Raw genomic sequence first — 138,613 nt, 5'->3', positions numbered from 1 at the left:
TTTTCTCTCAACGTACAGTGTGCTGTTTTGTATTTTTATGTGTGTGTCTGTCGTGGCAACCCCTGTTACTGCCACCACTACGACCCCCCAAGTCCCCCTTTTCTCACTGTGGGAACACACTGGCACACAGATGGTTAAGCCCACCCTTGTGATGAGTGGGAAGGGTGGGAGGTGGGTGGGTGGGGGTTGCTGCAGATGGCACAGAGGGCATCGCCAATCAGTCTACATGCATGCACATGCACACACACACATACACAGAAATAAAGAGGACTAGAGAAAGAGGTAAACACATAGGGGAAAAGATTGTAGGATATGGATGGATGATTAGATGGAAGGTGTAGGTGGGTGTGTGAGTCCTGTACCCCTGGGCGCATTATGTGCTGTGTGCGTGCAATGGCTGGCGTTGATCTTAGTGTGGCACACAAAGCCCTGGCATCTCACTGGCACCTCTGCCCACGCCATGCCACACTGAGAGGCACGACGAGGCCTGCCAGAGGGGCCTGGCAACACAGTGTGTGTGTCTTTGACTTCGTCTACATCTGAGAGCATGTCTTTGAGGTGTATGTATATATATAAATGCTGTGGGTATCTTTGAATTATGCCAGGGTATATGTGTGAATGTGTGTGTGTATATTGGTGATCACTACATTCTCCTTACATACTACATGTGCCAAAGTACAATATGTAAAAAGCAGGCCATTTTGAAGGTGTGTGTATCAAACCAAACACTACACACACACACACATACACACACACCATCACACACCGGTACCCCCTCTCATTAGGAAGACCCTACCCTGTGTCTCTAATGGCTAAGCCTTTGATATGCAATGACGACTAATTCCCTCCTGTGTTCCACTCTCTGCAGACAGCGCAGTCATTAGACTACGGACACGGACACACAAACATACACATACACACACACACACACGCACACAGAGTTGTGTTTGAGCAGGAATCTAATCATTTAACCCGTCCAGAGGTTCTGATTCTCATCTGTCTTTACCTTACATTATGAATTGTCTACCGGGGGACTCGCTCTCCTCACTTGTAATGTAAATAGAACAATATTTACATAAAAACATTTGAATTTATCATTAAAAGTCTCTCTTCTTCATGTGGAATGCATCCTTCTGCTCTTTAAGGCAATAAGGTGAAGCCTAATTTGCTCATTGCACTGTTAGTCTTGTATGCATAAGTTATTCTGCCATCAATCTCACTCCGTAATGAGGGAGAAAAATCCAAACATTCAAATGTACCCACTTTTTAAAACAGACCGAGGGCACACAGTATGCAATTGGCATTGAAATGCAAGAAACTTCTTTGGTTGGTAGCAAATAGGACAAAAAAGTTCTGTGTGACATTATCATCGAAACCTAATGGTCTGGTCAGGACCTTCCAAAATATAATGGAGACATTTTAAATTACTGTGTCTCAGCGTGTCTCTGCTAAACACTAAGAAAAACATATTGTTTAGTGCTTTTGTGGGGGAAATTGGCTGCTTGACCAACACCGGTATAATGATGGCAGACACAAATGAGTGATATTATGATATTGTATGATATCATGTGTGGGATGTTCCTTATGTTATTACATTATAGGTCTTTACACCTGGGCTTTTCATTCCTGCAGCTTGAGAAAGGCCCCGTGTTTTGTAAAGGTCCATTATTCATACCAATCTGCCAAGCATTTCCATGAAAATTAAAATATGTTGCACAACTTTTCTCCAGTACACCACGCTCTATCCACCTCACTAACATTTACTGCTTTATTCCCTCATGGCAAAAGGGCAAGATGGACTTGCATTGAAGCTCACACTGGTCTGCACCCTGTTATGTGTGCGTTCTTACAGTTCAACTCTGCAAAGCATTACCAGAAACATTAAAATTATGCCCATTTGCTCAACTTTACACTAAAGCATGTTTTACACATGCCGAAGTAACATTTTATTTTAATCAGTGTCCGTTTTCCTCTACCCCAGACTGATATAGTACATCCTGTGATATGAATAATTAATCTATAACCCATTCAAATAGTACTTAGAGATTTGTTATTGCATATCCATAGAATGCAGGGACTTGTGAGCGACTGATTTTATAAAAATGGTCAAAATTTAAGCAGCAGAAGTTGTGACTTTTAGTCCGTAAGCTCCAAAAAAGCAGGATGCTACAAATGCAATTCAATAACATTTTCCATTAAACCCTCCAAACTAGTTAATGCTCTCATCTCATCACGTCTCTCACACTACTTGTCTCCAGTGTAACATAACAAAGCCCACGCCAATATTACTCCAGTGATGTCACTTAAGTCCGTCTCTCTTGACAAAGCTCTTCCAGAGCCACAAAATACATCATATGACTGTTTTGAATAGTGTTTGAGTAATATTTCCCATGACTGGCAAACTGATTTTGACAAACAATGAGACTCACTGTATAAATGTTTGAGGTTCTGTCATAACACCCTGTTCAATACAGAATTGTTGTAACGAAACTCCCTCCACTAATTCCTCCTTCCCTATTTCCTTATCACTCCCTCCTTATCAGTAGTTGCCCTCCTTTACCTCTATTACTGTGTCCTCACCTCTGTCATTACCTATTGATTTCTTTCTTTTTCTCTCTCCTCTCATCTCTCTTTCTTATCCAGCCCTTCCCTCTATCCCTACATACACAGCCCCCACTTAACCTTAACCTCATACATTACCCTGATCTCCTTGCCTTTTCTTTCTTTCTCTCTTTTGTTTAATCTCTGCCTTAATCCCAACCTCCATTACTTTATGTTTTCCTTACTCCTGCATATGCTGCTTTGCCTTCTCTTTGTCAACTCGCACTTCCTTTTTTTCCCCCCCCTCCCTCATCTACCCAACCCTAGTCCTGTTATCAGTCTATTACTGTGTCCTCAGTTCATTCTGTAGCTATTAACCATGGTGAACAGCCTCACCCCTGCTGACCCCAGCCAGCTAATACAGCTTATACACACTCAAACTCAGCTGGCTGGATTGGCACACCTCCCTGCTCACTTCTGCCTTCCTTTTTTAAATTTTTTTTTTAAATAAATCCCTCCAAATCAGCCTCTGTCTGTGGAAGATTTTTTGTGTAAAAATGAACGTCTTCATTGGAAAGATAATGATTCAGCATCAAGATCAAGAGTTTACAGGGTAATAAAGAGGTCATAGTTACATAAACAACTGAACAATTAATAATATAAAGCATCTGAATCTGAACAATAGCATACTTATTACAGAACCTCTGAATAAAAGGCATGACACAAACCACCGCATGTATCTCTCCATGTGATCAGCAAATCATGACAAAAGTGAAGAGATGCTGTATCTGTTGAATAGTGACACTGATTCAGAGAAGGGGCGGCTATTAGCAGGGGACGCGGAAAAGGCTTTGTTTGATACTGACAACAGGCCTGGAAATGCGGCCATTAAAGTCTGACACTAGCGACGGTTGCCACAGTTACCACTTATCACCACTGCGTCAGTAGGTGAGGGTGAGAAGGCGACGTGCTGGTCAACTCCGGAGCGCTGCTTTGTGATGGACTAGTAAGGATGAGAGCGAGGAAACGGATTCTTGATGATGAAAAGTGGTGACAGTATTTACTAAATGTAGAGGAGGAGCCAGAAGAGTGAGTTGGAGTGACGAGGGTTTACTGATATCTGATTGGCCACCATGTGCCACTGCTTGTGTCCAGAAGCTGACATTTCTTCAAAATGAAGAATGTGTTGCCCTTTCTGACAGACAGGACTCTTTAAGTTTATTTCCAGGTAAGGCATCCAAACATCTTACTATCTGAGAGCAACTGGAAGCTGTACAGTCAGCATGTGTTAAGCAGCTGCGGTGTGAAACATCCATGCAGGTGTTCTGTTGACACATTGTATTTTAGAAGTGTCAAAGGGCAAGATCTTTACCAACCCTAATAAAGTGGGGTTAGAAGAGTAACAGAGAAGAGTATCTATCCTCCAAATGAGATCCTGTAAATTCATTATGTTTTCATCATCACATCAGGGACTCCATTTAAGAATGTGCTGAATAGAAACTTAAGAGTAAACATCTAAAGAAAACTTAATTCAGCACCAAACAGTTGGATCGTACTTATGTTTAGAGCCACAAATGTCCCAAAATAAACCTGGTCAGTGTTTTCTTTAGGTAGTTTTATTTTTGTAGTTTTTCTTTATACTGTTATTGATAACCTTACCCCTGATGATCTCTTTACTCCCCATAAGATACCTTGGCTATTAATAAAGCACATTATTAAGAGCGTCAGCTAAATAACCTGGTCATAAATGGCCAAATAGTGATTAAATTGCAAAATAATTAAAGGAATTTCAGTCACAATATGAATTTCTCCTTCAACTTCAAGAACATTTTTGTTGCCCTCTGTGATCAGTCAAAAGTTTTGGGTTTGGCAAAGTTGCCTTTTCTCATCAAATTTCCTCAATAATGCTCCCTTCAACCCAGTACATGCTAATACAGATTCACACATAATTAATGAGAAAAGAAATATAACTGCATATTGTAAGGTCTTCATTGTTAAAAAGGTAAATATGTATATCATGACATGCACAGTAAAATGGTTAAGAGGGTAATTTTTTTGTCAGATATGACTTTTACTGCACAGAAAGAAGCCCGTTGCTGCTGGAGTATCCAGTATAGACAGAGCTGGAGAGCAGATACCTCTCACTGAGCACTGACACAATGGCTGTGTAATACTATTGTCTATGACACTGGGGCGATTGGCACTGAAACAGCGTGTGTCTATGTATGGTCACGTGTGTGTGCCTATATGTCTACATGTGTGTGCACATGCGTGTATCTGCATGTGCGTGTACCAATAAGCCCTCCAAATTAAACAAGCAAATAGATCGCATGACCATTCACTCCAGAACGACCCATAGGAGCGTGATCTAATACGCCGCCTCTATCGGCAGGCAACATCATTTGTCAGTGCTTTCCAACACCGTTACAAATCACTGTTAAAATATAATTATGTTTTGCAGTGTGGCAACGCTGTGGTTAAGGTCTGGTTAGATCTAAGCACAAAAACCACTTGGCTAGGGTTAGGGAAAGATCATGGTTTGGGTCAAAATGATCACTTGAAACATGGTGTGGGTTTAAGTTACTACTTCCTTAAAGTTAAGCAACCTTTGTCGTCATGGCAAGAGTAAATACCACGACAATCATAGTTACGTTTTTTAAAAAACGTCCAGACACGGTTTGAAATGTGACACTTGCGGCTGGAAACAGGAAGTGAACAGCGGTCACCTGCAGCAAACTCCACTAAGTCCACTTTTTACAAGTTAGGATCCAACCAGTCACCCAACCCACCACCTTTGAATATGGAAATCCTCACTTTATATAGACGTCATCTGAACTGCGTCACTTCTCCGGGCTGCTAGATGGCATCTGTCACTCAAATGTAACTATAGGTCATTTTTATTGACTTACATTATGACCTATAGTGTCGTTTTTCTTGCGAGGACAAGCCGTTCATGTACATGTTTGTATCCACAGCAACACCGGGCTGCAGTTAAGTGAGTGAATGCATTAAAAGGGCTGTTGGGGAGCCCAGCTCACTCATTGCCCGCGATAATGAGGATGTTTTCTGTCTTCAGTTCAATCAGCACTCCCGGCTCTCTGAGACGGGAGAGCCTAGCAGATGCACGGCACGTAGCAGATGTGTGCTATTGGAGTGACATCTGAAAGTAAAACTCTAGAGCCTTTTTACGACATTGTGTGCTGCTGTTTAGATGCCCGAGATTTCCTGGCGCCAAGCGATGGTGACAACGGCAACTTGGGGAACAAGACAAGGCAGAAAAGAAAAAGGGGGGAGAAAAGGAAAAAGGCGAGGAGAAAAAGGGAGGAAATCTTTGGCAAGGGCCTCATCTTTGAAGTGATTTGGAGAGAGATGACATGCAAAATTAGAGAGTAGCGTTTCGCCCTCTCCACTTTGACTACACATTAAACGCAACAGGGAGAAATTTTTCCCCTCAAAGATAAATGGCGCGGGGGGCGCGCCGCGGTCCCTATACAACACAGATTACCTTGTCGGTGCTCTTTCAGAATCTGTTAGGATTTCAAGCTGTTTGATCAAAGTTTTGTTGCTTTTTTTCCAGACGCAGGTACATATAACTTTCCAACTATTCAGTTCCAACTTTTCAAACAACCAACTGGAATAAAAGTCCTTTTCTCTTCAATCGTCCCTCAACCAATCATGGTCCTTGGCCAAAAATGCTTAACAGAAAAAAATATATACAAAGCATTTGTTGTGTACAAAAGGCATGATATCTGAAAGAATAAATGGCTAGGATTTATACATGATTTCTTTCATTGTATGCTATCTAACAGGGAAAATGTGTAATTGTACCAATAGTATTTCTTTGGCTCATAATCACAGGGTGTGTGGCTGCTATGTAGAGCCATGTTCAGATCTTATATGTTTTTTCGATTCATCCGCATATGGTACTGGGTGGCACCATATCAGAGCCATACGGTTTTCTTATTCTTCACTATAAAACAACTGCTATTTACTATTTATTATAGTATGGATTTAATAGGGGTCAAAATAACAGGACAACTTCAGCGGTAATTACTTCCAAACAAGATGCTTAAGTAGGCTGTTTCTTACAATACCACGCAACACTTCCTCTGTTTGGACTTAGGGGCTATTAAAAATAGTGCGGATTGCATGAAAACAGTATATGTGAATAACCAGAGCTACATTAATAAAGTGAGAGCACATGGAGGTATTAAATAAGCATCTGGAGTCCTAAGTAGAAACGGGTTTACTATAAAGATGATATGTGTGAGTCACATACTGCAGAAGGATCCTATTCTCCTTTGAAGAATCGTGAAGCACCACAACTTATTTGTCAATGCAGCAAAGCAGAAGAAACATTCAGGAGTTTGCTGAAATCACTACTAAGCATCATTTTATCCCTGAACTTCAAAGAATTACCTCCAGTGTTGGAGTGCAAGAGTCAAAATAACCAAAAAGAGACAAAAAAAAAAAAAAAAAAATCACAATGAAGACAGAGATCTGGTTACAATGCATTGAGCTAAATTAGATTGTGTGTAGGTGAATGTTTAACAGATCAGTGGGTAGCCTTCGTGAACATAAGAGCATTCTTCATTCACACGAGCTCATACACACACATATTTATTTGCGCCTTTGAGAACGATGCATTGTGCGAGCATATATAGTGTGAGGCTGATCTAGAGGGAGTTTTATTGTTGTGCCCACGGGAGCAGATGTCGCTGGCACTTACTCAATACTTTCTCTCATTCTCTCTCTGTTTGCTCCCTCGCCGTGTTGCTCCCTCTCTCCGTCTCCCTGTCTGTTTTTCTATCCGTCTCTCCCTTTTTTTTTTTTTTTTTTTTTTTTTTTTGCTTCGACCAGATGGAGAGATGCTCCGCTCCAAACCTTTCTCACTCAGGATCACAATGCTCTGAGTCATGTGATCCAGCCTGCTATCTCCTTCCTCTCTCTGTCTGTTTCTCTTTGTCTCTCTCTATCCATAAGCGCTCACTCTCCCTCTTTCTCAGTGTCCTTTTCCCCCTGACAAAGGCAGACAAAGGCCTTTCATTTCTCCTAGCCTGCTTGTGCTCTGTGTGTTTGTACTGTACCAAACTAGGCTCCCTCTCTCATTGTATTCCCTCCTTCTCTTTGCAAAGAAGGTGTCTAGGGGCCCCGGGGCCCCTGCTCTGAGACAAGGGGCCTGCCTCAGCTCCGGTGAGGGAGGTGGTGGGGGGGAGGCGGGGAGGCGTCGGAGTGGTGCTTGAGAGAACGAGGGGAAGAAGAAAGAGCAAAAGCGACAGAGTATATTATTTCATTAAGTGCTTTGGAGCTCGGCGGGAATTGGGGAGTAAAACCTTGCAGCTCTGTGTGTGACAAGGGCGCGACCTCCCGCAACCTGGGAACTCTATCCACACATCGCGCTGCTTTCATCTGATACTGGGGGTGTGTGAGAGCTCTCAGTCACTGGCGCTGGCTGGCTCGCTGAGGGCGCTAAGCTTTTTAGTCAGGGCCCGCTGAACGGAGGAAAAGGTGGCAAGAATGACGGAGGGGAGGGACAGAGGAGGAGGGAGGAGAGGTAGAGTGACTGGAGCGGAGGGGAGTGGGGGGGGGGGGAGGAGGGGGAGCGGGGTTGCCCGAGCCCCGGTAAGACAGAATTGGGCATTGTCGTCAAGCAGAGCAGAGCAGAGCTAGCCCATTCTGTTGATCTGAGCAGGATCCCGGAGAAAACAAAACTGCATTGTTCCCCGCAGATGGAAGCCAGTGTCTCCTGGGTAACAGCATTAATCTCCCCTTTTCTCCTGCTTCCTCTCTTGTCGGGGCCATAATCGGTGGGCTCCTTTCAGCAGCCGAGCCAGCCTCAAAGCCCAGGCTCCTAACTAGCCTCCTAATTAGCTGCAATTACAATGAAGACAACATGATGAGATAATAGAAATTTGCAAAATAATGACATACCACGGGAAAATATTCCTCCTCCCCAAGCACCATTTTTTTCCCTCCGGGAGAGGCACAATGGAGAGCCTGGGCCCTTTTCTGAAAGCGGGGAGCTCAGAAAAAATGGTGGCGCATTATGTGGCATAGAACCCTATTGTCTGCCTTCTGGTTGCTTCAATCAACAGGCCATTGTCTGTCTGCTTAAATCAAAATGACTCAAATACGGGCTCCGTAATGATGCCCTCTCAGCACTGCATACTGAACAGAGAGACAGATTGAGGGAGAGGAGAGGAAAGGAGAGAATCATGTGACATGTAACAAGGGATAAAATAATTACAACATTATTTGCAAAGAGTCCTATCGTCAAATATCCTGACATGAGCCTTGAAAATCTGAAGAAAATAACAGGAGTTGTCTGGATAGCAGTGATGAATTGTTGCTGCTAGACAGCTGTTTTCATCTGGTCTCGTTAGATCATGTTAAATAGTTATCAGAGTACAAGAAAACATGACTGGTTGAAATTAAACACTAACAACAAGACGGTAAGAGAAAGGGAGGAAGAAAGAGACGGGAGGGGAGGGAGGGAGGGGAGGGAGATGGAGGTAGACAGCAGGTGGTAGTCATGCACAGAGCAACATTTTTAGCTACAACGGACTAAGAGTTGCCTCAGCTTGTTTTTTTTTTTACCTTTGTTAAACAAGTTCTGTGGATTGAGAGAGAAATCGGCGGTCTCTTCACTGAACGATTAGTAAGCTCCATTCTTTCTGCCGTAACTGTCAAATATACTTCAACATCTACCTGATTGTGTATCTGTCTCTCTAATGAATTACAAGTATCTTATTGGGTTTTCTCTGCTACCCATTAGCAGTAAAAGCTTACAGAAGTGTATACATACACCCTCTCAAGTCCTGCATACCAACACCTGACAGATCAGGTGACTCTTTCAACCGTTGATCACACTCAAACGAGCCACTTTTCATTCACACCACTGATGCTGCTAACTTTAAGCAAATTCTCACCACTTACTTTCTACTTGAACAAGAACCTTGTATTAGAATCTATTTAAATTTAAGATATTATTTAAACACCTTATTAACATGTTAACTGACTTAAGCTTCCCTCATTCCACGGTCTTCATTGCCCTCGACTCCTAGCAGTGCCAAAGCAGTCAGCAAACACACAGCCAGGCTGACATATTGGCGGACGGTTTCGGCAGTCAATCATGCAGACAGACTGACAGAGAGACAAACAGACATACGGACAGACAGACAGACAGACAGGCATGCAGACAGACGGACAGCAAACCAAAGGTTAACATTCAGGAGAGAGATAAAGACAGACAGAGCTATTGTGTGAATCCGTGCATGAATGTTTGGGCGTCTGTGCGTGAGGAATAGTGGCTGGTAGCTTGTTGTGTGCAGCTGAACACCTGAGGCTGCTACACACACACACTCATTGTAGTAAACAATGTTTAAGAAGTGTCTGATTTAGAGATGTGTATCTGCAGATTATATGCGTATTGTGTGTGTGTGTGTGTGTGTGTGTGTGTGTGTAGTGGCGGGAGTCTTGATTGAATTAGATTCATTAATGCTGGTCTCTGGCAGTTTTAATCACTGTGGTGTCATTAACTGCAGCGTAGCACTCTCATTACCTTTGCCCTCTCATATTAACACCCGCATGAACAAACAGACACAGATACACTCACATAAAAGAAACTATTGTAAATATGCAAATGAAAAACAAATAAATTCAACATGACAGTCGTCACAATGACCTTTTCAGTCTTTTACCCAAGAAACATGACGATGATCCGCGCGGGTGCTGTGTAACGTGATGCTTTAAAAGCGTCTGAAACTTGGTTGGAGTTTTTTTATTGCCCTTCCATTAAGTCAGGGGACTCGAAAGGGACAGAAAAAAAAAGAGAGGTCAAAATTGAAGCAGCAGAGGCAGAGATGGCCTGACGTTTGTATAGGTCAAACTCCAAAAAAACTATAGCATACATTTCCCATATTGCAACTGAATAGCATCTTTCATTATATCTTCCCAACCTCCTTAATGCCCGCTTCTTTCAAACCTCACGCCAGCTTAAAATGCAGGTTTTCTGTCAAACATTTTAAGTTTCAAACCCTCATCAGGGTTATTTTGCAGACTTGCAGTGACATCATACAACTGTTTGCGCAGGCTGTGTAACACACCCCCCCCCCCCTTTCTTTTAATCGCAATACAATACACTTCACAATTATCACAAGTGAAATCATTTTCATTTCTAACAGTCAGTGATGCCTTTAAAAAAAAACTGAAGTGTAATCCCATTAAAAGACGTAGGTATTAATCCGGAGGTTAAAGGGGTCACAGGCTGAGATGATGCAACCTTCAAAAACCGGCAACTCCGACACTTCTTCCCCCTCCCAAACACAGAGGAGTCCCGCGGAGTAATTAGCGTGTGTCAGATAAGTTGACAAGCTCGTTAACGCGCTGCATCATCCGATACCGTCGCCTTTGTTTGTGTAGGCTTCTGAGAGGAAGTTAGCGGTGTAATTAGCATAATTACGACTGCTGATTTATATGGCTGTAATTAGCGAGCAGATTTCTCCATGTTGTGGTCTGATGGAGATACGCTGCCGAGGAGATTCCCTCACGCTGTAGGTCTCACGCTCACAGTGCAGTCAAACTAAACTAGATTTACAACACAGAAAGGTAGAAAATTAATACATGAATATACAGTCCAGAAACGTATACAAAGTCATTTTTCTTCCTGGATTTCCTCCTGAATAATTTGAGAATAACACACAGCAGGAAGAGGGTTGAGGGTGGTTTCATCACAGTGGCTCCGTTATCGCATGTTTGATGCAGACAATCCATTCATCTCTGTTAGCTGCTTTCAGAGGTGAATGGGTTCAGTCTAGACACTTAAGAGCAAGGTTGTGTAACTCTTAAAACAACAAATAGTGGATTTTTAACAGCAGACCTGTCATCTAAGAAACCATTTTGATTGTTTTTTAGAAGAAGGACACAGTAGGCTATCACTTTGAAGTATACAAGCTTTTTAGGCATGCCGGAGTATGTGCTACATCTGTGTGTGTGTGTGTGTGTGTGTGTGTGTTTGTATGCGTGTGAGTGAGTCCAAAGGGAGAGCTGCAAATCCCAGTTGGGAAAATTAAAGATTCATCAAAAAAAATGAACACACACATACACTCACACCTTCTAAATAAACAAGCGTTCAAATCTGATTGAGTGCGTTTGAGTGAGAGAAAGGGAGCGCGAAGGCAAGACGAGAGGCATGACCGTGTGACAAGTTGGCCTTAATTACAGCAGACGTTCACAGCAGGACAGTGAATTAGTGCAGTTACCTCTCATCACTACTGTAAAAGCCCGGGGTCAGAAGATTACCACACACACACATACTGTACAGACACATGCAAACACACACAGTGCAGGGTGCCGTCAGGCGATCTTAGCAGCTTCCTCCGTGACATGGGGTGAAATCGGGGTCAAAGTTAATCTCTGTGTTAGACCTGCTACTGTAGTAATGTGCCGAACAGCATTCATCTGGAGACCGGGGGTGTCCTGACGCCTCAGCAAGCTAAAATATATTTTGTGTCAGAGGCTGGCTCATTCATCAAATGTGTGCGTGCAGAGGTGGAATCCTCCTGGTCAGTCATTAAGGTTTCTTCCGTCAGAGAGGTTACGTATGTTTCTAGAAAATTTAGCATTTTTTGGACTTAGCATCTGCAGGAGATAGACGAGCTTTTTAGTGTGTGATGCCTTCATTTAAAACAGTGTGCACTGTTGTTGGTTGTGTCTATGGGAACACTGAAGAATGATTTTTACTTTTAAACTTTTCAAATTGTTTCATTTAAATGAATGTCAGAGGCTGGAAGAGGTGAAACTATCCTGTATTTCAAGAAAAAAGCAAAATTTTAAGGAAAGTATAAATATTAGTGCTGCTTGATTACTTTCATTATAGATTAATCTGAAAAAGAACCAATTAAACATTTGATCTATAGATAAAATGTAAGAAAATATTTTAAAAGTTTCTAGAACCAAAGATTCTTTGAGATGTTTGTTTTAACAAGCAGCAATTCAAAGATAAAAGATATTAAGTTTGTTATCAAAGCAGAAAAAGAAACATTTCTACAATTTGAGAATTTGGGACCAGCAAATATTTTCATGAAAAATTACTTCAAATGATTAAGCGATTATCACCATTTTTGCTGGTAATTTCTCTGTTAATCAACTAATTGATTAATTGACTATCAATCATGTCAGCTCTGATTAATTTGTAGCAAAATCATATGTTTCTTCTTTTCTGTCCAATGAATCATCTTGTGAACCCCTCAGGTTTATCTTTTGACCCCTTACAGGCTTCCTGGCCCTCAGGTTGGGAACCACTGTGCCATAGGACCTCCTACAAACTACCATTAGAGACTACTGGGCATGTATTAGAACATTTATGGTAAGTGCTTGTTTATCTTATTTTTCATCCAGTTTGATGTCTTTACCCACTTCTCTTTACACATGATTAACACAAATATTGGCACAAAACAGCCATGACAGACACCGTTAGCAAACAAATTAACCTAATTTCATGTACATTCAAAGCCAAAACTTACATTTATATTTATCTGTATGTACTGTGTATGAGCTAGAACTGACCACATACACAAACACTCACACAGGTAGTATATATATATATATATATATATGTATATATACATTAGCGGTAGAGCATGAAGATCTAACTGATTTACTCCTAAAAAAAACATGTTCTCTCTTTATTCCTCCAATATTATCTCTTTCTCCCCTCATCTCAATCACACTTGCTTTTTCCCAAACTATGATACAGTGTAGCTGGTCATCCTTTTTTTCCTCCCTCGCTTTCCATTTCTTTCTAGTTTGGGTCGAAAGTGCATTAGGCTTCTGTACAGAGCGACATGGGCTCGATTCTTGATCAATATCCACCACTCTACTGGCAAACAACAACAAAAAAAGACGGCACTCTGCTCTTCAGTCTCCAAAAGCCTCCCTTCCTCTTAGAGGAGAAAGAGAGCCCAGATCTGAGAGTTTGTTTGCCAGCGTCGTCATGGTAACCATCTCTGCCAACCTTGACACTGGAGTTGCATTGTCTGGGATCCTGACATTAGATAAATAAATTACACAACCTTTGTCGCAAACACACACACACACACACACACACACACACACACACACACACACACACACACATACAAACATATATGGGGCTTTTTTCCATTCTTTATTCAAGAGCGTGGTCTTTCAATTTGAGAGCATGATTTATTGATTTCACGTTCAGATTTTGTAATTCGTTCCCTCAAACTTAGATTTGCTCTGCTTCTGTTCAAACTGTAAGCTTGCACTCAGACACATTGTTGCTTGGACAGATTTCCTGCGCTCCAGCTTCAGCCCTTCTCCTTGCACTCAGGCTGCTTCTGTGCACTTGTGAAACATCTGCTCTCTGACTTTTTGTGCAACAACGCTGTCAAAATCCCCAAACCAACAGAAGGCAAGTTGTAGTGTTGACCAATGAAATGATCCCTCTCGCCTTGCAGGCGCATTCACTTTACTTTTTAGAGCGTCCCGTAGGAGTGATTACTCTTTAACCACTCCCGCCCTTCAGGGCTTTATTAAATGTACTTCCCTTGCTTTATGACCTTTGGAATAAAAGGATAGTTACTATGTATTACTAGTGCCTGTACATTTTCTTTTACTATAATAGCTAAATATAATAGTAGTCATATAGCACACCGGCCTCCTGTTGGTGTGCTGGAGAACAAAATGATGTCACCTCAATGACTCAGGAGCAGGAGTCTAGCAGATCGCCAAAGTCAAGGACCTCAAGTATGTTCTTTGTTTTAATGGTGTTATTGCTTCCTTCAAATTGAATTGATAAAGTATATTTGCGGCACGAGAATACATCCATGATAATGTGCTTGGCTTTCAAGTGTTGCACATCACATGAACACTGTTGCTAGACAACTAAAAACAAAATGGACACTGCTGTGTTTCGTTTTTTGAAATCTGTATTTCATTGTTTAGGATTTGGAAAAGTACCAACAGCAAAAGTAACTAGTTAAGACATTAAGACAGTAGAAAACACAAGTAACTTCAATGAGCTGTTACATATTTATAACGCAATTGGTGAGGTCGTGTATTGTTTAGTTATATCAAAGTGTCTTCCTTCTCTTCAAATGCTATTTACCATAGCTCACTGAAGTTACTTTTGTTGGAGTTATTTTCATCTTCAAAATCCAAAAATGTACATATAAGCAATGCACTCCACGCCACAGTCTGCATGTACAAACACACAATCTCAATCACACATACACACACACACATACATTGAGCTCATACACAACTTGCCATCCTCTGATAAAAACAGACTGTTGGGCTGAGCCCAGAGGAGACTGTCAATACAATCCGTGAGACAACAGATTGTGAGAACCCCGTGAACTCCAATACAGCCTGCAACACACCTCTCAGAGCACCAGGAAGAAATCTATGGGCTGCTGCAAGCATTGTCTTCTTATCTGTAGATGGTTCTGTCCTGTTTCCAAGCAGGATCAATAACATTAGCATGTCTGACAGAGAGAGAGAGAGAGAGAGAGCAGAGGGGAAAGAAGGAAAAGACAGAGAGAAATAGAAAAAGAAATATTTACTCCAGCTACAAACCTTTGACCAGAGTGACAAGCAGTGCAAAAGAAATAAAAGCTTGCATCACCTCAAAAAATATTGGAGGGATTGGTATTTCTTCCAAAGGTGGTTGTTCGTTCTGTTGATGCCAAACCGGGTGTCATCATGTATGAACGCGTCTATGTTTGCCAGCATTTATGTTCATGGAGGCCCATGGCTCATGGAGGTAGTGTACTCTGGGTTTATCAGTGCATTTTCTTGAAAAAAGCATCTTGCTGCAGCTGGAAATAAGTTGAGAGTGAACCAAAATAGTAAAGTTGAGGTGCATAAAATCAAAACAATGAGCTGAAAGACACTAAAACGCTACCGTAGAGCTGAGAAGAGTACAGAGTGTTGTGATAATTCTCTGTAGGGTTGTCACTATTAGCGTTCCCTTTCACTTAACATGTGACATTTGATTCACTGTTGATATAAAGATATTGATTAGTGCAGCTTTAAAGATATTTTCAGTATCTAAATTATGGAAATGAAAGATGTAATTGTAACTCACATTCTTCCTTGTTACAGAACAAATGTACATCCACAGATGTCTTATCATTTGTTCTAGTAATTAAGTATGACAACAGTATGAAAGGAAACAGACTATTCTCTCTTCATAAGTACAACAATTCGATTTTTCCACAAGTCCTTCAGCCAGGCTAGTCAAGATAAAGTGAGTAAAAAAGTTGGCGTTCCACAGCACCGAAGTTGAGATATCGGTGCCTATAGCATGGTGGCTAAGAGAGAATGCTAATGGAATCATGAAGCAGCTTATCATGTGAATGAGAACAATAATGAGGAGACAAAGCAGAGACAAATCCATTGTAAGTGAGGTGGAATTATGTCGGCTCAGTGGATTATAAAAGGCCTTGATCCAGTGGGAGTTGAAAAACATGGCTTCTGTTCTCACTCATATTCACACACAGGCATACACATAAATACATTCGAATACGTACGCACGCACATACAGTACAAAATGTCAGAAAGATGTAAATGTTAATCCACGCTAATATAAAAACACATGCACACACATATGCATATTGCACGACTGCACACACACACAGAACACAGCACGCAGACACAAACGTCAAACCTTGATATCTACTCATGCTGCCAGATAATTGAATTAATTCAGCCGAGGAACAACTTCACAGATTAGCGACTTAACTTTTCAATAATAAGAAAAAACTCAGCCAGGCGTGATAATTACATTTGTCTCAAATGAGGGCAGCCGTCGAAATGTATCGTGCGTTGCCATGCATCCACAGTTTAACCCACATGCTCCCATGTACGCGCACACACATACACACACACACACACATACACACACCTCCCTTAAGTGATTGAGAGATAAAGACATTTCTAGAGTTAGAAAACATAGAGGAAAAGTGATGAAAACACTGCTCCCACATTCATCTTGAGGACAAATAAGACAGCTTTTAAGCATATGTGTGCACGCATAGACATATTTTATGGTTTAGGACTCTATTGTTTTTTAGATTTTCACAGATAACACAAAGTATAGTCTGCTGCATGGATTTCCCAATCTAAAAGTAGGAAAGAGTCAATCAAATCAAATTTAAACAAAAATCTGGTTAAACTCTTGGATAGAGGTATGTTTTAAGAAGAGATGTGGGGGTGCCCCAGTAGCTGAACAGTCAGGGCACATACCATATAACTGCAACGTTCACCATTCAATTCCAGCCAGAGACCTTTGTTGCATGTCCTACCCATCTCTCTCTCCCTTCATTTCCTGTTTGCCTCTGTACTATCAATTGCCCAGTGATGGCAAATATGCGCCACCAAAAAAAACAGAGAGAGAGAGATTTAAAAGATGATACTCACTCAGCCAGCCCTTATTTTTTCCACTGCTGGTTATTACAGAGCCTTAAGGAGTCGGTATGCTTTAAATGAAGGGTATGTTGGTTTGTGGAAACAATTTCCCCCACACCTTTAACCGCTGTAATTGGGCGAGCTATGTCGGACAATTTTTGTAACTTTCTAAATAATCTCAACAATCTGATAAGCGTGCCCACTTCACACAGCTATTGGCCAGGTGTGCAGAGGTCAGGAAGCATGCAAAAAAAAAAAAGAACTGGCCTTTTGGAACTGGTATAAACACTTTGTACAAAATGACTACATCCAAACTAGTTCATTTCAAGCCTTCCTTACTGCCAAATCTGGTAATCTTAACACCTGTCTACACAGGATGCTGTGTGGTCACCTGCTTTTGGCGCTCAGAGCCCAGTACACATTCACTTTAATAACTCACACTAAATGGGAAAAAAATGGACATAAGACGTGAAAGGAAAGTGTGACACATAGGCTGTTCCACGGGCTGTGAGGACGGCTGTAGTGATTAAAAATATAAGTGTATCTGTTCTGTCAGACGTGCATGAGACAAATGACTGAAAAACGTGGATGAAACACAGCCAGGTTTTGTTTTTTTTTTAAGCCAGGATTCTGAATCTGACAACAGACCTAATCCAAATTCTTTCCTTCAGCCTAAACCAGAGTCCTCACCGTAAATCAGACTAATAATTACAGATCAAACTGATAGAACAAATGGAAATAAATTGAACAAAATAACCAACAAGTAATTTGATTGTTCTATCCTTGTGAGGTCACTTGGCACTCACAAGAGCTGCAAAATAGCACACTCATACTGTACACATACATGCATAAACACACACACACACACACACACACACACACACACAGTCAGCCATGCCATGCCATGCCATGAGCTGCATCAGGTAGAGGGAGGTGAGAAAGGTGTGATGTATATTTCATTGCCCCATGACACTGACTTCTGAACCTGCAAAAACAAGCCATAAAAATTCCAGAGGGTGCATTGAAATCCTCTCTAGGCACCCTCCCTCCCCCCCCCCCCCCCCCCCCCCCCCTTCTCTCTCCATCCCTGTTTTCTTCTCTCTCTCTCTGTCTTCTCTGTCCCTCTCAATCTGCTGTCTCCCTCTCCTATTTCTGTCTATTGTCAGTACAAAGCATCCCATTCAGGCCCCGATGACTTCTCTTATGGCAGGCAGCGGTAGGCTTAAACGGACAATGGCCGCATGGAAACAAAAGACAGTTTATTAGGCTGGGGAGAGAGAGAGAGAGAGAGAGAGAGAGAGGAAGACAGAAAGAAAGAGTGGCACTCTGCGTTCCATTGTGGCTGGACTCACATCTGGTGACCATGTGTGACCGGAGCAGCAGGGCTAATGATGGGCTTCCTGAGGCCAGCTCAATTAGGCCAGGCCTCTCCGGACTCCCAGAGAGAGAGAGGCAGCAAAAGAGATGACTATCGACATGCTGGTTCACTATTTGTGTGTGTTTATGTATATGAGTCAATCTGCACTATATATATATATATATAGTCGTTCACTGCTTGGATGAGTGTATGCACAAGTGTCTCCTATGTCTACAAATACGAGTCGTGTATGTTTTTAAGCATTTTTGTGCATGTAAATTCCCACTGACACACTCTTGAACACTGTCCTCCTTATTCTTATTCAAACGACACCTCCCCTCACCGCACATACATGGACATACACACACACACACACACACACACCCTCCTCCTGAGCTGGCTAAAACTAACTAACAAGCCGTAAAGCCATTAACGGTCAGGGCGCTGCTTTGATGGCCCAACACAAGATTTCCAACACACTTAAAACTACACAGGGGGGAGAACAAAAATGAAGAGAGCTTACAACTGTGTCCTCCGGCATGTGTGTCCATGTCTGTGTGTGATGTCTGGTGTGTGTGTTACATTGTGTACGGCTGAGCACCAAATCAGATGGGTTCCTGTGACAGTACCATCCCTTATTACACAGACTGAAAAATACAAACCTAATAAACGGGAAAGAAAAGCCCGTCTGTCTGTGTTAATGAAAGGCTTTATTGGACAAATTTGATGCCAATTCTTCTCATAATCACGTGTTACTGGTCAGATGTGTATAATTAGTATTGCATAAGCAATTGCACAAACAAGAACTGGGGTTATTTGAGGCTTTCTGGTTTTAGCACAAGGGCATAAACAGACCAATATTAGGTTAATGTTTCAGACATGATGCTAGTCTGTGTTCTGTGTTAGTGGCATGCTTCGAAAAGACACGCTAACATCACAGAGCCTTGTTTGTATTCAAGATTTTAAGTCAATTTCCTAATATACTGGGCAATGTTTGGCTAAACTACTGTAGATAGCAACACTCCCAGAGGGACAGAATTTAATGAATGAATTACCCCCAAAAAACTTCACATAATATATTTAGTTCAATTCAGCAATGCCACAGATACAACTACTGGTAATACAATATTTTGCAATTTGTCGTTCTATGATTTATATGAGTAAAACTACAACCAAAAGACAGAAGAAGATATTGTGCATCTACTCGAAGAAGCAAAAGAATCTGCACAACAAAAGTTACAAAAAATTCCTTGATCAAATTAATTCCATTTGGCGTAATCACGAGGCCTCTTTACTCATCACAAGCACTTGGATTTGTTTTTGTACATTACCAGTTTTGCAGATTCATTCTTAAAATCATTAAATAAATTATTAATCTACTTATAAGAGAGAATTGTGTTGCTTGTCAGCAGGTCTCCATGCACAGCTCTTCTGGGTATATGACAGGTACACCGAATTGGTCAGCAATGCAAACTGCTTTTCTAAACTTTCTTAAAAATTCTCATTCACAGTTGATACTAGATGTTTATCAAAGGACAGATTCACATTTTTTCAAGTTTGCCTTAAAAGAATACTCACATGCATGTATGTGTGTTTAAAGAGTTATCTGTTGGCTGTAATCATTCCTCTTTCCATACTCCACGGTCACTGTTTAACAACTGTTTAAAAGATTAACAAAAATACCTGATTGATTTGACTTACTGGGACCAGGACTGTGGACTTGCAATCCAGTTAAGAAACGATTTCTTCACTGCTAGTATAGGCAGGAGATATTATTACAGCAATTAATAAATCTTTAAATGTACCCATATTGTATTTTAAGATAGACTTGAAAAAAATGTGAATCTATCTTTTAAGATCTTCTCCACAGTAAGTGTATTAAAGAAGACACACTTTTTGTGATCTGTGATCTGAAGAAAAAATTCTCGTCCTGTCACGGCTGACACAACTAGTTTCATAGTGTAGCGAGTGATGAGATTTTACAAACTGGCGTTAAGCCAAGAGCAGCTAGAGAAACAACAGACCATAAACATTTTGAGCAGTGGTGTAAAGATAATCTCTTGCCTGTGAACTAGTGCACACCTGTGAGTAACTGTGTGTGAGTGAGCAAGAGAGTCTGAGAGGGAAGACTTGAGTTTGATCAGTGAAGATGAACTGTGCCTAGAAACACTAACCTCTGCTCACATCACCCTCACTATCTCTCTTTCTCGCTCTCAAGGAGTAAATCAATGTTAGTCAACTGGAGTGTTCGATCCCCATCCGTTTTCACTTGCCTCTTTTGTGTAGCTTTACACATGGTTTCCGTGGTTACATGAGCTCTCTCTGCAAAGGGGAAGTGCTTCATTATCACATGTTTCAGCCAGACCATCAACAGCTCATGTAGACACTATCAAAGTTGATTATCATGTGTCTGCCTGACTCCTACCTTCTAAACCATTTCTGTCAGTGTGGTGTCTTTCAACAGCAAAATGTAATATTTCCCTTGTTCAACTGTGTTGATGAGGACCCTCCAGATAAATCACACCATCACTTCTGCCATCATGACATTCAGGCTCAAGTGTGGAAAATATGCTGTAAAACAGGCAAACTAGTCCCTGTTACATCATAACCAGTGTTAGAAGTAATGAATTACAACTACGTCCATTACTGTAGTTAAGTCTTTTTTTGGGGGGGTACTTACTTTTATGAGTATGAGTCTGTAATTTTACTCTTACTTAAGTATGCATTACACCATGTAATCACTGCACTACTTTAAAATCATAATTCACTACTGAGTAGGCCTACAATTTGAAATACATCCAAGCCTTTCATCTGCATTTTTGTAGCCAATAAGGCTATCAACCAATCGCAAACTGGCCAAATAAAACCATGAAATACAGACAAAAAACAAAATACCGCAGTAGGCTCAGGCACTGTTTTCAACAACATTGAAAACAGTGAAAATGACAAAGAAAAGGCGAAGGATGAGTGCCCGTGGACACACCTGGAAGAATTCTTCTTGCACAGGGGGAGAAAAGGAGACAGCCTACAAACTTTGCTGAGTATGGTGATATTGGCTATATCAGCCTCTAATCTCAAAAAACATGTTGAGGTAAGAAGATTTACAGCTATTTGTATGTTATTGTATTCATCTTTGATATGTTTAGGGTAATTAGCTTGGCTAACGTAAAGCCAGCTAACATAATAATACACTCTAGTGTCATCGGTTAGCCTGGGATTCAAGTAGGACATAGCTAGCTAATGTGTACGCGTGCATGCGTGCTCAAAAAATTAAACTACGATTCTTTAAAATGTTATCGCAAAAAAATAGGACAACCACTTTCAATTACAATAGGTTAAATCAGTTGCCATTTAACCAAATTTACCATACTTTCACATCATGCTAAACAATTCATGATTAGCTTATATATTTACTCTAGTCAAATGAGTCTTCCCTTCGGTGTTAATAGCAGTGATGTGATGAGGTCATGTTTGAACATGCACTGACATAATATTTATATTTACAGAGGAGACCGACCAGTACCATGACATCAGTGTGACAGCAGCACGTCAGCGAAAGACCACAGTCACACCAAACAAGCTCCCAGCAAGTAAGCAAGCCAGGTTACCAGATGTGATGTTGGCAGCTGCAAGAAAACGTGTCCCACAAGCAACTGTTGACAAGCTTGTCATCAGTTTCATATGTGAAAGTTTAAAGCCATTTGCAGTGGTAGAACAGCCAGCTTTCAAAGAATGAGTAACCACATTACAACCTCAAGCTAAAGTCATCTCCAGACCCACTAGTACTAGAATCTGTGAAGCTGCTGATCACATGAAGAAGACTATGATCGCGGAATTGTCAAATAAAGTCAAATTCGTTGTTACCACCACTGATTGTTGGTCAGCTCATCAGGAAAGTTACCTTGGTGTCACATGCCATTGGAGAGAGGAAGAGTCCCTGGAGGAAGATCTGTGGCACTGGCAGCATTAAGATACTAGTTACAGCAAATATGACTCTAATTCAAAAGGACAATAAATGTAAGTTAAATAGCATAAAAAAAGATGAAAAAACATCCAGCCATTTATCTACTTGGCCATGTTACAGTGAAAGTAAAAGAAACTGAAACTGAAAATGAAACATGAAAGTTAATGATCTTGGTGAAAGTGCAGCTCATTTGATATGGCAAACAATAATAAAGCTGAAATGATTAGTTGATTAATCAGTGCTAATTGACAGAAAAATAATCAGCAACCATTTTTACTTTTTATTTTGATAATTAATGTATAATTTAAGCCATTTTTCAAGAACATCTGCCAAATATTTGCTGGTTTCAACTTCTCATGTATGAGGATTTGTTGTTTTTCTCTGTTTTATTTTATTGTAAACTGAATATATTTGAGTTTGTGGACATTTAAAGATGTCATCTTGGGCTCTGGGTAATTGCAAAGAAAATTTTTAACTATTTTCTGAAGTTTAATCGACCAAAAATTTAAACAATCCTCGGATTAATCAACATTGAAAATAACCTTTAACTGCAGCCCTACCTGTCAGTTTGCTCATTTAATTGATTCAGGTACACATTTTGTTTGGAGAAAGAAAAAAAAAGAGACAAGGCATACTTTATGTGTCAAATTGTAAATGCAGACGTTAGCAGAGAAGTGATTTTAACAGTTTAAATTACCCCTCCTTTGTACCAGTTGCTCTGTTGGGATTATTCCTCTAAACTCCTCCAAACTGTTGCTTGGAGGCGTGTCTTGTCGAATTGCAAGGCAAAACTAAACATGAATACACATACATACACACTGCATATGCTATAAACAACACTTATTTAATCATGTGATTCATAGGCACCTATGAAGGCTTTCACAGTATGTGATTTTGTCAATGTTTGCCATAATGCACCAATTAGTACATTAACTCACACAGTAGCAGGGCAGCTTTTGTTGGTCATCAAGGACAGACTGTACCACCTGCTACAAGGCTTCAACAACCACTGGCCCTTCTCCCCTCAGTCCCTCTCTCTGTCTCTACAGGAAATGAGCGAGCGAATAAGCAGACAGAGATAATTACAGACCAAACAATAGCTGTCATTTCTTTCTACATCGACCTCCTGGCCCTGCCCTTCACCAACACAACACAGTTTACCGTAATCTGTGTCCATTCTGTGGACAGTTTGATCCGAAGCATACCAGAGTAGCTTTGAACATCTATTCTTTCTCTCTATCCCTCTCCCTTTGCTTCCACAGAACAAAGCATGTTAACCTTGAGCTGCGAAACAGCTTTCTGCTGGCGTCTGAGGAGATATTAGGAAGGTGATTAAGTGAGATTGATGGTACTTTAATTCCCTGACAAAAATAATGGCTCCTTCCTGTTGTTTAATCTTCAATCTTCATTACATGGGAGAGACTCAAGAGAGTATGGTTTTTAGCCAAGAGAAGGCCGTGCTAACAAAGGACACCATCAAGGATGGTGTATTTACATGTTTAATCAAAATGAATTGTAATTGAAAGTCCAAAGGAGGGTTTGGGAATGCAGCAAACTGTGGGCTGAAAAAAAGATGGTTTAGAAATTTGAAGGTAAATCTTTTGGAAGATAATTTTTTTTTTTTTGGTTTGGAATTCAGAGCATTTGACTGCAATTTAGCCACAGGGAACACAATCATGAAACTCTCGTCTGCATATTACTGTTCTGATTTTCATTTTGCTGATGATTTACACAGAGTTATTGAGTTAGCCTGTTCCCATGACCTTGGAGCCCCGGAAAACCTTTCAAAAGTTACCATTTCAAAAGAATGAAGTCAAATTAGAAGAAGTTGCCTTTTCTTAACTCAGGGTTATGTTGGGTTTTGGAGATAGATGTCAAAAGTTGTTTAGAGACAGCAGCCATTTAGATTCCCCCAGAGGGTTCAGGACTTGTCTGAGTTACAAGCATGGACCCAAAACCTCCCTATTGTATGATGAGAAAAAACACAGTTTTGCAGGACAGTTGACACCTTATGTAGAGTGTATGTAGAACAAAGATGAGTTTGATTCCTTCTCGTGTGGTGAATGAAGTGTCCTTACGTGAACCAATGCACCCCTACCATTTTCCAGAGGCACTGTTCCAAAGCTGACCCTGTGCACTGACCTCCCGGTAGAGAACGGCAAGCGAACATAAAATTCCTCCTTTGGGTGATCAATACAGTGAGGGAAAAAAAGTGATAGATGCAGCCTCGGCTATTCTCTCCTACAGTACAGGGAGGTCAGAACACAGGGTCAGCTGAGGAGTTGCACTCTCGGAGCAGACCGTGTCTTGCTCAAGGACACTTCAGCAGAGAGGATGCTTGCCGAGATGCAGCCGGGTTTTTTTTTTTTTTCTTTTCCAACTGAAGGGCAGTGTCCTCACTCACCACAACACCCTCTCAAAGAATTAGAATAAATCATTTGAATTATATACTAAAGCGATAAACAAGCATGTTGGATGCCATTTGTTAGATAAAGGTCTTACATTTGTGATGAGCGTGAAAAGGAAATTTCAGCTCACAGCCAATGAAAAGGAAATCTTGTTTCACTGAATTGTCATTTAAATGACAGTAAACACTTGTCATCAGTTGTTTTTTTTTTTCTTTGTCACAGTTAGAAGGATATAAAAAAAGTTATCTACCTACATGTGTAAATATGTGTAAAACTCAAAGCCCAGCATGTGCACACAGTCTCAAAATAGCAACATAATGAGAAGTTAACTTTTAAAACAGGAAGGAGTTGTATTCTATTATTATACTCAATACAAAAGAGAAAGAAAAAGCCAAAATGTTGTCTCTTTTTCAAGTTTAGCACATTAGAGAAACATTGGTAGTTATAACATTGTGTTCCCCGTTACCACCCTTTACGACTTGTTCCCATATGTTCCTTTCAGTGACATTCACACAGTTTTCTATGGCCACCTAATTGACTGCAAAATAGATGGACTGTCAATGCGACAAATAGTACGTTCAGATGAAAGGGGTCCCGCCATGTCATGCTGACATTTTGACATCATATCTGTTTATGTATAAGCGTTTGCGTCCGTGTGTGTGGGTGTGTTTGTGTGTGTTTGTGCATAAATACACGTATGATGAATTGACTGAAGCCATGTCTATAGTTGTCCCTCTGTACAATAGGGACTACAGCAGCAACAGAAACAATTCTTTTAATCTAGCGCTTCTTTCGCTGCGTCTCAGTCTGATGTCCGACTGCACAAAGAAAGGTCAGGGAGGGCTCGGCTTGGGTGGGTGGAACAAACAACTGGGATTTGCTCTCTCTCCATTTCCCCCTCTTTCTCTCTCTCTCTCTCTCAGCAAGGCGTCAAGGTCTGCTTCGGCGTACAGTTACAGTTAGTTTACTCTCCATCAAAGCAAACCCGAACTTCTAAGTTGTCTAATAGAGTTGTGTGTGTGCCTGCTCTATGTTTCAGTGCAGAAAAAAAAGACAGGGTTTTTTTTTTCCCCTAATAACTGAACTACGCCTGGAGAAAGTTCACCAACTTCCTTAAAAAAAAGTCTTCCTATCTGTCATTCTACCATTTCCTCTCTCAGTTTCTTCGCTCCCTGTCATATCTGCAGTCCATATCAATGATAACAGCTGCCAGTCTGAACATTTAATAATAAATTCTTCTTCCAAATCAGTCCCGGTACTAAACCCATGCCTACCAAATAGCGCTACACACTGACTAATCTAGCTCATCCTCCTGAGTTCAATACAGTTTATCAGCAAGAGACGAGGGGGGGGGGGGGGAAAGAGAGAAGAGCTGCAAGGAAAGAGAGAAAACACGGACTTGAAGGAGAATAGAGCAGGAGGAGAGGGATGGGAGGAGGAAGGGGGTCAGCGGAGGTAGAAAAGAAGAGATGAATGCAGGCCCTGTTCCTTCCCACTGTCTCAAACAAGGCCTGGGTAAACAGGAAGTACAGCTGTGCTCTCTGTCTCTGTCCCTGTGACTCTTTCTGTCCTTTTCACTCTCTCTTTCTTCCTTTTACATCCTGCACTTCTCTCACCCTCTCCACCTTTTCTCCTTGGCTTTTCCAAAAATACATTGCATTCCTGTTCCACTTAGAAACACTGATACAATTGCATTTATCTTTTGTGCCAAGCTAACCTGTGAGAATAATTGTGGCGAGTAGTTACAGGGGGGGGGAAATAAGAGAAGCTGAAGAAAGTGAGATGTAAACACAAACAAATGACAAACGTCGTCTAGGATATCTCGCAGCCTTCTTGTCACATCGTAAAGGGTCCTGATAGTTGGCAATCTGGACACGCAGTTCCCCTCAGTGGGCCCTAATCCCCCTATTTCTTTAAGAGAGAGAGGGAGTAGAGCGGAGGAGAAAGGAGGCATTGTGGCTCGAGACAGTGCAGTAAAAAGAGGAGCGTACAGTACCAAATTGAGGTCGCAGCAAGACAATGGCTGCCCTTCACTGGCTCATTCACACACGGTCTCCACACAGCTCTATCAAACGCCTCTTTCTTTTCTTCTTCCCCTCCTCTGTTCTGTTCTTTCTCTTTCTTTCTCTCACGTCCGCCTTTCTTCTCCTCATCACAGAGGGATGGGGGATAATGAAACCCCGGCTCACCCAGGCTGTTCTGGGGCCCGTTTCAGAGAAGAGGATCTCTCTCTCTCTCTCTCTCTCTCTCTCTCTCTCTCTCTCTCTCTCTTTCTCTCTCTCAATGGCCATCTTCTCATCCTCTGTGTTCAACGCCCTGCACCGGCTCCACCCACTACTTTTGTTTTGCGGGGAGAATGTTTTGCTGAGCAGGAAGTAGTTTGTTTAGGAGCAGGACTCATCTTATCGTCTTATTTTTAGCATTTGGTAGAGTTCATTTTGTGACACTCAGCTTTGTACAGGATACAGTGAGGTACTATGTGAGAAGCTGAATAATTCTTTTGTCATCAGTTGCATTTGCAGAAATTTGTACTTCAAGATACACTGAAATTAAAATGATTTTTTGCTAATAAATCACTATACATATTCTCCGATTGTTGTGGGAGGGAGGTTGGTGGGGGGGGTTTGTTGTCTGATGCAATACCTGTGCGGACAGACATGAATAATAGTTCTTAATGTCACTTCAGTTCCAGCAGCCATACAGGCAGTAAACTTGGGGGCTTTCAGCACTCCGTATGTTTCTTGTGTTTCGAATGACAAGGAGAGATTTGCTATCACTACAACTGGGCCAGTGTAAGAGAGACAGCTAATAGCTTGATCATCTCCTTTCTATAATGCAGGGCTTTTCACTTTTTGACTGGAATACTGTACAACGGGTTCTGCTAAATGTTGTTGTAATGCGCCGTAAAGGGACAGACGGCTTAAATCACCAACTGTAGTTAACTAATCCTTTGTACTTGTTGAAAAAGCGGAAAAAATGTCTTGTATCAATGTTCATAGGCTATACAAGTCAGTAGCACAGAAGTTGACAGAGGTCTCCCAGCAACACTGGCTCTCAAATGTAAGTCAACAGAAAAATGGAAAAATACGAACAATAGCTGCAGTATTGTCATAGTTTATATGCACTAACACAGAAGGTGAGGAGAATTCACAATTCATTTCTGTGAGAAGAAAAGAACTCTGACTTTTAATTGGTAATTTGTTGAATAGGAGAGTAATAGGCGGAGGCCAAACCAATATAATAATGAGGTCAAATTTTATGTAATTTAATCAAAGTGTTTCAATTAGTTACAATAGAAGATGGATATGCTTAGTAGAGATTTATGTTTGAATTATACTTATTAAATGAAGATATTAAGATATAACAGTTGAACTTGTCCGTTTTATGTTCTTGCTATATTTTTTGATGTATGAGTTTGTGAGTGTTTGTTTTGTCAAGGATTAGATGTGTTGTGTTTGTGTGAAGTGTATATAAAGATTGAATTAAATCTCTAAAAATAACATGTCTTTTACTCATCTGTCACAGCTGCGACTCTGCTACCTATCTATTTCCTACTTGTGACTGGTTCATATGGAAGATCAATAAGTGATGGTATTTCTTTCCCTGGAAAAAGTATCCAGAACACTTTGTACATTCAGTTTATACTAGAATAGAAATGTCAAATAGATGCATTTTTTTGGACAAACGTATAGTTTTCGTACCTAACATGTATTCAGACCGGCTGTTATGAAAGAAAGAATCATTCTAATATAAAGCAAGCACTGTTTTTACAAAGACTAGACAAATGTCTCATTCACCAAGTCACATATCATACGGATTTCTTGTAAAGAAGAAAAGACCATGAACAGTAAAATGTTCCCTTTCTCCGATTGAATGGATTCATGGAATTCACTGTTTCACAAGAAGACAAAAATGTCAGAGTGCCTCCGCACAGAAACAAGTTAATAAGTGAAGAGGGCAAAAACACCTTCAGGCTACTTGGGTCACAAAGGCTGATGATCCACAAACCTAATTTGGCTTGGCAAACCTAATCGTTCAAAATTGATCGAATACAGAGTCTACTGGAGGCCTTTAACCGGTTTATTGCGAGACAAGGGAGAAACAGTGATTGGCATTGTTATTCAAACCACAGAAAAATTGTTGTCTTCCAATCGCATTTAAGCAGAAGGATGTCAATTGCCCACAGGGTTGAGCGCGTGATGATGTTAAGGTGACCATTATTGCCCCACTGGAAAAGATTGCTCTATGTTCTTTTGATGGTCAAGTGCTCTTCAGCGGTAGCAATCATATCTCATCACATACACATACAACGGTACACACAGTTAAACCTGTACAAACACACACACACGCACACATACAAGCATATACAGAAGGACCTGCAGATACGCACATCCTCATTTACACACATATCATGCCTGGAGTCGAGTGGAGAGGAAAAGAGATGTGTCAGAGAATAGAGTTAGGCCACAGAGTGTAGACAGTGAATACTAATAAGAGGTGAGCCGGGATCAGACCACAGGGCTCAGGTCAAAGGTCACATCTTATTTGTTATTTGTTATTCCCTAATATCCAAAGCAATTGACTGAAAACTGATTTATGCTTATAGTTAAGTCACAAGGGAGTAGTTCTGGGTGCGATTTGTGAAATGTTTCTGAAACGTTTTTATTCATGGAAATAAATCAGAACCCCAGTGGGCCTATACAGACTATGAAGACTATTAGGCTAGTTCTTGCAGCTGTTACAGTAACATTTAGAAAATAATTATGAATTTAAATAAAACATTTACGAAACTTAAACTTGACCACTGCATTTGCAGGAATATTTTAATCCTTTTTTTTTTTTTTTTTAATTGAATTCATCAAGTTGCGCAATATTTTTACCCTCAGCAATGTGAAGTCAAGTTCATGCCTTGTCTTTTCTTCATCTGGATATAAAGGGGATTTGATCATATACAACAAAACAAAAGATTAAATGCTAATTTAACAAAGCAGAATTAAATCCCCAATGCTCCTTTCAGTACTGTGGATAGCACGACTCAGCCAGATGTGCCAAAACACTTTGTCATTCTTGCAAGTCGCTGTTTAATTCAGCTCTGTGCGCAGCAAGCTTCAATACTGAATAGAAAATAATCACAACATGCAATAGCACAATATGCTGTCATCATAAAAATAAATAGGCTGCAGCGTATGCCTGCTTTTCACACTAAGAAAACTGTTTTGATGACGGACTTCTCTCTTCTTCTTATGCTTTCCTGTGGAGGAGTCATCCACGGCATGTCACCCCTCTTTTACCCACATCTCTGCAAATCTCTGAGTAGGGAAGGAGCCACCTGGTCCATTTACTGCATCATCATGTAGCCTAGATGCAGTGTCATCTCTACTGTCACACCAGCACTGACAGTCAAAGTCCATTTCTGATTTTATTGTTGTTTGCACTATAGACTGTTCCTAACATTGCAGCACTTAGATTTTTGTTAAATAGTTTATTTTTATTTTAGACATTTTATATGGTGTATGAGAGAAGCAGCATATATCACTATGAGGAGGATAGAAATAACTCAGCAGAGGCAGGGATATATAGACCAGAGGGGGGGAATTCCCAACCCCCCCCCCCCCAGCAAATCACACCCTGGACTCGTTACATGTAATGTTCTGGTAAAGTTTTCAACAGGAAGTTGTTATTTTTTTGTCCCTAGAATGTTCTGGGATAATGTTCTCTAAAACACTATTTGGTGATAACCCTCTTAAAATGTTCAGTGATAACATTGTTAGAACATTATGCTCTAACATCCTGAAAATGTTTTCAGCAGCATGCTTTTTAATGTTCCCAGAATGTTATTACATTATTCAAATGCTTTGTGTTAATGTGTCATTAAAATATTTCACCATTAATTAACATGAACAATAACATTATGACACAACATTCCTGTAACTCTTCCACTGGTCTGACCACTGTGGTCACTAGGATGACTGATTTACTGAACTATTCAAATAGGACTATTAACACATGTAAAAGGTTGATAATACATCAATATTCAAAAGCCTCATTACTTTTTTATTCATTTATTTATTTATTTTGGGTGTGTGTGTGTGTGTATGAAAAAGTAAGTAAGTAAGTAAAAAGTCAAGACTAGGCTTATAATCTAATAAATAAAAATTACACACTTAAATGTGGTACAGTCAACCTCTGCACCATAAACTAAACATACATTATCGGGGGAGGATATAAACCTTGTACTTTTCTCTCACTTCATTTCCTCCACTCAACATTTTGCTACTACAGAAACCTGGCAAAGCCCCTGAACAAATGCACTTTTTATGTTTAATTTTTGGCATCATGATACAAATCAATAAAATGATAAAAAAGAGAAAAAAAAGCACTCTGATCTGATGATGGTGTGTTTGTGTAGGTGAGAGGTGACTGTGTTCATGTTGTATATTTGTTGATTTAATCAGAGTCTGCAGACTGACAACAGTGAGGGGCTTCTGTTCCCTTCAGGTGCTGAAGCATTGATGGACTTTCATTGTCCTCAGTCACGGATGGTCTGCGTGCATCATCCACCTGCATTATGACAAAAATATTAATTAAAATCAGAATAATTTCTGATTTAGAAGTCTTCTTTTTTAAAGCTGTGACGAGCAGCTAGTACAAATCACTGTTGGTGGGTTCTTCTATGTGAAATCTCAAATCTGAAGGGTGCAATAATGATTTGTGCCACAACACCTACAATAGTGGACACTGTTGCCTTTCATATACGCTGCAACCTCACACAAACCTACAATAGCAATTGTGGATGTTAAAACAACAGGATAGCATCTGGACTAAGGTAAATAATCCCTCACAAATTCTACATTATAATGATTTATTTATTTTAACAACTAAAAAAAAGACAGATAATGAACCTGGTCAAGGCAGCTTTGATGTCAATTTTTCTGACAAAGGAGTAGTTTCTTTGGTTTTGACAAATGAAAAATTTGATTTGAAAACATACATTATCATCTCCAGAGTCACCAAATGCAATTTATACCTTGTAACTTCACAGCTAAGTGAACTACAATGACACTGTAAACTCACTCAGCTTCACTCCAAACTAAAAACTGCACTGCACCATTGCTCACATTCTTATTTGTTGTGTATCAATATGCTTGAATATCATTTCAGTGGAACTAGAATTCATACAGTACTATCCCAAACGCAAGCCTGCTGTGCATCATAACTCACACATGCCACCTCTATGCAAACATGCAATATCTGCTCACAGCTTATGAATTAGGTACTTGTTTTTTTTTTTTGTTTTGTTTTTTTATTTGTCAAAAGGAAAATGGGGTGACATCAGATTTTTTTTTAACAAATGCTTAACACTGACCTGAGTCCCTCTGTGCCGAGCATATTTCTGCTTGTCTACACAGGTTTCAACTGTCTTCTGTAGTATCTTGGGGTGTTTTTTGCGGCAGGCCTTAAGAAAGACAAAGAGGAGAAATAAGAACTGAAGAACTAGAAAAAGCTTAATTCTTGCTTCAGCAGAATTAGATAGTTGAAGTATTTTAAGCAATACTTTATGTAGCTCAAGTAGTACCTAAAGTTAAAAGCTAAAGCTAAAGTAGTATTTGAAATACTTGAAGCAGTCATGGCTGATCACTTCTTCATTAATCAACAAGTGCCAAAAATGCTAACAATGTATTTGGCTTATCAGCTTACAAGCAAAATGCACTGTTAGCATTTTTGCACTTGTGGATTAATCAGGGAAGTGGAAGTAATCAGCCCTAATGTGTGCAGTGAAAACTTCTACTTTTGGATTATCATTTGGAGTGGGCTACTGGCTTATAGCCCAATCCAAAATAAATGCAAACCTGAATAAACCTTATCATTTTTTTTACCAGTCTAACACTTCATTTCACTTTTAAATGAATAGGAGTATTTTAAATATCTAATCTCACCTCTAAGTGGGTACTGTGGGTACCGTCTGATCCAAGTCACTGTAGTAGGACAGCTGCTGGGTAAAGATGTTCTCTAAAAAAGGATGTCATTATTAAAGTTAACAAAGAGTTTTCACCTCATATTTTAACCTAATGGAGACATTTCTCATCAAAATACCATACAGTGACAAGAATTACTGATAGGATTTGAAGAAACAACCCACCTATCATCTTATGCAGCAGCTGGCTGTTGCTTTTTCAAACAACACACACACATCTAAAATTTTGGCAATGTCAGAAAGGAAGTTCTCATAGATAATTTCTCCAAACACAGCTGGGGTGAAGAAGTTTTCCTGAGGGAAGAGAAGCACACGCAGTGCAACAGGTGATCATGTATATCAAGGCTTTGTTCTTGGAATTGGCAGTGACATTACTATTACTGGAAAATACAGAAAAATCCCAAGCAAGTGTCTCCTCTAAGAAGCCAAATTGGAGCATCACTTGACTGATATCCGGTTTCTCATTCTACCTTTGATTCAGAGCGCTGCGTTTTGGCCACCGCCAGGGAGGACGGCAAGGCGGAGGTCGAGGCTGCGAGGAGCATGATGCAAGTATAAGTCTAGGCACCTCTGCAGGGACTCATCAAACATCGCCTGGTGGGAAAGATGGACCACAGCAGAGAAGTGAAGACTGTGAGTAACAGGCTCCTGGCCGCTGAATCTACAGTGTATTTACATTTTTATAGCTTTGGTAGACTATTGTAGAGGAAGGAAAAGAGAGGAAAAAAGGTCTCAGCAACATTTTCAAATGTCGACAGTCCCTCACCTGACACCAAAACTTGTCATGAGGCAGTATGAGCAGCCCATCCAAGTCCTTTATGATGAATCTGGCATGTTCCAAATGGTGGGAGAGCTATCTTCTGGCAGGGGCTTATAAGGCACTAAATGCAGCTCTCCCTACCTTTCCAGGTGCTGGGGTGGAAAAGAAATCACAGGGTTTGACTCTAATAGAGCTGCCGCGGTTACCACATTACCACGGTAACGCAATCACGTCACATCCACCACAGCGTCGAGCTGATCACCGATTCACCACTGAGTGAGCAGCTCAAGTAAGAGGATATTAGTTATTCTCTCAGACTTGACATAAAGAATGACGTGTCCGCCGAATGCCAACCAATATTCCCGCTGCAGAGTCGGCCTCTCAATGACAACACTGGAATACAAAGACATTTAGACTGTAGAGGCTATAAAAATAGACTATTACAAGAATAAATGTATTCAGTTTTTTTCCTGGAAATACATCTGAAAAAGAGGGGTCATCTCATATTCAGAATTGTCTAGACTGCTACACAGAGTGTTGCATTATGGGTTATTTGTACCGTTAATGTTGCTAAGCTAGGGAGTGTCTTAAAGGTTCTATATGTAGGAATCAGAAATTCCTTCTCATTAGTGACACCGGTGGCCGGTGCAGTCAGCATCCTGTTGCTCACGCTTGCGAGTGCGAGACTATTGCAAGTGATGTCTTTTCCCTCACTTACACTTCTTATAATAACATAAAAGATCTCTAATGTCGTGTTTTGCACCATGTTTCTGCAAAGCATCGCTCACCCCCAGTCAGTCAGCCCTTCCCCCCTCTGCTTTACATGCACACCCTCACACAAACACACACAGAGGCTCCTGCTGTGCTGTGGCCAATGGCCGACAAGAGCCAATCTGCACCACCCAACCCGCAAAAATATGCGTTAATCAACTACCCAAACCAGATCTGACCTGCAAACTGCCAACTTTTTTTTTCCACCAATCGTGTTTACTAAACACAGGTAGGTTCAGCAAGCTGTGGCCGGACAGGAACATGCTGCAGTTTTATTGTGAAATGTGTGTTTATTACCACCTTTGGAATACCAACAGAAAAAACAAATACGGTAAGCTATATTCTTCTATTGTTTTGATGCTTGTTTTCTGCTCCTTTGTTGAGGCAATAATGTTTTAGCTGTGTGTGTACGGTGTTTTGTTGTAAAATGTGTGGTGGTTGACGGAGGCAGCTAGCTGTCTCATCAGCTGGAGAGCTAATACCTGCAGGGTGTTTCTACTCAGATAGCACTGGTTTTGTTGCAATAGATGCCGGTTGTTTCTTGATGTTAGTGGGAGAGAGGTAAGGCACTTTGGAGCGCGCGAAAACGCCACATCCATTGGATTTTCGTGGAAAATCTGGCCCAGGTCCTTCACATTGAAATCAGTCCACAGGCTGACCTTCAGACCTTTTCATCACTGCAGAGGAGTGCCGAAATCGCTACCTTTTCCCCAGAGAGGTAAATATATATATTGATTTATTGTATTGGACTAGGTGGGTGTTCTTCAAATTGTTACTGTTACTGTCTGTGTCAATGTAGTGTTCTGTCCTTACAGAAATCAAAGATGGTGGATGGAGTCGAGATCTCTGTGCATATCATTGGAGACGCTGCCCGCCCATTGAAGCAACGGTTGATGAAAGGATTCCCCCAGCATCAACTTTCGCAAGAACAAACCCACTTCACCCACGCCCTAAGCTCAGCCAGGGTGGCCATTGAGAATTCCTTTGGGCGACTGAAAGGACGTTGGAGATGCTTAATGAAGAGGAATGGCACTGACCTTAATCTAATGCCCAATTTTGTCACTGCCTGTTGCATTTTGCATAATGTACATGAAATACAGAAAGATAGCTTTTTGCCAGAGTGGAACATTGAGGTGGATCAACCAGAGGGTCTGGGTCAACCACATGCTGTGGTGTATAAGGAAGAGAGACCTAACACTGCCCAGCTCTGTGCAACACTATCATAGACAATCTAACAGCAGTGTTATCAGAGTGAACAGTGTCGATGCTGTATCAGGATGCCTTTTGAGTCATAATTATTAGTTATGCTGTGTTTCTGTAGCAAATGTGATCAACTTTGTCTTGTGTTTTGTAAAGCATTTATTTATAGAAAAAGGCAAATACCTATAAAATACCTATCAAATAAGTTTTCCCTTATAACAAAGGTCTCAGCCAGTATTCAAGTGTCCAAATATAGAACAATTATAAAACAACAGAAGAGTGACGAAGTATTCCAGTGCTCAAGATATACAACAAAAAACTGAAGTACTGAAATATATGAAATGTATATAAAATACAAAATATGAATTATCAGTTCAACACAAAGTAGAACAGTGTGCAAGTAGAAAAAATGTAATACTAAAGTACTATTCAAGTATTATATTGCAACACAAACTGACATTTGACACAAATCCTGTCAGTGTGAAAAGACTTTTATACAGTTATACTATAACTGCCTGTAGGTAGTGTGCTCATCATGTTTCGTTTGAGTGCTTGAATAAGCTGATTGAGACTGATAAAGTTTTGTTCATACTGGCTCTGTTCATACTGGTATATGGCATGTGGTGGTCGCTGTGGAGTCTGTGGTGCAGGGCCTGGGAGCCTGGAAAACAGCAGCTCGAAGAGTGAACATCTGCATGCGTGCATCGTCGTGTCCTGCTGCAGCTCTGTCTATCTCCTTCAGCTTTGCCATGGTGGTAGTTATTGCAGCAGAAGCTTGTTCCATCCTCATCCTCTTGGATGCAACACTGTAGCCTGATAATAATAATCATTATTATTATGCAAGAGCTGGGAGAACATGAAGATGACGAGAACACTGCTGAAGAACTAGTCCCTAAAGAACTAGAGAGCCTAACGAGGTTGGCTAGTGCAGAGTTGCCAAATATATTTTGGCAAAGCTCATAGAATGGCCCATCCCACTTCTGCTCTTGTGGTTGTTAATGTCAAAATATTTTTTCTTCAGCGCCTTTAATTTGTTTATTACTTTCCTTGGGCTTTGAGCAATGCCTCTTTCACTCAGCACTTTCGATATGTCGTTGTATATCACAGTGTCCCTCACAGTGCCAGTAACTTGTCTCTGTGTTTCCTCTTCCCCTTGAATCAGGAGAAGTTCTCTCACCTTGCTGTCTTGTCAGTGTTGCATCTTGCACGATACAAAAAACAAAATCGCTGGTGCACATTGTTCCCATAGACTGTAAAAAAAACAATAATGTTCTTCCTGGCTATTTATGCGCCGACATCCGGAACTTCATCGCGCGTCATAGCATCGTGCCAGAAAAGAGGCAAAAATTAGCGCGCGCACCCGGGTGTCATATTTACATCACTGCAGAGCGGAGCTGTAGCTGATAAATACCTGTGACTACTGCAGTCATTTCCCACTTTCCCACTGAAGTCAAAAGCCAGATGTTAGTGGGTGTTGGTGGGTTTTTTGTCCAGTGTGAAAAGGGCTTTAGAGTCAGTAAGCCTTAAAGGTGTTTCGTTAGTTTTTGAAGGCTCGTGTAACGTGTTTTTCTGCCATGGAAGAGATAAATTCATAACGAGTGAAAAGTTTTCTTCCAAAAACAGGTGTTGGTAAAGGGGGTGGGGGGTCATCTTATAATCAGGGTTGCCTTATATTTGGGCCAATACAGTATTTAGGAACCAATTATTTTATATTTTATAAGGTTTAAATTATTTTTTATGGCGGTTACTGCAATGTTTGTATGGCCTCGCTAATTTGTGCGGTAAAAAAATCAATACTGCGGAAGCTTTAGATTCTAATAAACTGGTCCTCATGAGAAGTAACTCAGGCTATTCCTGGCGCACCACAAGCTGCTGTTGAGGTGTACTTCTCTGTAACAACAGGAGCAGAGCTGACTCACCAGTGCAAGCAGTGTGTGCTCCTTTCCCAGCGGGCCAGACTCAGTCACCTGCTGCTCACCCAGTGGCACGCACTGGCATCTCCTCAAATTATTTCTGAAAAATCATACCAAAAAGAAGACATTTAAAATAGATTTTTGTACACAGGTGTAGTACACTCAGTCATGGTTTAACAATAAGGCTTGCACGATTGCCCGGGACAAGTAAAATGCCACGTCGGGCTAGTAAATCTAGCAACTCACTTGCTCAATCATACAATCAATGTTACGATCATTTTTTCATCATTGTCGTATCATAAATTACGTTTTCATTCTCTGGCACACATCAGCATAGCCCCCTCCCCTTGCACGTATTGGAGAATATTGGCACGCGCCGTTAGCCAATCAAGAATTGAGTAGGCTAGTAGTGTGATGCGTGAAACAAACATCCCTCAGGATTATGTGAGCACTGTCAAATAAAGGAATCAGTGGAGCATGTAGCCTAATTTTTCACTGCCATGAATACTCTTCAGAACAAGACACATTAAACAGATCAAGAAATCAGGAAGCTTGGAGTGGAAGAAATGAGTCTAAAAAATGTATTTGCCATCAGGTTAGAGAGTCTGTTCCATTATTTGAAAGAAACTGGGCTGATCAATAGCATTTAGTATTCAGTGAAATATAGGGGCTGTGTCATACTATTTTCAGTATGCAAGAATGTTTGTTGCTTTGCATCTATGACACTGTGTCTTTGTTCTGTTTCATTTACTTAAATAAAGATTAAACATGACAATTAACTTTAGTCTTTGTTTTATTTGATAACCGCTAATAAATAAAACTATTTGTATAGGCGCAAGTAAAAATTGACTTCAGCCAAGTAGATTTCTGACCTACTTGCCCGACCGGGGCAAGTGAAACAAAACATTAATGTTGAACCCTGCTCAGTTGGCAGTTTATTAGGTACACCTAGCTGAAGCCAATGCAGTGCAATACAACATTTTATTTTATGGTCATTTAGGCAGTAGTTTGTGATGCTGTTGAATTGTATTGTATGATACTACTACAACTACCACCTCCAAAATCCACTTATTTAAAACTGTTTCAACAAAAACTGAACATTTTAACTAGGTTAGGTGGATCTAATAAACTAGTAAATGAGTGTACTGTCAATTCAAAACACTGTTGTATTATTGTACAGATGTTACTGTCAGATTGTGTTCAGCATCTGTATGAGAAAGATAAAAACTATCAAGGACATTGGCTTGTCACATTTTAATAGTAATCATTTGGGACATTTTATTATCCTTTTCCCTAATTATGACAGTCATGAAGGTGTCAACTAGCCCCAGTTTGTACCTCTCATGTACTGTCATACATTTGGGTCACAGAGTCACCCCACTGTGCATCAGAACTCAAACATGCAACATCTACGCAAACCTGCAATAATAAAATGGGTAAATATAGCTGATAGTAGTAATAAGTTACTGATAATTACAACTTTTAAAGGTTGGCACATCCACGGCTCGCTGCTGCTCTTATTGTCTAAAGGCTGAATCCTGTTCTCCCCTGCTGCTGTGGAAACCGACCCGGCGGGGGCTATTAAAGTTTTACCCGATGTAATCCAGTGTCCGACTGAACAGAAATTAACATTTAAGAAAGCACAAAGATGGTCCAGTTAGAGGGAGAAAGCCAGGGCAGGGATGGATCACAAAGAGGGTAAAACCAGCACCGTCAAATCACACCTCTAGAGCCCTGGCCACACACACACACACACACACACACACATGTATGGAGAGAGAAGTGTGCTGCATTACAAAAAAGAAAGATAAACTTTTCCCCTGAGATGTAAACGCGCCCTGCAGACATGCTCCAAAAATCCAATTTAACTCTGCTGCTCAGTAAAATGTGCTAGCTAGGCTAACACTGACAAGCTAATGTTGGCGCTAGCACTAGCTGCTAGCGGAAACCTAGCTTCTTCAGCTTAACGTTACGTTGCAACTTATTAGCTCGACTAAACTTCAGTAAAACATGCATTTCTGTATTATCCCAATAAATTATAATTACTTAATACTTACCCAGTTCAATGTGTATCTGGGTCTCCATCGCTCTCTGTTTTGATCTAAATGTAGGTTGTCCGCCTTTTTTCACCACCCCCGCCCTTCTCCTCTTCCATGCCCAATCACCTGCAAGTATTTTGACTTTTGAATTTTGAGTGACCAATCAGTCAAAACAAGCCACTCCGGTAGTCTGTATCCTGTATGTGTGTGTGTGTGTGTGTGTGAGCGGGAAAATCTTGTACATTTTTATGGATACATTTTATATTAAAGAGCAGTAAAGTCATAAGTTATTTGTATGACATATTTTAAACATATTTATATTCATATAAATATATTTAAGTTGTTGAACAGCAATGATTGTGTTCAAAAATGTTTAGAAAGTATAATTTAGGTGTAGTATACACAACACACGTTTTCATTGATATAGGCCTATAATTCCCTACTTGCTGCAGTGTGATCTTATTTTCATGGCTGTATTAGGGCTATTTGTGGTCCGAAACAGAGGTCCATCTTGGGCTTAATATGGGCCAAATCAGACAGACTACAGCCCAATTTTCAATAACTATATTTAGGCTGAATAAAGGTCACGATGGCCCAACCAGATTTAGCCCAAAAAACAACATCCATGGACATCAGGTGCTTGGTGGGATAGATATAGATAGTCTGAGTGTGTGTGTGTGTGTGTGTTTGTGTTTGTGTGTGTGTGTGTATGTGTGTGTTCAACCAAACAACTTTTTTTTTTCATCATTTGGGTTAACTCAATATTATAGTCCTAAGAAAAAAGTGGGTATTCTATAAATGTGGGCTAGCTGGTGGGCTTATAGTCACCAGTTTGCACCTAATTCCCAACATACACCAACCACACAGAATGTGCATGAAGAGCTGCTGGACGCTCTGCCCAGCGGGGTTGTTGCATGCTTCCTGCACACATCTCCAGTGCACTCATTCTAACGTCGCACACAGTACTTTATTTTTCAGTATCTCATAACTAGGGAACCCCTAGGACTAGTTCCCTCAAATTCATTACATTTGTATCAAATTAGTCTACTAAATTCCCTTGAATTATTAAATCTTTCAAATTATTAAATTGTACCTACCAATTACTCAAATGATTCAACTACATTGCGTCTACTAGTCAACATGGATCATCTGAATAGAGTTTGACACATCAATCTCTCCAGCCACATCACGCCAAAACTATTGCCTTTGGTCTACTTATCAGAATATTTATGCCAGAATATGACTTAACAGCTCTTACAAACCTCCTTTAGAAAATCTGGCATTTATGTGATTGACAGAACAGTGCTTTAAAGCTCAATGACACACATTTACCACATCGTCGAGACGTCTAGTCTTAATTGGAGAGACTGCAGAGTCTCCTGTACATTGTTTCTTCGTTATCATGTAACATTTTATAAAAGTAACCCAGTGGGTGAAGGTAATCAAAATGCACATCCAGTAAGTGAGGTGCTGGGCTGAGAGAAAGTAATCAAGAGACCATGAAAAAACCTGCACACTTTTATTGTGCAAACAATGTTTTGATCCCAAAAGGGATCTTCATCAGGTCTCAAAGACACTGTACACAAACCACCCCTATACATAAGATCAGGACATACATTCGATCTGATGGACTAATGATGAGGACAACTCAGTGGCTCAGAGAGAGCCACACACTATTCCAGCCAATCAGCAGGGGGTGTTTGTGCTAGTGCACAGGACAGGGGGAAGTCATCAGAGCAGCTGTCTGTGTGAGGACATGACAGTCTGCGGACATGACAGTCTGCTGTCTCCAGCACCCGTTGAATGGTAAGGAGGGCTGGCGATTGGACAGAGAGAGGCCATGGCCATTTCACATAGAAAGTGTTTTCTCACCGAACAGATATGTGTATTCAACTTATTAACCATATCAATGAATCAATAAATACAAACACTGTTGATTTCTTCCTGCAGAGCCGACATGCAAACTATTTTGGTTCAGTAAATCTCGGCTGTCAGTCAGCCTGATGAAGGCAGTTTGGGCGGCCACTGTCCTCTCAGCTCCCCAGGAGGTGCAGCTGACAGACAGCTGCCCCTGTTACAGAGACGCTGAACGTAGGTTGAGGGAGGAGTGTGGAGGCCGCAGAGAGGCGGAGAGTGCGGATGGACTGTTGTGCTCACATGAGACGAAATTCTTTTTGTGCTCGTGATGAAGTGTGAGAGGTACATTCGCAACTGTACAGCTGACCCATCGCTTTGGATTCCGCCATATTTCTCTTTTGGTCGTTGCCTAATAATCATCAATCTTTCTCCAGAATGACTGACTCTACATTTAACGAATCGTCAGCTAAAGTTGGGAGGTTGCAATTAGCTACATGGTATGTGACTTAGGCAACTACAGTAGGCCACGGGAATGCCCCAAGATCTGTTTTTTACTGACCAAAAAAATAATCCTCTGTCTAACAGAAAACATTTTATATTACTGTATTATAAGAAGAGAGTATGGCTAAACAGAGAAAACACTGAGGAGCATCTACACAAACCTAAGCATAATCATTAGAAACCTTCTACAAAAGACTGATTAGTGCCCAGACTAATCATTCTTCAACTCTTCAAGTTTCCAATTACACCAAGCAGCCTTTCTAATTATTAAATGCTATAATAACTATGGTACTTATGGTAATGAGATGCTCCGTTTTTTAAGAAATTCTACTACGTCAAATTCAGAAGTGGATGTTCAAAAGCATGAATGATTCTTTTCTTAAACACATATGAATTTTGCAAGCAAAGGTCTTACCTGAAGTCATTACTTTAATAAGCACCTCATACTGTGCTTAACTTTCATGCTGACAATCATTTTGTCAGAAAAGGGTTTTTAAATGGCGAGTAAATGAATGAACAAAACTCATTGCACTCCTGGCTTTTAAAGTCAACTTGACAGCTGCTGGTGGTGTGAGGCTAAGTGAAGGTAGATATTAAGTGGGTGACACGGTCAATGCTGCTTGGTTATTTTGAAAAGACACTGAAAAAGAAACTACAGGCTATGGCAGATCTACAAGTCATGGGAGGAACTCGATATGTCTAAACTTGACGACATGGAGAATCAAATGAGAAGGAACAACTTACTTGTGGACGGCATCGCTGATGAATAGGGAACGAGCTGGGAAACTTCTGAAACAAGATTAAAATCATGCTGGAGAAAAACCTAGGCCTAAGAAGTGAGTGCATGGAGATTGAGCACACACACAGAAGTGGCAAAATGGCCAACCCAGACCAACTGTAGTTAAATCTCTTCGTTTTAAAGACAGACAGTCCATCCTCTCTGTAGCGAGAAGGCTCAAAGGAACTAACATCTTTTTAAGTGAAGACTTTTCAGACATAATGAAAAAAAGAAGTAGAGACCTTTTCTAAGCCCTGAGAAGCCAGAGAAAGAGGAGACAAAGCCAGTCTGAGGTATGACAAACTGGTTATTCAGCTAAGGGGTCAGACCCAGGCTAACTGAATGGACCTGCTTTGCTTTTAACTTGGGTGGACAGTGTTTTAAATATGGCTGTATGAACAATGTCTATGGGTTTACTTAAGAAAGGCTTAAGGATCACACATCTTAACATCTGTGGTCTGTTCAAGATCTGTTCAAGTTCAAGACCTCTTGATACTTCTCAGCAGTGATAATATAATGTATATGTAATTGTAATCTCAGAAACACATTTAGATATCTCAGTCAATGATTCTGATGTAGCCATACCTGGTTATAGTATTTTTAGACATGACAGAAATAAGCATGGGGGAGGTGTTGTCATATATGTACAAAACCACATCCTAGATAAGGTCAGAAATGATCTGATGAATCCAGTTATAGAAGCCTTTTGGCTTCAAATTCACCTACCTCACATCAAACCAGTACTTATCAGTTGTTGTTATAGAGCCCTTAGCTCTAATGTACAATACACTGATGGTATATGTGCTATGCTTCAGAAAGCAACAGATGCAGACAGATGGATATACTTTCTGGGGGACCTTAACGTTGACTGGCTTTCTTCATCCTGTGCTCGGAGAGATTACAAGTTGTAATGAATGTATGTAATTTTACTCAGATGCTGAACATGCCTACCGGGGTGAGCTCTAACATATCTGGAGTTATATCTACCGCATACATTGACCACATTTACACTAATGCCAGTGAACTCTACTCTAAGGCCGTATCCATCCCTGTTGGTTTTAGTGACCACAATATTGTAGCTATAGCAAGAAAAACTAAAGTACCGAAGGCTGGGCTAAGGTCTTATAAATCCTTTTGCAAAGAAAAATTTGTTAAAGACATAAAAAATCTACAGAGAGACAGAGTTTGCACAGTGAAAGACACAGATATTGCACTTCGCATTTTCTTTTGAGATGTTACAGATTGTTGCAGACAAGCATGTACCAACAAAAAAATTCACTGTGAGAAGTACTTTGGCCCCGTGGCTCGATGAGGAATTGAAAACATGCATGGCTCACCGGGATGAAATGAAACGTGCTGCAATAAAATCGGGAGATTCTATTAAATACCGTGAACTTAGAAACAAGGTCTCAAAAATGAACAGACTGAAAAAAAGATCTTATTATCAAAACAAGATTCATGAACTAAAGCATGATGGGAAGAAATTATGGAACACTTTTAACAACATATTACGTAGGTCTAAAGCGAATAACCTTTCCTTCAGAGTCAGATGGTGCATTCATTACAAAACCCCTTGAAATTGCTAATTATTTTAACGACTTCTTTATGAAAAGGTTGACAGTCTAAGAGATAATATGAATAACTCAAATGTTGGACTATCTCTAATTGAAGAATTTATCATGAAAAACAAAGATTGTAGATTTGACTTTGAACCAGTACAACTAGAGGAGGTAAAAAACTTCTAATCTCAGTAAAAAATGATAAACAGTCTGGACTGAATAACCTTGATGGTAAATTAATAAGAATATAGCTGATTACATTGCTGAACCAATATGTCACATTTTTAACCTTAGCCTGAAGCAAAATGTTTTCCTTCAAGCATGGAAAGTTGCCAGAATCATTCCAGTATCTAAGAACAGTAGAATTGCCTTCATTGGGGTGAACAGCAGACTTATTAGTATTCGTCCTGATCTTAGTAAATTTATGGAGAGATTAGTCTTCTATCAAATTTTTAACTATTTCTCTGTCAGTAGCCTTGATTCTGAGTTTCAGCATGCCTACAAAGATGGCCACTCAACCATTTAGTGGCATCTAGTAGAACAGACTTGCAGAAATGGAATAAAATATTCACAAGTATATTTTAATTAGTGCATAATCACCTGAAAACAAGAAATGTGTTTTCGTTACCTTAGAATGAGCCCTTTATATCTACATAGGAAGCAGGTCCTCTTCCACGGAGGCACACCATGTTGCACCGCCATGTTTCTACAGTAGCCCAGAACGGACAAACCAAACACTGGCTCTAGAGAGAGCCTTTCGTGTTTTTCGCGAGTTCCTACACATTCGGAAGGAGAAGGTGAGGGGAGGGGTATTCAGTTGGTTGCAATCTGCAACCTCACTGCTAGATGCCAGTAAATCCTACACACTGGTCCTTTAATACAGATGACTGATAACTGGTTGAGTCAAATAGATGATAAAAGAAATGTTGGAGCTGTCTTGCTTGACTTCAGTGCTGCTTTTGATGTAACTGACCATGAACAACTTCTGAAAAAACTTTCGGCATGTGGTTTCAGTGCAAATGCTGTCAGCTGGATGAAAGGCTACCTGACTAACAAAATGCAATGTCTTAGATCTTGGATATCGTAATATTGTGAAATGGCATGGATGTTGTCTTCTCTTGGTTTTAAAGGCTGCATTACAGTAAAGTGATGTAATTTTCTGAACTTACCAGACTGTCCTAGCTGTTCTATTATTTGCCTTCATCATGTCTACATCTAGTTATTGTATCCACATTACAGATGATTGATGATCAAAAATCTCATTGTGTGAATATTTTGTGAAGGCACCAATAGTCATCCTTACAATAATGTCGAAATATCAATATGGAGGTATTTGGTCAAAAATATTGTGATATTTGATTTTGGCCATATCACCCAGCCCTACCTTTTGAAGATGAGAGGGTTCTGTGTGGTAAGGGGTGATCTGGGTTTTTTTTTTATGTGTGGACCCCAGAAGAATAGTTGCTACCCTGGTGGTTAACTGACAGGTAGGAAAAAAAACAGACAACAGGTGGAAAGATGGGTAAACACAGCTCTAATGGAGCTTATTGTGGATGTAGTCAGAAAGGTGATGCTCTGTGGCCCACAGGGAGCAGACAGCAGGCCTGACCTTCCAATTCTACATACAGCGCAGCCACTCTCATGCTGTAATTACCTGTCACCCTTTGAGCGTGTGTGTATCGGTGTGTGTTTAGAAGGAAGGGGTGTGGTAGGAGACAGCACTTGCACTTGACCCAACAAGCAACACAACCCTGTGTTTCTCATAAATTACATGAAAAAAGCATCAACGGACCCGTGCACCTACCTGAGACCCTGACTCCCCTGGCCTCTCCCTTTCTGCCTCCCAGTAATTACCTGTGGGCCTATGGAGGGGTGGGGACCATTGTGTCCTGCCTGCAGAGCACTCAGGGAAATGTGGGATTGATGCGCACTCAGCGACCTCTCTGATTGGGGTTAACAGCAGCCTCATTTGCATGAGGAGATGGGGCTTTCATTAACTACAGTAGCAAGACCTCAGGTGCAAAACACACATACCTGCACACATGAACACACACATTACACACACACACGGAGAGGGTAAATTATTTAACCTTTCAAAAGACACAAGGTACTCCTGTTTGTTTTTTTGGTGTGTATCAAAAGTATCATCACATTTATCATCATGACTGAACTTTTACAAGCCAAAATATCCCCAAAACGTTGTGAGCACATTTACAAAAATGCTAATGATAGTAAAGATTTTTGCTGAGTCAGTAAAAAGTGTGCATTGTTCAAAGACTTTTCTGAGGATAGATTTAAAGATTGTTAAGTGAAGAGAAAACTAAAAAAGAAAAAAAAGAAAAAATAAAGGTTGGTCGTGCAAGAAGGCATTAAAATTGTTAATTAGTCAGTTGTGGTAGTAACAAAAGAAGACATTGTAAAAACATTTTTGAAGTAGTTTTTGAGTAGTTAACTTCTGAAGCAGAACCTAATTTTTCCAGGAATAAACTACATGAATTCCAGTCTTGGAGTAGAACACAAAAACAAACAATTATAGATCTTGTTAAAAGTGTCCTTCAAGACACTGAACCCTATTTGCTTTGTAAGTCATTCCTTGGCTAAAGGACAAACTATTAGTGGACATTAACCAAAAGTGTTTTTGTCCAGCAGCATGAAATAACGATAAGACTCATTACTCCCTGGCCCATATTCTCTGTTCTGGAAATGACCTCAACCCCAGTAAAATGCCCATTTTTCTGCTTGAGTTCTGCATCTTTGATTAGTTGTGGAAAAATTCAGCATTCAACATTGACATTCTCCCATGTCATCCAATCTTTGCAAGGCCTTACTCAGCCATGCGCAAAATTATGCCCAATTACATCTCCTTGCACCAATTAACAGAAGCAAAACTGGTGAGTTTAGCACAGGTACAGTAAGACATGACAATTCCCACAATACAGAACAAATAGTTTTTCATCTTATCCAGAAAGATCTCTCACAGGGTCGGTGCAGCTCTAGCAAAAAAATGGTTCTGAAATAGGTCTGGCAACACAAGACTGTCCCTTTGTCAACTGTTTGATTTATCAATAAGTTTCTTGATAATTCTACATCATACAAACACACACAGAGAGGGCATGCCAGACAATTTACAACTGAAGACAGCTCAGAGCAGATCTGAAATGGAGTCACGCAACAAAGTGGACACTTCACTCAGTGACACCTACAAATGCTCTCCCTCTGTCTCTCTCTCTCTCTGTCTCTCTCTCTCTCTCTCTCTCTCTCACACACACATACTCACACACTCTGTCCTGTGCTGTCATGTATAATTCAGCGTGTGGCCGGGCGGGCAGATGCCTCATCCCCAGGGGGTCCCATCATGCCTTTGCTAGGATGAAACATTTAACAGCACAGGACAAAATGGAACACGCTCAACGAATAAACAGGAAGGGTTTCTGGAAGAACACACACACACACACACTACATTCACAGTCTCACTATCACATGGTTACTTCAAGACACACACAAACGCTCAATCAAAATTTTCCCAAGATTTAAAAGAGAAACTTAACGTGTGAGCTTTTTTTGTGAAATCATTTTTGCCTACGTTTCAATCACACTACATGATATTTCTGAGTTTCTACAGTTCTGTACGAAAACATCTTTTATCATCATGACCTCCAAGCCCTAATGTGCACACGCCCACTTGCAGAGAAGGGCACAGAGACACTGGTTCTCCTTTTAAGGCTGTGACACTTAGTGAAAACAAATGGCCACTTGGCTGCACACACACACACACACACACACACACACACACACACAAACACACCAGAAGTGGGTCGTTAAATGAGTCACCCAACAACTGTAAGAGTGCTTTTATGCCAGCATAAGTGAATAACTGTAGAGAAACGACAATATTGCCGCATAATATCAATATCATGTTCCATAATTCAGCACATGATGGGGCAAAGAAGAGGAAGCTGTGTCTGTGTGTGAAAGCTCATATGCTTCTGTACGTGTGTTTTTGTGTGTGTGTGAATGCATGCCTGTGCTTGATGGAGCAAAGAGGAAGAAATTCTGTAAGTGTGAGCAGATGCTGGTCCTTTGAGTATGCATGTGTGTGTGTGAGAGAGAGAGAGAGAGAGCCTAAGAAGGCCTGGAGCGAGGCCAGGCCGGCTGTAGACTGTGAATATTAATGTGTTATAACCTTGACACAGGAGGAGCTGCTCCTGCTGGAGAGGAGCCTCCTCTGATGACATCAGACAAGAAGACATTAACTCCTACCTGATGTAACACACTGAGGCACGAATCCTCACTCTACTCCTCTCCTCTCATCTCCTCTTCCTCCCTCTTCAACCTCTTCTTCCCCTCCGTTACCTCCCACCACCTCTCTCCTCTCTCCTCCTCCGTTCTAATCCTTGTCGCCCTCCCTTTTATGTAATTTAACCTTGTCCCTTCAAACATCACGCCCTCCGCCTCTTCTCATCCCCACTTCTCAATTCAGTCTTTCCCCAACTCCATCCCCTTCCTCTCTTCTCCGTTTCCTCCCTCATCTCCCAACTCTCCAATCTTCTAATCTAGCCTTGTCACCTCACATCTCACGTCGTCAACCTCCTCTCCTCTTCTCTCCTCTCCACCTCTTCTATTCTCCCTCACCTCTCACCACCTCGCTCCTCTCGTCTTGTCCACCTCTCCTCAGCTCTCCCTTCACTCCCTTTCTCCTCTCTTCCCTCTTCCACTCGCCTCTCTCTGCACCTGCATCTCACACCTCATGTCCTGCTCTCCTCTCTCCTCACATTTTTGCCATTCAGCTCCCATTCTTCTTCTTTCCCTCCTTCTTTCGTGATTGTCTATGATTCTGGCTGGTACTACTACATTCTTCCCTTTCTGTCTCTTTGTCTCTCTTTCTCCCATTCTCTCTCTCTCTCTTTCTCTCCCTCCTCCCCCCGAATTCTCTCTCTCTCTCTCTCTCCCTCTTTCAGCTCACTGCCAGGCTAACACAGCCCAAACTGTTCAGCTGCAACTGTTCCAAGCCCAATAATTACAGCTTGTCAGAAAGAATTAATTTTCTCATTTCTCATAAAGACGTGTAAAAAATTACCATGTTATTATAACGCCGCCACTCTCTGGAGGCACCAACAAAAAACAAATTTAATTTCGGAAATTCTTCCCTCGCACATTAAATTAAACACATAAATAAGAGTTTAGGAATTGGGGGGAGGTTGTGGGGGGCGGGGGGGGGGGAGCATATGTTCGTTAGGCCGGCCCCAGCTCTGGGTAATGGCCGTCGTAATGTTTTGATGGGCCCGGCTATTGGTAAGCACCAACACATTTGCATGATCACCGTCGCGGCAGGCAAGTGAGCTGCCAATTAGCTCTCATACAGCTCTGGACAGTGTTGGGAGAGAGAGGGGACAGGGGATCTGTTCAGCACCGGAAACACACAGCGAGATATGGAAGAGAGCTAATTAACAACCATGTATGGAGAATAGCATATTTACTGCAGGGAGATGCTCTAAAGCATGTGCGGCTTTTAACAGAGGATAATATCTATTACTTTTAAGGAAATGTTTATAACTGACAGTACAGCAAGGCTTTGGGTTCAGTGGTTCAAATAATGATAACAAAAAAAAAAAACAGCAACAGAATTGCAGGGCTGCAGACCATGTGTGATGATGCAATAAAATCTACGTTTTGTGTTTTTTTTATTTAATGTTACAGTTTTATTACTGCCTTCTTGCTTTGCTCATTTTGCTCTGTAAAGGCTCCATAGGTAATTACTCGGGTTATGAGCATCATTAGTGGGCATAGACCAACGCGGAGGAGAATGGAGTAGCTTTTACAGAAGAAATTATTTCTTCTTTGAAACATCATGATGAAATCTTCCCGCATCTGACTGGACAAATACAATACATTACAACTGGTTTCTGAAAACACAATGCTGCTCATTGTCATCATCATGGAGGTCTGGTCTCTCCAAATTTGAGAGGTAAAAAGATGAAGAAAAAAAAAATCTGTTCATTTTTCACTAATCTTTGTGTTTGCTTGTGAAATGCCGGACAGTTTTAGCTCTTCTGGCCTCTAAAAAACTCTTGAATAAAACGGTCTGAGAAGAACAAAATCAGTGTTTGGTTGAATTGCTCACAAGTCATGAGCTGTGATGTAGGGTCACAAGAAGACGACGCTTCATTTTAAGAGGACACAAGCAATAAAAATTGAGAACCACTTAAATACCCTCTAGTATTGGTTAATGGTTAGCAGAAGCTGAGCTTATAGGATTTAGGCTGGCATTAGGAGGGTAATGAATGCAGCTGTAAAGTGCAGATGACAATTTGTATTCTGTTGTAACCTGCAAAATGTAAAATTCCCTTATCATAAATGGCATAACTATGAAATTTAAAATTTTGCATGCATGCTTTCATTAGAGTTCCTTTTCCTTTCACCATTGTGTTTTATTGGATTTCAAGCTGTGATCACACAATTCAGGAAATGGATGATTAATACCTTGTTCTCAATCTTTTTGTTTGAGGCTATGTAGCAACTGTTTCTGCATTCCTTTGTGGCGGATGACAAAAATGTAAAATATTTAGATTTTTAATGCAATAATTTAAGTAACTGCTGCTGGTATTTGCCAACATCATCTAATTATCCAATCCTGCTAGCATCCACAAATAGAAAATGAAAGTTTTTATTACACAATGAAGTGCTGCACAACTCAAATTAACAAGAGAGCAAACTGAAACTGGCTCAAAGGCAGACAGTGTATTGTTGGCCAAAAGTGATAAACTTTAAGACAAGGCAGAGGATGTGATGGGTGAGTGGTACTGATACATCAATTGATTAGACTTTCTGATGTCGTTTGGAGATTATCAATCATGGAAGCAGAATACTTAAAGAGTGAGGTCAGAGACATTAAAAAAAAACTCATGAAACTGATGCAGAAGACCAGCCCCTCTCACTCTGACGGGGGAACTCCCACAACGAAACAAACTCACCCAAACACAGATGAACGGGGTGTCCCCTCCAACTCTCTGGCGCAGCAAAGACAAGGACTTTCCCTGCCTGCAGCATAGGACACACACACACACAATCCCAGGCACACACACAGAAAAAGGTCATCCCTGTTTGACACACACACACACACACAGTGGGCAGACTCATGGCTGATCTGACAGGGCTGTGACAAACACTCATACATCTATACACATATACACACACTCACACACACATGCCTGGGTCAGTGTAGCCAGTGCCAGTTAAATCTCCTCAGCAGAGCAGTGATGAGGCCGCAATCTGTGATCTTGACACTGCCTTGACACACACTGTCTGGACTTCTTCACACACATAAACACACACAAACACACACACATATACACAAAGAGCATGCAGACACTATCAGTTGATCCTCTATTTCATGGTCATTTGTTTAGTATCTGGGTTTGTTATCTCTACCCTCCTCTGACTCCAGGCCTTGTTCTCTATACAGCCGTAACCGCTGCTTTTTGTTGTCCCAGCTAAGCACGCCATGCCATCGTTTTTTTTTTCCTGATGTGCCACAACATTTACAGAAAGTCACCAGTCAAATTCATTTCCTACCAAAGTTTTTAGATGAGCAAAACTCCCCAAGATAGAAACACATGACCGTGCAGAAGATTAGCGCTCGTGCTGCTAAAAGACCTATAAGAAACGGACAAATCTATCAGCGTGGCTGTCGGTAAACTTTTATATGTAAAGACTGAGTTTAGAGTGATTTGATGTGTGTTTGTGTGTGTGGAGTAAACCAGCTTCTTTACTTTGCTCTGGTTAAAGGAAAAATACACCCTTTAATAGTGTTCCGCACGTGCATACTGTATTATTGTGGTTAGTACATTCCAACAGTCGTTTTGTGATGAAGACAAGTTTTCTATTCATCTGCTTTAAGTGAAACAGCATCCTTTAATTCCAAGAAAGCTTTACAGCAACCCCAGAGAATATCCATACACTTCAATATTTGCATGAAGCAGCTGTGAGTGACGATTTTCCATTCGGGGCAATGCCCTTCACTCAGTATGCAGCATGTCTTTATTAAGGCTAAAGTGATGTCATTATATATATCTTTGCCTCTGCCATGATGAATTCATTGTAACTTGAATGATTGACTGTCAGTACAAAAACAAGGAATACATTTTTTGTGAGAATAAAATACCCTGCCAGAAAACAAATTAGAAAGGGGTTTAGCCACCACTGTCTTTGTGTCTTTGACTTCATAGGTTACTTATTATTTACTTACTTAAATGGGAATTAAATGGGAACTATTATCCCAATAGTAAAAAGCAATACTGATGATGACTCATGTATGTGGGTTTGTTGACTTTAAAATGTTCACATAACCTTGAGCTTTAACTGTTTTAATAACTGTGACTGAGCAAGAGAACATAACCGTGTTCTTCTTAATAAAAGACTGAGCTGTGTTACTCTGTATTTGTGTTGCGTCTGTGTTAACTGTACATGCGATAGACACAGAAACACAGACAGGAGATTGCTTGGAGCCCTTACCAGTTACTTGGTGAAACAACCTGAAGAGAAAAATGTCCAAATGTGATCAGCTCTTCTGTCCCCTGAGCCCAATCGCTCCTGGATAGAGAGAAGAACAGACACAGCCGATTAATGATACAGTATTTATGTCCTCTAAATGCAGATTACCAAATGTGCGGTATTGTTGGGTAAGAAACAATAAGTCTCTGAGAGAACTAGACAAACAAAGAAAATGAGGTTGGTTTATGAACTTTCTTAAAACTATTTTTTTAAAAACTCTTTAAGCCAAACACTTTTCTGATTTTGACATCTTTTAGGAAGCCATTATTATGTCTTACGCAGCTTTTGGGTATAACAATAGTTGGCAAGTGGGGGTTCAATGTCTTGGTCAAGTTATAAGTGGCCATTGTCGGTCATTAAACTTAACTTAATTTCAGTTCATCACTAACCATTAGACCATTGTATGAACCTTCGTGGCTCAACCATTTTCTAATCTGGGCCTTAAATTAGATTCCAAAATTTTCAAAAAGTCTAAAAGATGCATATGTGCCTGGATGCTTCTGTACTTGGATGTGTGAGGTACAAAATTAAGGAGAGTGAAATGAGAAAATCAGGCACAAAAAGTGAGAGAGAAAAACTGAGGGCAGAGTCACTTATTTAGCTCAAAGATCCTCCTCCCTTCCCTCTCCCTTACCCTCCCACTCTTACTCCCAACACCCCCCCACCCCTCACCCCCTCCATACCAGAATTCTTCCATCTATAAATATCAACAAGAGAGACTATAGAACTACATACACACATATTATAAACACACACACACCAGTCTAAACCAATGAGCACAGTGGCGTATTGTGCCATCAGAGCCAATACACACTTCCACGGCCATTACTCCCCATGGAAACAGGCGAGCGCGTTCGCACACACATGTGATGTTGACGTTGTTCCCGCACAGTGGCTGCCTTAGACAATAAGCTATTTCAGGGCCAAATCACTGACAAAAATCCATTTTTCCACCCCACTAAAAAAGATCAGGAATGAGGGAGGGAGAAAGAGCAGGATAGAGAGAAAAGCTGAAATCAAATAAACAGTGGCGTACATCTCTCTTAAGCTGGATTTATCTCTGTATTTTGTCATCATTCTAATTTATTCCCCAACCTGCTTACAATTACTGCCTTTTCAAAACTCATATCGCCGGCTTGTTGTTGTTCTCAGCGAGATTGCGTGGTATCTGCGAATGAATGAGCGGGGGACTTGCATAAGGTGGAAAAGCTCCTAGTGTACTTTTGTAGATTATCCACTTGATACCGATTCATTTTCTCCCTCACTTGTCACAGTTTTGTAAAGGAGGCGATGTAGGACAAACATGCAAATACACACACATTCACACACACACACACACACACACACACACACACACAAGCTACTGTAGAGTGTAGAGGAAGGGAGTGGGCTCATCATCTTTAGTTGTGATTACAACACTTGGCAAGCTCTCCCCTGCCTGTTTGCCTGCCTATTGCCTTACAAATGGATTAGTAAGCCCTGTTCCATTTGTGTGTGTAGCTTCTCTGAGATTTAGGCTGACTTACAAATAACACCAATCAGATTTGGGAGCAGCCGTTGTGTAGTCTTTTCCGGAGGAATATTGAGCGATGTGATTTGGGGACAACACTATGGCATTAGTCGTATACACTTAGTTTGGAGAACCTTTCAGAATGCGTGCGGCTGTGTGTGTGTGTACGTGTGCGCCTATGTGTTGTTAAGATTTTACGTGTCTCATAATAAGGAAGTCTGACGGCAACGTTTGGAGTCAGTCGGCGGTTAATCCATGGGAGGCCTGCTCGCTCATCCCTAGTTTACATGTACTACAAAAGAGGACATCTCTGATCTGAGGGAGAGACAGACTGGAGTATTTAGAGAGAGAAAGCAAGGTTTCAGAGACAGATGATTCACAGTGCAAGACCCGTTTATTTTACTGTGAAACATGATGAGTGTGTTTTAAGACAAAAGTCCGAAAAAGACAACTCTTAATATACCTCTATGTGTCTTGTATCTCGTGTTTGTTTTCTGTTATTGCTACAAAACACATAAAGGCAGACAAGGAGCAGAGCCTTTGGCTTCATTTAGACTTGTTAAGTGTTTGGTATATATCTGGATAAAACCAGATGAGATTTAATATACTTTTGTTTACAAGAGTGATTACACATCCGATTGCAATCCGTGTTTTTCCCCCAGCATGAAACTAATGGTCGACCTTATGCTAAAACAGAGGATGGTGTTAATGCAGCGGAATCTGTTTGGCAACTACCAAAAATGCCAGAAGAAGAATAACGCACTTTAATTTTATTTGTTGATTGAACTGATTGGAGATGAGATAAACACTAAAACAGCTCAGTGCACCTTCTGTTTGATGGCATGTGTTGAAACCACTAGAGCTGCCTCCATGAGACTGATGACAGCTATTTCAGTGTAACTTCAGCCGCCTTTATCACAGGGCACAGACTGTGTTGCGGCTATTTCCAAACTGACGTAGTTACAGTTGGGAGGAGTAAAGTTTACGTATATGTCGGATGCATTTAAACCTTTTCTGGCTAGAATGCATCGATCGGATTTCAATCTGTCTTGCCTCTTAGATGCATTTACACTTTGCTTTTTTGATATCTGATAGCTATCACCAAGAGGACACATGAAGTGACATGAAGTGTAATGGGGTCTTTGTGAAGCTTTAAACTGTCCTCTCCAGAAAAGTTACATCATTGGCTGTTTCTTCAAACTATGTTCTGTATGTTTTACCTTTTGTGGCAAAGGTGGAATCAGCTTGACATTGATGTGCTGTTCAGTCACACACAAGCAGCACAGCAAAATTCATTTGGGTTTCCTCTGGAAATAGATGATGCTGTAAGCTTGGTAAGTACAGTGACTACTTAGGTCCCGTTCTCTGTGTCCTCAGTGGTTTGCAATTGGTCAATGGTGCAAATTTGCCTTAAAATACACCAAATGAGTTGAACTCTGCAAAAGCACCTCTCCAAATTTGCTTTGCCTTCAGGAGAAAATTGAATGATGGCTATTAAATTGAAGTTAATTGATTTTGGTCCAAAGTTTGAAGTTTTAAATGCTGGTGTGACTGAGCCCCTATGAGGATGGGGTGGACTATTGTGCGTACAAGGCATGTGATCTTTATAGTGCAGACTGTTGTTTACCTGTGCTCTACTACCAGCAGTCAACGCCCTAACCCTAACCCTAACCCTAACCCTTTCCTTTAACCATAAAGGTGATCTTTCCCTAACCGTAACCAGGTAGTTTTACTTGCCTTAACTGAACCATACCTTAACTATAGCGGAGGCTCAAATGAGATGAAACTAGAATGCAATGGACAATCTATTTTGTTGCTTGAGGACTTATTGGAACGATTACAATGTTCAGCTTTTGTAGAGAAGTGAGAGAGGTGTCAGAGAGGTGTTGATTCAGTCCATTATGTCTGGAGGTCTCTGTGTCCTATTGACAATATATGTCTTTGAAAATTCTTAGCATTTCATGTACCGTGTGACCCTGAGCAAGAATAAGACGGTATTCAAAAACATATCAGTACAGTATGATTGTGGAGTCCCAGAAGAATGTCCCTTCAAATGAAGTACACTTTTGATTTTTATCTTGGTGTATGGTTTTTGTTTTGTGCTTGGCATTAAGGAGCTGATTCAAGTCAGTCCATAAGGAGATACTAACTGCATTGTGTTGTGCATGTGATTTTAGTCTGAGGTCAGTGTAAAGTGCTTTAAGTGCCTTTCTCTATGGCACCATGACTTGCAACTATCTGGTCACAAACTCTCCTCTATCATTTATAAAACATTATAAAAATGAGAGCACCGATTTCAGTGTAGAGGAACAAGGAGTGTTTTGTATATGGGAAAAGTGAGTGTGTGTGCCCATGTGTGTACACATACTATGTGTTTCTCTCGACCTGAGAGTACAGTTTGTGTGAATAAAGCTCTAAGCTGAGCCTCCATTAAGCTCTTTCAACACAATGCCTTTCTCTCTCAGAAACTCTGTCTGATGGAAATCTGCTTTTGTTGCTGCAGCTCAATGTCCCTGCTATCTCCTGATTGAAGGAGAGAGAAAGGGAGCTCTGAATGGGCCTCTATAGTTTAATGTTCCAGACAGTTCACACACACACATTTGCCAAATCACACACACTCCTTGCTTCTCTACAATGAAATCAATGCTCTCAGTTTTCCTCTCTGTGCACAGCATCTCACAGTGCCACAGGCTTCTTGTGATCAAACACCACATCATGTTCTGCAACTTCTGATACTGATGCTAACACAGTGCTGCTTTTGTACTCTGGTGTTGCCGTTCATTCACACTGTATTCAGGCGCAATAAAGGGTGCTATTTTTGATGGCATTGCTATTATGTTTTCTTTTTTGGATGGAGAATTCATAATCATTTTCTAATGTTTGGCATGCTTTTTGTCTTGCTGTTTGTGTGTGTGTGTGTGTGTGTGTGTGTGTGTGTGTGTGTGTGTGTGTGTGTGTGTGTGTGTGTGTGTGTTTCTGATCACATCTCACCCCAGCCTGCTGTCAGGTGACATATCTCTACCTAGTATTAGCATTGCCTTCTCAAAATAAACTTTACAAATTGTGATGTCATGTGTTGTGTAATTAATTACTGACAGTCAAATCTGTAATGTAAAACACAAAGTTCGAGAGAACAAGAAGAGTAAACAAGACATGAACATGCTTTTTTTTTTGCATCAAGTTAGATTTTCATGTTTGCAGTGACTTCCAGAAATTCCACAAAAATTGTACAATATATATATATATTTTTTTTGCAAACTGTGAAAGCAAGAAGCAAGAAAATCCACATGAAACGCAGCATAATCTGCTCTGATTTAGCTTTACATTGTTTATTGTGTTTTGTGTGTGTCTGTGCGGGCATGTTTATGTGTTGAGGTTGTATCGGTTACACAAGTGAACATATGTCTGGAAATATGTCTGGTTTGGTTTGGATAGGAGTGCTGGGCTGCTGCTCCTATAGGGCTACTGTGGGACCAGGAGTGTCCGGGGATAAAGCCTGATTGTTGGGAGGGTACAGACCACTAACAGAGTGGATGGAGAGGGGAGGGACTGCGGGACTGTCCTGCCAAAGGCTGCAACACACGTACACGCACATGACATGAAGGGACAAAGACATGAACACACCCAAGCACACACACAAGAATTATCTACAGTTGTTATGCATTACTTTCTACAGCAGTTTTGCATTAAAAGCAAAAATAGAACACTACACAAGCACTCATACACACACACACACACACACACACACACACCCAAAGTGCAAAGCACTGTGCTGGCAATGTGCTGGTAGGGAGATCATACGACTGTCGGTAGGTTATGTAATTAGACTGTGAGGACACACGGAGGACAGATGCAGAAAGGGGAGAACAGAAACATTCAGATATACATAGAGTCAGTACATTTGGGATCATTTGCAGCAACATTTGTTTTATTAAAGTGACGTGTCCAGGACATTTGTCTCTAATGAATATTTGAAGCTTATGGATACGAGTCTATTGCAGAGCTATTGAATTGGATTGCAGGTGTATGTAATAAAGTGGTTACTTAGTGTACATGCATTTGTTTGGCTAATTCTAACCATCTGTATGCAACCTGCAAAGACACTGTCACACACAACTAATAAAACCTCGAGGACAGCCCTGATGCGCACGCACGCACACACACACACACATTCACAGGAGCGCATACAAAACCACATAGAAGACAGTAACATAGTCAAAATGAAATAAGTTAATGCACAAACACACAGACAGTGACCTGCATTGCTGGTCAACTGAAAGCATCTGACTGGGTGAAATGTGAGTGACTTGATTGGATTATAGACAGGATACAATGGAGACAGAGAGGAAGGTCTTGGCCTGTAACCTCACATTGTTACTGCACTGCCTGTAGGTTACCAGGGTCAAAACCTCCACTTGAGTAGAGACCGCTGCGAGGAAGCAAACATCAATAAATCGCTTGTATGAAAGTAATGTACATACAGCATACTCTGTTTCTAGAATAAAAATATTGATATGGTAACTTTTAACAGTATAGCAACAAATGCTCTTCGGTGAATGGCAGCTTTTAAAGGGTCACTTCAACCAAATCACACACAAAAAAACATATTTGCCCATTTACAGCTATTGTTACCTAGCCATGCAGATTGCCTATTACACTGTCAACTGTTTTTACAGGGACTATTTCTTCTGTTGAAAGTAGTTCCTACCAAATCTATGGATTATCCTGAGTAATCAGGACATTGTTTGTGGACATATTGCTGTTGTGTCTTTGTTTTTTTCCAATTCTTTGAGCACTACAAATTGAAATCCATTCACCTTGGGATAAGGAGCAGACATCTGCGACACAGCTATCATATAATAATAGCATCTGAGGTATTGGAAAAAAGATGTCTTTTTGTTATTTGAGTTCACTGACCCTATAAAAGGGGTGTAACTTTAAGACTAACTCCGTAAATGAAAGAGCAATATGCAGTACATACAGACAGAAAAGGTGTGTGTATATGTGTGTATGAGAGTGAGTGTGAGCAGCAGTCGCAGCATCTGTGAGGGTGACAATGTTGAAGTCCAATCTTGTTTTATCAAATTAATAGTGGCCTTCTCAGCACGCTTCCATGCGCACACAAACACACACAGTCGCACCGCATCTTCACCACTTAATCACGTTACTCACAGCCTGCTGTGACACACAGATACAATACAGACAAACTCAAACATGCACATACACACCGTTGACACACAGCTCATACACAGACTCCACATAAATATGTAAGATACAGTACATTTTTGATGCAAGGGCGCACATAAGCACATACACTCATATAAACACACTCATTATGAGGTACAGGTCAAAGAGGGAAGATGTCATGGAGAAGACTCTCTTCTCTCCCGAAGTTTCTGTTACAACAGAAAGATTACTCATAGTCTAATATCGACCATTATATAAGCTTATAAATGCATACTGAAATTAAGTTACTTCCCTCTAATTCCCTCATGTGGACAACAACACTGCTGCAGCAATTTAATTTATTTGTTAATTCATTTAAATGGACTTTGGCTGTAATGCTGCATTCTGTAAATGATAATGTTAACAATAATAAAGCGCACTTCATTTTAGTTCACGGGCAAATTAATGCCCTGGAGCACATTTTATGAAATGAAGGCTGGTCTAATATTATACAGACAATGCACCATTGGGTCCAGAGATGTCATCGTGAGCCATAATGTATTGGAACAAATGTGCTTAGCAATTATGCATCTGTGACATCAGGGTATTGTATTGTTTGTTGTATGGACAAGGACACATCTCAGTACCTTGACCCCTTCTCAGTGCTGGCCAATAGCTATTCAAACCAAGGGTTCCTTTTGAATACGCCATCACTACTTTTCTTTGCCAAGTCTAAATCAAACCGGGTAATTAGAATTATATAAACAAGGAAGAATGAGACCTTTTCTGTACCGTCTTTGTGAGACAGAATGGGTAGCTTGCATTTCTGGTGAATGTCAATAGGAACACCAGATACACAGCTGTGAGACCTTGTACAGGACAGACCTTGAAACAAACAAACAAACATGTTACAGAAGCAAACTCACTTGACAAATATCATACTGCCATTATGTTCTGTTCTCTCGGGCTCTCTAAACAAAAATCTGCAGCAGTGTCTTGTCTGCTTAGCCCTCTACACGATGAGGTTTTGGCACCAGCCTGTTCAAATCTCGCCTCATGTGGGCATTTAATACCAGATGACTGGTCCAGAGAAAAGCCTTACATTGCTGTTATCAAAGTGGTCACACATTACCTGATCCTATCTGTATCTTGTCTCAAACAAAAAAAATGGATAGCCATTCGCGTAGATAAAAAAATCTGCCCAGGAACACGAGATCAATACAGTAAGTGTTGAACACACGGAGGCGGTAGTTGTTCCTCTTCTATTTCTCATGTCCATTCAATACATTGAGTTACAGTGTTTGCTGCGCTCCTCTCAATGTCATTTTTCTCTATTTTATTTGCTGTTGTTGTTGATGTTAAAAGTAACTTCATTCAGTCTCAATTTCTTCCCACAGAGCTGAATCTCTGCTGTGTGGAAAATGTCAGATATCTTGGATGGTTTGACACCGCACAATCCTTACTAAGCCTGATGGAAGCACCTCAATCACACACACTTCTGACATATTCTTTGCAGTCTTTGAAAGAGTCAAGAGTCAAAAGTAGAGCCAGTTTGCAATTACTGATCAGGTCTGAGTTCAGCCGATGTGGCCAGAACATTTTGTTCACGTTAAGGATCACCTTTAAAATCCCCTAGTGTTACCTATTATTCCCTGTCTTCACCTACTGTAGGTTCAGGGGATCTGATTCAAAACTGTATCCACACCGTTCATACTACACACTGTAACATTTTATCATGTACATTGCTAATAGGCGAAATTAGAATGTGATTGGTACAATATGAGTATGCAAACAAAAACACCTAAAATATTAATATCTTAAAGTCTGTCTTAAAATAATAGTCAGGTTTCCATATGAACACTGATACAGGTTTTTCTTGTTGTAAGCATTCCTCCTGTACATATTGGCTGTTTAAAGATACCTTCCTAATCTACTTTCAGTGTAAGTATATTCCATAGTTTATCGAAGGCTCATATGTTTCAGCAGTCTGAGTCAAATTAAGTTAGTTACAGTCTTCGTAGTACAAAATTTCCTCTTTTTGTTACTACCCCTCCACTGTGGCTCAATGGGGAAACACTGTCCAAGCAAACAAAAAGAAAGAATTTTGTTCTAAAATAACAGACTTTTGTTCTCGCTTGAAAAATTGTGAACCTGTCCTTTAAGTACTGTATGAAACTAAAACTCACTATATAATGTAAATGTAAATTTTGTTCCTTGTTCCGTTAAGCTTGATTAATAATTGTACGTTAAGGGGTTACAGCGTAGCTATGGAGCTTATGCACCTCAAAAATGTAATTATGGAGGTGTGGCAGACACCACTCGGAGAGAACTGTGATTGGCCGTTTTTCCTGGGATGTTTCTCATGGTGGTGGAGATTGTGGATAGTGAAGACAACGTTGAGGCAAGAAAGACTCAGTAATCTTCTCTTTTTCAGTAACGCACGTCTAGCAAAGACATCTCCACTGCAAACCTTCTGCTCACCGCGATCACCACTCTATATGAAGGAGTGTAAACACAGCATTTGCACGGAAGTAGTCTCCTCTTCGGTAATTAGAGAAGGCAAAATAGAGGTTACCAGTATGTAACTCCAGTTATATAAATAGGTGCGTAGCCCACCGTCAATCTAGTGTTGCATTGGTGCCATCAATAGATGAAATCTGACCAAAATGTCACCTGTCTAATAGAAATAAAAGTTTTTCTGCTATCAGTTCAAATTTTCCAAAGTAGTTGGAGAAAAAAATGACCCTTCCCAGATTACAATATGTGACATGCCTTTTTGAGTTTATGGTTAACCCCCATACGTCGCCTTTCAATAAAAGCAATTAAAGGCAAGGTTATTAAATTTTACTTGCAAACCAATCATAAGACTAAACCAGACTAGAGTGTCACTCTAAATGATGCACTGAGATCTCAGAGATGGTTTTGAAGTTGCAGATTTGACTTTGTGAGCTAATGTGTTAGATTGTATGTGACCTCTGCCAGATGCCAAATTCTGTGGGGGTAACAGCTGTCATGTTCGAACAGACTGAACATGGAACTTTTCCACAACAGAAATCTACAGCTCGAAAGCCAAAAAATCCCACACTTTAACAGACAGACAAACATTTTACAGAATCAATGTCTGAAAAAAGGGGTTTAGATAATGGCAGACATGTGGCATTAGGTGATACTGGTTACATCCTGATGGACAGAGAGTTAGTGAAAGATTACAGAAGAAGAGAAAGGCCAATGTGACACACTCATGCTTGTTTTTTTCTCCATTCTCTCTCTCTGCTTCCACCTTTCTCTCTCTCTCTCTCTCTCTCTCTCTCTCTCTCTCTCTCTCTCTCTCTCTCTCTCTCTCTCTCTCTCTCTCTCTCTCTGACAGTTGCTGTACCATTAACACCGCCTCCACAATTAGTGTCTTCTCACCGGCTACACACACACACACTCACACACACACACACACGGTGACACCCCAGGGCCCTGCACAACCCAAACAGCATAATTAGACATCCCCTAAACAAAGCACACACTCTGTAATTACTCTGTAATGTTACATAGCACAGGGGACTCAACAAAAGCCATTTTCCCTGGATCAACCAGTGGCACACACACACACACACACACACACAATATATTCTTGTCCCGTGTGTCTGTGACTGTGTACATTTCTATTGATTTCACCAGACAGAGAATTCCCACTGGCTGTTGTCTGTCTTGTGAGTGTTTGCGTGTGTATGCATGTGTGTGTGTGTGTGTGTGTGAAGCTCTTATAGTACTGCATCTGTAGGTATGTGCGTGGTTACTTACATAAATATATATCGTGCATCTGTGTGTCACTGAACTTGACGACACATAAAAAGGCAGAGCAATTGAATCCCTTCATCTTCTGTTGCTCAGTCCAGGGGAAGCAACCATGCTTAGCACAGAAGGAGTGCTCACACACACACACACACACACACACACACATCCAAATACACTCCTCTTTCCTCTCTCTTTCTGTCTCGTTGCTTCCTAGTCTCCAGTATGGGACATGACTAATTTCTCCAGACAGAGCGACAGCACAAACACAGGCCCGAACACTTGTGCTGATACCATTCTTGACAGGACTCCCCTCAGCTCCAACAATCTACCACCACCATCCCCCCAATCTGACCTCCTCAACACAACAGCCCCCCCAATCACACACACACACACACCCTGGTCCTCCTCCCACCCTCTCCTCCCCTTTTTCTGCCTCTGTGCCCCCAAGTCAATGCTGATATTGCTCTAAGTCCAGCGGCAGTAAATTAAATCTCTGTGCCAAGCCAAGTAGTGTGAAATCACATTAGATCTTAATCAGGGACTATTGTGTTCGCCTTGTTGGATGTTTTTATTTCTCGTATTATGGGTGTTATCTTTTGTTGTGTACAGTTTTATTTCACAATGAGTGTGCCATCACAGGGAGAAGACCTGTAAGTTACCGTAAGTTCTGATGTGGAGTTCAACAGATTGCAAACACAAATCAGCCCTCCTTCAAAAGTAGGGACTTGCATTTGTCAGTCACAGTCCCAAACACATTATTATCTGTGCAGGGTTTCCCTCAGGAAATTGGTTTGCAAATGTAGTAAGCTTTAACATTAAACTCAAACTTCAACACAATGCTCTACGTACTGTGCAAGATCAGCTGGCGATTTCTAAACTTCAAACTAACTTTGCCCTGGTGTTTGACCAGCAGCACTGCTTGCAATCTTCTGCAAACATTGTGACATGTCACAGTAGGAAAAGCACATGTGTGAATAATAAAAATTAACGATGGCTGAATTCCATTTAGCTGCTTCAGTTTCAGGATATTGTGCATGCTGGCTCACTGTCATGGCCTACTGGGACACTTGAATAGAACTGTGCTTTAATTATATTTTTATTTCACTCAGTTCCCCTTAACTTGCCTTTTACTTCGACTTCCATAAGTTTCTTTCCTGTATTTCTCACAATCCCTTTTGCCAAATGCCAAAAAACATTCCTATACTTCTGATGCCAGCAGCACGCCCTCAACAGAGATTTACAGCCACTTGTTATCACGTGACTAAATTAGTTCATGTGACACATTTGCCGAATGAGAACCGTGAGATTCGGTTCAAAGCTCTGATTGCTCGTAAATGGACCTTTGTGCTTAGATTATCTCCATCAAATTTCCATACTTGTTGAGGGGTTGTCTGTAAATGGGTAGAGAAATAGCAAAAGTAGTGGTGGAATCATTTCAAAAGGAGTTTTGCCCTTTCACAAGGCTGTTTTTGATAGTCTCTACAATACAGAAAGTGAAGTGTTTTTCTTCGATTGCCAGAAAGCAACACCAAAACCAGATGTTTAGAATTTCTGCTTCTGTGACAAATTTTTCAGCCATCAAACTTTCATGTACCCCCGTCTTACGTTCAGCAGTCTCAATTCTGTCTCTGGGAAATTACATTTATATAATACTAATTTGTTTTCCCAGTTACATTGTGACGGCACATAATCATTGCCTGGATTATGTTAACAGGCAACATTGTTGAATGAGGGACATGCTTTATTTATGTAACGCACACAAGTTCAGGGGTGGATATGAGCATGCAAAGTACAGGACGTGAGTCCAGTGTGTGATTGGGTTCAGACAACAGAACTTTGCTGCTACAAGTAAACAAATGAGATATGTTGTAAGAGACAGTGATGGAAGTACTTCTTTACTTAAGTAAAAGTACCAATACAGTAATATAAAAATAATCCATTATAAGTAAAATTCCTGCATTAAAAATCCTACTTAAGGAAAAGCACATAAGTATTAGCAACAAAATGTACTTAAAGTACTCAAGTTAAAGTACTAATTTTGTCCTTCTGACTGATATTATTATATATGACATCATTAGATTAATACTGAATCGTCAGTGTTTCAGCAGCATGTTACTATTCTAGCTGCTGGAGCCAGTTTCAACTACTTTATGTACAGTTAGCTAGTTCAGTCCAGTGGTTCCCAGCCTGGTTGTTGGGCCCCTCCAAAAGGTCATCAGATAAATCTGAGGGGTCGTGAGATGATTAATGGGAGAGGAAAGAAGAAAAAACAAAGTTCTGATACACGAATCTGTTTTTAGTTTTTGGACTTTTTCTCTAATCTTTTATTTTTGGGGATGTAATGGATAATTTGAAAATTTATTGGAATGAAACCATGCGAGAAGTTTAGAGGGAAAAATCACTATTTGGTGGAGCTGTAAACAACTCATAGACATCTGAAATGTGACCCTGACTACACACTGCTTTTTGTAAGACGTCTAAAGCCAAAAAAGTTGGAAACCACTGGTTTCATCTTTAACAATGTGTTGTATTTTAAAAACTTGTTATATTATCCATTGTGTCACATCTTCATCTGAAAAGTAACTAAAGCTGTCAAATGAATGTAGTGGAGTAGAAAGTACAATATTTCCCTCTGAAATGTAGTGGAGTGGAAGTATAAAGTAGCATCAAATGGAAATACTCAAGTAAAGTACAAGTAGTTAAGTACAGTACTAAAGTAAATGTACTTTGTCACTTTCCACCACTGGTCAGAGACCATTTTACTGATATGTACAGGATTAACATTTTTGAAGTGGGAGTCATCCGATATTCGAGAACTAGACGACCACATGTTCACAACATCAGATATTCTTTTTGTACAGGGAGTCCACCACTGTAACTCTGGCTCCTGTAGAGAGTGTTGCATTATGGGTTGTTGCTAAATTTAATGTTGCTAGACTGGCGGGTGTCTTCAAGTCTGTTTATAGTGAGTCTGTATAGTTATTTTCTGTTACTGAGTTAGTCAGCCCTAAAAGTGTTTGGTTTGTCTTTACTTCATAAACAGTGACAGTGTGTTGTATCTTCAAAAGGTACTTTTCCAAAAACGGGTGTTGGAAAAGGGGAGTTATCTTATAATCAAAATTTGAGATATGTATAACATAAGTATAAGGAAGGTATGTTGACAATTATTTACCCTGACCGAGTGTCCTTGAGCAAGCCACTGCGGCTCTATAAGCTGCTGGTGTTTTGGGCTGATTTGATTCTCTGCTTTCCATGTTTCCAAATGGAAAGCACTGCAAAATCAATAAGGTGACATCATATTTCATCACTGCTATTTGTCTTTTGAAATTCGGGTTGATTGCTGAGTAATTTCACTTTAGATAACAAGAGTCCATGAAGGATGAGTGTGGCAGCATGGATGGTCAGCATGTGATGAGATCCATGAATGAGCTAAACCTCACTTTACAACAAATAAAACTGAACCCTCTCCCTCTAATGATGTCTGTTAGAATCAAAGACCTTCTCTTTTTCGTAATCTCATTACAAGCTAATTAACACAACTTAATAGGTCCATCACTAAGTTAACAGTCTTAGTTGTTACTCAACTAGTCCAACAAAGAAAAATTGAATCCAGTATAATTTGGTTCATATTAACCATCAGGTTATCCAGCCGTCTCCACTGTCATCTGATTGTGTTATGGTCCTGCAGTCCTGTCATCCTATTTTCAATGTCAATATAAAAAAATCCATGTAATTTCACTTTTGCCATTTTGTAGCTTTTAAGTCAAATGACAGTTGACAATGACCCACTACTTAAACAACAGTTTAATGGGCTTGTGTTGGAGAGATATTTTAAAGCTGTTTTCAACAAGAAAATGAGCATGATCTTTAATTTCGTGAAAGCTTTTGTCCTCTGTTTGGACATCTGACATTTTCCAACCAGCCGTTTAAAACACAGTTCCTACTGCACAACCTGCTAGAAATCCTCTTTAAGAATGCAATAAAAATTGTCTCACAAAATTCTGTGTAACCAGAATATTGATTCTTCCATTCTACATTTTTTCCATCTCCCGCTGGAGGCCACAAGGCTTTAGGTAACACAACTGAAGCAAAAACATATCCTGGAAACAATGGTATAAACATACATCAACGTTTAATGCATAGCTGACCCAAGGAAGACCTCCCGTATGACCTTCAGAAAAACATTGTTTATGCACACAATCAGGCAGTGCAGCATTCAGAGTATTCATGCAGTGGCTCCAGTAATAATGAAGAAATCTCTGACCCTCACCCTAGAGCCTTGACTGTATATTGATGGTCACACTGAAGCATAGCTCTTTAAAAAGCACATGTATACATTCTGTTATGTTCTTAATTGAATGTTCAGATACATACACAATATCAAGGCCTGGAACAATGTCCTTAACTACAACTACATTCAACAAAATGATTGAGAATGTAGTTGTCCTTATTGCTTATTCAAAAGAGTGAACAAAAGAAATAGCTGTGATGAATATCACAGATTTTTTATATGATTGGACATTCATATATAAACTAGGACTGAGAAGTATGAGGAGTCTCAGAGGAATGTATGAAGCACACAAAAAACCCTGAACTGAGATACAGCTAAGGTCCAATGGTTCTTTATGATGATGAAAAACAATGTTATAAATTGCAACATTTTGGCTAGTCAGCCTAAAGTGAAAAAACAGGATGAAAATGTTTAAAAAATAGACAAGAGAAGAAAAAAATAGTTGTTTAGAATGAAAAGGTCACTCACTGCGTAAACATTTTTCATGAGTTGGGATTGAACTCAGGTCACTAGAGCTGAAAGAAAAATCTATACGCCTGTCCAACACCCTGACCCCCAAGCATTCACTTTCCCATACGCTACCTCAATGTCACACTGCTGCCGGTTCTATTTGTGTCTCTTGCACATACAGTTCATGCGGTCTTGATGGAGAAACACGTAAGATGGGAACATAAGTGTGATTTTGCCTCTATAAATTCATTAAAGCTTATCTTACACACTGACTTCCTTTTATTTGTGGTCACAGCATGCTTGTCTATTTGCTTGTATGAGTGTGCCCTTGTCTGTGTGTGTGTCACTGTGCCCGCCTGTATTTGCACATTTGTGGTTGTGTCTGAAACAGTAGCTGCTGTGCATCTTTTGTCAACAAACTTCCCCATTTTCTGTCGCATTAAGGATGCCTGTCAGTTGGCCACATTTCACACATCTCATCTTCTTACTATGGGAAATGACATACTGCCACAGTTAAGTTATCCTTTATTGTACAATATTACAGTTTTACAGTAATCTGACTGTGAAAAGTGAGAAATAACTAATCCATAGTTAATGTGAAAAAGAAACATGGTGGAATGAGATATATACGCTTACAGATGCTCTTGGTTTGAAGTTTGAAGGCAGATTGCGTCCCCATCTGATGATGACTGAGCCGAGTAAAGTCAGAGGAATAATCTACATCTTCAGCCAAAGAGACATCTCTCTTCTGCAACATGTTAACATGTGCATGTAATTGCAAATTGTCCGTTCTTACCAATCTTCCCCCAGTGTCACGACCCAAAACACTGTGGCACATGCTGTGATACAGTAGGGATTGTTCAGCTTTTATAATGTTGTTCCCCGAAACAAAAGTGTTTTTTAAATTTAATTGTGGATCATTACAAGGATCATCCTTATGCCACAATATGAAGATTAAACAGGTAACTATTTTGATTGTGATAACATATGAAATCACCTAATATAATGCATTGAAAATACAGTGAACAACAGATCTCCAACATGTCCAGAAAAGTGATTTCAGCTTTTAAAAAGTCATCATCTGCTCCTGGCAGCATGTCTGAGCTTCTGTAGTCAAAATGCTTTTCCAACACAACTGGCTTCTCTGAATAGGACAAATCTCCTTGAACCTTCCTCTCACTTCCTGCTAGTGTTCTAACCTTTAAATGTTATTTGTTGCACTGCTTGTGTGGCGTAAATTACTCCAGGTGAGAGCATCAGCTAAATACTAACTTGCAAACTGAAAATGAGTGAAAATGATTACATTTATATTACTTGGCTTCTCGTTTGCCAGAGTAAAATCCAAGGCAGACTGAAGGAGAGAGAGTGACAGACTTGGTGGAAGGAGGGGGAAAGCCTCTTTTACAGCCCTCTACTCTGACATGGCTTACCTAACATGCTTTGGCTGATCACATTGCAGCAGAAAAGCACATGAAAACACAACAGTTAGGGCTATGCATGGTTGAGAGCGGTGAGCCAGCCTTGATATACAGACACACACAAACCAACAACACAGTATAAAGGCATTTGCACACGTATGTGAGCGAAGGCCTGTTGACAAGTAGTGTGTTTATGTTTCTGTCAGTATGGAGACCATACATTTGCGCACTTCAGACAATGCTGCTGTGACATTCTTCTGCTCCTTTCCTGGATGTCTGTCTCCCGTTTCTCTCAACCTCTCTACCTTCCCATTTTTATTTCCTCCTGTTTTTCCTCATTCTTCTTCCCTTTCTCTTAGAAACAAGGGACACTCCATCAGTTTCCATAGTTCTCTCTCTCCCCACCAATGCCATCTGAGCCAAGAACCACAAACAGACAAAAGGACAAAAAAAAAAGTGAAATTATTGATTTGATGTCAGCATCAATTAGAGGGAGGCGAGGAGCAGCACAGAGAGAGAGAGAGAGAGAGAGAGGAGGAGGAGAAAGACTAAGAGTGAGCTGTTGGCGTCAAACAGGTCAAACTACAGTAATGGAGAAGACAAAGTGGAAAAAAATACAAATGTAGAGTGATGGAGAAAAATCTGAAAAGGCTAAAAAATATTCAGTTTACATGGATGTTATATGCTTGTAGGGCCATAGGTGTGTGTATGTGTGCAAGTGTGTGTCCACGTTTTGCTGTGTGAACGAGCTTGTCACTGCTAGCGGCGATGAAAACATTATTTCTGTCCCAATGCACGGTGGAATCTATTTCACTTCTGTTGGTGTCCTTGTTGTTCCCAAAATCTCAAAGAAAACAGGAAACATTTTCAAATTCAGATTCTTTAAAATACCGTTTGCTCAAATTAGCTGTTGTGCAGAGGAATTCAAAAGTGTTGTATTATTTGACCTCAAGCCTCAGTAACTGAGGACATTATTTACCGCTAGTTTTGTCAATATAACTTTAAGCTTTCATTGGTTTGGAATCAACAGTGACGTCCTTTGTTAGAAGAAGAAATACATCTCAGTGGACAACATGTACGCCGAACAGAAAAACCTCAGATGGTCCAGGTAGAGAAAAGAAAAATCTTTTGAAACCTCTGAATCTAGTAGACATTATAATCCCGCTTGTGTTGCTCAAGGACACTTCAGCAGGACACATTTGCACCCAAACCATGGCGAGCTGTATGTAAGCATGTCATGCATGTACAATGAAAGGTCCACCTGAAGATATTGTGAGTGACAGATATTGAGGAGAGGAGACACTGTATTGATATCTTCCACAACAGTCAGGTGGTAGAGGAGAGGGGAAGAAAGAGGAGTATGGATGAATAACTAATCTGTGCTTCCATCAGAATCCTCTAGATTTATTCCTCAAGCCAAAGACTGCTATACCTTAAAGGTTCACCTCACCCAAATTACAATAAAACATGTTTCTCACTTAACTCACAAATATTTTGTTTGTGGTGCTCACAGTATTACAAAATTATATTGACACAATTAAACAGCTAAAATGAGGAACCCAAAAATTCCCGGAAGCTATTGATATCATGGGAGAAGGGCGTAGTTATTGGATTTGCTGCTAGGTAGCGTACGCCTACAGCTTGGTGGAACTAAAATTGGGACTGAAAGGGAGAATATTTGCAACCGTGGAAGAAATCCAGAAAGAATTGCAGGAGGTTCTGATCATGTTGACAAAAGATGACTACAGGAAATGTTTCCAGGAATGGGAGAAGCGCTAGTGTATCCCCTCTCAAGGAGAGTTCTTAGAAAGGGGATTTGAAAGGTTCACTGAAAGATTTACAATGACATTTTTTTAAACAATCGCAGGAATTTTTGGGTCCCTCCTCACACATCTCTTTTCAGAGACAAGGTCCTCATTACTCTGGGTAATCAACAGAACACGTAGTTATCAAAAGAAATATTTGAATGAATGAATAGAAGAAGACTCAGTGATAGATATCTCAGACCTTGCCCAAATAAAAGTGGATTGAAAGCGTTAGAGGTCATTCTTAAATGTGGGCCCTAACTCTTTCTAAACCCAGAAGAAAGAAGAAAAAAGCCATACATCTGGCCATGTATACACGTTCTACATTCAGTGCAAACGGGTGGTATAATATGTACAGGGTTAGTGGAGCAAAGGGAGGGACCAAGAGAGGAGGTGGGTGGTGGTTTGAGACTTCATGTTTACCATCTGACTTCAGACAAGATACAACCAGTGGATAAGTGTGTGTGTTTATGCGTGTGTTTGCATTTGTGCATATGTGTAGGAGATGGGAGGGCATGGTGAGGATGCTGTTATTTTTCAGAGGACATAATGTCTCATTGCACATCACACATACCCACACACACTCACACACACACACACACACACAGAGAAACGCATACAGTCAGACAAACACACACGCCGCGTGTCACTGCGCATTACTGTTGCTTTCTGTGGGCGCTGCGTCCAGACAATGACAGGCAGGCAGGAGCCACAGCATAATGAGAGAGAGCAGGGGCCTTCGCTTACACACACACACGCACACACGCACACTTCCACGCACACACACATGAACACAGAGGGCAGTCGGCTTCACTCCGTCCCCTAGCCTCTCAATTACCCAGCAGGCTTTTAGTGCCACTCCGCTCCACTACAGCAAATTACCCAGGGCCCTGTCTCACTTAGAGACCTGTGACTGTGTGTGTGTGTGTGTGTGTGTGTGTGTGTGTGTGTGTGTGTGTGTGTCTGTGTGTGTGTTGGTGGGTGTGGGTGCTTGACAGAGATAGAGCAAGAGAGAGGCCGTGTGTGTGTGTGTGTGTGTGTGTGTGTGTTGTGCTAAAGCGAGTGGCTCTGAAACAGTGGCTGGAGCCCAGCAGAGGCACGTGAAAAGCTAATAAAAGTGTTTGAATGCAACTGCCATTAGGCTAATACCTCTCCACAAGTATTACACACACTCACACACACACACGCAGGCACGCACACAGTATGAGAGAGGAGAGAAGAGGCGACAGGGTCAGCTGTGGTGCCCTCTCTTAGATCGAATGTAGCTCTCCGGCTGGCTGAGAGTGGTGGCTTTTATTGAATGAGATATTAAAGACTTGTTAGCTGAAGAATACGGATACAAATGGCTACTGATGGCTGTTTAATTGCATCACAATTTGATACAACAAAATCTACACCCCTCTCCTGGTCAAGATAAGCACATTTTCAGGTTTTCTGTAGTAGAAATATTCATAAGAAGCTTTTATCTTAAGTGTCATAAAGAGCTGTGTAACAATAATAACACAACATCCTACATCCAACATCCGAGACAAACCATAGACATGATTTTAAAACTTCATATTGCATGATATCTCTGTTTTACTGACCATAACTCCCATCTTGCTGTGAAGAAGGTTGAGGTAACAACATTGCATCACACAGACGATGATGAATGCCAATCACTTGCTAGCCAGAGTTATTGATCCATCAAACCACTGACATTTGGCTCACAAGGTAATTTGAGGGCAGCAACAATTTCTCCCCAACTCCTCACTCTTCACAGGCCTTAGTTTGCTCGCAAGTTCATGGTTTCCTGCAGTGTTTCGTAGTAGAGGCCTTGTCTGAAATAAAGATCGGCTGTGCTAATGTCAGAAGAACTTTGCATTTTTATGAAATATAATATTAGGATTATAAATCTTCAGGGGAAATGAGCAGTGGCACCACCATCACACAACAAATGCCAAGTGTTTATTTAAGTATTAAACGAGTGAGGTCATTGTTTAAACCATCATAGCTAGATGAGATGCATTGGGGTCTGTCGGATTCAGCTCAGCAGGTGATTAAACGATTGCATTGTACTGTGTGCCCCACATGGGGCAATATTAGGAAAGAAAGAAAACCTTCTGGATTTTTACAAGTAGGACACAGTTAGACACAATACCCAAAGGGAAACCCTGGAGCTCTAAAATATTTCTATCTTTACTGTAGTTAGTGTCAGTGGTCTAAGCTGTTTAACTGTGTGATATTGGCATTGGTTTGCTGCAGTCATTGGCATGAGGCCAGCAGCCAAGTGCTGGTCTGCAGCACTCGACCTTCTGTGAATTTATGAATTCATAAAACTAATTGTGCTAAGCTGAGAGTATTTATTTCCCATCTCTTTTTCCACACTGTCACATTTGTGAAGGTGAATTTGAGCCATTTGCTACATTTGGCCGTGACCTGGTGTGTCATTATGGAAATAATTAAGTTTTTATTTTCAGTTTTTTGACAGTTGCTCTTGGCGTTTTAGGTGTGACTTTTGTATTGTCAAGATGTTGGTCTTCACAGTAGTTACTGTCGTTTGTTGTCTTTAATGCTAGCTGCTGAGTTAGAGATCAGAGTTGTAGAGAAATAAAGGAAAGACATTTTGCTCTGATATACACACATGCTTGGACACACAGGTTTCTCCAGAATGAAACCAAATTTCACTTAACTTGAGTGCAACGCTACATGACATCAAATAAAAGCCACCTACAGCACGTATCTAACTGGGCAGATTGGTATCACATTGACTAAACTGCCAGGAAGACAACTGTGCCGGAATAAGATGAAGATAACTTAAATTGGTTGGGGTGAGTCAGAAAAAAACAGGCACAAAGTGTGTTTGTGTCTGTAAGTCATTGTGAGTATACACTTTTTAGTTGCCTTGTTAGCTGTGTTACTGTGTGTGTGTGTGTGTGTGTGTGTGTGTCCAAATTACACCCAACCAAATGTGTGTTTATGTGTATGTGTATGTACATGTATCAGTGCCTGTACTGTACATGCATTTACAGGACATGTGTAATAAGAGCTCTGTTAATTAACCGACAGCTCTGCCCTTGTGCTGTGGAGAGAGACAGAGAGAGAGGCCAAGAGAGAAACAGACCGGGAAAGAGAGAGAGAGAGGATCAAAGCAGGGGTCTTTGGCCAGGGGGCTCCCTCTGTGCTTAGATGAAATGCGGCGGCTGCAAACTTTAAAGACTTCCTGCCATTAGCCTGGACCTTGTCCCCTCGCAGGCCTGGACCTCCCCCTGTTTCTCCCCCACAAAACAATGACATAGAAAGAGAGAGAATGAGAGGGATGAAGAGAGAAAGTACAATGATCATAATGACTGTTATACAAGTGGACTGCTATTACTTAAACTTATTTCTTAAACTTCAGTGATAATAAATGAAGTGTCTGATTAAAAACACAGTATATGTGACCACAGTGATTTAACCAGCCATGAGTTAATAAGCTATATCAGTGCTACTCCCCACCAGATGTTGGGCGTGATGGAAAATTTTGTTATCTGCTGATCCAAAGAGGGAGAAGAAGAAGAAGAAGAGCTATTTTCCAATTGTTAGGCATGACCTGAGGAGCATGGACACTCGGCGGTATCACACATAAAACGCATTTTCTGATTTAGACTGCTCAGTGTTGACGATGTCTGACGTGACATAAATAATGGATGTGCATTTTTATAAACTTCAACCGTATGTGAGTTTGCATTTGCATTCTTGCATAATCTGAGCTCATAGTTGAGTGTGTTTGTGTTTGAATTCTTGGGCCCCCTCTGAGCAGCACCTCCACCTGGGCTGCATTAGAGAGAGGAAGTGTCTTTACTGTCCTTTCACCAGGGCATGCACACACTCACACACTTTAAACTACGTGAACACACACACACACACACACACACACACACCTGACAGAGCCAGGGGCGCGATCTGACCATCTCTCTGGGCGGCGGTGAGCAGAGGAAGCTCACCAAGGGCTAACGAGGGAGGATCAAAGAGCGCATTTCCATGCCTCCCCTCTTCCTCTCGCTCTGTCTCTCTCTGTCTCCATTCCTCTCTCTGCCGCTCACAAGCAATAAGAGGCCCGCCGGCCGCCTGTCCTTGTGCTTGTTAGGCGGTGACAATAGGACGTGCCCTGAGCCAAAGGAAATGAATTATTTACCCCGCTCCCTCTTGTACTCTTGAAGAAAGAAAAAAAAAATCCCTTTTCTTGTTTTTCCATTGAACTCACGGCCCTTGTATTACACACACGCCTTGTTCTGCGGCCTTAGATGTTAAACGCTTGGAATAATTCTGTTCTCCGCTGTCGGCAAAGATATCCGTCCCCAGCTCGCCTGCACAGCACACACACACGAACCAATACACACACAAAAGGGAAAGGGATGCATACTTGAAGAGATATGTACATGCATTGTGTGCAGACAAGGCTAAAACTCTCATTCTCGTCTTCACACACTTTAACCTCAGTGTAGTTCAGGGCAAACACACCGAGGGTGATATAGTGAAGGTTGGAGGGTAGGTGTTGTGGTCGGTGTGTGTTCGTGTGTATGTGTGGGTAGGAAGCTGCTCCTGACAAGCATACGCTTGCTAATTAATCTGATTATAAAGAGACAATTAAATCCACAATGAGACTTCATATCCCATGACCCCCGGCAGTGCGACGAGACCCTCACTAGCTAATGCTGCCCTCATCTGAGAGCTGACAGGAGCTGACATAGGCTGACATGAGTGCATCCGTACAGTGTGTGTGTGTGTGTGTGTGTGTGTGTGTACTTGAAGCTACTTTCTGCACAGTACAATATGCCCTTGGTGAAGTGGCCTCCATAATTATTTCACTTATTCCCACACGTCCTCTCTTTCTCTCCTCCTCTCTCCCTTCCCCAATCACACTTCTCCTCATCATAATTCTTCATCACACCCCTTCCTCCTCCTCCTCCTCCTCTTCTTCCTCTCCTCTCTTTTCTCATCTGTCCGCCCCTCCTTATTTTCTGTCTCCGCTTATCTTTCTTCTTCCCCTGTCCTCAGTTGAAGCCCTGCCTCTGTTCTTAGGGGCCGTAATGACTGTCTTTGAAACAAGGGGGAGTAATGGTCACCTTGATAATGATGATGGTCGTGTTGGTGAAGCGGCGAGAGTGCAGGGGGGCGGAGCGTAGCCTGTCAGCGTAGGCTCACCTCGCTTGCTCTCCTGTCCGAATGTCAGAGTGTGAGCGGAAACTAGTGAACAGTATAACCGGAGATTGTTCTTTTCTTTTCTTTTTTTTTCCCTTTTCTGTTCTTTCTTTCTCCATTTCCCCCGTTAGATCAATACTCAAAGACTGGGGGCCGACACAATGTGCTGCGGGCTACACTGGGGCCTGTGTGGGCCCCAGACAATCCATCTCTATACACTTCTACTGGTGGGGGACATGAAAGCGCCTTCATTAGCCGCGCCAAAAGACTCATATATTTCTCACAGGGCATAAAAGGCCATTGTAAAAACGCCCTCTGTTCCCTTTCAAACATAAAACGTGTCAGACGGCACAAAAGGATTCCAGTCGTCACAGAGAGCGAGGATCATTACCGAACAAGTCAGCAGAGGAGAGAGAAGCAGGCCGTGCAAAGTGAGGGGACCAACGACAGGAAATCATGATTAGAGGAATACATTGAAGGGAGTGGGGTAAGAGTTTTGATGAGTAACCGGGAAGAGGAGGCTACATGCAAAACAGAGAAGAGATGGATGAAGGGAGAGAAGTGGCCATGAGGAGAGGAAGGTGATCTATCCAAACAAAGGAATATTGCAGGCAGTCCTTTATGCTTCAGGCGGCTCTGTCTTTTTCTCTCTGACTTTCTGTATGTACAAACCTTGAGTTAGGGGAGCATCTGCTCTAAAAGCTCCTTTCTGGAGTCCTTGGACAGATAATGACTGCACTGCTAGTCTATTATCAAGCACACAGGCCTTGCACACTGTTGTTCCAGCCTCTCCCAGAGTCTCCACAATAGAGCCACGATTTCAATGGTCCCGCGCCCCCCCACCACCACCACCACCCCCATACCCCAACTGCAGGGAAACTGACCCCACACATGACCGGCAAAAGAACTCAATTACTGGTAAGGTGCCACGGTCAAAGCTGTCTCAGTTTCACGATGCCCAAACTGGCATTGTTCAGGAAGCAAATCACCGCGCTTGTAGGGAGGTTGTCCCTCATGAAATATAACTGGAATTCAGACACGGTGAGTTCAACAGAGACAAAAGAGGAGAAAAATGACGCTTTGGATATCAGTGTTGAGACCCCTGGCAAAAGAAGCTGATTGAGATTGACCTCTGCTATATGCTGTACAACAGACAATGCTGTATCTCTTACACAAGCTCTCTTTATGCACTGAAACGCAGACAGCAATGACCTCCCGATCTGTGCCATTATCACCCCAGAATTCTTTTCAGCTTTTAGCTGAGCGACTGAGTCCACAGCCATGACCAAAATCGATGCAGTGGCAAATATTCACGAAAAAAAAGGCTGGAACATAGAAAATAAAAAAGGTGAATAAAAGAAGTGGAATGAAAAGGCCAGAAATAAATGGAGAAAAGAAATGGCATAGTGTGAGCCTGTATTTATCTGCTTAAAACTATTGCATTCTATTTTTTTTTTTCTTAGTGTTGGATTATACAGAGCAGGAATCCAGGTGAATGACATGAAAATACTTTTTTGTTCTTATTTTTTTCTTGCAAGCCTGCTTTCATCAGTGCTTTGTGGTTTGGAGAGAGTTTGGACTCCAAAAGCAAAGATGTTTCTTACAGTAATTGATTATTTCAAGGTAGTGTTCCTTTGTCAAAACTGTAGATTCAACGTTATTTGTTCCTAACCACCGGGTCAAATGGGTAACTTCCCAATACAACATTTAGAAAATGTTCCGTGTGAACTTTTCTCGCCTTATTGTCTTTCAGAATATCACATTTAGGAAAATATGTGGCCTTTGCTCTTGAATAAAAGAAGCGCAGATTATCTGTTAAAGACAGATTCTCACGCTTCCTCCCTCTTCTCTTACTTTGTGCTCCTGTGCTTCAATTCAGATAGTTGCATGTGTCTTTGGATTGACCTATTTAGGAATTAATGTGCTGATAAGACAACAAAAACAACACTTTGATGAGGGGAGGGCAGGGGGTCATGTAATCAAAAAAAGTTGCCATATTTGTACTGGAGCGGATCAACTTGTCTGCGCGGCTTAAAAGACTCATTACATTATTAAGCCACACTGCAGTGATTTGTTTTCAAGTACAACAAGGCTCACTGTGCTCAACATTAACTGCCCGTGTTGAGCATAGGGTGTGTGTATGTATGTGTGTGGGGGGATGAGGAGGGGGGTGGAGGTTGCAAGGAACACCAACTATCTCAGCAGACATGTTCGAGATGGAAAGCCACTGCTGACCTGCGGAGGGAAAGGCTAGAGTATTAGTCCAACAGCAAAGATTACATGGTACTTACAGGAGGTCAGGCTCCAGAGAGAGTACAGGGGAAGAAAGTATGGGGGGGGGGGGGCGCTCTGTGAGTGTGTGTGTGCGTGTGAGATAGAGAGAGAGAGTGACAGAGAGCATACAGTAGTTCTGCTTGTTAGTATGACATGTCAGATTTGGATAACAGCTGACCTACAGTTGCTGTCTCATTTCTTACAATCTCAAAACTACCACATTTTGATAAGTGCACAAGGCAACAACTTTTCCTTGTAAGTACAGCTTTGTAGGATTTCATTAAGGATATATCACTGCCAAGATATTAACGATTCTGTAAGTAAATTTTAAATTCTGTATTTTGAGTAGTCCGACTTCTAACCTACATAGTTTTGTTTTAATGCTCTACCCAAAACTCTCCTTGATTAATCAATAAGTCATACACTGTTTAAAATTTCAAACAACAGTGAAGATAATGCCCTAATTGCTTGTTTTGTCTGACAAAAACCCAAAGGTGTTCAGTATGAATTGATAATTAAAATAGTTGCAGCTCTAGGAGGATAAATGTTTGTGTTTCTCAGGGAAATCTAGGATGATACAGGAATAGTAGCAATGAAGGTCAATTTAGTAACTCACCAGAAATACAATATGCTACTTATTATTCCAACAGAGTCAATTTAAAAACTTACAAGAACCTGATTTGAAATGCAAGGTACTATGGCTGTCACTTTTTCAAAAAAAGTTTGACCAGATGATGTTTAACATGTAATTTGTTTGTATTAATTCAAACGCAAACCCACTTGCCTTATCCTGAAGTATGTTGTAGAACTGATGCTGTTCCGTTTTTTCACAGAGCCTCCACTCCTCCGCTACCTCACTTGACAGATTTTATGTTGTGGTAATGTTACTGCAGCCTCACCTTTATCAGCACATTTTCTTTCCAGTTACGTTTTGAATCAAAATCCCTCCACACATGATTTCTCAGATGATTTGCTGTCATGCTCATACGTTCAGTACCATTTGAGGGTTTCATCAAAGAGGACAAAGAGAACAACAATTGCCTTGTTTACTGAGACACCAGGCAGGGCACATGCAGTAGATCAGAGAGAGCATTTATGTGCTGTGAATTTGGTCAGATAATTCCAGATTGAAAATAACTTTTTTTCATCCATTGAAACCGTAGAATTTTGCATAAAAAGTTAAAAAGTGACAGCCTTAGAAGGTTTATTCTAAAAAAATGAACACCACATTTCTAAGATGTAACATTTTGGGGGAGATTCTAATATGTGCTAAGTATCATTTAGCTATTTCTGTTTTGACAGTTTTTCTTTCTCTGCAAGAGCATCCAAGTTCAAATGAAAGTCAATAGGTGATAATGCTCTTCTTGAGATTTATTTTCATTTTGACCTCTGGCAAAGACCATCCCAGCACTAAAATGATTTTTTTAAAGCACCTCCTTTGATCCAAGCAGGTAAAAACAACTTTCAAGGGGTCAACTGTGACACAGAGCAAATACAGCACCACGGCCCAGTCAGCAACCTTCTCAACTGAGGCGCGACACAATCACTTCAGGGCTGCTAAAAAGCTTAAAAGAAAGGGGTTAGAGTGGACAAGCAATAAAACCCATCCGGCAGGGATCAGCAGGTGTTCCTTTATTATCAAGCCTTTAATAAACTACCTAAAACAACTATTTTCAACTAATGAGTGTCAGTGGAAAAAGCCTTTTACATTACCTAGATAAAGTGTCTGGCCACCCAGCTGCACTAATTTCTAAATCTGTTTTTTTTTTTATGTTTTGTTGTTATTTTGTCAATAGGGGTTGTGTGCAGCACAGTTACAAGGACATGTGATGGAGAGACATGCTGTATCACGTGTCCTGCAGCAGCCTTGACCAAAAAGAATTGCATTCCTACCATCTAAAAGTGCCCCTCGGCTTTTTTGATTATGTTGCACTTATGTCCTGTCATGTGCCTCTTTGTATCGCTTGAATACATAAACTGTAAGACCTCATAGCATGTAATTCATATGTTAATCTGTTGTACTAGGCAACATTTGTTCTGACATTTGTACAAGTTAATCTGATAATGCCCCAACAAGCAGTATATAAAGTTCAGTTCAATTTTAAATACACTTATTTAAGGGCAGTTTGACCAATGTGACTGGGACTTTAGTTTATGTAAAGTGAGTCCAAGTGTATCTGAATACTATGTTCAAAGTACAGAAAGGCACAGCTGATGGAGATAACTTATCTCTGCCCGTCAGCGAGGGAATACTTCTGTCACTTGGCTGGAGCATATGATTGCAGGTATATGCAGATTCTATCGGTGACTGGGTGAGTCGCATGCACCGAGGCTTATCAGGAGTTTGCAGGAGCCGGCTCTCCTACAGTGGGATCCACAAACACCTGTTGAAAAGGAGCGCGGTAGCTGCTGAACTCGACACGATAAGAGACGACAGTAAACGCACCAGCCAACAGGAAGAGTCGGATGTTCGGCGAGATGTAGATCTCACAGACGCGAACAAATAAGCAAAAAAAAAAAAAAGATGGTAGAAAGTGTCATCTGAATTGTGTTTCTTTGCTCTGAGCAAAACACACGCAGGAGTCGATGTAACTACAATTTTCATATACTATACATGCTGCTGTTCTCTTCCTCTTTTTTTTTTTTTTGCTTTTGTTTTAACAGAGGTGAAATGTTGAAAACCAGACTGGCCACGTTGAATCTTTGTGAAGATTAGCAAGCGGAAAGCACATGTGCTCTGAGGGAGGTTCACCGCGATAATTACCAAGCACTCCCGGTTGCATCTGCCTCATGCTAACTGGTGGCAAGCCAACCGACAACATGCACCAAAAACAACAGTCCCTCTCTGCTGGCACTGCTGCCGTTCACTCACTGCTTTTTTTTTTTTAAGCTCTCTGTGTCTAAGCCTTTTTCTCTCCCTCTCTCTGGCCCCATCTGTCTCTCTTCCTCTTTCATCTCTTCGTCTTCTGCATCTTTATCACATTTCCTTTTTTTTTCTCCCTCCTGAGCTCTCTTTTTCTCCCCTCCTACTCTTGTTTTCACTCCTCCTCTCTCCGTTCTCTCGCTCCTCTCTGCACCCGAGGCCATGTGGTCCAGGCGAGGTAGCAGGGTGACAGAAGCCGGACCCTTTGGTGTTGCAAGTTCCTTATCTCGCTTACGAGGTGCTGCCGTGCATGTGCGCTGTGTGTGTGTGTGTGTATGTGTGTGTGTGTGTGGGGGGGGCGCTGTTCTCGAGGGCATAGCGAGGTGTGAGAGGATGATGCACTTGATACACTGTGAGGAGAGGAGGAAGAAGTGAGGGAAAGAAGTGGAGGGAGAGACTTCCAGAGAGAGGAGGGAGGGAGGTGGAGGCCAGGTTGCACTGCTTGCGCTGAGTACGCCTCCTACTGGAACTTAGTTTAGTCATCAAAGAGCCATGTGTTCACACTGCAATAAAATACCCAATTCAATAAGTCAGTAACTGTTGAGCTTTTCTTCATGTTAAAAAAGTACAAAAATAGTGGATAAAATGATTACACTTGTTTTCAACTAGATAATGTTCCTGTTTCCTGTGTAGTCTTTGTGATTGTATAAATCTATATATCATGTTTTTCAAAAAAAACTTTAAACAGGAGAATTTAGTTCATCCTAGTTTTACTCATTTTATTCTGTTAAAGAAAAACAAGTTTTATGAAATTACTTACTTGAAAAACATGTCAATGTATATTTACTTCACCACAAAACTGAATTAATAATTAAACCGAAACTGATTATAACACCAATATAACTTATAATATCATTATAAGTTACTTCAAATTGTGTTTGTTGGGCTTGAGAGTTAAAACAGAAATCCAACATTACAAACAGGAGGTGTAAAGTCTCAAAGAAGTGGGTGCTATTGAGTTGCATTATGGGAAATGTAGGATCCAGCATTTTGACCTACAGTAGGAACTAAAAGTCATGTATCTTGACCTCTGCTGGTTCAATTTTGACCATTCTATATCTGTTTCTTGTGACTTTCCAAACTTTATGGAAGTGCAATAATAAATCGCCATTCAAGTGCTACAGAAAAAATCCCTGTTTCTGCTTTGGTGATATTTTCTTGTTTTGACTGACTGCACGAATGGGAGAGAAAGATGTTTACTTGTAGCAGAACTCTACAGTCTAGGGTACAGTCCTTTACTTAAATCATTCAATTAGTCAATTGGATGCCCTTGAGCAAGACTCCAAACCCTCGACTGCTCTGGAGATGCTGAAGCTGGTGGGCCCAGTAGAAAGCTTTGGTTCTACTGGGCAGCACACGGGTGTAAGTGTAAAGCACGTAGATGTAAAAACATCTGGATTTCTATACATTTAACATGCCGTTTTGACCCTGAATTGATCTCCTTGAAAACACTGTCCAAAGTGGATATATTTGAAAACACAGGTCTTGAATTGTTAGCATGGACAAGGGAGCATTTCAGGGCTGATGTACAGCGCAGTGACCAGGAGTAAAACTGCTGGCTTGCACATACTCAACCAGACAGATTTCAGTATTTTTCTATTAACATCAATGTCAATGATAAACTTTTCCAAGGTGATCTGAAAAGGCTTTTTACTTTCAACATGTAAACAGCATTTCTACCCTATTAGTGTGGACATGGCCTAAGAGCGTGGAACAGCGTTTTATGGATGAAGAGAATGAAGAGCCTCCTCAGCACAGGCTCCCTTGGTAAATACCTAAGTTAAGAGGCAGAGGTCTTCGGATGCTTCTGCCTCGATGCAGCCTGTAGCTGACAGACAGAGCAGAATGGCTTGACTTTTGGATTGGAGCCCTTTTGTGTGTGGCACAGACGCCGAGCAGACATTGCACAGCCGTTGCGTGGACGTGGAGGCCTCGGGTCGCCGCTACACTGTTATTAAAAACAGTGTGATAGCATGTGGGCTGTTCCCTCTCCTCTCCCTGTTTCTTCTCACTCTTTTCTCTCCTTGAGCATGAGCTATCACTCCTCTCTTGCCCTCTTTCCAGTAAAATAACTACTGCAGTCCTCTGTTTCTCTTTTTTTTTTTTTTGACTGTGTTTACCAGTGAGGCAGCTTTCACACAGCAGACCTGCTGACTATATTTTACTAGAGCAGTCTCATTGGCCCTCTCTCCCACAACCATACATTTCACTCTCTGTTTATCTCATATACCACTCCTATCATTTTTCCCTCTCCTCTCCTTGCTATCTCTCATCATAAACTCTCTTCTACTCTCTCTCGATGTTCAAAGATCTCAGCATGAAAAAAAAAAAAATCACTGCCTTGTTGTGATTCAGCTGACTTGAGCACCCAACACCCACCCACCCCCAATTGAGAGACAAGTGTTTTTCAAAGACGCTCTCTTGGAGGTCCTTGAAGAAGATGGTGACAATTCTCAGGATTTTCAAGTAAACCATGGGCAAAAAAAAAAAAAGCATCCCATCAGTCAGTGCCAGTAAGTGAAATGGCAAGCATTTGGAACCAAAAGGCTTTTTTTCTATATCTGTCTGTCTGTCTGCTCTTTGAAGTGAAAGGCGTTTAAAAAATCCTCCCTGTTTTGGACCTTCTGAAAATGTCACAGTGAATTTTTTATACAGGTTACACAGACTTCATTCAATGTTGAGAATGCAGCTGTGTACTCATATGCACGCATATATATTGTAATGATTTCTGGCTAGAATATTGATCTCTTTTTCTCTGTTTGTTGAGTCGCTGATATGCACTTCAATCCAGTGCTGACCGGGGTCTTGATTGACTCATACCTTGGAAACAACTGCAACAGCCATCAAATATCTATAGAAAGATATGATGGCTTACTCTAACAGAGGCAAAAATCCTCATTTCCCTCCCATTTTCCTCTCATTTCCCCGTTCACTTTCCCCTGAGAGCACGGTAAAATGGGTTCTATTACAATACCCATCACAAGCCCCTTTTTAAAAAGTGGATACAGATGCACACACAGGTATTCAGGAGCCAAAACATTCCACATTACAATAACTTGACGGAAATGTGCGCATTCAGGCGTAAAGACTCATATGCATAGGCAAATTGCACACAAAAAGTCAGTCCCAAAGATCATGTCTTCAAAACAAACATGGGCTGAAACAAAGTCACAAACACATGCACAGTGGCTGAGTGGATCAGCCAAGCCAGCCTGCTTATAGTTCATCATTCAAGTTATCCATTCAGTTGGCTGGTCAGTCAGGTACAAGAGTATAACTATAGAGTCTGTAATGTCAACAACAGACTTCTGGAAGGATGTTTCTCGATGAGGAGTCATCACCATCTTTGTTACTGGAGCCGAAAAATCGAAATTTTCATAAACAGGATGGAGCCATGGTCAGTTAAGCAAGCAGCAACCAAAGCTGAGATGAGACACCATCAGTCAAAAATACTTTCTTAGGCCATAATTCCTCTTAATGGAATTATCATCATGGAGACACGATAGAGAGAGGCAAGCAAAAATAGCTGAAATGGGAATAACGTCAAACATTCGGACAATCGTTCCTTGAAAGCATTCATGGAGTAGAAATCAGTTGTACACACAAAAAGTTGCAAAAGTATCTGTAATTGTATTGAACATTTAGTTCAAACCCTGTTTATTTTTCCACTTCCGCACACCTGGCCAATCACTTCATGAAGTGAATGTGATCGTTTGAATGTCGGTTTATGAAAGTTACAGAAATTTCCCCCCATTTTGACGCCGGAAAGGTGTGCAGGGAGGGATTTTCAGACACTGTTCTATCATCCAACAAGCTCTTCAGTTTGGCAGGGAGTTAGGTAGTCAAGCACTTAGTCAGCCAATCAGCCAGTTGATCAGTCAGTCAGAGAAACAGGCAGACAAGCAGACTTTATATCTGGCTGCAGTCTGAGCTAATTCCCAAGACCAGGCCCTCATGGCTCCGGAGACGGGCAAGAGGGGTGGAGCCAGGAGGCCTATCAAAGGTCCATCCACAACGGACCTCATTACAGCTTCAAGAGGCGCAGTCACACCTCGCTCCAGCCATCCCACCACCCAGCCCCAGAAACCGCTCTGCTATCCTCCTTCTCTGTCTCTCTTGTTCTCTGTTCTGATACTCGTTCTCTCTCTCCTCTGTCTTCCCTAGAAGGGGCACATCAGATGTAAACAAAGCCCAACGCCAGCCACTAATTAAATAGATGAGCGGTATTAACATAACCTGAAAGCCCCAGCCAATTGTACCCCCCTCACCCCCCACCCACACATACACACACACACACACACTTCCTTTTAATACCCCTCCCCCTCATCCCTCCATCCATTTTTTGAAATTTTTTTTCTTGTTGTTGTGATCCGAGCAGTGAGCGCCAATTGTGGGCAGTGTAATTACCATTAGGACAGAAAAGCCTAGCATGTCTTTGATATGGTAATGATGCTTCATGTACACCCTGTACACCCTCCAACCCCCATCCCTAACCGGCACACACACACCCGCACCATCACCTCCCTCTCCTGTATACCCCCCCCCCTCCCCAAAATAATCTCACCCATGAATATCAAGTAGGGCAACTCGTCAACACCTGATAGTGACGGCTGCAGTTTTGCGTGAGCCGTTCTGGGGTGACAGGAGGGGTGAGAGAGCAAAAGAGATGGAGGGGAGAAAGAAAGAACGGATGGGTGATGGATAAAGCGACAGAGGGCAGGGTTGGGGGCAGGGGTGTGGTACGAACATAAGTGCCAAAATTACACAGACAGACAGAGAGGGGGAGGGAGCGACAGAGGCGGAAGAGAGTGATAAGAGGAGAGGAAAGTGAAAAGATTACAAAATTGTGACAAAAGAGGAAAGGAGGTGGAAGGGCAGGAGAGTAGGCTTGTCAAGCTTATTGTCACATGCTAGCTACATGATTGTCGGGTCCTGCTTTAATTATTAATTGCACTTGTCAGGCGTCATTAAGTCCTCTTTAGCATCTCAGTGTTGGTCTGACCGGACAGAAACCCCCCCACTGCTATCATTGTTCTAGTGACATTTTCTTCTTCCACTCTTTGCCTTTCTCTTCACCCCGCTCCTTCTTTTTTCTTAAGCCCTCCTGCCTTGGTCATAAAAACATCCTTTTTCCTTCTCCTCACATCCCCATCTCTGTCTTTTATTTTTCTACTTGTGTATGCCCTCTCCTCTGACTCCTGCTCCCTTGCTCTCCATCATTCCCTTTCTCTCCGTCATCTCTCATCCTCTCTGTCCAGGCTCTGGCCTCCAGCCCATGGATGGAACAGGAACAAACCGACTGCCCAGCTCCCCGCTGTCTCCCTCTCATCCCAACTACAGACACCATCCCTCCAATGCCTCCATCAGTCCAAATCCCGCAGCCTTTCCCCTCAACACCACGCGGCCCTGGCCAGCCTCACAAAATAGCCATGGACCTGGATCCCATGAATAAGAGAGTGCGACAAGTCTCATGGGGACACAATGCACAATGTCAGATGCACAAAGTGTCCTGTACATTCAGCGCCTCGCCTTTGTGGTGGTAAAAATCCGAACCCATTGGCTCTGCAACCTGAAGCCAATGCCAGCTAAAGAAAAACTTGGATTGAACACAAAAATGATCCAATTAAACTTCAAACAGGATACTGTATACGCAGCATGTTATCACACATGAACTTGTGCTGTAGTCTAAAAAACAGCATAATTATTCATTGGAGAATGGATATACAGTGATTTACACCGCAAGTACTGTATGTTGGCATCGACCACAGGCACTGTGTGCCATAATTGGTTTGCGTGGATGAACATACATTGAGTACACTGTGTGCAAACCTACAAATCACACCACATCTATTGATCCTGTCATCAAAATTGCATGCAGTATATATACTACTGAAGGGCTTTTCAAAAATATGTTTGAGAGAAAACATAATTGCTGCCTGGACTATGTTCAGTGGCAACAATTATTCCAATCCAGAAAGTGTTATGTACTGGTAATGCACAGAAGTCATAGGGAGGTGGTCTGGAAGGATGGTGGGCCTACAATGCACAGGACTTTAATAACAGGTACTGAGATTCACATCCTGAGTCTTGGTTAGATTTAGGAAACTAAAACACTTTGGCTGAGATCAGTGAGAGATTGAGGTGTTTGTGAATGATTAAAGAAGTAAACAAGTCCAATCTTGTGCTTCTAGTCATTGTTTACTTTACTTTTTTAATATTTAACAAAGACCATCACCTCTCCCCTAACATTAACCAAGAGCTTTGAGTTGCCTAAACATAACCCTGAAAACATGAATCATGATTTACTTGCCAAGAGCGGAAATTGTAGGGAAAAGAGATAAAATACATCGACATCGTTTTGGAAATATATTCAGAGTGAAAATTTTGTGACTTCATTTAATTTCCTCACAGTTTTAATAAAAATTGGAATTCGGACGTGATTTCTTTTAAAACATACAGTATTTGCTGTAGTATTACATACATGTAATTTTTAAGAGACAATTGTGTTTAATCATGAAATGTTTGCTTACTGAAAAGCAAAGTTTAGCAAGCAAACATGACAATTCACTTAAATATTACATGACAATCAAATATCAAATAACTACATATGGTAGCAAAGATCTTGAATGGGAAATCATTTCCAATTTGTATTGAGATTAAGTTGTCAGAATGTTCCTAAGACAAACAAAACATCATTTTAATATTGATAACAATGTTTATAAAGCTGTTTTGTAGAAAAAGAGTCGGTGGAGGTGAGAGAGGATGAAGGTAGGCGGGCTTCACTGCTCTCTCTCTCTGTCGTCCCGTTGGCTCCCCAGTGGGCCACAGAGAGCAGAGGGAGCCCCGGCCGATCAGAGGGGAGCCCAGATGGACAGAGACGCATACACACAAACACACACATACACACACATGCATACACACACTCCCTCAGTCACTCACATGTCATATGTTATCCCATCTGCACCGTCACCAAGCTGCCTGTAACCCCAGGGCCTTGCAGGGGATTCACATACGCGGGCGCACACACACACACACACACACACACACACACACACACACACATGTCGTCCTAGGTCCCTTTTGGGGACATTACATAGACTTACATTAATTTCCTGGAGACTTACCCTAACCCTAACCATAACCACTACTTGCCTAATCCTAACCCTCACCCTGACCTTAACCACTGACCCAAAAATCAGCGTTTTATTAAAATTACTTTTGTCCCCAATTGGACAAGCCGTCCCCAATCAACTGGTCTTAAAGTCTGAAGTTTGTCTTGGAAAGTAGCCTATGACACACACATGCATACACACAAGCACACACACACACACACACACATACAGTATATACATACATGCAAACACAGTCAATCAGTCACACACAAAGGTTACAAAAATGTGTGATTGTATACACACACATTCACACAGCAGAGGTGTTCCCAGTGTGTGAGGTGAAGATAACTGCAGCCTCTCTTGTTCACATGAGTGGGCAATACACACAAGCACACACACACATACACACAAACACACACACAAACACAAATGCACACACTCCTCAATATGACACTTCTCACATGAGTGGCAAAGCTATTCTATACAGTAGGTAAACACTGTTGTATGATCCATTGTGTGTTTTTTCCTATAGAGGCTGACAGATACTGAATCTATAAACACACAAGTACATTTGTCATTCACATTCACAATTAATGGACTGACAGGATGTAAATAGATATACAGTACATACAGTCAAAATAAAGAGATGCTGGATTTTACAGTTCACAAAAGACGTGGTGGTAGCTGACGAGTACAATTAACATGGCTCTGGCTTCTTATTGAATACACACACTGGCAATAAGATCAAGTATCGAGAAGAGTACTCTATACAGATATTAGCATGTTGACAGATCTTAGCATGCTAACATTTACTAATTAGTACTAAACACAAAAGACAGCTGAGGGTGATGGGAATGTCATTAGTTAGCAAATATTTGATCATAAACCAAAGTATTAGAGAAACTGTATTTGTATGTAACTGTAACTGTATTTTATACCAGTAATATGAACAATAAACAGTGACATATCTAAGGTTAACAAGGTCAGATGGGGTCAAGGGAAGAGAGGACGACCAAGTTATGTCAAGTTTAAATTGATCAAGAGGGCGAAAGATTTTAGCAAAAAGGTCACTAAATGAAGTTGTTATAAACACACCCAAGAATCTAAAACCTTTAGAGACAACTCTGAATGGGAAGAGAGAGCATGGTATTTTCTAAGATAGAGCATTGATGGGGAGAAGTTCATTTTTATGAAAATTTAACTTATATCCGGAGTATTTGCCAAATTGAATTAAAATGTCTTTGATAACTGGGAGGGATGAGTTGGAGGCATATAACAGCAGATCATCTGCATATGAGGACAGTTTGTGAGTGAAACAATCCTGATGATTCCCTCAAATCTCCTCTACCCTCAAAGCCAATGGCTAAGGGTTTGATGGCCTTAATGAACAGAAGGGGAGAGCAAAGTCTTGTGTCTCGTGCCACAGCAGAGAGCAAAGGACCGAGACCTCACGCCATTAGTAAGAACACAAGTGACAGGAGATTTGTAGAGCAACCAAATCGAAGCAGTCAAATCAGAACTGAAGCCAAATTTTTCCAAAACATAGTAAAGGTATTTCCACTCAACCCTGTCGAATACTTTTTCAATGTCTAAGGATATTATTACCTCAAGAGTGTCAGGGTGGGGGAGTTCCCTCTGACCATGAAGCCAGTTTGGTTTGTTGAAATCAAAGTCGGTAGGGCCTGTTGTAAACATGAAGCTAAAACCTTAGCTAGGATCTTTTGGTCAACATTTAAAGACCCCTTCCAATGAAAATCAAGTTTTTAACCATGTTAATATGTCCATATGATGTTTTTCATATGCTACAAGACATATCAGGAGCAAAATAAGCAGTCAACACCATGGCTGAGCATTTACGCTTTGAAACTGCAGTGTATTGTGGATTCAGTTGGGCAGGATTTCCTATGTCAAATCTAAGGAACAAATCATTTATAATTAGAGATAATTATATGCAGAGTCTACCTCCTTGGGTTTTCACCGACCGTTGATTCTGATCTGCACTGAAGAATAGCAACCCGTTGAGTTGAAAAGTCGAGTCCTGCATGTTGCTATTTAGCTAAGTTTCCATCAGGAGAAAAACACAACAGTTCTTCACTCAGTCTCAGTCAGATCAAATCCATTTTGTTATCACAAGGAGTGAACGTTGACCAGAAAGAGCGATGGTCATGTTAGCCTTTAGCTTGACTAACAGACCAGCTCGCTAACCCTCTTCTGCTTCCATGCATACCACTTCCTCTTGCCTCTGAGCTATTGTAGTCTGCTACGCTAGTCCCCCGCCACAGGGCATTGTGTCCTCAGGAGCTGCAGTCTGCTGAGCGCCACTCTAAGCTTCGGTGGTAGTGAGGCAGGCGAGTTGTTGAATTGCGTATCAACCCTCTGGAGTTGATCCAATATCCCCACCAGCCTGGCTGTTTCTGCTCTTTTCAGATGAGAAGCAAAAGAAATAGCTTGTCCCCGCAGGTAAGCCTTACACACCTCCCACAGGATGCCTCTTGCAATGTTGGGAGTATTGTTCATTTGGAAAATGTGAGAGATTTCATCAGAAAAGAAATTTTTAAATTGCATTTTGGTTAATGATAGAGGGGAAAGCCTCCACTGTCTGGATGAAGAGCTGTGATTAGGGAAACATATGTGAACTGATGTGGCAGCATGATCTGAGATCACTATCCTATGGTACATGCTAGAATTAGTCCAATGTAAAAGTCTATTGTCAATAAGAAAGAAATTCATTCTCGAGTATGAATGATGAATGTGGGAGAAAAAGGAGAAAGGTTTTACAGACGGATGGGTGGATCTCTAAGGGTCACTTAAACTGAGCTGGTCCAAAAAATGTTTTCAGTACCGTGGCAGAATTAGACAGAGTGGTTTAGAAGAAGATCTATCACGATTAGAGTCTTGAATAAGATTAAAATCACCACCTAAAATCAGATAATGACTGTCTATATCAGAGAGAGAGATGAAGAAAAAAAGTAATAAATCTGTCATCATCCCAAAGTACATGCTAAAATCACAGGGATATTGAACAACCTGCCCAAGACAGTAACAAAGCAACCATTGGGATCTTCAATAGATTTAAAAGGTTTAAATGTTACATTTTTGCTGATTACAATGCCCGCCCTCTCAGAAAACTTGGAGTGAAATATGTGACTCATCCAGGGTCTCCTAATATATGAAGTATCAGAGGGCCTGAGATGGGTTTCCTGGAGGAGAAAATATCCCCTTTGAGCTGTTGTAGGTGTGCCATAACTTTACCCTTTTGGTGGCTCCACTGACTCCCTTAACATTCCATGAGACAAACTGACATATACAGAAACAAAAAAGACGAAGAGAAAATGGCAATACGAAAATATAAAGCTGGTAGAGTGATACCCTTTTTATAGAAATATATCAAAACAAGTGCAGTTGATAGCCAAGAGGTTAACTAGTTATTAACCTATTCATTTAACCAGGCCCATGCTAGTGCGGTTAACCAAAGCAAACGAGGGCGTTAAAGAAAAATACCCCTATTAAGTCCAAACAAAGTTACATAAAATTAAGGCAGTCCAAGTAACCAAACAATGACAGTACTGAACATTAGCTGAAGTACTGGAGTAAAGAAAACTGAACACTATCAAGTCAACAACACTCTCACCAGCTGAGCAGCCATGATGAAGATTAAGGTAGCGTTAGTTAGAATACTGCTATTATGCATCTGGCCATGATGTTGTAAAAGCGGTGGCTTCCTCAACTGAGGAAAGCCATTTCTTGTTGCTTTCTCTGTTGGTGATTAGAAGCCTTGCTGGGTATAGAAGAGTTGGTCGCAGGCCAAGTCTCCTTGTCATGGCTTAGCAGATAGAGTACAATGGGCACAGGGGAGCCTGTAGCACTTGGTCACCGATTATCTCTACCAGGGCTTCAGAGAAGAAATCTGTGGGCCGGGGAACCTCAATAGATTCTGGTAGACTTACAATCCTAATATTCCGGCTCCATCCCTCCAGGTCGGCGTTTTTGGCTTTGAGTGTAGCACATGCATCAGCTAGGATGGAGCACGATGCCTCAAGGGCCTGGAAGCGTTCGTCAGCTAAGTTGTTGTTGGTCTCCAGACATGCAATTCGCTTGCCATAGTCAGTCACTGTGGCCTGTACTGCATCTAATTTAGTTTCGTGATGCGAATGCCGACTTGAATTCAGTAGAGAGGGATGATGATATAGACTTGCAGTGCTCCTCTAGCAGGCTAGTCAGAACAGGCATACTTATCTGGTTAACTTCAGTGGACAGTTAGTCTAGTTTTGGTACCTTCTTTCTTAGTCTGCTTGGCTTTGGAGGCCATGCTGTAAGTTAAAGATGACATCTGCCTTTACTAAAAAGATGGAGTTAAATTTAAGGTTTTAACAAGTTATAATTGATAAGGTCATGGGAGAGAATGACAAATGTGTCTGCTCCATTCCTCTCTCAACTGGGAGTGACAAGTGAAACTTTTGACCTTGTGGCACTAGTTGAAAGGATCACCAAAAGGCTTCATCCTTGGGGGTGGTGTAGCAAAAAAGTGCACAAAATGAGCAGTCAAACAATCAGACAGGTTGTAGCCAAATTATGTAAACCACTTTAATTTGTGGTAAACAGAGAGTGAGTGCACCAAAATGTCAGTAATAATCCCTCATTGCAGAGGAAAACTTTGAGTATTCGACTACCACAAGGACTGTAAGCTTTGTTCATACTTCAGTACGGATGTGGACTTGGCCAGCTGTGGACTTGCACGTGGACATGCATGCACTAATATACACACTACAGTCAGGAGGGTCTGCATACTTTTGAAAAATGAAAATTGTGTGGAATATGCCATCACTTAACAAGAATAGGACCAGAATGGGACATACAAGTAGTTATTCTCTCTAATGATCCATAAATCTAGAAAACTGATGTGTAACATAATGACATAATGTTTCTTGTCACTTCGTATGAAGTGATTTGATTGGCTGTAGTTCCTTTCACTGTTTGTTCAGAGTTTTGATTCGCTGAAGGCCCCTTGTTTGTTTTTTCTCACCCTATAGGTGGGACATGATTGTCTAATCACCATCAGATGTGTTACTTGGGTGTGGCCCACATAATATACCAGTGTCTATGTCTTACTATTATTGTTGATCTAGATGAAGGCCGGAGGGCTGAAACGTCATCTGAATAAAAAGAGAAAAAGCATATGGAGCCAGAGTGTGCGACACTTTTTCCCTACTCTCAAATCTACTTCCAGTGATCAGCACCTCACTACAACCCTTGGTGTGCGTTACTTTTCCATTATACATGAGTGTGCAGCAACCATGAATTGGACTGAAAGCTAAACCGGGACGTTGGTCTGTAAACTGTGATGGATGTTTACAACAGAAAGTTTGGATCATAATTTTGTCACTTGCCTTAATTTCTTTTTCAACTAAGTTTGGCTAACCTGGGTTTTTAAAAAAACAAAAAAAACCTGATTGACATCTCATGTTTTCCATACTAGGTGCTACTGACAAACAGAGTTGTCGCCATGTCTTTAGATTTCCACAAAGGTGAGTACAATGTACAGCTGTCATTACCAAAAGGAACAATAGCGAAAACCACAAACCAAGACCTACACTGTATGAAATGATAATTTCCCTAAAAAAGGATTCAAGTGTTTGCAATCGAAATATAGCTGATCCAAACTGGTACATTGAAAATACATTAATTCTAATGAATGCAAAAATGAAACTCTATTGTCTGCTCATACACACTTAACTACTCTCTTATTCATCATCAAAGGGCCTAAAATTTAAAATTTACATGCTGAAACAAAACATGTACTCACACACACAGGCCTTTGTCTAACAGAATGAGACCAGTAATCTTTCCTCCACTTATCTTGGACGTGTCAGCTAAATGGGAAGTGAAAAGTCAAATATGAGATGTCACATTTAGTTTACCTCCCTGCCTACTCCCTCCATCCCTCCCTCCATTCCCCTCTCTTCCCATCCATCCCCAGTTTTGTTTTGCACATCTCTATTTGATTGTCTCTCCCTCCGCCTCAACATGACGCTAACACAATACACACTCTGCTTCCATCTGGGTGATGGTAATGTATCGGCATGTCGAGTTAATGGATTTTATACAGAGCATGGAGCATTTAATCTGAGCGTGGAGTAAGAGGGTCTTAAGAGACTGACAAAGACAGAGACAGAGAGAGAGAGAGGAACAAGGAAATGAAGGTTAGAGAGAGACTGAGAAGATGAAAGGAGATGTGGAATATATATCTTTAGGATGTAATCTCCAGTCATCCCATGTAGCCCTAATGATAATCTCTCTCAATATCCACTGCCTCATAGGTGGAAAAGCGCTTGGTCTTTTCTTTACTTAAAAAAAAGGCAAAGTCACCTGGCCACCACATTGTCACATCTGCAAGAGCCAAATTCAGTCAGGTACTAGTGAGAATTTCACTTACACTTTTTTTGTTTTAATCTCCACTAATCCTCTTTGCATGCAACTGATTTTCAGCGAAGTTACACAACGTCTCAACTCTGTGTTTGTGGTGTAGATTATATGGAGCGCTGAAGCAGTGATGTATAAAGAAAGAACCACTATACATAATGAGCCGATATTGTATTAAAACTAAACAGTTTTACCATTGTACAACCCGCAATGTCCACAGGATCTGGCTCCGTTGCGGCTGTCGGAGATGATCCGCTACCGTTCTAGCAGGTGCTCACAGGGTTCGTGAGCCTGGCTCTTGTCCCCACTCCGCTATCTATACGCCTCAAGTCTATTTTTGCTGGACTGACTCGTGTCTCTGAAGCATGAGATTCACTTGTGAATGTATCTGAAATTTCTGTATTTAATGACAGTTGTCTTAAAAATATATTTTAATGATTCATTTCATTTGTTACCGACTTTCTCTTAACTGCTAGCTACTACTAACTACTTAGCTACTAGGGGTGGTGCTGAATCAAAATACATTATTCAGCAAAGCACAAAAAATGAGTTTTTTCATTTATTTCATATAAATATTTTAAAAATTATTTGTTTTTGAGAAGAAAAAAACAACATGTCAAATACCAGTGTGCAGGTCGGTTACATCACTATCTCAGTCTCTCTCCTCTGCTCCCCTGTTACGTCTATCAGCGGGTCTCAACGAGGGCAGTCACATCCACCTGCTACATGACGCACAATCTGTTGTTCCCCTTCTCCTTTCCACAAAGTTAGGTTGTAGAAACTAGGCAATAAATGAAAAGTTCAAAGCTATAATCACCTTTGAAGTTCTTCCCTACACGTTACAGGGTGTGCTGTCTCTGTCTTGTCACTTATTTTAACACTTTAATATCCTAAAATTATAATATAAAAGTAATTATAATAAAACAAAAACAGGATTTTTACACCTATTTTCACTTTTATTTGAACACAGATACAAATACAAATACCAGGCTCTCTGCACATCCCTAATAGCTAAAGCAAAACTAGTTTTTCATGTTTGCAATCAGTGAGAATAAGAGAACGAAAAACGAAGAGACGGAGGGATAGCAACAGGTCTCGTTGGGACCCACATTCTGGCCCATCCTGCTCTCTGTGATCACCTATAGTATGTGTTTTAATGCAGCCAAATAGGTGTTTTGGTTTACATATTTTTTTCTGTTTCTGTTGTCAGAAGTGTGAATCACGGCTCATAAATACTTTGTTAACCAGCAGTCATTGCCAAGCTGGTTTACTGTAGATAAAATTATTATTTTGTGATCATTCCATCACCTGACAAAACAAACAAAAGTACAGGTTATTGACAGCAGCTGTGCTGTGAGATCGACTATATTGACATTTAAAATTAGTGACCACAGAGAAAGTTAGAAGCAATAAAAGGTCATAGTCAAGTACAGCCACAAAGCATCTGTTACCACATTTAAACAAGCTGCAAACATGATTCAATATGCTTGTAAAACAAGAAAATTAACAGCAAAACAACTCTGAACTTATTAGAAATGTGGCTGCTGAACCACTGAAACGCTTCCAGTGGACATTGAAAAAGCCACAGAGCCACGGCACAGAGTCAAACTCCCAGCTCTTTTATGCCTCAGCAGAATTTTGTACTGTGGACATAAAAAACACACATTTATCTGGTTTCTGCTGCCCCTATAAATTATTGTTATTCCAGGAAGTTATTACATATCTCAGACTTTACCTTTTGTGACAACAATGAATTGTTGTCTTGTTAGTTTCTCTTTTACTTTATGTACATCTGTGTTGCTGTATTAATACTGTATGTGTAACCTAAAAACAAAAGATAAAATTGCTGTCAAGCAAAATGAAATATGACCTGATCAAGGTGGAGGGACTCCAGAGGATGTAGCATAACCTGGCCAGTCAGTTTGGGCCTGATTAGTTCAGTCCAAGAATTGACAGCAGAAGTCCTGACGCCATATTTACGTTGAATTGACAAAGCCCTCCTTGTGGTTATAGTAATTATGACACTTGTCGATCAGGAACAAACAAAGGTATAGTGTGATGTTGTTATAGAACGACAGTCCACAAGAGGGAGGAGGTTAGGTTGGTTGGATGGGTCAACAGAACATCAGACTTTGAAAAGACTGAAGTTTGCTTTGTGTTTCCTACCAACAGTCAGTGTTGGCTTCATTTAACCATGTTAGTTATTTGAACCCAAGCCATTATCTTTCCCTAACCCCAACCAAGTGCTTAAAACGTGCCAAACCTCAACTGTGTAAGATCAGAAAATGCTTTTATTATTGCAGCAGTGATTTGTAACAGTTTTGGAAGGCAATGACAAATTAACAACTTATTTGTTAACTTTCAAAAAACTACAAATCCAATGAAGTTCTACCAGAGAAACACACAAGCTATATGTCTTCATAACCTACATTGTTGGTTGGAGTATTGTACATACTGTTGTGTAGGGTTACATTACAGGGCTGGATTTTTAGTAATCTATTTAGAGTTATTACGAATGTCAATATGATTTTATCAATCTGGAACAATACCTGAAGTTTCGTTTTCACTTTCAAACTTAATCAAAGCTCTATCAAAAAGCCAATTCTCAAGCAGCTGTTTACCTTGTGAGCCAGAGAGCTGGAATACCATTAAAATAAAGTGATAATTAATTAGGTCAATGTGTCATCACTACATGCATTACAGGACTAAACAGTCTTGTTTAAATGCTGCATAGTGGTGGTGCTTCTCTGTACTTCTGAGCAATTGTTTCAAACTTGGTTAATTACATAACACACCACTTTGCAGGTGTAAAACATCACTGCGGTGCATTGGAAAGTCCCTCTGGAGACTCCAACTAACGGGAAATTGCAGTAAAGAGTTTAATTGTAGAATTGAGAACACCGGGAGGTATAAATTCTGTCTCCGGCACTCTGGAGAGCATTTTCTTTGTTCCTGTCGGTGGGAGAGATAACAATTCCTCCCACCGTTAACTACCTGCCTGCCTGCCTGCCGACCGGGTTTTGTTGTGTTTTGTTGTTGCTAATAGGCCTAATTGGCCATAACCCAGGCACCCAGAGAGGAGGGGAGGTGGGGTAATGAAACTACCTGCGCGCTATCTCTCTCTTCCTTCTCCTCTGTTCTCTATATCACTTTCTCTTTCTCTTCAAGGAGAGAGAATTCCACAGAGGAACAGAAAGCGCATTAAGGAAGGGTGTGAGCTCAGACATTCCATAAGGCCCGTAGGTCTTTGCACACACACACAAGTACAGTATATGAGGAAGTGGGTATGAGCAGGTAGAGAAAGAGCGATGGGAAAATGAGAAAGGAAGGCATATCTATGTCTGTGCGGTTTCCCCGAGAGCGAAGAACAAAGCCAGGTAATGTTTATTGATGATGATCTTTAAAGGCCTGGTGTTTACTGAGCAGCACTTTGATACTAAAAAGACCCTTGATTATCACTGGGTCAGGCTATATGCGTACTCTTGATGTTTAATTTATGTGGCTGTTTTGTGACGGTTAAATACGTCACACTGGCGTTTTGATCTCCCCACTATGCCATATCATATGGTTGCAGAAAGCCATTGATGTGAGATTCATTTGTTCTGCGCCACAAGTAGTGATCCCCTATTTGATCTGTACACACGTGGTTAATCTTTAACCATAACATAGCTCACACTGTGTGTGCTTGTGTGTGCGTCTGTGTGTCAAATGTTCCTGCTCATCAGCACGTAATTCTACTTTTCTACTGTTCAGCAACAAAGGCCCGAGCATAAAAGCCATATAAACTATGATAAATTTGCATAAAATAAGCAGTATATGTGTGTGTTCCGGCTATAAAAAAAAATCTGTTTTTCTTCAAGCAGAGAACAGAGAGAACAGACACTGCACACCACTTAAGTGAAACACCTCTGTGTTCCCATGTAGAAATGCTGTGAATCATGGTGTGTTGTATTAATACTCCTCTGAGATAAAGGCAACAAGACCGCCCTGCCCTCACTCTGAGGGAATACTGAGCACAGTACGTCAGTGGGCAGATTGTTTGTGTGTGTATTTGTGTGTGTGTGTGTGTGTGTGCGTGTGTGTGTGTGTGCATGTGTGCGTGTGTGTTTGGAGCAATGGGACCTGAAGGAACACCGCAAAGACAATCTGTCGCCCCTCCGCCTGGGCCCTGGGTGACAGATGATGTGCTCCCACTGCTGTGCTCTGTGTGTGTGTGTATGTGTGTATGTATATAAGTGTGTATGCGTGTGTGTGTTTTTGGGGGGGGTTGACAGTATGGAGACAGCTTGCCGCAATAACAATAGCTTTATTCCAGCCATGCTGTCAGAGGTTTCAGATGTTTCTGCCAAAAAGGTTACGGAGATCGTCCTTGCCCTGTGTTGACAAGCTTGCCAAAGTGTTCATGAACAAGACATTGAAACCCTACCACCTCCACATGTGCTGAGTGCTGAAGAGAATTTATCTTAATCATGAGGTGCTAAAAGTGCTTCAAAAATCAAATGAGATGTTTACGGAGAAGCCTGGCTGTCTCTGCTGATCATTTACACTTACCCTGATGATACATAATTATATTGGCAATCAAGAAGACAATTTAGTGTGAGCATATACCAGTACTACAGTTTCAGAAAATACAATAATATTAAAGGACTCGGGTTGGCATGGGGCCTTAATGGGGACATTCCTACTGTGAGGTAAAGTAAAAAAGATTCTAACAAAATATTCCTTTACCGCAGCAGGCATTTTGACTCGTCCTTGTAGGAAAATCATATGTTAATAATAATATCAGTGACGTCTCTGTTCTATTCTAAGTGTCCCAGTAAGCCATGACAGTGTGCCAGTGAGTCAGCATGCACAATACCAGAGACCTGAAACCAAAGCAGCTAAATGGAATTCAGCCATCATTCATTTTAATTACTACTGTGATTTTCTGTGATTTTTCTTCAATTCTACATGGACATGATAATGTGGTCGAAAAGTTGTCCCAGCTTAGGTCTTATTTAGCTTTTGTTTCATTCAATATTTTATTACAATATTTTTTTCTTTTTTCATAAAATCATCCAAGAAAAAAAGTAATTATATCAAACACACTGAACACTGATTTTACTCTTAATGCGTTTCCACTGGGACATATTGCACAGGAAATCAGCTGGATTATTTTTCTGCACAAAAGAGGAACCACTGATGTTATCTGTGAAGAGAAATACACAACTTTATTCCAGTTCCTCTGTTCAGACCTGTTACTGGCGCTTAACTTTGCTCTATCTGTTATTGTCGCCTGAAACAGCTGAACATGGAGCGACCCCAAGGAGGGGAAAGCAACAGATTTATGGGAAATGTGGTTTTAATTTTGAGACACACAAAATGCTACACACAGCACCTTTAAAAGCAGACCGGAGGCCAGAAAGTCCTTATAAAATACTGCACCCCTCTCCTCCTATTTTCGTTCTCTATATCATGTCTGCGGTGACCACAGGCCAGTCCCTGTAGCATTACTCACCATTGTATTTACAGTGAATCCCAGGGATAAACTCGCCCTTTGTTACAGAGCACTTAAGACCTGACGTGTGGTGTATACACACGGCAGAGTGGGGGTGGTGTGTGTATGTGTGCATTCATGCTTGTGTGTGTATTTTGGACAGCCGTTTGTCTCTTAAACTCAAACAAAAGAGTGTACATCCTCCATCACAGCTTTATCTGTTTATGCCATCAGCTCCTCAGCACCCACATGCCTGTAAACACACCAACCCACCCACTCTGTGTCACGTACACACACATACACACGCATTAGAAATATCAAGCACCTGGGTGGGGGTCTATGCCCTACTTTTTTGAAACTACTAAATCCTGGTGGAAGTGAAAAGTTCATGTCCATAGTGCTTTACTGTGTATGCATGACTCCTCTGGTCACTGGATTCCGGGAATATCATGAAAAATCTGAGAAATGATCCAATTTTCTGAAGGGAATATCAAGCTTATTTACATACAGTATACAGTATACCACATTTAAATTCATCTTAATTTAGTGCCAGGAGGACATTTTTTTGGACTCTGAGATATTGTAATGAGCATTTTTTTTACTATTTTCTGATATTTCATAGACTAAACAATTTATTTATTAATCGGAAAAAAAACAGTGGGCAGACTGTTCAATCACAAAAATAATTGTTAGTTGCAGCCCAGTAAATGCAAACTTTGTATACAGATGTAAAATAACAGATATTTTGTTTTATCAACCTCCTCAAACTTATTTTTATTTAATAGAAGTGGGCTGCAACTACCAAAAAAGTAATATAATAGAACTGCACTTCAGAGTAAAAATACAAAACGTTACCTTTTAATCACTTAAATCACTTTTTTTTATCTTCATACTATCTGATTTGTTGGTGTTGTGGTGTTTGCAAACCTACTTACCTCAAACTGAATTTAATTGATTTGAATAGTTTTATCGGATTCTGCTGTAGCTGCTCATCATATGAATGTTATTTATTAATATATTTTTTCAACAGGCCAGTTATTCTTGTTTATTATTATTTTTGATTCTTAGTGTGTGTTTTTCTTTGTGCTGGTTTACTTAAGGAAAAGTCAGTCAGTGCAAGGCCTCATCCAAGAGACCTGGTTCATTAGCATTCTTCCTACAGTACTTCATACTTATCATGTATTTCAGGCAGAAAATGTCCTTCTTAAAATGTCTTTATTTTCTAAGTTCTAACTTATTAAAGCGACTTAATAACAAACCAAGTATGAAGTAGCAAAATGCTTCAGGGGACAGAGGTTGCCTTCCACCTGTAAGGTCACATCTCTAACTCACTCACAGAGTGCACTCGGTTGAATCCACCTCACTAGACATTTCTTATTTCTTGATTTGACCAGTGTTTGGCATACTGTAAACAATTTAGACTTGAGTCAGCAGTTACATTTGCTTAGCTGTACATTTACGTCTGGCTTTGAAACTGACTCTCAACTCCTGGATGTTGGCGTTTCCATGAAAGAACCAAACAAGCAACATTCCTTGTTTCTGCATTGTTACTCAACAATAATTTTGAATGTCCACTATCTCAAGAAAGTTTCAGCCTCTGTAGATTCATTTTCATACTGCACTGAAATGAATGGAAACCAAAGGCTGCAGTTTACAGCATGTAGGTGAGCTATTCACAGAAAGTGTCTGTCACATTGACTCACATTAACAACCTGCTATCCCAACCTCCAGCGCTGACCCAGAAGTTGTACAGGAACCCAACACACAACAAAGTGACCCAGTGCTGAGGCCGGTGACCCCGTTAGCAGAGCACCACCAGTACCCCAGTTTCACTCCGCTAACATTAAAGACAACTGGACTTGATGGAAACTGCATCAAACCCAAGGGCTCCATTCTGAGCCTGCCCGCTTGGCCTTGTTTCCTGGACAGAGCAGAGGAGCAAAACCCATATGTCAGACAATATAATGCCCTGTGAAGCATACCACTCCAGTGGTATCTGACAGAGAGGGGGAAAAAGCACACACACACACACACACACACACACACATACACACACACACACAATCAGTTTTGAGGACAGGGCTTTCTGGATGGCCGCTCTGGCAGATGAAGAGACAGCAGTGACATACAGAGTCTGTTTCAGTCAAAGTGTGTGTATGCGTGTTTGTGTGTGTGCTCATGTTCTCCTGTGTTCCATGTGTTTACGTGCATTTGTTTGCATCAGAAAATGTGTGTATGCATGTCTGTCCTAGAAGACTGTGCGTACATGTATTACGTGTGCATGTATACAAGAAGTATGTGTGTGTGTGTGTGTTTCTCAGAGGGCCAGAGAGTGAGGCCGGTGTTCTCAACTGGCCTGGCATTGTTACTGGGCTACACTTACCCTCACTCCCGCTCTCTCACACACAAACACTACTAATTCTATCTCCCAATCTTTGTCCCTTGTCCAGATGGTATGTGGGTCTTTCCTCTTCTATTCTGTCCTCAAGGTCCCTCAGTACTGAGTCTCTGGGCTGTCAGGAGCCATATGTCCCAACTAAACTGACCCAACTCACACCTCACTGTCTGTCTGTTGATCTGTCAACTCACCTGTCTGTCCGTCTCTTTACTTATCTTCATCTTAATGTCTGTATTCGCTACCTCAAAGCTATAAATACTGCATTTCCTCGCACATTTTTTTATGTTTGTAATTGTGCTACCTTATTAGTCAGTTATTTTTATTTTTTCATTTAGCACCCCTGCTGGTGGTTTTATTTGGCTAATATGGTCTGTGTCTCTAGTTGATGACATCATCAGTAGGCATCTAGGCAGTTTCCCATAGGCTTGTTTGAGATGAGCCATGCCTGCCCAGAATCGATCACTGGCGATCACCACACAATGCGTGCCAGTTAGATTTGTGTCCGACTTGATCTCGACTTGCTCTGAAGTCATGCACGCGTAGCGACGTTAAACTCTCGAGATCAAGGCAGTTGCAGTTTTTAGAGCCGGGTGCCGCAGCTGCTCTCCACCAACTAGAGGACCCAGGGCATGATGGGAGACCTGTCGCCTGACCAAAGAGCCAATCGGCTCAGGTGTTGGATCAACAACATGACGTTTTATCTTCATTTTTTGTTTAATTGTAAACATTTGGATTTCAGTAGTCTGATACTAAGAACTCAGAAGTGTTAGGGTTAGGGATAACTTTCATCAGCCCAAACGACAGAAAAACTTTTGGGAACAAGTGTGACATGAAGATTTTTCTTCAGGCCCTGACAGTCAAGCTCAGCTCAGTTCAGCTAAAGGATATAATGTCTATTTTTAATTTTACTTTCCTCTTGAATTTTGAGGTTTAATTTTTGTTTTACTGTATTTATTTATTTGTTTGTGCATTACAATATACTATTTTATAAAATATTTAAAATTTGATATGTACAAGACAGATTTTCATTCATTTAAAGTAAATAAACATTTGTGCAGGAGAGGTAGGAAGCTAAAAGATTGTATAACAAGACAATATAAATAACTTAGAAAAAATAATCATTTTGTTGTATTTGAATTTCTTTATTTTGGGAATGAGATGTGAACTAGTAATTTGACAAGTCAGCTGATTGGTCAGCATGTTGGCCGGCAAGTACCAGTCCGCTTGCTGCAGTGGTTAAATTTCTATGTAAAATAGCCCAATATTGGAGATTACAGAATAAAAGCTGTTTTGATGATCATAAGGTACCAGGTCATTTTAATAGGCTGTACTCTATCACATGTAACATCATTAAAACAATGTTAGTGATTGAGTAGCTAAGCTTGGGTAGATTGATTGCGATCAGATCTAACAGAATGTAACTATTTCTGTGACTTCCTGTATATTCTTTTAATAATGTCCAACTTGTTATCATATGTAGGAATGGGTATGAAAAACTCAAGAAAGAGACTCAGCCATTTCTCCATTTTCTGTTAAAGAGCGGCTGACATTGACACTAAAATGAGAATCGCTGGTCCACCTCAAATGAGCCTGGTCAAGTTAAGCTAAGGCATTGTTGCTAACTTCGGGGCTAACCCCCTTCCATAGATTAGTATTTTCTTTGTCTTGAGGAGCTGCAGCATTTATTAACTGACAAACTGTAGTCTGTACTGTACGTTTACTGCCAGACTGACAACTTACTGCTAAACTTTTCCTCTGCTCTGCTCGCGTTCACATCATCTTTCTGCCGCTTGCCCTTTGCGCTCGCGCAACTACACATGTACTGCCTTATTCCTTAACGGAGTTACGCTACTCTTGTACCTTTCACATAGATGTCCTTTGAAGAACAAAGAGAGGGAGGATGACTAAAAAAAATGTGGTTTTTGTGGTCACACAGTGTACGAGTGAAAATCATTAGTAGCCCGTTGATATTAATGATCGTCTGAAATTTTAGCAGCAGCGCTCATAATCTTGCAGCGGCGGCGCACTGCGTGTGAAGGCATGTGAAGAGGACAGGACAGTGATGAAAATCTTGGAAAAGTCATGGAGGGACAAGTCATTGAGCTATTTCAGTGAACACACAAAATACAGAAGATTTGATGCTGCAAAGCTCCATATGTCTCTTTTGTCTCAGCTGTCCTTTGCTGTCCCTATCTCCCATGGCTTTCATTTCTAAAGCAAACAATCCCACTGTCCCTAACCTCCATATGCTGTTTCCCTGTCTGTCTATTTACCTTTTTGGCCCTCTCACCTCTCCACCTCTCCAGCTCCCAGTCCATCACTAGTTCAAACCCCCAGGGCTGGGAAATGGCAAGTACAACAAAATCGCAGAGCATATGAGGAATGTAGCAGCAGAGTTTACATGAGTTGTACATGAGAAAAGACAGCAGATGCTGTATGTATCCATCAGTTAAACTTTGCATGGTGTTGCACTTTATGTAAATGAGTTGTAGCAAAGGTCAAACATTCCCCAAACTCTTACTGGAAGCAAAACTCCTAAAATGGAAACATAATAATAAATAGGATCTGATGTTTTCTCTGAAATTGAAGTTGTGTAGAACACATCATTTACAAGACAGAAAAAAATATATGAGACACCACTCATTGTTCAGCTTGCACTCAGGCCTGTAGCTGATGCTTTTCCAAGTTTTCATGGCACAGATATTACATAGTACCCCGCAGCATTTTGTAGTGGAGGTGAAATAAAGAGAACCTCTGCTAATATCAGAAGAAAATTAACCCTTTTATGAAATATTATAGGCTTATTATGCTTCAGGGAAAATTAGTATATTTGATGAGTGAGACAACTGTTTAAATACGTCATCTGTTAACTACACTGATAAAGAGATGAGATGCATCAAGTCCTGTCTGATTCAGATCAGAAGGTGAATGATCAATCACATTGTACGTTCGCTCTACAGTAATTAATCAGAGCCGCGTGTCGCAATGTCAGGAAAAAAGAAAACCGTCCGAGTTTTTACAAATTGGGAAAAGTTGAGACAAATGGCTCGCTCAATCACAGTCAGGTGGGGATGCGAGAGGAAAAAACAGACACTGGGCATACATTAGTTTGATAATCAGCAGCTGGACACATTTTAACCAACAGAGTGCTCACCATCACCATTTCCAGGGGCTTATTACGCACTTTGTGATGTCAGGTCAAATGAGGGGTTTTAGTTCCTTTTTTATTTGCTTCTATATCTAGGTTGTCAGTCTCAGTTCCTGTACATGGAATTTCCAACAGGGATTTTGTGGCTCACATTTCTCAAAAAGAGGAGAGTTTCCTGGGGTGTTTTGCATAGCATCCTATAATATTTTTTACAGTATTTTAAATAGAGACGTGTCTGTCTAGATCGTTTGCGGCCAGAGATGTAACCTGTGAGATGTTGCAATGATAGACCAATCTTTAGCTCGTAGCAGCTCTCCTGATTTCCTCACTGATGCACACTTTCTGTGTGAATGTCCTCATTAAAATCGTTGGCTGCTATTTAGTTTGTATATTTCTATGTATGTACATCAGTCTACATTAAAGCATATTACATGTAGAGGTGTTGCTGTTACTTTAAATACATTTTTGTCACTGTTAAGACGAAAAACTGTTGTCAGTACACTTCACAAGACACATTTAAGTCCTCTGCAGTAATCCCCTCCCTCGCACACACAGCCACAATAACAAACACACACCCTCCTCCCCCCCTATACCCTCCATGTCAGATGTACAGATATGATGCTTACTGGCTGCCCACTGGCCCCATAGTGGCTAGCTGAGAATGCCGATTGGCTGGATGCTGACTGTGTAGTCATGGAAACTGACTTGAGCCCTGTGTGTGACCTCATGAAGGCCACATGAAAGCTAGGTTATAGAGAGAGGGAGAGAGAAAGTGTGCATGTGTGTGTGTTGGAGAGAGAGAAAGACTGACGCAGTCACTCAACCCAGTCCATTGTGTGCCTTTAGTTTAACAGCAAGAGTCCCATGAGCCCTTACATACTTAAATACAGTCACTCGATGTGTGTGTGTGTATGTGTGTGTGTGTGTGTGGTATGAAAATAGCAGCTGACCTACAAGAGTCCCTGGAGAGATGGCTCTGCTGTGGAGTGGGTACCCATCAGAGACCCGGCCAACCCTGTTAAAGAGAAACAGAGAGAGATTCAGTTGGATTTCACACTTGGGGAAACAGCCAGGTTGACAATAACACTCCGACACACACAAACAGAAAATACATCACTAAAGAGATATTACTGCAAAGAGAGGAGAAAACAGGGGAAAAGAAGCACGGAGTAGACAAGATCATCAGAGAGACTGAAGGACAGTGGAGAGCAAAGCAGAGAGGAAAATCAATGACTATACACGGAGACAAAGACAGAAAGAGAGGAACTACTAAATATGAGACGGGGTACAAAGAATAAAAAGAAAATAATTGAGAAGCGAAGAGGGTAAAACTACAGTGAGAGTAGAAGTAAGTGACACGAGTCTGAAGAGGAACATAAAGGTCGACTAATACAGGTCAGAACTGTACCTCAAGCACTTTCAACAACTGAATACACCTTATAAAAATGAGTTTTTTTTGTGTTATATTTTGTATGAATCTTTCCCCTAGGGAATCTGTTCAACAACAAAATTCTCCTTTTAAGAGGGCTGTTTAAAGCACTTGTCCTTGTCCTCCAGATTTGGGAATTACACTGGTTAATGTTGCTATTTGTTTTGTTGTTGTGCTTGTTTTCATTGTTCAATTAATTGCGGAAGAGAACAAAAGGAGCGACAATACTTGCCCTGAATAATAAATCATTTTGCTGTTGTAGTCATTAAAACACAGAACAAGTGCTGCACCTTCTTTTTTTTTTCCTCCTAATGGTTCATTTTTGTTCACGGTACCTTGTCTCTAGCTGTGTTGACAGTTAATTGTGCAATCGTCCTCAGTACAGAGTCTTGTCTATTTTAGCCAGGTGTAGTCTAACTTGGCCCAGTTCAGTCCTGACCAGTGTTTTCTTGTCCAGTTTGTTCTTAATCATCCCAGTGTAGTTTATTCAGTCCAGGAAGTGCACTTGTACATGAAACTCTCCCAATTAAATCCTCAGTACAAAAGATAAGCAACTGTGTTAGAAAATATCTGGTTCTTTAAAAAAAAAAAAAAAAAAGGCAAAGGTACAAGCGTACATAAAAATGCAAGATGAGAAGTTAACTATAGTACAACTCCCAATGTGCATTTTGGCAAGAAACATCAAATCATAGAGCTTAAAATTCTGTTCAGTGTGCTGCTAACAATAAGAGGAAGCAAAAGTTTATGATGTTGATAAACTGATAATACAATCTGCAGCTTAAGTCAACTCAGTTTATGATTCTGGGTCAGTTTTTTGGTCAGTTCGGCAACTACTGTATGGCACCGTGTTATGTTCACAACTGCAACTGAATTTGCAGCAGCTTTGACTGGAGCCTCTGATCGGCTTTCTCCCCATAGCAACAGCAGCTGTGGCTCATGGGTAGACAAAAAGTTGAAATAATTAAAACTGGTGGTCATCACATAAACCTTTATGATCATCATGGATACTCCAGTGTTTATATGTGAAGTCACATTAAGGATATCATTAAAAATATTCCTTTTTAAATGGGAATACAGAATGGGGAATAAAAATATACCGAAACCAGTGTCCCTTCCTACTTTGCAACTCTATTGAGTGTAGAACGTTAATGGGCGTGACCTCAGTGGTTCACTTGAAGAGAAAGTGTGGTGCTCGCAGTTTCTTTTCACTTCCACACACTTCTGCACGTTTGTACACAGAAAAAAAATATGCTAACTGATACACACATATGCGCAGATTCTTCTTCACAAGCACTCGTAGGCACATCCGGTACAGACACTCTGAACATGGACACAGCTAATGAAGCCGAGGACAAAAACAGCTCATTGCCTGTGAAAAACAAACTGTGGGTAAACATCCAGATCAGTGGATCTCCTTGGCAGGCCTCAGCTGCCTTTCTGCCATGTCCAGGCCGCAAAACCACCACCCTCCTCCCCTTGTTCCAACCCAACACCTCCCTCTTAAACATCAGCCATTAGATAAACACACACACACACATACATGCACAAACACACACATACACATACAGTTCCATTTATTACTCTTTAAAAAGGTCACCGTTTTCTCTGGCTAAGCGCCCTGCGCTATTGATAATTTTATGCATAAACAAATGGCAAATTTGTGCCACATAAATATGTATTAGCAATTAATAATGGTGGTGTGTGTGAGGGGACGCCAGGTGCATGCCGAGTGGGGCTGGCTGGCTGCTGGTTGAGCCGCTGAGCTGGACTGGTGGCTTTATGCTGCTAGCTGGTCTCCCTCTCTTCCACTGTGTCCGCACAATGGCCACTTAAGCACACACCAGTAGAAACACACACACACACACACACACAAAACTGAGAGAAATACTTACAGGCAAGCACACATACATGAGAAGTGCACTCAAACAACCTGAAATCACGCAATTTAGATGTCACACACCGATATGCAATTACAAAATGAAAGCATATAACATACAGTATATTACAGCCGAGTACAGTTTAAATATTAATTTTAAGACACATGGTGTACATGGTGTGTATATGGACAGACATACTAAGACGTGGCTGTGTTTCCATACAGAGGCAGGCCTGAGGGAGTGATGGCACAGCAGGCTTAATGTCCTTACAGTCTCCCCCCACATAGAGAACAATGCATCCATTACATGTTCACATCACCGAGAGTAAAGAGAAACCAAACATAACCTTGAGTCATCTAGATGCAGGTGGACTGTAAATATTTCCAGTATATTCCCAGTTGCATGAGGGGAAACATAAACAGAAATTAAGCTGAGGGTCAAGCACACTAGGCCTTCGATTGAGTTTACTTAGCATTTTGAGTCCTTGTCCAGATGTTGCAAATCTAATTTCACAAAGTAACTTACTTCACATATATTGATTCAATCAGTAAGTGAAAAACAGGAACAGTGATAACAACACAAACTTGACACTGTAATACTGCAAAAGGTGATAAGGTGAAATGTGTTGATTGTACTCAGTGGTACTTATTTAAGTGATGCAAAATTGAGAGTTTGTGTTTTTAAAACTTATTAATCTTCCCTAATGTGGTGTATTAATGTCATCCAGCTACATTTTGATGGTTTGGCTGGTAGTTTTTGTCTTATTGTGATGAGGAAATGAGAAATGATTTCCTGAGCTGTAGTGAGGTTTACCATTGATTCTGATGAGCCAAGGATAATAAATAAACAATCTGCTGGTAGATTAGAGTGGATGGCTTTGGAAAATAACTCCAAAGACAATTCACTCTAATAATTCCAGACCAAAAGGGTTGAATTTTAGAAGACATGATAAAGCATGAATGTGTGGGGAGAAATGTGAGCGTGGTTCGGTTCATACTCGACGTGACTTCAGGATGGGATTTAAAGGAAATGATTAAGCAGTTGTCAAGATGAATAAGTTTAAGTTTCATGAAGTCTGTGTTCTGTACTAGTAAAATATGGCTGCTAAAAGATTGAAAGGCGACAGACACTGATCATGTCGCCTGTAGCACACACCGTACAGCCAGAAGTCAAGGTACAGATATTGTGCTAATGCAAATGTAATGAAATTGCAGCTTTTCTGGAGGATTGATGTGCGTTGACACTGGTAAAAGCAGCAGGACAGTGCTGATTCTTGACATGGTGAGGCATATCTAAAGATTTTCTTACACTTAGTGAGGTTATCACTTTCTTTGATGCATCATACCCTGGTTTGATAGACACATGTTGCAGTAATCAGACCATTAAACCTTCAGCTGTGTGACTTTTTAAACCACTCCAGCACCATCCTGCATCAGCTCAGGTAGCTTAGGTGTTGCAGAGCCATCTGCTGATTGGACAGCATTAGCGTTCATTAAATAAATACAGGAACATCTGCCAGTCAAACAATAGTAAGTTATATGAAGAACGTGCTCCAATGAGTCAGAAATGGGCTTTTATTGTTGGTAGCCAGTTGAATTTCTGTAGCTTTTTGTTGTGATAAGAAGCAAAATATCAAAATACTGACAAGTGCACTCCGGATGAATACATTTGACCTCCGTTGAGCTTTTAGTACAGCGAAACCAGCATGGGATATTTAAAAAATATAGTGCAGGAGTTGCAGCGGCTGTGTTTGTGTGTGTGTTATGTTGTCCGTCTGGCGTGGTGAGAGCAGGCTGGCTCCCCTGTAGAGCACAATCACTCTGCTTGGCTAAACACAATCACACAACCTCAACCCTACTCACACGGCCCACCGAGAGACGGAGAGAGAGAGGCAGAGAGAGACAGAGAAGAGCTGGGAGCCTACATGGATATATATATATGTGTATGTGTATGTGTGTGTGTGTGTGTGTGTGTGTGTGTGTGTGTGTGTGTCCTACGTGCACTTGCAGGACAAAAGGCAGCCCCATCTGTTCCATTGTCACAGGATCTTTAATACGGATCAGATAAACATGACATTTGGGGTGAGTGGCCAAGCTCGCATTATAAACCATGGCATAAGACCTCCGTGTACTACTGTTTGTGTGTGTGTGTGTGTGTGTGTGTGTGTGTGTGTGTGTGTCCTCCTGTTACCTGAAAAAGCAGTGCACATTTACCAACAAGTATAGCCTGTGTATGTAATTTCCAATATTACAACTTGTCTTGTTCGGTGTGTGCACTGTCGTTGTGTTTACCTCTGTGTGTGTTATGTGTGTTTGTGTGTGTGTGTGTGTGTGTGTGTATGGGTTGTATAACCTGTTCTCATACTCAGAGGTGCAGGGCAGGGCTGACACACTGGATGTGAAGCGGCTGTGGGAGGATTAGTGGCCCATTGGCCTAATCAGAGGAGGTAATCAGACTATTCTCTATCATGACAACAATCAGTCGAGAGAGACACACATCTGCCTATTGAGCTCAGCTCTAATGCCATAATATTGATGAAACATCTGGTCATTTGGAGCTCAATGCAATCAAGAAGAGGGATTGGGACAGTTGCAGATGGCAAACCTATAGTCATTATCTGTTTCAGGCAACAGAGGCACAGACAGAGGGATATGCACAACACACATGAAGTGTTCACTCAGTTTCAGTTTTCAGTAGTGATGTTTTATATAGTAACTTTTCATACTGTCAGTAACTACAGTATAATATAGATATATATATATAAGTGAACTCTTAACCTCCAGGACTATGCTGTGTTGTGTATGTTTCCCTCTCCTCACTCTCACTGTCCATGCAACAGTGGAGAGGTTTTTTTTTGTACAGGTGGATTTGAGGTGATGATACACAGGCAGAAATTACACCAAGCTGTGTTTGGCCACATATATTTTTGTTCTTCATTGCTCACTATTATACACTTTAAAACCATCCCATCTGCTGGAGCAAACACTGCCAGTGTTGGCATTAGCCTAGTCTTTTGCTTTTGCTTTGACTACCTGTTCATGTTTAAAATAGTGTTAAACTTAAGTTCTTTTGTCATTTCAGTTGTATTATTTACTATAATTTGATTTGAGTGAAAATTGCTGTTCATTGCTGTCACTTTTTTTCCAAGTACAAAGGACTGAATGAGAACTGTTTTGGCTCACAACATCTCTAGCTTGATTGCACATCACTTCCTTTGTTGTGTGACCTCCCATGTCCTTTAACTTCATCCTTGCAATATATGGTGTCAAATAAAGAAGACCCATAAAAAATCATCTTCTAAAGATGTCAAGCCATAATATGAACCAGATAAGGCTTCTCTGGAGTTAGAAAGCTTTCGGCTACTACAGATTTGCCCCCAGTTTTGTTTCCTTTGCCCTGCCCCCTCAAACCAAAAATGTAATAAACCACCGCTACTACATTCCACAGTGTCTGAAGCTGCAGACCAGTGGGCCAAATTACCTAACTACACATACACACACAAAAACACACACACACGACGAAAACTGACCCCCCCCCCCCCTCCCCCCACACACACACTGGATACCCCCAAAGAGTTTGCAAATTAATGCGTGCACGTTTGTGTGAAGCCTCTGTGTGTATGGATATGTGTGCTTCCTGTCTGGTTCTGTGTGTGAGTGTGTGCGTGTCTGCTGTGAGACACAGAGTCCAGTCAAATGCTCCAGTGGAATAAAAGAGCCATTGTTCACCAAGGTGGTCCCAGTAGGATCTCCAATCCTACCCCTCTAAACACACACACACACACACACACACACACGAACCGTCTAAACACACACACACCCTCTAAACACACACACACACACATAGACATATACATGCATATACAGTACACTCACACGTTCAAACATACACACAGTTTGTAGGCCGCCTGACAAACACATATAATACACACTCCCCTATGCCTAATCATAGCTTTGTGTTAGAGGGTGGCAGTTGCACAGAGGTAAATATTTGGGTGTGGGATGTAAACGCTGGTCTGTGTAAATCAGACACACACACACACATACACACACACACACACACACACATACTCACTCATGGCAGTCTGTGTAATTCAGACATAGCTACTTCCTTCCTGTCGGTGATGATGTTTAGTCTCGCCACACCGCAATCTGATTGGTGCGTTTGATCTCTTCCACTTCCTGTTTAGGAGCGTTCCCCAGTACTCCGACCCCTCCAGGCTCAGATCTGGGATCAGCTTTGGTCAGATAGGTTCCAGTGTACCACATGTAGGAGTGCTGATCACTAGTCTGAGACCAGATCTGTCTGCCGAACAGCTGATTCATCCCAGTGCCATCTGCGTCATCTGGCTGATGAGAGAACGCTGAACGGATGAATGAGCTGGTATGATGCAGCATTTTCTTTTTTTTCTCAGAACAAAAGTCACTCACTTGTTTATACTGATAAATAAGAGGGGTTTTTTTTTTCTTGAACTGGGCACAGTATGCGTAGTCGGGTTCTTGGTGTTTTTCCGAGCATTGTCACCTATATCAAACTGACTCTAACCATAGACAAACACGCCAAAAGAAAGTGTGAACATCTCAACGAATTACTGAAAGCAGACACACCCAGTAAAATGTGTTGTGTGTATGTGGCGGTGTGAGTGTGTCGGAAGCTACTGGGCATAAAAAGGAACATGAGACTTACACTGATGCGTCACAACTTCATATGCAGTATAGTACAAAGCAATTTGAAAGCAAGGCCATTCGGCTTTTATTGCATTCATAGTCATAGTTATATTGAGGGCGTAAAAGGGAAGGTAGAAATTCAGATACTCAGTGATATTCTGTTGTATTCCATTGTACTGTCAATTCAATTTTAAGTTTGTAGGGCATAGCTGAGGTATGTTGCTTTTATTGAATAACCACATCAACATCTAACAATTCCATCCGTGTATCCTTGTGAATTACAACCATGTGAGGTGATTCTATTCCTGAGGATTTACGTCCAGTGCCAACACAGGAAATAGTGTGCCCTATATGTGGCGAGGTGGAAAGTAAGGGTGTGGAGGTCGGGATGGTGGATATAGCAAGTCTGACTGCAGGAGACCAGAGTTTGCGTCCCATCACAAACCTGCAATTAACCTCTACTTTGTACTAACCACAATGTTTTCCTAGCCTTACCAAGTAATTTAGTTGCCTAAACTTAACCATACCATAACCATAATTTATCTGCCATAACCATAGTCTTTTCCTAACCTAACCACACTTTAGTTGCCATGCACAAATACTGCAGAAGTCCAGAATTAACAACACTAGAATTGAACGCAATCCATGGTTTTTCCAGAATCATCCACTCTTGTTGTTCTTGTCTGGCAACAGTTAGTCTTGAGGTCTGTGTGAATGGGACCAGTCATTCAATGCAGTGGGGGTGACAACGCAGAAGGCTCCTGCAAATTAATGCAGGCTCGTCTGGCAAAAAAAGTCGAACCTGGCTCAACTTTTTCTGGACTGCAATGTGATGCAATGTTGCTGCATTGGTCAATGAAATACATACAAACACACAAACTGGTAGATTACTTTGTAACGTGAATGTTGTATTTGTACTGTTTATCTCACAATGTTTGCCACAAAAGATAAATTCACTGCAGCTGTCATAACTTCCCAGAGTTGTTATGAATCACTGCTCAGTGATTGTGTTTTTCAGACTTATCTGTTACTCCAACTGCACTACCTAGATCCTATATAATATCTCACCTGTACCTGAAACAACATACCCCTGACACAGACCCTTCACTGTTTTCACACAAGGCTGTTTTCGGTCTGAACGCCCACTTACAAACTAGTGTGGTAACCAAAAAGCTATTAAGTTACTCAGTTGTACAGCATGAAGCTTTTCAGACCGTTATCTATCATCTATGATTAACTTTTAAAGGACATAAACCTCTTGAGGATGTTATTACAGCACAGTAAGTGCAGTATAAATACATAAATGAAAATATTTTGCTGCAATAAAACTCAAGAGAGTTACAGTCTCAATTAATAGGTCTGCTTAACAGCTTCAAATGTGACTCAGCTAATCAGAATCTTTTACTGGCACTACCCGTCTCATAATACATGAGTACTTCCACCAACCACTACGTACGTGGTGTATATTTTTACCGTCTGTCTGTCTGACGAAACCCTCCTGAAAACCTCTAGATGTCCAGACCAAACAAAAGCCTTCATACAGGCAAAAGCTTGCAACCACTTCAATTGCCCACTGGCCAGCTTACTCACATTTCACTGAGTTCCTGGCCTCAGGAGAGAGAAAAAAAACAGATCACATGGTTTACACAGTTACTTGTTAGATGCTGAATGCACTTTTATCTGAGATATAAGGAGCAGAAAATCCCTAGATTATACAGTAGAGTTTATCTTGAGTCAGAAATGTATGAAAGCTATTGTGTAAAAATAGCTGCTGTATAAATGTCACATATATTTACTCAAACAGTTAATGGAATCAGGAGATAAATTAAGGTTATTTATTAAGGGAGACTCAAACGTCATATGACTCCAGTGTGGGAAATCTTTTCGCCTAAAACTGTTTGGCACACTTCACCCATATTTATCTACTTCTATCTAGGTTTGGAGTGTTATTTTTACAGAATAGATACTATACGTCCCAATACACAACAGGTATGTATCCAAAAAATCCTCAAAGCCCTACAGGTAAATGAAATTGTAATTTATGGAAATGTGTTATTGAATGGATCCAATGTATAGACTAAGTGGTAAAGGGTTATCATTTACCAGAACAACGTATATGAGTAAAAGCAGTAGTTGAAACCGCACAAAAAATCACCCTACTCACTCCCCATTATCATGCTCCGCTGTCCTAAAATAAAAGATGTTAAGAATGAGAAACCTCTTTCAGAAGAAAGGGGAAGCAGAAAGGGACATGTCACAAAGAAAAGCCTTCAAAAGTAAGAGGAAGGAATTGAAGACATGAAAATGTGATTCTGCTAAAGTTACGCTTCTGAGAAATGACACTGAATGTCACAAAAACAAAGACAACGTTATATCCACAGCAGCGGTCTTGTGACACTCTCTCCAAACACACACACAGATCCCAAAGCATGACACAAGTGCTGTCTTTAAAGGCACTTCCTTTGGTGCCATAAACCAGGAGTTGGGACACAGAATTTAAAAGGGCAATACCTTTGTATTTAAGCCTTGAATTCTGGTATTTCTACACAGTTCAGTCTTTTAAAAACAGGACTGACAGGACTTGAAAACTTAATATTGTAACTTGACAAATTAAAAATTAGAGCTGTGACAAATTAGGTATGCAACAAGCAAGCAAGGAAGAATATTATGTACAATTCCCCAGTCAGGAACTGTCTTTGGACATTTATTCATTTTCAAATAAGCAATTTGTCAAATATTTGTCTGTAGAAGATTTTCTTCCAAACTGTAATCTAATGACACACAGTGAAGTGAAGAAAAGTGTAGAAAATGTCAATGTGATGCTTCCATTTGTTAAGATTTTTAGAGCTGCAACAATTAGTTGATTAATCGATTAGTTGCCGCCAACTGTTTTGATTATTGATTATAAAATCATTTATGGAAAAAAAGTAAAAATTCTCAGATTCCAGCTTCTTAAATGTGAATATTTTCTGGTTTAGTCTTCTACGATTGTAAACTGAATCTCTTTGAGTTGTGGACTGTCAGTCAGGACAAAACAAAATACAGATCTGACAAGTCTAAGTATAGTTGTTTTTGATCTGGACCTGGTCTAATGTGATCTGGATGGAAAAATATCAGAAAATTGTTTTCCTGGTTTCATAAGCAAAATAAAGGTTTCACCAATCTGAAAGTGGGTTTAAACAGGCTTTTACTATGATGTGGAAAACCTTTTCATAAGTGTAAGTGGTGAAAATGGAGAATCAGCTACTAAATATCATCATTTCCCTTTGTTCTCTCAGGCAACTGCCTGTCTTCGACTGTGTCACTCATCAAACCAAACAGCCAATCAAAGGTCATGGTCAGCATTCTGAGTGACCAATCGAAGGAGTGGACTGTCTATTCCATCCCCGCCTCCAAAGTTGCAAAAGTCAATCTGACAAACAAGTGAGTGTTGAGAAGTTTTGTGCGCATAGGGAGCCCCGTGCAAAATAGACTTTTATAAATGCATGCAATGAAAAACAATGTTGTGTCATCATAGTTCAAAGATAACTCATTATCTTAAGTTACTACAAGTGTGACTACAAACAAAAAACTTAAAGTGATTCACTTCTTTCCTACAGGACAGCAGCCCACCTAAGACAATGCATCTGCAAAAAAGTAACTGCTGATGCATGAATGAAAGATTTTTGAATAGCTGAAAAGTTATTTGAATGAAATCAGTTGGTTAGTTTTGGTTTTCTGGTCACTTTCTGGACCAGCTCTCTGCCAGCACAGAGAAAGGATGCTGTACAGTTCACACATCACCACTCTACACACAGGAGCCTCCACAGCTGTTTGTAGCCAACATTGACTGTATATAAATATGGACATCATGACAGATCCCCAAAAGTGAAGCCAAAACATCTTGATCTCCCCCTGGTGGCTGGCTGCAGTACAGGTCATAAGTCCCGCCCCCTCCATGTTAGCGGATGGCTCATGAGCCAAACTAAAATATCAAGTACACATCGAATAAATTTTCCCTAACGTTATTTCCAAACTGCTCAGTGACACTCAGTCCTCAGATTACAAGAACTATTGAACAGAATTTGTTCAAATAACTTTTTCTTTTTTACACGCCTGAGTTGTGGAGTAGCCACCTTAATCAGCGATTTTAATATAATAATGTTACTTACCTAAGAAATCTGTGTTGAACTTCACAGTTTCAGATGCACAATGTGAAAATAGCGGTACAGCTTATTACGTCTTATTAATGTACTGTAAAATAAAGTGTGACCAAAACAAAGTGTGACAGCTTCTCTCAATACAATATACAATTTACACACACACACACACACACACACATACACATACACACACACAAACACAAGCAAATATTATTTCAAAGATCTGAATGGTAAAAGGCAAAATAGAAGCTTATGACATGTCCTTTTAACAGTTAAAATGTGGAAAAATCAATTTGCCACCAGAGCCAGAATTCCAGCTCCAATCTATCTTTGATATTAACTAGACAGTCACTGCACTTGCCAGACTTTACTGTTAGTGTTTGAGTTTGCTTTTGACAGCTGTCAAAAAGACACACACACACACACATATACACACATATACACACATATACACACATTTACTGCAGGGTTCAGTTGAGAGCTCTCCAGACTAAGCATGAACCATAGATTTGTGGGGGCTGGGATCCATTGCAGATTTGCCCTTTTGACCCAATCACTGAGAGTTACATATCATTTTGCACAACTACTTCTGCTTTAGATACAGTGTAGGAGTGTAGGAGGACAGGAAAGGAAAGAAAAAGAGAAGAAAAGAAGAGAAGTTACCATTACCACACCAAGCAACCACCAGGTCAATAAACAACAAGGTAACTTGAAAACTAAAGGCCGTATTTCCATTAAGATTATTTCCAGATTTGAATAATTATGACCTCAAGACGATGAATCCTCATGTTTTGGTGAATTCCTGACCCTTCCTGTGGCACCACCATCAGGTTTAAAGTTTTCAGGAAATACCAGGTTCTATTAAGGATTTTGGCATGACAATTATATTCTGCAGAGAATGAACCCTTTCAATTCTGGACACTTCTTGAGCTTTCCGTTAGTGCCAACCTTAGCTCAAAATGTACACCGGATATTGAAAACTGGTGGCTAAATTTCCATTCAATTTGCTTTAAATTTAATGACCCCCAAACTAAAAAGTTTGATGACCTCCTGACCTTTTCTCACTTAAGCAGTAACTATAACTCTTCCCACTTTTACAAGCTTGTAAAAGCAGTTCTCTTCATCTTTGTCTCTGTCTATCTCTCTGTTGTCTTAGCACCTAGTTGCTCAGGTCTCATCCTGTAGGTCCAGCAAGCAAGACATAGACCAGGTGTGACTTGATTCTAGCATCAAAATGGGAAAGATATCTTGAGATATTCATTTAGCCATATCTGATGAAAACCAATCATAATTTCTATCATTTTATTTGTTTGACTGCTTACAAGAGAGTAATCAAGACCACTTTAGAGTAGAAAAAGGGTCACAGCTTTATGCGGTAAACCAGATATGGCGCTCAGGATACTTTAGGTTGCGTGTTTTCTCTCCTGAAACCTGGCAACCCTAGTAAACAGAAGCGAGATGGGGAAGTAAACGTGAACAAAACAAAAAAGAAAGGAAAGGACACACTTTATTGTGCACACTCCGCTCCTACCACCTACCTGTTGCACATTTCCCTTTTGGCAGTCACAGCACACACATGAACACACACACTTTTCCACACAGAGCTGTGACAGAGAGGAGGAGGAAGGTTGATAAAAACACTTAGGGCTGTCTTGGATTTGACAGGGTGAGTAAAACACACCAAGCACAGATCCCTCCTCATGTCCACACAAACACACGCACTTACTGATGTCTCTATTCATTTAGACTGTCACACTCACACACCCCCAAGAGATTTCACTTCCTCTGTCAGCCAGCTAAATTACAGCTCTCCTTTTTTCCTGTCTGTCTCTCTTTTCCTTTCTCTCCGTCTCTCTCACCTCCGTCTGAGAGACAGACAGCGACAAAGACACATATTTGGCAAGTTGTCACTGTGTCTCTAAAACAAAATCTGATGTCTGAAGACGTCTGAGCGGACGTATGTACCAGATGTGCTGCTTAATGTTTTAATGTGATTAAATGTTCCAAGTGAACCGACGACATTAGGGAGAGAAATATCATTTGCGAGTTGTTGTGTGGGGCAGCATCCTGGTCTGCCCTCTGAAGACAGATAAGGACAGTCTCATGGTTCTGCTGGCTCATACTAAGACAGCTCAGATGGTTGAACAGCTAAACTATGTGGACAATCAGACCACAACCCCACCTGACTGTCAGCCAACCAAATTAGCCAAAATTGAAAAAAAACTATGCCAAACTGTAATAGAGGCATTTAATTCGAGGGGAAATGAGGAGAAATTATTACTGCATTCTTGTACCTGATGATGAGGCTCAAACAAAACTTCCATGTTCTTTTTAACATGCCATCATGTCAACAATAAGTTACTATTTAACGCGACTAACTACAGGACTGCCAACTCTCACATACTGAACGACAGAGTCACACAATTGCCACAGATTTCACGATCTCACGTGAGTTTCATCTTTGATTCCTCTGATTTAAAATTTGTTATTTTTAAGTGAAGGAGCAGCAGTTGTTTTCTGTTTTTTCTTCAAGTTCATGATGCGCTGAGGCGTGTAACGAGGATAAGGCAGCACTTTTCACAGATTGTCCGTGAACACACCGATCATCATCTGTTTTAACTGAAAGCGTGCAACAACAAGTCATTGTGATGGGGAGTGGAGCGAGCTGGAGAGACTGAGGTGTTAGCATCGTTCGCATTGTGTGGCTCTCTGCGTCTGTGTTGCACTTATATTAACATAAGTCAACGATGGCTCAATATTCAGCGGGTAGTTTCACCAAATACCCCCCCAAACCCACGGGAACAAATTTCACTCCAAGCTCAAGTTAAAAGTTGGCAGCAGCTAAGAGTTTACAGCCATACTGTACTTAGGCACAGTGGCGTTTTGAGCTAAATGCTAACATCAGCAAGTTCACAATGACAATGCTAACATACTCATGTTTAGCAGGTATAATGTTTATCATGTTTACCATCTTAGTTTGCTAAATAACCCTGAACACAAATGCCTGAGGCTGACAGGATTATAAACTAAAGTATTGGATGACGAAAATTTTGTTCCATTGCTAGAGGATAAGTCAGTGGATCAAAAAAGTTATTACAATTCATCCTGAGGGGAACATGAATATCAAATAAGTACCAAAGTAATGAAGTACCACATTTGATTGCCATCCGTCCAATGGTTATCAAGATATTTCATTCATATCCACAAATGCCAATCTCAGAACCCGTCATCTATCGTCTGATGATTTAGCATTCATATTCAGATATCTGTTTATAGAGATTATACAAATGCCAACCTCATTTTGGCCTTAGAGGAAAAGTCAGGGGATCACAAAAGTCATTAGGATACATCATCTGGGAACCATGAATGTTTGTACAGTATTTTGTGCCAATCCATCAGGTATATATTTTACTGGATAAATGAAAACATTGACCTGTTGGTAACACTGGGCAGAAAGGCAGGGAATCACTAAAGTAAATAGGATTCATCCTCTGGACACCACAGATATCTGTAACACATTTCATGGCAATCCATCAAATGATCTGTCATTTTGATTCTTGATTTCTGCTCAATGATTAAAGGCAGAAGCTGTATATCAACAAATCAACACATTTCTTAATTTAAAAACTCACACCCCATCTACATCTGACATTTTTCAGCCTTGTGTTTTGGTCACTGATCTGACATTTGTCGAGCTTAATAGATGGACTTCAATTTTAATAAACACACCTTTCTAAATCAGTAGTGTCAAATGTGTTACAAAGTGTTTCAGAGTGTCAGAGGCTTTAAGTCTGTTTTTCTCCATTTATGCCCATGATTGATTGATATGAACTTCATTAAATGGATCGACTTGCTGCTGTCATGCTACTTTCACTATGCGGGACAAGGAGTTATATTCAAATTTTACTTCTCTGAGCTATAAATCCTTATATTAGCAGAAAAAGGCTACAAAATGCAACGTTTCATGTGCTCTGATGTAGAAAAAACAATGAATAAAGTGAAATAAGTCAAACAAACATAACCTAACTGAAGCCAAAGGCAATTAAGAGAAATAAAAGAGTGAACCAGCTGAACCTGTTGTGTCCAATCACGCTCGGGCTGAGAATCAAAGCTTTGGGACAAACTCAGATAAACTGACAGACCAACGTAGGATTAAATGCATCAAATTGGTTCAAACATAAACAGATGTGTACAGTTTAACAGAACAGTCACTCCTAAGGAAAACACACCAATTTTGTAATCTTGATGGACAAATTTCTCTCCACATTAACTGTTTGTATATTTCTTTGACTTTCTCTCTCATACAAACACATGCAAGTAGAACAGTACAAACACACTCGCACATCATTGCATCCAGAAGTGGAAAAAGAGCTTTAATTCTATGTCAGCATGGTAACAAACTCTATTTAAAGGAGATTAATTCCACAAGAGGATTATTCTCCACATTAGAGATAATAGGAAGTAGGATGGGGGATGGTGGACAACATTTGATCTCACAAACATCTAGCTAATCCCAGGTGTAACACATGTTGGTGTTCAAAAGACTGCCACGTGTGTGTGAGTGTGTGTGTATGCATGATTCACCTGCGAGTTTATGCCTCTTTTTCTGTGTGTAAGATTTTTATTCCGTGTGAGTTACATATGTGTGTGTGTGTGTGTGTGTGTGTGTGTGTGTGTGTGTGTGTGTTCATACCTGCTTGGAGTGTGTTTGCAGCAGCTGTGGCCTCTAGCCTCTCCTTACAGTGATAACATAAATGTCAGTTTTTCTACTGTTGCATATTGTAGCATTGAATGACATATTCATGAAAGAGTTTACATTTGCTGTTCTAAATACGCAGTGTCAGATGGGAAAGTCCTCTGTTGCGCAGGAAGTGATGTGATTCCTGGTAGAAGCTACAGAGATTCCTTTTTCATTCAGGAACAAGAGCTGAGTAGTTAGAAAGGACAAGAATAGATGCCATTGCTGTACGGAGAGTGAAAAAGAGCACCAGTTACAGAAACTACATCAGAAAACCCTCTGAAGGAAACATTCCAGTCCTGTCCACACTGTTTGATTGACAGGTGATCTATGGGAAGCACAGCACAGAAACAGCACAGCAATGCTGAGCAACAGAGATGTCTGAAGAAGTTTGAAAGTTTGCTTCTGGCTGCAACATCAACATCACAGAGACATTCAGCATTACAGATGAGCTCGATGGAACATACAGAAGCATACAGAAGATCATCTCTCCTCATTAGTTATGCTAAATTCATCATAAGATAAAAGTAATGTCTTCCAAAATAATGTTATATGTTTCTTTGCAGGGCTAGTCAACCAGTTGTCTCGATGTGTCTTTTTCAAGTTATAATTTATCATCATAAAATCAGTCAAAGTGAACACATTTTCACATTGTTGTTTCTCTGCTCAAAACACTCAATTCTCTGTTTTTTTGTTTGTTTTTAATATACAAAGTGACAGTTTGGCTGTTTGGCATGCACTGTGACCACTACAGTGACTATCATGCACGGCACTGGCCTAACCTTTGGGAGAATTTGGGGTTCTTGCTCAAGGACAGGACACACAAGGACAGGAGGACCAGGTATCAAACCCCCCAGCCTGCAATTGATGGATAATGTGATGATAGATCCTGAGCCAAAATAAAACAGTTACTGTTTTAATTAGTTAATGGGACAAAGGGTCAATGAAAATTACTTTGCAAGTTACACAGCTCCAGTTCAGTGACATTATTTCTTGTTATAAAAAAAAAAATCCAGGAAACCGCAGTACTCTAATTCAAAAAAATACTAATCTTGGTAGATTCAAATATGTAAAACGTGAAAGAATATTATCCACAGACATAGAGTCACATCCGCAGGTTGTGTGTGTGCTCTTGAGTCTTCATAGATCAATCTATCTGCAAAGTTCTGCCAAAGCCTTAAACCACAAGTTTTAAGATAAACACACACACACGCTGACTCATGTAGTTGCAACACACACTCATACTGTGAACTCTGTAATGTTCTGTTTCTCCTTTTCTCTTTCACACACACACACACACAAATTCTCTGAAGCCCACTTAACATGAATGGCCTCTGTCCTCATCAGCTCATCCCTGAGACTAAAACACAGACAAATACACACACACATATACACTAATTCATTACACACAGAAACAAATGAGACTCATCACTTGAACTGTATTGTCTGTCTAGGCAGCAGTAATCAAATCAAGAATCTCTAAATCTTTTTTACACTCTAGCTCTCTTTTTCTCTCTTTGTTTTCTCTCTCTCTCTCTCTCCCTCTCTAATGAGAAGCTGGCCGCCACACTGTGTGGTTGTTTGGTTCTCATTTCAAATGCTTCCCCACTCTAATGAGGGTCAGACAGCTTGGGTTCCTCCAGGTGAATGCTATCCATAAAAACTGCAGCAATAAACTTTCATTCCTTTGGCAAGCAGGATGAACAACAGTGTGATTTAATACTTTAAACAACTCTAATGGAGAAGGACCACAATAGAAAAGATGCATAACAGTGAGGCTACGCGTGGTATTTTCACCATTAATAAATCATTACGGTACACATGTTCCTCACAATAACAAACTCTGGTGCATCCAGTTGCACAGATGATGTTGCTGCTTATGTCCACCTCACACCAACTTCATCTTCACCCTTCGGTCACTCCACCATCTGTGAGAAAAGCTCATTTTGCTGTCTGTGGCTCATTCTTTCGTCTGCAAACGTCCACCAAAATTAAAAAATGCAAATCAACAGCCTCCACAAAATCCATCCTGGTAGTCACGTTACCACCATCAAATGAATGCAACATAGTGGGAGGCCTAATGTCTGACAAGCCAAACTAAGTTTTTGTCAAGTTCAGTTTTTCCACCAAATTTCAGACCAACCTGTATAATTTTTCCTGATATGCTACCGTGCTAAAGAAGACATGTTTTTCCTGCATAGGCTCGCCATGATCGATGTGCACACATACACTGGGGCTGTATGTAGAAAACATGTACAGTAGGTGCCAGTGTTATAGCATTTCCATTAAATTGTGTTATCTTAGTCTTTTAAAATGACATGATTGAAAAAAACTGCTTTATATACTTACCACACTTATATTCTTTGTATTGCCTCTGTATTATTTCAATGAGTGTCAGCATGTGTTTGACTAATGCTTGTTTGTTTGTTTCCTACAGTAACAGGAAAATGTATCCATTAGTTCCATGTCACCAGTTATAACAGAATGGAAGTGTTTACCTTAAAAAGCACAAAAATAACAATTTTACCGCATTCACTGTTTCAAAAGGTGGTGGTTAGCACCTCAAGGCACCTTTGTCAGCTAAAATAGCGACATCTCACAAACAGACGCGGAGAAAGGCACAAGGAAGTGACAAAATGACATGCGAACACGACTGCGAAAAACACACACCTTCACGTAAACACGAGGTGGCGAGATGTTTGGACGGTCCAACTGCGCGCTCCTCCCCCCGCCTGCACAGAATTTGCATCGCCGCCTAATCATCGTCATTACAGCTGTTTGAAAAACTGTTTCCAAACAGGCAATCAAAGCTTGTCTCGATAATTAGCGGAGAGGAAGACGTCTTTGTGAGCGAATGGCTCTTCTCCCTCCTCCAATTGCCACCAATCTCAGGACACAAAATCAGATCTGTCTCTTATGAGAACACAAAAAAACCTGCAAGTGTTTTTGCATGTCTATGAATCTATGCGTGTGTGTGTGTGTGTGTATGCGTGCGTGCACTGGTTGCACTTATTGTGCTGCCGAGACAGCTTGACTGAAAACAAACTGACAAAAAACATTTGAAGCAGAAAAAAGGGGGGAAAAAAACGCGCACACACAACAACCTGTCGAGCGAAATGCCTCTAATTTTTCTGTCATCTGCCAGCCGTTTAACAAGACGAGAGCGCTCTGCCCCCACACTCCTCCTTCAAGCCATGAGAGACAGAGATGGAGGGAGGAAGAGGAGGAAAGATGGAGAGGAAAAAGACGAGGGTGGGAAAGAGACAGACAGAGCATCAGATGTGTCTTTTTCCTATCTCAAATCATTTGACTCATTTAACCTTTCTTTTCTCTCCAGGTTGTGATCTATCTCTCTTTCTCGATATTGCCCCCTCTTCCCTACCTCAGACAGTGGAAGAACAAAGTGTATATTTGTGTGTGTCAGGGGAGGCAGGGTAATAAGCACTTAGCCATTGGCCCTGTCTCTCTCAGACCAAACCTCCAGCTCTCTGCCTCTAGCTCTCTCTCTAAGGGGGAATGGTGTTTATAGTAAAGGTCCTGTTCACTTTAATATGGCACATTACGCTGATGCTGCTGTCAACTCACATGAGAGCGCAGGCGGTGTGTGTGTCTCAGCATGTCTGTTTCTGTGTATGTTGGCTTGTATATTCATTTGTGTGCATGCTTGTGTACATTTACAACAGTGTGTGTGTGTGTAGTGTAGTGTAGTGTAGTGTGTGTGTGCTGTCAGCTTGCCTCCTCTTGCTCCTCCAGCGGAGCTGAGGATCGGTGGAGACAGGCGGATAGATGAAATATTTAACTGTCATGTGTTTAAAAGAACAACAGATGCTTTGTTCTGCTAATTAGCACTTAGCACAGAGAGCAGCTACAGTACAGTTGTGTGTGTATGTGTGTGTGTGTGTGTGGAAGGGGAGGGATTGTTATCCTAACTCAGCTGGGGCTTTAAGCAGCCCCACTTGACTTGTCAAGTCCAATCCTGTTCGCTCTCCACCAAACCTGGTGCACCTCCCCAGTGGCGATCCTAGACTCTGAGAGGCCCCACAACAGCGCTCTGCATCTGGTACCTTACTAGACCATTCTGCAGGGTCATCAGATATTGTCCATGTTCTAATGCCGGCGCTGGGGGGCAGGGTGTCCTCATTATCATCGGGAAACAGATGATCCTCTTCCACCTCACAAACATCCCCTGTCAGTGACGAAGTTGAATACACACACCTAGACACACACACAAAAGTGTGTTTGAATGCATGAACTTGTTTATCTGCTTTGTTAGACCATGTGAGTGTATTTGTACATAATTGTGGCGGGTTATATTCTATTGTTAACACTTCGGCAAATGTAAAATGTTCATTTGACATCCCAATAAAGCCCCATTTGAATTTGAGTAGTGCCATTTTTGGTGTATCTATTCCAATTCTTTGGAGGAGAGTGTTCACTTGTCTCAATTGGACACTGGGCAAGGCTATCTAATATTATGAGAGGGCTTGGAGTAGGGTTACCTTCTGTAGGAGTGATAATATGATGGGGAGGCAGCAGGGTGTCACTCTCATCTTGTTCATCTTGTGCTGTATGCTCTCTCTCATCAAGGACAGCATTTTGTGATTGTGTGGAAGTTGATGGAACTGCTGCAGGAAAAAGAATGCATATGAATGCACATAGAGAGTGAAGGAGAGAAAGATAGAGAGATATCAGATGGAAAAAAAAGGTGAGAGGAGGGAGGGGGGCAGTAAGCCTAGGATACATTGAACTTACAGTCAGTGTCAGTGTCAGAAGTGGTAGATGGAGATGGTTCCAGTGGCTGGAAGAATTTCAACAATGCTCCTAAGGCCAAAAATGGAAAACAAATGACATGGCAAGAAAGGGATTTTGTGCAAAGATTGAAAAAATACTTGTGCAATTGGCCTATATTGGGCTCCACAACAAGATAATTAGATGGTAAAATAGTCAGTTCTAAAATGAGACTATGCTTCTTAAGTTTACTCACTAACTGGCTCGCAATGTGAAGCTAAGCTAACATATCTACTACACATTAGCTAGATAACTTAAACATCAAGGTGTCTTGTATGCAAGCACAATTTTCTACATTATCTCATCATGCATCTTTCTTTAAAGGGTTTATAACAAATGTATATTAACTATTGTATTTTGTACCCAGATGTCAACTAAATACAAAACAAATGAATCACTTAACTTCAAAAATGTTTTGTTAGTTAGCTAAATTTGTTAGCTAGCTAAACTTGTTAGCTAGCTGGATAGTTAGCTAGTGATAGCTAGCCAGCTGTCAATACCATATGTAAAAGTTTGCTAGTAGGTTGTGTATCACTCAGATGTTGTTAAAACCTTAATTAACTTGTGACTTGCTTTTTCATAGTCTATATCTGTGTGTCATTGTGCAAAAAGCAAATAACACTTGTCAACTGATTAGAAAGTAAATGTTTTAAGAGATGTTGCCACAAGCTGTGACTCATTGGAACAGTAATGCTTAATGAGACACATTACCTAACTAGCTAACGTTACCATTGCCTGCACAGCGTAAAGTCAAATCTTGGTGTATTTATCATAACTATATCCAATTACCACTGTCCTGGTGTCGTTTTTCCTCCTCGTTTTTTCTTTCGTTTCTGGTGACCAGAAAGGTACGCTTGTTTCGTTGACATTTACACCTAACGTTGCATGTATGACAGTAACAGATAGCTCGTTGACTGTCCTAACTAACGGTATCCAGCTGTCATATGGTAGCTAGAAGGACTTCTGGGTTTTTTGGGGCAGCAGCACTGTATAGTGCCTTTATTGGAGGCTTAAGGGAGTTTATAGTTGTCATTGCAAAATATGCCAGTATGAGTGGCCATTGGGGGCCCCTTTTTGGGGGGGCCCAAACATTTGCCTGGTTTGCCTGTCCTGACACCCCTACATCTCCTCAAGCAAGGTAGCAGCAGCACAAGAGGTGGGAAAATAAGGCCTCAAGTCAAAGATCAGCAAGTGTCAAACAACTGCAAATATAAACCAAAATCAAAAATATTACAATAAAAGTGTTAAACTTGGTAGTTATGTGTTTTTGGACCTTCAATTTAATCTATATATCCGTGATATTCATGGTCCTGAATCCTAATGAATTTTGGTGACCCATCCTGACTTGTTCCTGACAAGTGAAACCATCAGATCCAAATATCCAGTCATACACAAGGAATATCACAAGGTATTGTGTAAATTGCCATGAAATTAGCTAAGCACATTCATTCTCTTCAGAGGATGAACCCTCTACTGTGAGGTTTCCTCTTGTGCCACCCAAAGCCAAACTTTACACTCGAATACATAGACTCAATGTCACTACTGGAGATTGAGGCATTGTGAAGGAAACTGTGGTTTTCAGTTATGTTTGATATTTTCCCTTATCTACTACGCATTTCATTTTGATATGATGCTTGCCTCCATTTTTTTCCTAAAAAGTCTCATCATATTAAAAAAAAGAAAGATTAGCTGGGTCCACCCTCCACTACACCAAAACAATTCCTAATGAATGATGATGATGAATGATAATGCTGCCTAACCTACCAGCTGCATAGTAACTACTCTACTACTACTCTAGTGGTTGGCAGCAGCCGCCCAACATTTATACAAAAACACCACAGGTTCTCAAGTTTGGGCTGTGAAATAAGAATAAAATAAACAGTCCCTCTATTAACTTAACAACCAGGCCTACCACAGAGAGTCTTTCTGGCAATACCTTAACCATGTGTGGTCCAGTAGATCTGTTCGCTGCCCAGAAGTAGAAGACTGTGGTTGTATGAAACAGCTGAACATGTGGAAGGAAGCCCTTGCAATTTGACATCAACAGAACTCTGTTATATAAAAATGACTGTAGTTCTTTATGTTTCATTCAAAAAGGTGTTGAATACTGAGTCCTCAACCCCCCTGTCTTTGCACAAATTCATCTCTCTGGAAAAATGACAACCTAAATCTTACTAAAATTACTACACAGTACACTTTGACATTTTGTTGAAGTTATTTCACCACAGAGTGACTCACAAGGAGAACAAAAACCTTTAATTCCTGAATTGCTAAAGTTTTAAGGAGTCCAGCCAATGCAGAGTGACAATACCAGAGCTGTCAACCATGAAAAAGAAATGCAAGGAAAAGAAATAAAAATATGAACAAGCAAGAGATGTAAGAGGGATTTTCTCACTAGTCCTCTGGAATGCAGTTCGGCTTGAGGTACTGTAGACATGCGGTCGTGGATAGAGTGCAATCCATTAGCCCAGCTCAGCTCAGTTCAGCCCAGTCCAGTTGTTTTGTCCTTATATAGGGCAGGCTAGCAGGCGGTCGTATAACACCCGAGTCAGACTCAGCCACAGCAAAACATAAATTAAGACAGAGACAACGGGGGCTAGTCCAAGAAAACACAAGGCTAAGACTGTCTGCTCCGATTCTGTCACACAAAACAAAAGGAGAAGGAGAGCAAACAGGGGCAATGTCATGCTGTACACAATATGGGTCATTATTAAAAACACACTTTCATATCCTTCTGTTAGTGTCTTTTTCAGTAGCCGAGACATCACTGTATATAACAGTGACAGGAGAGGAAGGGCTTGGTGTGTGTGTGTGTGTGTGTGTGTGAGTGTGTGACAGGTTCTTGTAGTGCCGTGCCCCCTCCTGTCCCTCTTCTGCCCAGAGATGCTTGTCTCCTCTCCTCTGACACTTAATCAATGCACTGGAAGTAGCCTTTCACACACAATCTAATTATATGGAAATGAAGGGAAACCAGGGGGCTCTATGCTAAGTGCGTTGACACACACACACACACACACACACGCACGCACACACGCATATACTTGCACAAAGCTGAGTACTCACTGTGACAGAGAGCTGTAGGAAAGTAAAGAGAGGGAAGGTTACAAGCAAATGGGGTCTACTTTAAGTGCTACTCATATCAACTATAAGGCCGTAACTGTAGTAGGTACTGTAAAGAGACTGTGCAGCTTACACACACACACACACACACATACACACATACATACACACAGATACACTAATATATCTCAAACATAAGCCTACGTATCATCCGTATTATCTTGTTACTGGTCCCTATCGTGCTTTGTTTCTGTCCATTTATCAGGGTCTGGCACATGCACGGAGTCTTGTGCATGTGTATGTGAGTGTGTAGTGATGAAGGGGATGTCGTGAGCTGGAGTAGGGTCAGGGTTAACTCATACAATAAATCAGGCTTGTGCAGCCATTAAAGCCAAGATACTGCCAAGGCGTTTGTCTAGGGAATCATCCATAAATTGTGACTGTTCAGCTTTGAATGCCTACTCATTCTGCACTGTCACAGCTCCCTCTTGTCATTGTTGCTTTGGTTTTTAAGCACACAGGGGTACATACTGTAATGTTTGAAACAAGTCACATCACACTGCCGGGCAAAATTTGGTAATTAACGTTGCCTCACTTAATGGAAAAGATGGAAATTTAGTCAAACATGTTTTATGTTATTTTCAAGCTTGTAGAGTCTATAGCTGCATACAGCCGATTCATAAAGCTGCACTTATTTCAATTAAATTTTAATTTAAAGCCCCTATGTGTAGAATCTTTATACAATTATAGCATACATATACTGATTATAGAAGTTTTGTAGTAATAAAAGCATCAGTTTTTATGTGTATACATAAAATATACATCAAATATACATAAAAGTACACATTTGCTAATTAAAACAAAAGGCAGTTTAATGCCGCCTCCTCTGTGCTTTATGGATGTGACACTGTGGCATACAGCGTTCCCACAGATGCATGTTGTGCTATTGAGTCTTGGTTCAAAAGGCTTCTCATGTGTGACAACAAACCTGCAAGAGTGACTCTTCCTCCAAAGAAAAAAACAATAAAAAACTACCTACAGTATAAATTCTTTGTCAGCTCCCAGATTGTCACCCCTTTATTCCCCAACTTCACACCTTCCCTTGTACCTACATGTACGCATTTATGCATGCGGCACAGCAGCGATAATTTCATTAACACAGTAAACAGTAATAAATGTTCTGTGTTCTACTCAGGTCAGCCGTTACACACAGATTCCAGCTTTATATGGTGGAATTGTTTGTAATAAATCCGCCCTTATGGATGAATCCTGAGCTCCATCAGCGCTGTCAGGACATTCTTATTTTTAAGTAGCTGAAAGAGAGATAGTGAGGAATGAGTGTGTGGTTGAGTGGCTTCAGTTACCACCAACTCTCTGAAGAAGCTAATAATTTCACTCTAACTGCGTGTGGCTATTAGCGCTGAACTTGTTTTTTGTGAATTGGACTGTTTTTGCAAGGAGGCTCATTTGCATAGAAAGGGGCCAATTTTGCAGCAAATGTATGCATATTATCTGATTTACATACGTGCAAATCGCAAAGGAGCACTGAGACGCTATTTGCTTTGCAGCACAGTTTGGGGTGCATTTCACCCTTCACAGGTGCTTTGTGAATTACACAGTTTCTTTTTGTCTCATTTGTGTAGGTTTAGCGGCCGCAAAAGCTGCACAATTCTTTTGTGAATTTGCCCCCTGAATGTAATGTACTGGAGGCCACGCCCACCCCCAACTCCCCTGTCCCGCAGTTCACCCATTCCCATCTGGTCACCCTGTCTTCAGGAGTTCAGCCAATTGTTGTTATGATGATAATAATGATGATTATCAAATCAAGCATTTCTACAGGAAATCATTCACATCCTTTGTCAAATCAAGTCAAGATCTGTTTTTATTATTTAATTTTAATATTTAAAGCCAGCAGCACAAAATTAAATGTCTTTGCCAAGTCTGCAATCCTATTTGCCATATCAGTCCAATTAGCAGTTGTGATAATAACCTGAAGCACAGTCAGTGTCACAGTGAACACAGTAAATCGATCAGACTGATCTGATACGTCATATCACTGAGTGGAGACAGATTACAGATTAAACTCAAGTGCATCACTCCCAAGTTTTATATTTTATTTGTTTTCTGATTCACCATCTAATTAAAAATCTGTGTTAATATGATGACCGTCTGATCAACAAAAGAACCATAAACAACTTTCTTCATTTATTAGAAAGATTTTTCTTTTCATGCTCTGTTATTTCCCCTGTTAACCTGTATTATGGATCAAATTAAAGTTCGGGAGAGTCTGTCTGTCAGCAAGAAACACTATAAGCACATTTATATGTTACATCATTTATCGTCATTTCCATTCAATGACATGTGAGGCTGAAAATTCCTGAGCGTTGAGTTTGATATGAGTTCCATAATTTCTATTTTCCCTGAAACATTTAGCCTAATAGATCATTTCCAGTGTTCAAAAGACACCCTAATCATATTCTGGGTTATTAAATAATGAATTCACAATCAGAATATCAATAAATACATACCCAAATAATTAATAAATAATATAAATGCATTATGCCAGTAGGGATGGTTCCTGTGCCTCTGATCAGGACACAGTGCGCAGTTTAAATACAGAATGCCATTTTTTTATTCATGTGCAGGTGTTTGTTGAACAGGTAACAGGCTGCAGAGAGAAAACAGATGCTCTGGCAGTGATAACTATGCACCTTTATTAGTGTTAGCACAGTGCACATGTGTGCAGACACAAACTCCATCAGAAGTCTCTAGAGCTGTTAAACCCGACTGACAGCTGATCCAGCTGTGATCAGCTGCCGCAGTCATCAGAAATGGACGTTGCTTCACGTGACACTTCAGAGGAAAGAACGCCTCATTTGTCTAAAAACATATTTCCTTGTTTCCTCTCTCCTCGGATGGTTTCCTTGCGTCCCTACATACATCCTAAGTGGGAGACTAAGACGCAAGGAAAGGACGCAAGTGAGGGAAACATGGATGCAATTTCAGGGAATTGGGATGTACCCCATGATTGAGTCAAGCAACCTGACAGCTGTCAGTTGAACCTATTTCAGCTGAGACACACATACAGCACGCAGAGACACACACATGTCAATTATGAGCCATGGTGAGCTGAGCAGCAGCAAGCTGATTGGGCCACATGTTTACTCCCTGCAGCCACTGTCAGCAACAGACCAACAATACAGTGGACATCACCTGACACACATCACACATACAGTACATATACAGTATATGCACGACACAGCCAGGAGTAGGAGAGCATCTGTCAAAATAAACAAAGCATGTACAACTCCAGGGGCCTGTACTATGAAGCGAGATTTGTAGGCTAGCCAGCTATCTTTAGGCTTAACTCAGGTTTTGGAGTATCACAAAGCTGGCCCACTTTTAACTGGGATAAATCACCATGGAAACTTATGCTGAACAGCTAACCTGCTCCAGAGCAGGTTAATTTCAGAGAATCAGATCACAACCTGTCAACAACTTGACCACTGACCAATCAGATCACTGGAAAAAAAGAGTCATCATTCCTACAGGATCCCAATATGGACAAAAGTCCTGAGTTTCCAATATTTTATAGCTCAGTGGAAACATTTTATTGTTCCACACTTTCTATTTCCACTCTGGTTTTAAAACAGAGCTTCTAATAAATGGAGAGATCTTTTACTAAACACATAATGATGATTTTAGCTACATTTCTATTGTGCAAAGTTAATTTTATCCCTGGAGTGATAGCTGATGGTACGGATGATTTTACACTCTGATTCCATCACTGCAGCTCAGAATAACATGAGACAACTGTGTGATGATAACTGGAAATAAAAACAAAAGATTGTCTTTTATTAGAAAAATAATCCATGCGCTGTTAATTGGCTGCCATGATTATAAATGCAACATTTGGGTCAGATAGACCTCATCAGTCATTAACTACTTTTCCATTCTTTGCTTCGGCAGCAGAAACAGTCTGGCATTAGTTTTAAGTTCTTTTTATGTGCATGATATATTCATCATCCAACTAAATAGCAAAAAATACTCACTCTGTACTTAAGTCATGTATAATAATACTTACATGTATTTTAAGCCTTAGCCTTCTTTTAATATGTGGAAATGATTTCTAGTGTTTCTACATCTTACTCTGTGGTATGATTACAGGCTGGTGTTTACCTTTCACTTCATTGAAATTACTTCTTGTTGTTCCTAAAACAGAAATTTTCCGCAGGTACTTGGTATCACTGTTTCATCTCATATCATATGAAGTACTTCATTCATGGTTGTGATGATGTTGTTCGTAATCAACAACCCTTCCTCTTTCACATGAAGCGCTCGTAGCTTGGTAGGAAAACCCAGAGTTGACTGAGCCAGTTGATAGCCAGCTTCATCATACCGGTCAGTGAAGCCAGCTCATCTAAAGAGAGCCAGACTAAGTTGAACTTGCTTCATAGTACAGGCCTAGAAACACATACAAACACACACATGCAGACATACAGACAGACACACATGTAGATAAAATCCCCTTTTGCTGGAGCTGTAGGGTGACAGGGCTAAAATGCTGAGTCTACAGTCATGCTAGCAGCTTTGTAACACTAGGCACAACAGTGCTTTGAGCTAAATACTAACATTAACAACCTCACGATGATGATGCTAACATGCTGATGTCAAGCAGGTACAATGGTTACTATGTTCACCATCTTAGTGACTTTATGTCTTTGGCATATTAGCAAGCTAACACGCCAAAGACATAAAGTACAGCTAAGATTGATGGGATGTCATAAGTTTTGAGGGTATTTGGTCATAAACCAAAGTGTTAGACAAGATAAAAATTTGACCCAATGATGGTGCTAGAAGATCATCAAAGTTATCACAACTCATCCTGAGGGTTACATGACTGTGTGTACCAAATTTCATGGAAAACGATCCACCGTTGTCAAGACATTTAACTCAAAACCACAGATCTAAACCTGATGGTGCCAATTATTTGACATACATGTTTTTTTTGCCAGGTCATACTTACATAAAATAAAGGTTGCATCTTAATATAGATATGAAATTTCATTTTAAAAACTGAGCAATTTCAGAAGTGAATGTAGTCAAAGAGGAAGATGGAGGACACTAGTTCATGTCCAGCAGGGAGCCATACTGGTCCGCATCATTAAAACAACACAGATCAGAGACAGAAAGGACAAAAGAGAAGAAAGGAGCGACACAGGAAGAATTAAGAGGATGTGGGCAACAGAAAGGAAGGGTCGTGATAACAATACAACAAAAGACCAAAAGACTTTAAGAGAGAACAAGCGATAGATGGAGACAAAGTGATAAAGTGCGTCTGTGTGTATGTGTGTATTCATTATAAAAGTGTTCTGATTGTCTTGGCGTCCTATCAGGTGGCATCAAACCCATGTGCAATCTGGAGGGGGAACTACAAAGTGGATCCTGGGGCCTGCAGAAAGAAGCCTTTTTGATCGCGCTAATTAAAAGCCATTTTGTTTAAAACAAACAGACACAAGTCTAATTGGCTCTTTTCCATAAGAAAGGGAGGATGTTGAAAGTGGAAGAACGCATGGAGGAGGGAGGAAGTGTATGTGTGTGTTTGTGTGTGTTTGTGTGTGTAAGGTGGTGGTGGTGTTGGATCAGAGGGAAGCTGTGCTCAGCCTGGCACATACACAGCTTTCACACAGACATGTAAATACGGAAGCACACACACAATGTAGTACTGCAACCAGTATTGGGGCTAACACATTACCCAGATTACTTTTTTGTTGTAATGAGTAATGTAATGCATTAGTTTTGCAATTCAAGTAATCCGTTACCCAGTAACTTTTTCAAATAAGCATCCGTTACTTATGTTATTGTGGCGTGCAGCACAGAATGAGAGGCAAGAAGCAGTTCTCAGCAATGTACACCCTTAATTGATATACAACACAGGGGACAGAAACTCAAAAGCACAGAACAAAAATCCAGCTGTGGTCAAGAAATGTAAGAGCCACCTTTCTCACGGTTAAAACTATAAACCAGCACAAAATTACCAACATAAACCACCATGTTCTGAACAGACACATTACAAACACTAACAAAAAGTAACATTTGCATTTTGGAACATAAGAAAACTTAACAAACTACTCAGTCCAGCACCAGGCATGATGAGAAATGAGGGCTGTCACTAATTACCGTATCTCCCTGTTTCTCTTGTTGCCACAAAAAAAGAAAATCCCCGATGCGTTCGCACTGTCTCTTTTCTTTTTATGCATCTATTTGTAATGTAGCGACAGCGCTCATTTCCCATCATGCCCAGTGCTGGACTGGGTAGGCCTAGTTTGTGAAGTTTGCTGTTTTATGTTCCAAAATGCAAATGTTACTTTTTGTTAGTGTTTGTAATGTGTCTGTTCAGAACATGGTGGTTTATGTTGGTAATTGTCATTTTTGTGCTGGTTTATAGTTTTAACCATGAGTGAGGTGACTTACATTTCTTGACCACAGCTGGATGCTGCAGCTGTGTTTTTGAGATTCTGTCTCCTGTGCTGCATGTCAACAAAAGATTGACATTGCTGAGAACTGTTTACTGTGTCTCATTCTGCATTGCTTGCCACAATATATATATATAACCAACAAGAGCAAGGAATCACAAAGGGGTTGTCATTTTTGGTAACGCATAAGTACTCTAACAGGTTACTTTTCTCAGTAGGTAACATTGTTATGTAACAGGTTACTTTTTAATGGCAGTTATGATGTAATGTAATGCATTATTTTTTAAAGTCATGTTACCCAACACTGACTGCAATCCACTATTAGTGATACCCATTAACAATCTGAACATACAGTAAAAAGCCAGTGAAGTACACAAGAAGATAAAAAGATGACAAACAAGAGAACACACACACACTTATTCACACAAGCATAAAAATTCAAAAAACACTGCTGTTATGTTGAACATATGGTGAGTTAAACGGCCCCTTACTGTGCCATTATTCTCTCTTTCTACAGGAGACGTCATGTCAACTGTCTTCAAGTCTTTTTTTTCTTCAGAAGCAGAGGGCAGTTAACTAGCTTTTAATATTTTTCCTTTTTTTTTACACAGTAGAGGTGTAGAGAGAAAGAAACATAAATTGAAGACAACAGTGAACGGACCCACATGTAATCCTGCACATGCATGCTGAAATCAGTCAATTCTAATATGTCATTGTTCAGATTTAATCACCTTGTAGAATATGACTTTACCTTATGGCACTGCTACAACTCTCTTACGACCGATTACCCAAATGTATTTTCCTGTCTTACACACATGTATTCAAGACTTTTGCTCTTAACATTTCTGCAACACCTACATTAACTCCAGTCAGCGAGACCTCCAAGATGCACAGCTGGACCTAGGGCTGCTCACTTATTTAAAGAAACAAAAAAAATCTCCAAACCAGAAGAGGCTGCAGTTTCTTTCAGAAATATGATGCAGAAAGTTTCCTTTGCCCCTCAAGCCATTGTAGTGCTGTACAAAACAACCTCTAACTAAAGTATGTTTTGGAGAAAATTGATTGTTGGACTCAACCTGGGCAACATCTGAGCATTAGCATTTCATTTTTACCACATCAAAATATTTGAAGATATTATAAATGCTAATAAGGAAATTCGGCATACAAACTTCTGTCCTGTTACATCAATAATATTAAAAACATAAATATTTTATCACTTTTTTAAGTTTCTCTTCTTTTTTTTTTTTTTTCACCTCAAACCCCTGAGGAGCATTTGCAGGAACATGTATACACACACTGCACGTGTGCACTCATATATACACACACATACACACACACACACACACACACCTGGGGCTGAACAGGGAACAGATTGTCTCCTTCAATCTCTGAGTCATCACATCACGGCCTGCAGCTCCTCTGGCTGAGTTCACACTGTCATGCTAAAACTGACTGAAGTCAACTGAGCCGAGCTGGATTAGACTGGGGGT

At 40.7% G+C, this 138,613-nt stretch overlaps 1 protein-coding gene and 2 long non-coding RNA genes across 7 annotated transcripts; 2 read left to right on the top strand and 1 right to left on the bottom strand.

Annotated features, from left to right (window-relative positions):
- Positions 1–29,982: 29,982 nt before the first annotated feature.
- On the bottom strand, positions 29,983–128,797 carry LOC121890465. 4 transcript variants are annotated; one of them, XR_006093800.1, is made up of 12 exons: positions 128,377–128,797; positions 127,552–127,620; positions 127,299–127,424; positions 126,864–127,014; positions 106,897–106,961; positions 52,568–52,645; positions 33,445–33,590; positions 33,149–33,272; positions 32,844–32,972; positions 32,641–32,713; positions 32,070–32,159; positions 29,983–31,264 (listed from the first exon to the last, which is right to left on the bottom strand). It is a non-coding gene; the product is annotated as an uncharacterized LOC121890465 (long non-coding RNA). The 4 variants fall into 4 exon arrangements; XR_006093801.1 differs by having other exon boundaries at positions 127,299–127,421; XR_006093799.1 differs by lacking the exons at positions 52,568–52,645; positions 106,897–106,961; positions 126,864–127,014; ... (1 more) ...; positions 127,552–127,620; positions 128,377–128,797 and adding exons at positions 37,329–37,422; positions 39,380–39,479 and having other exon boundaries at positions 29,998–31,264.
- Positions 33,228–36,004, top strand: LOC121890463. 2 transcript variants are annotated; one of them, XM_042402747.1, is made up of 4 exons: positions 33,228–33,311; positions 34,439–34,540; positions 34,863–34,927; positions 35,009–36,004. In XM_042402747.1, exons 1-4 carry the CDS (start codon positions 33,285–33,287, stop codon positions 35,433–35,435), a joined length of 621 nt encoding a protein of 206 aa, XP_042258681.1. In that variant the 5' UTR covers positions 33,228–33,284; the 3' UTR covers positions 35,436–36,004. The 2 variants fall into 2 exon arrangements, 1 of the variants encoding a protein (XP_042258681.1); XR_006093798.1 differs by lacking the exons at positions 33,228–33,311; positions 34,439–34,540 and having other exon boundaries at positions 34,634–34,927; positions 35,025–36,004.
- Positions 124,067–127,183, top strand: LOC121890468. Its single transcript, XR_006093805.1, has 2 exons — positions 124,067–126,051; positions 126,137–127,183. It is a non-coding gene; the product is annotated as an uncharacterized LOC121890468 (long non-coding RNA).
- Positions 128,798–138,613: the final 9,816 nt, after the last annotated feature.

This window comes from Thunnus maccoyii, chromosome 23 (assembly GCF_910596095.1).
Source record: "Thunnus maccoyii chromosome 23, fThuMac1.1, whole genome shotgun sequence".
Taxonomy (NCBI): Eukaryota; Metazoa; Chordata; class Actinopteri; order Scombriformes; family Scombridae; genus Thunnus; species Thunnus maccoyii.
The sequence above is the reverse complement of the archived record's forward strand: the minus strand, read 5'-3'. Positions and strand labels throughout refer to the sequence as shown.

Bases quoted from the DNA above. Each gene is read 5' to 3' on its own strand.
- LOC121890463 (XM_042402747.1), top strand. From the start codon at position 33,285: ATGGACCACAGCAGAGAAGTGAAGACT. The intron at 33,312-34,438 runs GTGAGTAACAGG...TACTAAACACAG, and splicing joins ACAGCAGAGAAGTGAAGACT to GTAGGTTCAGCAAGCTGTGG. The intron at 34,928-35,008 runs GTAAATATATAT...GTGTCAATGTAG, and splicing joins GCTACCTTTTCCCCAGAGAG to TGTTCTGTCCTTACAGAAAT.